At 37.1% G+C, this 144179-nt stretch overlaps 6 protein-coding genes, 1 long non-coding RNA gene, 2 other non-coding genes and 1 pseudogene across 10 annotated transcripts; 5 read left to right on the top strand and 5 right to left on the bottom strand.

Annotated features, from left to right (window-relative positions):
- Positions 1-35909: 35909 nt before the first annotated feature.
- LOC120001004 (disease resistance protein RPV1-like) lies at positions 35910-43022 on the bottom strand. Its single transcript, XM_038849217.1, has 5 exons — positions 42541-43022; positions 39764-40868; positions 38514-38924; positions 36739-38343; positions 35910-36605 (listed from the first exon to the last, which is right to left on the bottom strand). Exons 1-5 carry the CDS (start codon positions 43020-43022, stop codon positions 36081-36083), a joined length of 4128 nt encoding a protein of 1375 aa, XP_038705145.1. The 3' UTR covers positions 35910-36080.
- Positions 43023-59868: 16846 nt separating this feature from the next.
- On the top strand, positions 59869-61833 carry LOC120001064. The gene is made up of 2 exons (XM_038849300.1): positions 59869-60337; positions 61407-61833. Exons 1-2 carry the CDS (start codon positions 60033-60035, stop codon positions 61429-61431), a joined length of 330 nt encoding a protein of 109 aa, XP_038705228.1. The 5' UTR covers positions 59869-60032; the 3' UTR covers positions 61432-61833.
- A 12049-nt stretch (positions 61834-73882) lies between these two features.
- LOC120001158 lies at positions 73883-73988 on the top strand. Its single transcript, XR_005468762.1, has one exon. It is a non-coding gene; the product is annotated as a small nucleolar RNA R71 (small nucleolar RNA).
- Positions 73989-79440: 5452 nt separating this feature from the next.
- On the top strand, positions 79441-79546 carry LOC120001157. Its single transcript, XR_005468761.1, has one exon. It is a non-coding gene; the product is annotated as a small nucleolar RNA R71 (small nucleolar RNA).
- Positions 79547-97241: 17695 nt separating this feature from the next.
- Positions 97242-98728, bottom strand: LOC119999564 (transcription factor MYB1R1-like). Of its 2 annotated transcripts, XM_038847198.1 has the most exons (4): positions 98597-98728; positions 98221-98470; positions 97911-98119; positions 97242-97825 (listed from the first exon to the last, which is right to left on the bottom strand). In XM_038847198.1, exons 2-4 carry the CDS (start codon positions 98384-98386, stop codon positions 97445-97447), a joined length of 756 nt encoding a protein of 251 aa, XP_038703126.1. In that variant the 5' UTR covers positions 98387-98470; positions 98597-98728; the 3' UTR covers positions 97242-97444. The 2 variants fall into 2 exon arrangements, with proteins under 2 accessions (XP_038703126.1, XP_038703125.1); XM_038847197.1 differs by lacking the exon at positions 98597-98728 and having other exon boundaries at positions 98221-98588.
- Positions 98729-105446: 6718 nt separating this feature from the next.
- Positions 105447-108157, top strand: LOC120000475. The gene is made up of 3 exons (XR_005468627.1): positions 105447-105676; positions 106261-106608; positions 107495-108157. It is a non-coding gene; the product is annotated as an uncharacterized LOC120000475 (long non-coding RNA).
- Positions 108158-109330: 1173 nt separating this feature from the next.
- On the bottom strand, positions 109331-111602 carry LOC120000474 (glycosyltransferase family 92 protein RCOM_0530710-like). The gene has a single exon (XM_038848565.1). The coding sequence runs from the start codon at positions 111272-111274 to the stop codon at positions 109538-109540; it is 1737 nt and encodes a 578-aa protein (XP_038704493.1). The 5' UTR covers positions 111275-111602; the 3' UTR covers positions 109331-109537.
- Positions 111603-125719: 14117 nt separating this feature from the next.
- Positions 125720-132774, bottom strand: LOC120000659 (TORTIFOLIA1-like protein 4). Its single transcript, XM_038848787.1, has 6 exons — positions 132595-132774; positions 130470-130961; positions 130116-130236; positions 129194-129768; positions 126731-127218; positions 125720-126090 (listed from the first exon to the last, which is right to left on the bottom strand). The coding sequence occupies exons 1-5, from the start codon at positions 132772-132774 to the stop codon at positions 126745-126747; spliced, it is 1842 nt and encodes a 613-aa protein (XP_038704715.1). The 3' UTR covers positions 125720-126090; positions 126731-126744.
- Positions 132775-136714: 3940 nt separating this feature from the next.
- LOC120000658 lies at positions 136715-139097 on the top strand (annotated as a pseudogene).
- A 3291-nt stretch (positions 139098-142388) lies between these two features.
- LOC120000657 (glutathione S-transferase T2-like) lies at positions 142389-143079 on the bottom strand. The gene is made up of 2 exons (XM_038848786.1): positions 143020-143079; positions 142389-142928 (listed from the first exon to the last, which is right to left on the bottom strand). The coding sequence occupies exons 1-2, from the start codon at positions 143077-143079 to the stop codon at positions 142389-142391; spliced, it is 600 nt and encodes a 199-aa protein (XP_038704714.1).
- Positions 143080-144179: the final 1100 nt, after the last annotated feature.

Genomic DNA, 144179 nt, shown 5'->3' with positions numbered 1-144179 from the left:
CTCTGGATAGACTTGCAGCGCCCACAAGTCCAAATACATTAAGATATTGTCTGCTCTGGACCAAGGCTGGTACTGATTTGTTCCTCCAGACCCAACATCCTCTGCTTAGGCCCATAAAATCGATCTTAATGTGGTAGGTTATGAGTTCTTCTTATCTCTTATCGCTCCTCCCTCATTCTCCTCGATGTAAGGATCTTATCATTCCACGCCCTTTGAGGATTCTACATGTTCGCGAGCAATAGCTAGGTAGCCTTCGACCATAATCTTTCCATTCTCCAACTACTGGGCTTCTTGACTTTTTAGTTTTTTACGGCACGCATATGCCAAATAACAGCCCACAACATTTGCTGAGTTTTCTGAGTGAAAGCACCAATGATGAAACTTGTGAAATCCTTCTAGAGTTTCTTTGCCCCAACTCACATAAGAGACAAAGGAAATTTAAGATAAATATCTCTAGGTTTTTTTGATTACTTAATAGATATCCTCTTACGGACTACAAGTAGGCTTTTATATAGCCTATACTGTCAAAACAATATCTTATAATGTAGTAATGAATAGAAAGTCAAATCCTAATTGAAAGCAACCTAATACTTAGATGTTATTAAGGAACAAACAAAGAAAGTAAATATTATCATAGTAAATGATATCAAGCTTATTAATACAAGATATCAATTTTCTTAATCATCAAGGTTCTCCACATCGACATGGCTTACAGTCTACATGGCTTCTAGCCTTTTGGTTGACCGGCTCATTTTGATCTTGTGCCTAAGAGCCTAGTTATACGCATTCTTCAGTCTGCGATCCTGGTCCTTATCACTTGAGAATAACTCGTTGGACTACCTATTTTGGGGTTTGTACCCCTACTAGTAATGACAATTTAATTGTTATGGTATCATGTGATAATTGCTTATTATATCTATGTCTTGTTTGTGTTTTTCTGCTAGCTTTTGTGCAGCGATGTATCCTGAGATAGCCTATCCTACTGGACAGTTTCAAGTAACTTTATGTAGGCTATAGCAACTATGCTCTGGATCAGGGCAAACATGGTCTAAATATTCCAACTCAGCAATGACATGGATTAGAAGAATTTATAGGCTATTGTTCATTTGTAAAATACTAGAATAGAGTTGTCTTTAATTAGAAACACTCTATCTAAGTTTTAAATAGAGGAATACTTGTGTTGTAAGTTTCCTAGTTTCGGTATTAAGGAAGCTCCTTAAAATTAGGTTATGTGATTGAAGTCAACATAGAAAACTTGGATCTAAGAAGATTTGAAGTCTAAGGCAATTAGGTTTCCTGGTAGACTATATATACTTGTCGTCCAAGACTTTCAAAACTATCAAAGTCTGTGCACAAATACAAAGTAGGTTCTTTCGAGCTTTGAAGTTATTTGTTTCATATGTTTTGGCAGTTGAAGAAGAATCTTGGCATGAGACAACTCTTGGTGGAGTATTAGATAACTTCTTCTCAACATGGATGCTTTGGTTGCGGCCAGAGTTTGAATAGCTAATGTAATTGTTGTGTCTAAAGAAATATATGCTAGATAATTGATGTACAGAGGTATCTTAGGGTTAGAACATTTGTCCTCTTTATTCATATATTGGATTGTTTCCGAGGTTGGTCACTTGATAACCTTGAGGTTTTTCCCATGTGGGTTTTTCTCGTTATTCTGGTATGTCTGATTGTTATTTACTTATTCCACAAGTTTCATAATATATGACTAACAATTCTTGAACAAGAACAAACTCTCAATTGGTATCATAGCAGGTAGTCAATATGGAACAAAGAAACAATCAAGTTCCACAGTTTGATGCATTGAACTATTCATACTGGAAAGCTCATATGAGAGTATACCTGAAGTCAATAGACGAACGTGTGTGGGTATAAGTTGTACAAGGATACAAAGCTCCCATGATTGATGGCTCAGATGGTAAAAAGTTCCTAAACCTCTTGAGAGAATTGAAAAGGCACTATTGTAGGTTGGAATAGCAAAGCAATCAACTCCCTGTTTGCTGCACTATCGATTGATGAGTTTAGAAGAATATCTTACTATGAGATTGCCAAAGATGCTTGGGACTTACTGGAGATAACTCATGAATGAACTACAATAGTCAAGTTGGATAAACTACAACGCCTCACCACACAGTTTGAAACTATTAGGATGGAAGAAAGTGAAAAGTTTGATGACTTTTATGCTAAGCTAAGTGATATAGCTAGTACCTCTTTCACTCTTGGGGAACCAATTCCTCCAAACAAGATTGTAAGGAAAATATTGAGATCACTTCAAAAAATATTTATGATGAAAGTAGTTGTAATAGAAGAAAGCAAGAATATTGATAAGATGAAGGTTGAAGGGTTGGTAGATTCACTACAAACCTATGAGGTAAATTTTGCAACTCAAAAGAACAGCAAAAGTCTAACTCTTAATTCTATTGAGGATTTTAATCTTATTCTTGACGAGTTGTTGCTATTAACAAAAACATTCAAAAATTTCATGAAGAGCAGGAAGACCAAGGACTTTAAAAAGAATGGACAGTCTTCTTCAGAAGCAAAAAAGGGATGACATGAAAGGTAAGGATATATCATCAATTCAATGTTTTGAATGTAAATGTTTTGGACACTTTGCTCAGAATTGTGTAAATGAAAAGGAAGAAGTAGAAAGCCTTAAAGATAACTTAGAAAGTATACTTGACATGTGGAGAATGATCAAAGAAATCTCAGGACTTGGATATGAAGAAGGAGAAAACTCTAAACATGGACAAAGCAAGAAGACTTATTCAAAGTTGCCCTCTAAAATTTTCTACTTCATTCCATCTAGTTCCAAAACTCACGCACAAGAGGAACTATTCTTCTTAGCTCCACCAAAGGTAAGCAAAGAAGGTAAACGAGCTCATCTGAACTTTCAAGATTTATAGAAGATATCAAAGTCATAAGTTGTGCGTGGAATTCCTCAAATTGGCTCAAAACATGACATGTGTAATCCCTGTCAAATGCGAAAGCAAACTACCTCGGCTCACAAAAAGTTAAATATAGTTGGTACTATAAGGTCATTTGAACTTCTTCATATTGATCTTATGGGACCAACTAGAGTAGAAAACCTAGGAGGTAAGAAATACATTATTGTTGTTGTTGATGACTTTTCAAGATACAAATGAGTGAAGTTTTTACATGAAAAATTTGACACTTTTGATACTTTCTATGATCTGTATTTGAGATTGGAGAATGAAAAGAAAGACGATGATTTTCACTAGTGCAAAATTAGGTCTAACCATGGTACTTAATTCGAAAATGACAAGTTTGAGATTTTCTGTAGAGAACATGGAATAAAGCATCAGTACTCTGCACCTATTTAAAGAAAAAATCGTACTCTTCAAGAAATGACAAGAACTATGATGCATGCGAAGTTTATACCTCAAACCGGGTTCACATTAGATCAGGTACCACCTATACATGCTATGAACTATAGGAAAATATAAAACCTATGATTAACCTTTTAGAATGTTTGGAAGTCAATGCCATATTTGGAGCGATAGAGAAAGCCTAGGTAAGTTTGATACTTGTAGTGAGGAAGGTACTTTTCTTGGCTAATCTTTACATAGTCGTGCTTATCGCGTTTATAATCATAGGACTATGACTATAATGAAATCTGCTAATGTTGTTATGAATGATGAAATAACATAGAGCCTTGATGGACTGACAAAAGAATATCGTTATACAATAATTCTTCAAGATAAAGCTGATATGAATATGGAAGAAAATGTAGGTTCTACCAAGACTAGAGACTCTAGAGTAACCATAAAGCAGTCTATTTCAGATAATTATTCTAAGAAAGCTAAAGTAACCTTCAGTGAGCCCACTTCAGAAGAACTTATACCCTCTTAATGAGTCAAAAGGAATCATCCCAAGGACTTAGTGTTAGGAGAAATGTCCGCTCCAATGAAAACACGTAAGGAACTGAGAGAGGAGATAAGTCATATGTGTTACATGTCTCATATAGAACCCAAAAAATGTGAAAAAAAGCCTTAAATGATGATTGTTGGGTTAATGTGATGCATGATGAGCTAAATCAGTTTGTTAGAAATGATGTTTGGACACTAGTTCCTAAGTCAGATGATGTCAATATCATAGGTACCAAATGGATTTTCAAGAATAAATTTGATGAAAATGGGAATATTGTTAGAAACAAGGCTAGACTAGTAGATCAAGGGTACACTCAAGTTGAGGGAATAGAATTCGATGAAACCTTTGCCCCAGTTGCTAGACTTGAATCCATACGTATTCTACTGTCTATTACTTGTTTACTCAAGTTGAAGTGTTTCAAATGGATGTGAAGAGTGCATTTGTGAATGATTTTCTTACTAAGGAGGTGTATGTCAAACAACCTCAAGAATTTGAGGAGCCCAAGTATGAGTCCCATGTTTATAAACTAAACAAAGAATTGTATGGACTCAAACAAGCTCCTCGGGCATGGTATGAGAGACTCGTCACTTTTCTTTTGAGTGTAGGTTTTGATAGAGAAATCGTAGACAAAACACTATTTATAAAAAGAGATCATAAATATATTTTGGTAGCACATATTTATGTGGATGATATTATTTTCGGGTCTACTTCTGTTTCTCCCACTCATAACTTCGATTAACTGATGAAATTTGAATTTGAAATGAGTATGATGAGTGAACTAAAATTCTTTCTAGGTTTTCAAGTTCAATAAGACAATGATGGGATATTTATATCACAGTCAAAATATGTTCGAAACCTTGTAAAGACGCTTGATGTAGCCTCATGTAAGCCTACACCCACTCCTATGAGTCCCATCACAAAGTTAAGTAAAGACTCCACCGATAAATCTATAGATCAAACTTACTATAGGAGTATGATTAGTAGTCTTCTCTACTTAACTGCAAGTAGACCTGATATTGATTTTAGTGTTTGTGTGTGTTAGGTATTTGATGAGGATCAAGGTCGAATATTGAAGAACGCTTACAATCGGGCCCATCGCCACAAGATCAAGATGAGCCAAGTTTCTTTAGGCCCAGAAGATGCTGGCGTGAACTACTTTGGAGAGCAAGGGACGTGAATTACCTTGGAGTGCAAGAAGGAGGTAGTTGAAGGAAGCTATTATTATTAGGAAATATATTCCTACTTAGTTAATATACTTATTTACTCAGATATGAGTCTACGAATGTTTATTTACTTTCCATAATAGTAGGAGTCCTAGTTCAAGTATGTTTGGGTCTTGTGAGCTATAAAAGCTTGCAATCGTTCATGTTTTGGTATCCAGAAAATTAATAAGAAAATTCTCGAGATTCATCTCAATCTTCTCTGTCTTTTCACAAGATTAGGCAAAGAATTATTTCGGTGTTTCAAGGTTTTCATCATTATCAAACAGATCCTAAAGAATCTCACTTGAGTACAATTAAAAGAATTTTGAAATATGTTGTAGTAACCGGTTTTCGTCCGGCCAAAAAAAAATATACAAAAATAAAAAAAAATAAAAAATATATAAAATATATTAAAAAAATAACAAAAAAATAACAAAAAATAAAAAAAGAAAAAGTGGCCGAAAGTGGCCGAAAGTGGAAAAGAAAAAGGAGGAAATGGCGTGAGAAAAGGGGGAAAGGAGAGGAAAAAAAAAAGAAAAAAAGGAAGAAGAGGAAAGCAGCCGAGGGGAAAAAAAAAGAAAAAAAAGACTGGAGGGGGAAGAGGGACTCGAAGGAGAAAAAAACAGAGAGAAGGCGCTGCAAGAAGGAGAAATCCCGTTTGGGAGATGAAGACCGATGGAAGGAGCTAAGATGAAAATCGGGATTCATCTCCTGGGAGGGTAGTAATCCATCCCTCTGAATCTGATTTCATTTCTTTGTTATGTTCTGATTCTAGTTTGCACAGGCTGTCTTTCATATCTGAAATAGTAACAAAAAACTTTCCCCTATGTCCGTCCTTTCTTTACTCTATGCTTCTGGTGATGCATGTGAGTTCATTTCTGCAAATTTCTAGAAGTATATTTGCTTTGCCCGTGTATGCAGTTTTATGCCATTGTGCTTTAGTCAGGTTCATATCGTGAACATGTGTTTGTTATCTAGTGATGATGAGTGATTGAAACTTTGTTTCCTGTATGTCATATGCTGATTGGAATTTAATTTTAAATATGTCCGAGTGTGTCGAAGTCTGTAAGTTTGATTTGAATAAAATGTGTTCTTTGTTATTCTTTGATCCGAATATGCATATGCGTGTATATAGATACTGTTTAGGATTGTATATAAGTATATGATATATGTGTTTATATGTGCTATATTATGTATATATGGGTGATATACATATGGTTTGGGTTTATGTGTGCGCATATGCACGATGTGTGTGTGCAAGGTGTCTATATGTGCATATCATAGTATTGTATGTGTTTATATATATAGGGTGTATGTATGTGTATATGTTTATAATTGTGAATTCACCTTTTGACCATTCTCTTGTTTGATTTTGGACATGGACCCGGCTGGACACTATTTGAGGTGGCAAGTATACTTGAAGATTTGGATCGAAGAAGAGCAATGGGCAATATCAGAGGGTTTGTATATATTTGTATTTATATTTTTATCATGTATATATCCTTGTAAAGATGTAAACTTTGTAATAGTATAGCAAAAATAGTGAAATGTTAAATAGAAAATGCATACATGATATTGTAGGGTGTTAGAAGCATATAGAAATTAAGAAATGATCTTGTGAATGATGATTGCATTAGAATGCATGCTTAGGATTTTGATTTGTCACACTATGCCATGATGCTTGGACATATGCTAGGTCATGTTTGAGTGCAATAAAAATGAATGCAACGCGTTAGTCATTAGAATTAATCCAAGCCGTCTCACATTAATAAAACACATCAAGATTAAATTATGGAATCCTTATGTTTTGTTTAAATACCAAAGAGCCTTCAAGATATTGGGGTTTCATAGGCATTCATTGAAAACATTTGGATTTCGTGGATCCGGAAAGCAAATGTGTTTTTAGGGATTAGGAGAATTTATTTACGGACTCAACGGTGGGTTTAAAGATATTTGACCCATTCAATGAGCCATAAATGGATTCTTTCTTTTCTCATGAAGAACATAATTGTGAGTAAGGCTTGAATTGAACATTATTCCTTGATTGTGGGCCCTTTTGGTACATCAACCAAGTCCCCAAAAAAATCCTTTTTCCCCAAATATCCAAACCCACTCCAAGTGGTACCTTATCCAATCTTTGGCCAAGCCGGGAATGGCCCCAATGATCCCGTGCAACCCCTTTTTTCAAAACCCCCAAACCCACTCCAAGTGGTGTTTTCTCCAATCCTTGGCCAAGCCGGGAATGGCCCCAATAATCCCGTGCACCTTGTTCTCCAAACCACTCCAAGTGGATTTTTCATTTACATTCCAATAAGACCCATCAAAATGGGATTTTCAAAAACAAATTAGAGTCAAATAGGAAAACATTTAAAGGTAACCGTTTTCGGGAGTTGTGGGGTGCCTAACACCTTCCTCATACTCAATAGACCCCCTTGCCCATTTTTCTCGTAGACCAGAACGGATGTCCAATTGCATCCTAAAAATAATTGGTGGCGACTTCATTGTTTTTCAAGCCGGTTGCTTCAGCTGGCGACTTCACTGGGGAAATGGTTATTGTACCAAAGGGGTCGGGCCTTGTTGTCTCGGTGTTTTCCTATTTGGTTGATATGTTTATTTTGTTGTACATGTTTTTTCCAACATTTTGAGGAATCTAATGTGTTTGTTCATGATTGTAGATAAAATAACAGGTTTTTGGTTTGATAAAATTTGAGTGTTTATTGAGGATATGGTATGATTCCCTCGCACACACATCACTATTCACATGCACACAAATGGCCCATAAAAACCGGGTCCTACTAGTGATTAGTGAGGGTTGATCTTTGCTTTTGATGGATTTTGTCCTCACGTAAGCAAGGAAAGACATCCTCCTGGATTGACGTCCCTTCAAGATATTGGGGGATGGGTTCCACTTCCAGATATGGGGTGTGAACTAACCTGATCCAGTGGCCTCTCGCGTAGCCGCGTTATAGTTAGATATGCCACCCATATGCACATTACATAACCCTAGATCCGGTTCGAGACCTTCAGAAATTGGTAGGAACCTGATTTTGTTAGGAACAATGGGGGATTCTCCTATCCTTAACTCTATTTATTTCCTGTACATTTAAATACCATGTACCTTTATTCCTCATTTACATGTTTATATGTACTTGATACATACCTGTGTATATACATTCATTGAACCATACATGTACATCCTTTATACATTTGTCATATATGTTAGCCTAGGTTATGATCACGCACAAACATAATGGCCCATACATGTCCATATATACTTGAATACTCATATATGCCCATATATACTTGTACCTCTGCTAATTATCCATACTTGTCCATATGTACTTGTACATCTGTTAATCGTCCATACATGTCCATATATACTTGCATGATTGTTAATCACTCATACATGTTTATACACATCTTACACTCGTTCTTTTAATACTACCATGCATTCACTACACACATTTTTTGCATTTTGACAAACTAATAAGTTCATAGTCAAAAAAAAAAAAAAAAAAAAGAAAAAAAAAAAGAAAAAAAAAAAAAAAAAAAGAAAAAAAAAAAGAGAAACCATTTCACTCATGTCATTGCCATCCTTATTACACAAGATTACAGTTGTGCATTGCTCAAACAATGAAAAATGAACAGCAAAAAATACTGGTGCAGTTTTTGAGGAAATTGACTCTTAATTTTCTTGTTGATGGAGTTGGAATGGATCATTCTTTGTCTGATTCTGAAGAGATTCATGTTTTGGCTATCGATGACAGCCTTGTTGATAGAATAGTTTGGTCAAGATTACTTCCTGTAAAGTGACTGCGGTGGATAGTGGAATAAGAGTACTTCAGTTTCTGGGTTTAAACGAGGAGAATAATTGTTATGTTGGGTTTGATAGTTTGAAGGTGGATCTGATCATCACCAACTACTGTATGCCTGGAGTGACAAGATATGAGTTGTTGAAGAAAATCAAGGGATCGTTTGCCTTGAGAGAGATTCCGGTGTTAATCATGTCATCTGAGAGTAATCATGTCATCTGAGATCGTAGTGACTCGAATTGACAGATGCTTGGGAGGAGCAGAGGAATCTATTGTAAAGCCAGTGAAGTTGTCAGATATGAAGCGCTTGAAAGATTACATGACCAAAGACGGAAACCAAGAGGGATGCATCAACAACAAGAGAGAGCTTCCAGAGACTTGTGATCTATGTTCATCATCACCGTCATCTTCTACTCTCAGCTCTCCGCCCCCATAGCTGTCAAATTCTCCGTCACTACCATCATCACCATCAGAGCCGTGTTCTCTACCACTGTTGGAATCTCCTATCAGACGGTTTAAAAGATCCTACTTGGATTAGGTCTTGACCGTCCGTTATGTACCCTGTCTCATTGTGCAAATATTCATAATTTCTCGGGGAGTGCGAAAGAAAGAAAAAAGTTTGTGTCAGTTTTGTTTTTTATTATTATCTATTTGAAGAAAAAAAAAAAGAAAGAAAAAAGTTTGTCCTCAAGCGGGAAATAAACAGTTGAGTGTGACAGTTTTGTTTTTTATTATCTATTTGAAAAAAAAAAAGAAAGAAAGAAAAAGTTTGTCCTCAAGCGGGAAATAAACAGTTGAGTGTGACAATTTTGTTTTTTATTATCTAGTTGAAAAAAAAGAAGGAAGAAAAGAGTTGTCCTCAAGCAGGAAAATAACAGTGGATGGTAACAGTAAAGTAAGTACTGATGTGACAGGCACCGCAAATATCTTCGTATATGCAGAGCCATTTCCGTCTTCATCTCCATCTCAATTGCAAAAGTGTGTTTTCTCTCTGAGCTATCTTCATCTCCATCTTCATCTCAATCATTCCTGACAAAAGTGTGTTCTCTCACAAAGATCAAGAGCTATGCCGAGACGCTCGCGCACCATCGCCTCAAGATTACAGTCCAGGCTTGCGTTGTTCAACAAAGCTGAAATTATTCCTGAATGTAGAATCGACGAAACAGTACAGCGAGAAGCACTCAACAAATGGGCGATGCGCTACTTGAGGGAGCATTCCTTGCTGTTTCTAGTAGACCCCGATCCAGGAAATGACTTACTGGTGTATCCTCAGATCGTTCGCTCCTTCTATCACACTCTCATCGAGCTACCACGAAGTGAGCGGACTAGGAATCAACTGGTCTATCAGGTCATTCTAGATGGTATAAAAGTTCAATTCACGACAGCAGATCTGTGTTGCTGCTTGGGATATCCACCAGTAGATCATAAGCCCACTGGATCTCGACAACCGATCTGTGCGTCAAAGCAGAAAATTGTTGATGATATGTGTGGAGGAAAAAAGAATAGGCACAGCAACGCTACACGTCGTGCTTACTTGCCTTCAAAGATGTGGTTGCTGGATGATGCTGTCAGGAAAAATCTGTGCCCTATTAGCCATGAGCAAGAACGACGAGGAACATTCTTGTCAGTCTTATACTCTATGTATAAAGGGCAGTGGTTTGATATTGGGAAGATCTATCTGGCCATTATCTTCAAAGCCAAGGATTTTGTCGAGACAAAGCCAACAAAGGCGGGGAAGTTATTTTTCCCACGGCTTATCACAAGGTTGCTTTTGTTCAAAAGCATTCGGCCTCCTCGGCCTCAAGCATCTTTGGGATATCAGGTCACCATGCTAGAAAGAAGGACATGGCTTCAGAGCATCAACCATTTGAAAACAACTTCTGCTGGAAAGAAGCAGACCCAAGAAGGTCCCTCAGCATCACCACCTGGTGATTCCTCATCAGTAATTACAGCATCTCCACAATCAGATCGCATGCGTGCAGTGATAGCCCGACTAGAGATGGGGCTACAAACACTAGAAGATGGACAACACAGGCTGGAGCACATGTTGGTAGCAGTCATGGATATGATACGGAAGTGAAAACATAGCAATCCAACAGTCAGAAATTTTGGGGAGTTATGTGAGCAGTTTGAGGAATTCCATGTTGCTATTATGGGGAATGATCAAAACTTTGCTGTTAAGCCTTGCCATGTCCTTCAGGTTTTAAGCTCAACAACTGGACCAGTTTTGAATTGCCAGTCTCTATCAACAGCCTTCAAGAGTAATATCCATGTGCACTATGATCTGTGACCCAGCTCATGGCCACTGATTGGGTTTTTGTAATGAGCATGTCTTTACTTTATCTTTTGATGAATTCGCATAGTAAGGTCTTTGCATGTTCTCATGTTTCTGATGATTCTGATATGCTTATCATACACAAAAATCGTTGCTCATAATTCTCACATCTATTCATTTCATTTCACACATCACTTCTAAAAAATCCAAATCTCACACATTCCATTTTAACAGGACTGAAATTGATGATAATAAAAAAGATGAACCGAATGAACCAGATTTTGGGGCACCCATTAACAATGTTGAATCTGATTCCGACACTGAAGATGAATTTGAGATATCGCCAGAAATGTTGAGACAAGTTAATCAAGAAGAAAAGATAATTCAGCCACACCAAGAAATTACTGAGGTTGTTAACTTGGGAACTGAAGATCAGGAAAAAGAGGCTAGGATCGGTGCAGCTTTTGAAGGAGGAGATAGAGACAAATTGATAGGTTTGCTACATGAATATCAGGGTGTTTTTGCATGGTCATATCAGGATATGCCAGGACTTGATACAAACATAGTGGTCCATAAATTGCCATTAAAACCCGATTGTCTGCCAGTGAAGCAAAAGTTGAGAAGATTGAAGCCGGAAATGCTTTTGAAGATTAGAGATGAAGTAAAAAAGCAATTTGATGCAGGATTCCTTGCTGTAGCAAAATACCCTGATTGGGTTGCAAATATCGTACCAGTCCCAAAGAAAGACGGTAAGGTTCGGATGTGCGTGGATTATAGGGATCTTAATCGGGCGAGCCCGAAAGATGACTTTCCTTTACCCCAAATTGACATATTAGTAGACAATACTGCTAAACATTTCGCGTTCTCCTTCATGGATGGATTCTCAGGATATAACCAGATCAAGATGGCACCGGAAGATCAGGAGAAAACTACTTTCATCACTTTATGGGGTACCTTTTGTTACAAAGTCATGCCATTTGGTCTCAAAAATGCGGGAGCTACTTATCAGCGAGCCATGGTTACTCTGTTTCATGATATGATGCATAAAGAGATTGAGGTGTATGTGGATGACATGATTGCTAAGTCAAAGGAGGATGAAGATCACGTGACTAACCTGGAGAAGCTGTTCAAGAGGTTGAGAAGGCACCAATTGAAGTTGAACCCCTCGAAATGCACATTTGGGGCAACCTCGGGGAAGTTGTTGGGTTTTATTGTCAGTAGGAGAGGTATTGAAGTAGACCCGGATAAAGTGAAGGCGATTATAGAGATGTCGGCCCCTCGCACCGAGAAAGAAGTCAGAGGTTTCTTAGGGAAACTCAATTACATTGCAAGGTTCATTTCACAGTTGACAACTACGTGTGAGCCAATTTTTAAGTTACTTCGGAAGAATAACCCATCAGAATGGAATGATGAATGTCAAAGTGCCTTTGAGAGAATTAAACAGTATTTACAAAATCCACCGGTCTTGATGCCTCCGATTGCTAGGAGCCCGCTTATTCTCTACTTGACTGTGTCGGACAATTCGATGGGGTGTATGTTAGGGCAACATGATTCATCCGGGAGGATAGAGCATGCAATCTACTACTTGAGCAAGAAATTCACTAGTTGTGAGACAAACTACTCCATGTTGGAGAAGACTTGTTGTTCATTGGCATGGGTTGCGCATAGGCTCAGGCAATATATGTTGTATCACACTACTTGGTTGATCTCGAGGATGGACCCAATCAAGTATATTTTTGAAAAACCATCTCTTTCGGGGAGGATTGCAAAATGGCAGATGTTGTTGTCAGAATACGATATTTTGTATGTTGCTCAGAAGGCAGTGAAGGGAAGTGCAATAGCAGATTACTTAGCAGAACAGGCGATTGATGACTCTCAGCCTATGAATCCAGGGTTCCCAGATGGAGAAATCTTGTCCTTAGAAATGGAGAGCCGGAAAGATATGGACGGATGGGTTATGTTGTTTGATGGCGCTTCTAATATAGTTGGTAATGGGATTGGGGCTGTGTTTATTTCTCCAGAAGGAAAAGTTACCCCGTTTACTGCTAAGCTTTATTTCAACTGTACCAATAATGTGTCTGAGTATGAGGCCTGTGCCATGGGAATTCAAGCTGCTATTGATGTTGGGATTAAAAAGCTTCAGGTTTATGGTGACTCTCAATTGGTGATCAGGCAATTGTGTGACGAATGGGAAACCAGGGATGCCAAGTTAGTCCCGTATTATCAACACATCAAAAAGTTGATCAAATTTTTTGACTGTGTGGAATTTGATCATATTCCAAGAGAAGAAAACCAGATGGCAGATGCTTTGGCCACTTTGGCAGCCATGTTTGGTTTGGACCCTCGAGGAGAAGTGGCGGTTATCAAGATTGAGAAACGTGAAATTCAGGCGCACTGTTTGAATATAGTAGCAGAACCTGATGGCAAACCCTGGTATTATGATGTAAAACAGTATTTGGAGAAAGGAGAATACCCTCCAGAGGCCTCAGATAATGACAAACGCACCATCCGAAGACTCTCAAGCTCTTTTTTCTTGGATAAAAATGTATTGTATAAGAGAAGCTCGGGATTTGTGCTTCTTCGATGTGTGGATATTGATGAAGCCAAGCAGATTATGGAAGAGATTCATGAAGGAATATGTGGTACTCATTCGAGTGGATATTCAATGGCAAGGAAGATATTGCGAGCCGGTTACTATTGGCTTACCATGGAAAGAGATTGTATTAGATATGCAATCAGATGCCATAAGTGCCAGATTTATGCTGATAAAACTCATGTCCCAGTGAACCCTCTGCGGGTATTAGCAGCACCTTGGCCCTTTTCAATGTGGGGTATCGATGTTATTGGCCCTATCGAGCCCAAAGCTTCCAACGGACATCGTTTCATCCTGGTTGCAATTGATTATTTTACAAAGTGGGTGGAAGCAAATTCTTATGCTAAAGTGACAAGTAACGTTATCGCCCGATTCTTGAGAAAAGATATTGTATGTCGCTATGGGGTTCCCGAAAGGATCATTACTGATAATGGCACGAATTTCAACAGCAAGATGGTGAACGATTTATGTGAGCAGTTCAAGATCAAGCATCATAATTCATCTCCTTATCGTCCCAAGATGAACGGGGCTGTTGAGGCAGCAAACAAAAATATCAAGAAAATCATCCAGAAGATGACAGAGAATTACAAAGATTGGCATGAAAAGCTTCCTTTCGCTTTATATGGGTACCGAACTTCGGTGCGTACATCCACTGGTGAAAGTCCTTTTGCTTTAGTATATGGGACAGAGGCGGTCCTTCCCATTGAAGTAGAAATCCCTTCGCTAAGAGTAGCGATGGAGGCCAACTTGGAGGAGACGGAGTGGGTCTGAGCCCGTTATGAACATCTAAATTTTATTGAGGAGAGAAGATTAGGGGCACTTTGTAGAGGACAACTTTATCAAAGACGAATGATAAGAGCACATCACAAGAGGGTGCGCCCTCGTTGTTTCAGAGAAGGGGATTTAGTGCTAAAGATGATTCAGCCACCTCAAAAAAATCACCGTGGAAAATGGACTCCTACCTACGAGGGACCATATGTGGTGAAGAAAGCATTCTCTGGTGGAGCAGTAATTTTGACAAGGATGGATGGAGATGATTTGCCTCACCCAGTAAATGTTGAGGTTCTCAGGCAGTATTATGCTTAAAAAAAAAAAAAAAAAAAAAAAAAAAAAAAAAACCCGCTAGAGTGAAAACCCGAAAGGGCGCTCTAGGCAAAAATTAGGGACAAAATAAGAAAAATCCCGCTAGAGTGAAAGCCTGAAAAGGCGCTCTAGGCAAAAATTAGGGACAACAAGAACTTTTATTGGAGTGAAAACCCTCACGGGTACTCTAATTATGGCTGCAAGAAAGGAGGTCGAGACATGAGTCTGTTGGTTGTTAACTTGACTTGCATTGACATTGGTGCGGAGTACAGAATCGACCTCGTAGTTGCCAGATTGGAGGACAGTTATTTGGGCAAGCACCCAAAACTGGGGCAGTTCTCGGGATGCTCTTTAGGCTATCATTTGTTTGTTCGTTAAACAGAATGAGAAGTTTGTTGGCAAAAATGGAGGACTCAGAGACAGTCTCAGACGAGTCAGATTTGATCATTGTTAATTGGGTGCACACCAAAACTGGGGCAGTTTTGGTGGAATCTTTGAATTATTACATATTTCATCTTGGAGAAGTTGGGTTTGTCCCTTCTTCCTTTGACTTCTCTACATTCTTGTACATACCTTTGTCAATCGGCACTCGTCCTTTCAATAAAAATGGTGAAGAAATTCATTTCTGTAGTTTTGTCACTTGTGGCATCTGTTTTCCATACCCCAACTCTATTCTCAATCCATGTTCCAAAAAGTTTATCACCTGCATTCATTAATTGACATGCATGGCTATACTATTGAATTTATCACTGATAAAGTTTTGACTGGAAATGTGGAATATGCATTAGGACATTACTCTTGCTAGGAATTTGATTGGATTTTGGCATCCTAAGCTGGAAAGGATTTGAATAAAAGATTTGAAGCCGAGGTAAGCATTAGCAGGAAAGGGAAGATCATAATCATGTGACGCGCACAACGAAATGAAAATAAATCCAGATGAATTGGCAGCCTTGAGCTCAAAAGTGGGCACACATGCAGAGAAGAAAAGAGATAGTTGAAGAGTTGAGTTTGGGAATGAGCGAGAGCCTTTGCTAATCAGCATAGAGAAGATACATTGAAAATCCAGAGTCAGAAAATCAAACCCTACAAAGAAGCAGATTTGTTCTAGCAATTCGCAACTGTACGCGTGACTAAGGACGGCAAAGCCTTGAGAGAGCATGCATTCACTCATTAATGAGACATTCATATTTGAGCAAAATAGGTCATTACATGCATCATTTTTGCATATGGTTTGTCCTCTTTGTATTATGGCAGGTTTATGCAGAAGGTACAGCTTGGACGTAGTCATTCTCCTCAAATCAAAGCATATCATCTGCTCGAAACATCTTTCTGTCAAGGTGAGATTACAAAAACTCCCAAATACCTTTTCTCAAAAAAAAAAAAAAAACAAAAAAACAAAAAAAAAACAAAAATAGAAGATCCTTTTTCAGCCAAGCCGGGAATGGCTACAGTGATCCCGAGCAATTTTTCTCAAACAAAAAAGCATTGGCCAAGCCGGGGATGGCCCTATGATCCCGTGCACATTGTCTTCTTCAATTTACAACACCCACTCCAAGTGGGATTTCATTCAAGCATTGGCCAAGCCGGGGATGGCCCTATGATCCCGTGCACACCGTTTTTTGAATTTACAAAGCCCACTCCAAGTGGGATTTCATTCAAGCATTGGCCAAGCCGGGGATGGCCCTATGATCCCGTGCACACTGTTTTTTTTTCAAATTACAAAACCCACTCCAAGTGGGATTTCATTCAAGCATTGGCCAAGCCGGGGATGGCCCTATGATCCCGTGCACATTGTCTTTTTCAATTTACAAAACCCACTCCAAGTGGGATTTCATTCAAGCATTGGCCAAGCCGGGGATGGCCCTATGATCCCGTGCACATTGTCTTTTTCAATTTACAAAAACCCACTCCAAGTGGGATTTCATTCAAGCATTGGCCAAGCCGGGGATGGCCCTATGATCCCGTGCACACTGTTTTTTCAATTTACAAAACCCACTCCAAGTGGGATTTCATTCAAGCATTGGCCAAGCCGGGGATGGCCCTATGATCCCGTGCACACTGTTTTTTCAATTTACAAAACCCACTCCAAGTGGGATTTCATTCAAGCATTGGCCAAGCCGGGGATGGCCCCAATGATCCCGAGCACACTGTTTTTCAATTTACAAAACCCACTCCAAGTGGGATTTCATTCAAGCATTGGCCAAGCCGGGGATGGCCCTATGATCCCGTGCACACTGTTTTTTTTTTCAAATTACAAAACCCACTCCAAGTGGGATTTCATTCAAGCATTGGCCAAGCCGGGGATGGCCCTATGATCCCGTGCACATTGTCTTTTTCAATTTACAAAACCCACTCCAAGTGGGATTTCATTCAAGCATTGGCCAAGCCGGGGATGGCCCTATGATCCCGTGCACATTGTCTTTTTCAATTTACAAAAACCCACTCCAAGTGGGATTTCATTCAAGCATTGGCCAAGCCGGGGATGGCCCTATGATCCCGTGCACACTGTTTTTTCAATTTACAAAACCCACTCCAAGTGGGATTTCATTCAAGCATTGGCCAAGCCGGGGATGGCCCTATGATCCCGTGCACACTGTTTTTTCAATTTACAAAACCCACTCCAAGTGGGATTTCATTCAAGCATTGGCCAAGCCGGGGATGGCCCCAATTATCCCGAGCACAATGTTTTTCAATTTACAAAACCCACTCCAAGTGGGATTTCATTCAAGCATTGGCCAAGCCGGGAATGGCCCCAATGATCCCGAGCACACTGTTTTTTCAAATTACAAAACCCACTCCAAGTGGGATTTCATTCAAGCATTGGCCAAGCCGGGAATGGCCCCAATGATCCCGAGCACACTGTTTTTTTCAAATTACAAAACCCACTCCAAGTGGGATTTCATCCAAGCACTTTTTCAGTCAAGCCGGGAATGGCTACAGTGATCCCGAGCATCTTTCCTTATCCTTTCCGTACGAAATTCGGTTAACTACACCTTTGTCTGCCTTTTATTTCATAAAAGACATACAAAGGGGGCAGCTGTAGTAACCGGTTTTCGTCCGGCCAAAAAAAAATATACAAAAGTAAAAAAAAATAAAAAAAATAAAAAATATATTAAAAAAATAACAAAAAAAATAACAAAAAATAAAAAAAGAAAAAGTGGCCGAAAGTGGCCGAAAGTGGAAAAGAAAAAGGAGGAAATGGCGTGAGAAAAGGGGGAAAGGAGAGGAAAAAAAAAAGAAAAAAAGGAAGAAGAGGAAAGCAGCCGAGGGGAAAAAAAAAAAAAAAAGACTGGAGGGGGAAGAGGGACTCGAAGGAGAAAAAAACAGAGAGAAGGCGCTGCAAGAAGGAGAAATCCCGTTTGGGAGATGAAGACCGATGGAAGGAGCTAAGATGAAAATCGGGATTCATCTCCTGGGAGGGTAGTAATCCATCCCTCTGAATCTGATTTCATTTCTTTGTTATGTTCTGATTCTAGTTTGCACAGGCTGTCTTTCATATCTGAAATAGTAACAAAAAACTTTCCCCTATGTCCGTCCTTTCTTTACTCTATGCTTCTGGTGATGCATGTGAGTTCATTTCTGCAAATTTCTAGAAGTATATTTGCTTTGCCCGTGTATGCAGTTTTATGCCATTGTGCTTTAGTCAGGTTCATATCGTGAACATGTGTTTGTTATCTAGTGATGATGAGTGATTGAAACTTTGTTTCCTGTATGTCATATGCTGATTGGAATTTAATTTTAAATATGTCCGAGTGTGTCGAAGTCTGTAAGTTTGATTTGAATAAAATGTGTTCTTTGTTATTCTTTGATCCGAATATGCATATGCGTGTATATAGATACTGTTTAGGATTGTATATAAGTATATGATATATGTGTTTATATGTGCTATATTATGTATATATGGGTGATATACATATGGTTTGGGTTTATGTGTGCGCATATGCACGATGTGTGTGTGCAAGGTGTCTATATGTGCATATCATAGTATTGTATGTGTTTATATATATAGGGTGTATGTATGTGTATATGTTTATAATTGTGAATTCACCTTTTGACCATTCTCTTGTTTGATTTTGGACATGGACCCGGCTGGACACTATTTGAGGTGGCAAGTATACTTGAAGATTTGGATCGAAGAAGAGCAATGGGCAATATCAGAGGGTTTGTATATATTTGTATTTATATTTTTATCATGTATATATCCTTGTAAAGATGTAAACTTTGTAATAGTATAGCAAAAATAGTGAAATGTTAAATAGAAAATGCATACATGATATTGTAGGGTGTTAGAAGCATATAGAAATTAAGAAATGATCTTGTGAATGATGATTGCATTAGAATGCATGCTTAGGATTTTGATTTGTCACACTATGCCATGATGCTTGGACATATGCTAGGTCATGTTTGAGTGCAATAAAAATGAATGCAACGCGTTAGTCATTAGAATTAATCCAAGCCGTCTCACATTAATAAAACACATCAAGATTAAATTATGGAATCCTTATGTTTTGTTTAAATACCAAAGAGCCTTCAAGATATTGGGGTTTCATAGGCATTCATTGAAAACATTTGGATTTCGTGGATCCGGAAAGCAAATGTGTTTTTAGGGATTAGGAGAATTTATTTACGGACTCAACGGTGGGTTTAAAGATATTTGACCCATTCAATGAGCCATAAATGGATTCTTTCTTTTCTCATGAAGAACATAATTGTGAGTAAGGCTTGAATTGAACATTATTCCTTGATTGTGGGCCCTTTTGGTACATCAACCAAGTCCCCAAAAAAATCCTTTTTCCCCAAATATCCAAACCCACTCCAAGTGGTACCTTATCCAATCTTTGGCCAAGCCGGGAATGGCCCCAATGATCCCGTGCAACCCCTTTTTTCAAAACCCCCAAACCCACTCCAAGTGGTGTTTTCTCCAATCCTTGGCCAAGCCGGGAATGGCCCCAATAATCCCGTGCACCTTGTTCTCCAAACCACTCCAAGTGGATTTTTCATTTACATTCCAATAAGACCCATCAAAATGGGATTTTCAAAAACAAATTAGAGTCAAATAGGAAAACATTTAAAGGTAACCGTTTTCGGGAGTTGTGGGGTGCCTAACACCTTCCTCATACTCAATAGACCCCCTTGCCCATTTTTCTCGTAGACCAGAACGGATGTCCAATTGCATCCTAAAAATCAATTGGTGGCGACTTCATTGTTTTTCAAGCCGGTTGCTTCAGCTGGCGACTTCACTGGGGAAATGGTTATTGTACCAAAGGGGTCGGGCCTTGTTGTCTCGGTGTTTTCCTATTTGGTTGATATGTTTATTTTGTTGTACATGTTTTTTCCAACATTTTGAGGAATCTAATGTGTTTGTTCATGATTGTAGATAAAATAACAGGTTTTTGGTTTGATAAAATTTGAGTGTTTATTGAGGATATGGTATGATTCCCTCGCACACACATCACTATTCACATGCACACAAATGGCCCATAAAAACCGGGTCCTACTAGTGATTAGTGAGGGTTGATCTTTGCTTTTGATGGATTTTGTCCTCACGTAAGCAAGGAAAGACATCCTCCTGGATTGACGTCCCTTCAAGATATTGGGGGATGGGTTCCACTTCCAGATATGGGGTGTGAACTAACCTGATCCAGTGGCCTCTCGCGTAGCCGCGTTATAGTTAGATATGCCACCCATATGCACATTACATAACCCTAGATCCGGTTCGAGACCTTCAGAAATTGGTAGGAACCTGATTTTGTTAGGAACAATGGGGGATTCTCCTATCCTTAACTCTATTTATTTCCTGTACATTTAAATACCATGTACCTTTATTCCTCATTTACATGTTTATATGTACTTGATACATACCTGTGTATATACATTCATTGAACCATACATGTACATCCTTTATACATTTGTCATATATGTTAGCCTAGGTTATGATCACGCACAAACATAATGGCCCATACATGTCCATATATACTTGAATACTCATATATGCCCATATATACTTGTACCTCTGCTAATTATCCATACTTGTCCATATGTACTTGTACATCTGTTAATCGTCCATACATGTCCATATATACTTGCATGATTGTTAATCACTCATACATGTTTATACACATCTTACACTCGTTCTTTTAATACTACCATGCATTCACTACACACATTTTTTGCATTTTGACAAACTAATAAGTTCATAGTCAAAAAAAAAAAAAAAAAAAAAAAAAAAAAGAAAAAAAAAAAAAAAAAAAAAGAAAAAAAGAAAAAAAAAAAGAGAAACCATTTCACTCATGTCATTGCCATCCTTATTACACAAGATTACAGTTGTGCATTGCTCAAACAATGAAAAATGAACAGCAAAAAATACTGGTGCAGTTTTTGAGGAAATTGACTCTTAATTTTCTTGTTGATGGAGTTGGAATGGATCATTCTTTGTCTGATTCTGAAGAGATTCATGTTTTGGCTATCGATGACAGCCTTGTTGATAGAATAGTTTGGTCAAGATTACTTCCTGTAAAGTGACTGCGGTGGATAGTGGAATAAGAGTACTTCAGTTTCTGGGTTTAAACGAGGAGAATAATTGTTATGTTGGGTTTGATAGTTTGAAGGTGGATCTGATCATCACCAACTACTGTATGCCTGGAGTGACAAGATATGAGTTGTTGAAGAAAATCAAGGGATCGTTTGCCTTGAGAGAGATTCCGGTGTTAATCATGTCATCTGAGAGTAATCATGTCATCTGAGATCGTAGTGACTCGAATTGACAGATGCTTGGGAGGAGCAGAGGAATCTATTGTAAAGCCAGTGAAGTTGTCAGATATGAAGCGCTTGAAAGATTACATGACCAAAGACGGAAACCAAGAGGGATGCATCAACAACAAGAGAGAGCTTCCAGAGACTTGTGATCTATGTTCATCATCACCGTCATCTTCTACTCTCAGCTCTCCGCCCCCATAGCTGTCAAATTCTCCGTCACTACCATCATCACCATCAGAGCCGTGTTCTCTACCACTGTTGGAATCTCCTATCAGACGGTTTAAAAGATCCTACTTGGATTAGGTCTTGACCGTCCGTTATGTACCCTGTCTCATTGTGCAAATATTCATAATTTCTCGGGGAGTGCGAAAGAAAGAAAAAAGTTTGTGTCAGTTTTGTTTTTTATTATTATCTATTTGAAGAAAAAAAAAAGAAAGAAAAAAGTTTGTCCTCAAGCGGGAAATAAACAGTTGAGTGTGACAGTTTTGTTTTTTATTATCTATTTGAAAAAAAAAAAGAAAGAAAGAAAAAGTTTGTCCTCAAGCGGGAAATAAACAGTTGAGTGTGACAATTTTGTTTTTTATTATCTAGTTGAAAAAAAAGAAGGAAGAAAAGAGTTATCCTCAAGCAGGAAAATAACAGTGGATGGTAACAGTAAAGTAAGTACTGATGTGACAGGCACCGCAAATATCTTCGTATATGCAGAGCCATTTCCGTCTTCATCTCCATCTCAATTGCAAAAGTGTGTTTTCTCTCTGAGCTATCTTCATCTCCATCTTCATCTCAATCATTCCTGACAAAAGTGTGTTCTCTCACAAAGATCAAGAGCTATGCCGAGACGCTCGCGCACCATCGCCTCAAGATTACAGTCCAGGCTTGCGTTGTTCAACAAAGCTGAAATTATTCCTGAATGTAGAATCGACGAAACAGTACAGCGAGAAGCACTCAACAAATGGGCGATGCGCTACTTGAGGGAGCATTCCTTGCTGTTTCTAGTAGACCCCGATCCAGGAAATGACTTACTGGTGTATCCTCAGATCGTTCGCTCCTTCTATCACACTCTCATCGAGCTACCACGAAGTGAGCGGACTAGGAATCAACTGGTCTATCAGGTCATTCTAGATGGTATAAAAGTTCAATTCACGACAGCAGATCTGTGTTGCTGCTTGGGATATCCACCAGTAGATCATAAGCCCACTGGATCTCGACAACCGATCTGTGCGTCAAAGCAGAAAATTGTTGATGATATGTGTGGAGGAAAAAAGAATAGGCACAGCAACGCTACACGTCGTGCTTACTTGCCTTCAAAGATATGGTTGCTGGATGATGCTGTCAGGAAAAATCTGTGCCCTATTAGCCATGAGCAAGAACGACGAGGAACATTCTTGTCAGTCTTATACTCTATGTATAAAGGGCAGTGGTTTGATATTGGGAAGATCTATCTGGCCATTATCTTCAAAGCCAAGGATTTTGTCGAGACAAAGCCAACAAAGGCGGGGAAGTTATTTTTCCCACGGCTTATCACAAGGTTGCTTTTGTTCAAAAGCATTCGACCTCCTCGGCCTCAAGCATCTTTGGGATATCAGGTCACCATGCTAGAAAGAAGGACATGGCTTCAGAGCATCAACCATTTGAAAACAACTTCTGCTGGAAAGAAGCAGACCCAAGAAGGTCCCTCAGCATCACCACCTGGTGATTCCTCATCAGTAATTGCAGCATCTCCACAATCAGATCGCATGCGTGCAGTGATAGCCCGACTAGAGATGGGGCTACAAACACTAGAAGATGGACAACACAGGCTGGAGCACATGTTGGTAGCAGTCATGGATATGATACGGAAGTGAAAACATAGCAATCCAACAGTCAGAAATTTTGGGGAGTTATGTGAGCAGTTTGAGGAATTCCATGTTGCTATTATGGGGAATGATCAAAACTTTGCTGTTAAGCCTTGCCATGTCCTTCAGGTTTTAAGCTCAACAACTGGACCAGTTTTGAATTGCCAGTCTCTATCAACAGCCTTCAAGAGTAATATCCATGTGCACTATGATCTGTGACCCAGCTCATGGCCACTGATTGGGTTTTTGTAATGAGCATGTCTTTACTTTATCTTTTGATGAATTCGCATAGTAAGGTCTTTGCATGTTCTCATGTTTCTGATGATTCTGATATGCTTATCATACACAAAAATCGTTGCTCATAATTCTCACATCTATTCATTTCATTTCACACATCACTTCTAAAAAATCCAAATCTCACACATTCCATTTTAACAGGACTGAAATTGATGATAATAAAAAAGATGAACCGAATGAACCAGATTTTGGGGCACCCATTAACAATGTTGAATCTGATTCCGACACTGAAGATGAATTTGAGATATCGCCAGAAATGTTGAGACAAGTTAATCAAGAAGAAAAGATAATTCAGCCACACCAAGAAATTACTGAGGTTGTTAACTTGGGAACTGAAGATCAGGAAAAAGAGGCTAGGATCGGTGCAGCTTTTGAAGGAGGAGATAGAGACAAATTGATAGGTTTGCTACATGAATATCAGGGTGTTTTTGCATGGTCATATCAGGATATGCCAGGACTTGATACAAACATAGTGGTCCATAAATTGCCATTAAAACCCGATTGTCTGCCAGTGAAGCAAAAGTTGAGAAGATTGAAGCCGGAAATGCTTTTGAAGATTAGAGATGAAGTAAAAAAGCAATTTGATGCAGGATTCCTTGCTGTAGCAAAATACCCTGATTGGGTTGCAAATATCGTACCAGTCCCAAAGAAAGACGGTAAGGTTCGGATGTGCGTGGATTATAGGGATCTTAATCGGGCGAGCCCGAAAGATGACTTTCCTTTACCCCAAATTGACATATTAGTAGACAATACTGCTAAACATTTCGCGTTCTCCTTCATGGATGGATTCTCAGGATATAACCAGATCAAGATGGCACCGGAAGATCAGGAGAAAACTACTTTCATCACTTTATGGGGTACCTTTTGTTACAAAGTCATGCCATTTGGTCTCAAAAATGCGGGAGCTACTTATCAGCGAGCCATGGTTACTCTGTTTCATGATATGATGCATAAAGAGATTGAGGTGTATGTGGATGACATGATTGCTAAGTCAAAGGAGGATGAAGATCACGTGACTAACCTGGAGAAGCTGTTCAAGAGGTTGAGAAGGCACCAATTGAAGTTGAACCCCTCGAAATGCACATTTGGGGCAACCTCGGGGAAGTTGTTGGGTTTTATTGTCAGTAGGAGAGGTATTGAAGTAGACCCGGATAAAGTGAAGGCGATTATAGAGATGCCGGCCCCTCGCACCGAGAAAGAAGTCAGAGGTTTCTTAGGGAAACTCAATTACATTGCAAGGTTCATTTCACAGTTGACAACTACGTGTGAGCCAATTTTTAAGTTACTTCGGAAGAATAACCCATCAGAATGGAATGATGAATGTCAAAGTGCCTTTGAGAGAATTAAACAGTATTTACAAAATCCACCGGTCTTGATGCCTCCGATTGCTGGGAGCCCGCTTATTCTCTACTTGACTGTGTCGGACAATTCGATGGGGTGTATGTTAGGGCAACATGATTCATCCGGGAGGATAGAGCATGCAATCTACTACTTGAGCAAGAAATTCACTAGTTGTGAGACAAACTACTCCATGTTGGAGAAGACTTGTTGTTCATTGGCATGGGTTGCGCATAGGCTCAGGCAATATATGTTGTATCACACTACTTGGTTGATCTCGAGGATGGACCCAATCAAGTATATTTTTGAAAAACCGTCTCTTTCGGGGAGGATTGCAAAATGGCAGATGTTGTTGTCAGAATACGATATTTTGTATGTTGCTCAGAAGGCAGTGAAGGGAAGTGCAATAGCAGATTACTTAGCAGAACAGGCGATTGATGACTCTCAGCCTATGAATCCAGGGTTCCCAGATGGAGAAATCTTGTCCTTAGAAATGGAGAGCCGGAAAGATATGGACGGATGGGTTATGTTGTTTGATGGCGCTTCTAATATAGTTGGTAATGGGATTGGGGCTGTGTTTATTTCTCCAGAAGGAAAAGTTACCCCGTTTACTGCTAAGCTTTATTTCAACTGTACCAATAATGTGTCTGAGTATGAGGCCTGTGCCATGGGAATTCAAGCTGCTATTGATGTTGGGATTAAAAAGCTTCAGGTTTATGGTGACTCTCAATTGGTGATCAGGCAATTGTGTGACGAATGGGAAACCAGGGATGCCAAGTTAGTCCCGTATTATCAACACATCAAAAAGTTGATCAAATTTTTTGACTGTGTGGAATTTGATCATATTCCAAGAGAAGAAAACCAGATGGCAGATGCTTTGGCCACTTTGGCAGCCATGTTTGGTTTGGACCCTCGAGGAGAAGTGGCGGTTATCAAGATTGAGAAACGTGAAATTCAGGCGCACTGTTTGAATATAGTAGCAGAACCTGATGGCAAACCCTGGTATTATGATGTAAAACAGTATTTGGAGAAAGGAGAATACCCTCCAGAGGCCTCAGATAATGACAAACGCACCATCCGAAGACTCTCAAGCTCTTTTTTCTTGGATAAAAATGTATTGTATAAGAGAAGCTCGGGATTTGTGCTTCTTCGATGTGTGGATATTGATGAAGCCAAGCAGATTATGGAAGAGATTCATGAAGGAATATGTGGTACTCATTCGAGTGGATATTCAATGGCAAGGAAGATATTGCGAGCCGGTTACTATTGGCTTACCATGGAAAGAGATTGTATTAGATATGCAATCAGATGCCATAAGTGCCAGATTTATGCTGATAAAACTCATGTCCCAGTGAACCCTCTGCGGGTATTAGCAGCACCTTGGCCCTTTTCAATGTGGGGTATCGATGTTATTGGCCCTATCGAGCCCAAAGCTTCCAACGGACATCGTTTCATCCTGGTTGCAATTGATTATTTTACAAAGTGGGTGGAAGCAAATTCTTATGCTAAAGTGACAAGTAACGTTATCGCCCGATTCTTGAGAAAAGATATTGTATGTCGCTATGGGGTTCCCGAAAGGATCATTACTGATAATGGCACGAATTTCAACAGCAAGATGGTGAACGATTTATGTGAGCAGTTCAAGATCAAGCATCATAATTCATCTCCTTATCGTCCCAAGATGAACGGGGCTGTTGAGGCAGCAAACAAAAATATCAAGAAAATCATCCAGAAGATGACAGAGAATTACAAAGATTGGCATGAAAAGCTTCCTTTCGCTTTATATGGGTACCGAACTTCGGTGCGTACATCCACTGGTGAAAGTCCTTTTGCTTTAGTATATGGGACAGAGGCGGTCCTTCCCATTGAAGTAGAAATCCCTTCGCTAAGAGTAGCGATGGAGGCCAACTTGGAGGAGACGGAGTGGGTCTGAGCCCGTTATGAACATCTAAATTTTATTGAGGAGAGAAGATTAGGGGCACTTTGTAGAGGACAACTTTATCAAAGACGAATGATAAGAGCACATCACAAGAGGGTGCGCCCTCGTTGTTTCAGAGAAGGGGATTTAGTGCTAAAGATGATTCAGCCACCTCAAAAAAATCACCGTGGAAAATGGACTCCTACCTACGAGGGACCATATGTGGTGAAGAAAGCATTCTCTGGTGGAGCAGTAATTTTGACAAGGATGGATGGAGATGATTTGCCTCACCCAGTAAATGTTGAGGTTCTCAGGCAGTATTATGCTTAAAAAAAAAAAAAAAAAAAAAAAAAAAAAAAAAACCCGCTAGAGTGAAAACCCGAAAGGGCGCTCTAGGCAAAAATTAGGGACAAAATAAGAAAAATCCCGCTAGAGTGAAAGCCTGAAAAGGCGCTCTAGGCAAAAATTAGGGACAACAAGAACTTTTATTGGAGTGAAAACCCTCACGGGTACTCTAATTATGGCTGCAAGAAAGGAGGTCGAGACATGAGTCTGTTGGTTGTTAACTTGACTTGCATTGACATTGGTGCGGAGTACAGAATCGACCTCGTAGTTGCCAGATTGGAGGACAGTTATTTGGGCAAGCACCCAAAACTGGGGCAGTTCTCGGGATGCTCTTTAGGCTATCATTTGTTTGTTCGTTAAACAGAATGAGAAGTTTGTTGGCAAAAATGGAGGACTCAGAGACAGTCTCAGACGAGTCAGATTTGATCATTGTTAATTGGGTGCACACCAAAACTGGGGCAGTTTTGGTGGAATCTTTGAATTATTACATATTTCATCTTGGAGAAGTTGGGTTTGTCCCTTCTTCCTTTGACTTCTCTACATTCTTGTACATACCTTTGTCAATCGGCACTCGTCCTTTCAATAAAAATGGTGAAGAAATTCATTTCTGTAGTTTTGTCACTTGTGGCATCTGTTTTCCATACCCCAACTCTATTCTCAATCCATGTTCCAAAAAGTTTATCACCTGCATTCATTAATTGACATGCATGGCTATACTATTGAATTTATCACTGATAAAGTTTTGACTGGAAATGTGGAATATGCATTAGGACATTACTCTTGCTAGGAATTTGATTGGATTTTGGCATCCTAAGCTGGAAAGGATTTGAATAAAAGATTTGAAGCCGAGGTAAGCATTAGCAGGAAAGGGAAGATCATAATCATGTGACGCGCACAACGAAATGAAAATAAATCCAGATGAATTGGCAGCCTTGAGCTCAAAAGTGGGCACACATGCAGAGAAGAAAAGAGATAGCTGAAGAGTTGAGTTTGGGAATGAGCGAGAGCCTTTGCTAATCAGCATAGAGAAGATACATTGAAAATCCAGAGTCAGAAAATCAAACCCTACAAAGAAGCAGATTTGTTCTAGCAATTCGCAACTGTACGCGTGACTAAGGACGGCAAAGCCTTGAGAGAGCATGCATTCACTCATTAATGAGACATTCATATTTGAGCAAAATAGGTCATTACATGCATCATTTTTGCATATGGTTTGTCCTCTTTGTATTATGGCAGGTTTATGCAGAAGGTACAGCTTGGACGTAGTCATTCTCCTCAAATCAAAGCATATCATCTGCTCGAAACATCTTTCTGTCAAGGTGAGATTACAAAAACTCCCAAATACCTTTTCTCAAAAAAAAAAAAAAAAAAAAACAAAAAAACAAAAAAAAACAAAAATAGAAGATCCTTTTTCAGCCAAGCCGGGAATGGCTACAGTGATCCCGAGCAATTTTTCTCAAACAAAAAAGCATTGGCCAAGCCGGGGATGGCCCTATGATCCCGTGCACATTGTCTTCTTCAATTTACAACACCCACTCCAAGTGGGATTTCATTCAAGCATTGGCCAAGCCGGGGATGGCCCTATGATCCCGTGCACACCGTTTTTTGAATTTACAAAGCCCACTCCAAGTGGGATTTCATTCAAGCATTGGCCAAGCCGGGGATGGCCCTATGATCCCGTGCACACTGTTTTTTTTTCAAATTACAAAACCCACTCCAAGTGGGATTTCATTCAAGCATTGACCAAGCCGGGGATGGCCCTATGATCCCGTGCACATTGTCTTTTTCAATTTACAAAACCCACTCCAAGTGGGATTTCATTCAAGCATTGGCCAAGCCGGGGATGGCCCTATGATCCCGTGCACATTGTCTTTTTCAATTTACAAAAACCCACTCCAAGTGGGATTTCATTCAAGCATTGGCCAAGCCGGGGATGGCCCTATGATCCCGTGCACACTGTTTTTTCAATTTACAAAACCCACTCCAAGTGGGATTTCATTCAAGCATTGGCCAAGCCGGGGATGGCCCTATGATCCCGTGCACACTGTTTTTTCAATTTACAAAACCCACTCCAAGTGGGATTTCATTCAAGCATTGGCCAAGCCGGGGATGGCCCCAATGATCCCGAGCACACTGTTTTTCAATTTACAAAACCCACTCCAAGTGGGATTTCATTCAAGCATTGGCCAAGCCGGGAATGGCCCCAATGATCCCGAGCACACTGTTTTTTCAAATTACAAAACCCACTCCAAGTGGGATTTCATTCAAGCATTGGCCAAGCCGGGAATGGCCCCAATGATCCCGAGCACACTGTTTTTTTCAAATTACAAAACCCACTCCAAGTGGGATTTCATCCAAGCACTTTTTCAGTCAAGCCGGGAATGGCTACAGTGATCCCGAGCATCTTTCCTTATCCTTTCCGTACGAAATTCGGTTAACTACACCTTTGTCTGCCTTTTATTTCATAAAAGACATACAAAGGGGGCAGCTGTAGTAACCGGTTTTCGTCCGGCCAAAAAAAAATATACAAAAATAAAAAATATATAAAATATATAAAATATATTAAAAAAATAACAAAAAAATAACAAAAAATAAAAAAAGAAAAAGTGGCCGAAAGTGGCCGAAAGTGGAAAAGAAAAAGGAGGAAATGGCGTGAGAAAAGGGGGAAAGGAGAGGAAAAAAAAAAAGAAAAAAAGGAAGAAGAGGAAAGCAGCCGAGGGGAAAAAAAAAGAAAAAAAAGACTGGAGGGGGAAGAGGGACTCGAAGGAGAAAAAAACAGAGAGAAGGCGCTGCAAGAAGGAGAAATCCCGTTTGGGAGATGAAGACCGATGGAAGGAGCTAAGATGAAAATCGGGATTCATCTCCTGGGAGGGTAGTAATCCATCCCTCTGAATCTGATTTCATTTCTTTGTTATGTTCTGATTCTAGTTTGCACAGGCTGTCTTTCATATCTGAAATAGTAACAAAAAACTTTCCCCTATGTCCGTCCTTTCTTTACTCTATGCTTCTGGTGATGCATGTGAGTTCATTTCTGCAAATTTCTAGAAGTATATTTGCTTTGCCCGTGTATGCAGTTTTATGCCATTGTGCTTTAGTCAGGTTCATATCGTGAACATGTGTTTGTTATCTAGTGATGATGAGTGATTGAAACTTTGTTTCCTGTATGTCATATGCTGATTGGAATTTAATTTTAAATATGTCCGAGTGTGTCGAAGTCTGTAAGTTTGATTTGAATAAAATGTGTTCTTTGTTATTCTTTGATCCGAATATGCATATGCGTGTATATAGATACTGTTTAGGATTGTATATAAGTATATGATATATGTGTTTATATGTGCTATATTATGTATATATGGGTGATATACATATGGTTTGGGTTTATGTGTGCGCATATGCACGATGTGTGTGTGCAAGGTGTCTATATGTGCATATCATAGTATTGTATGTGTTTATATATATAGGGTGTATGTATGTGTATATGTTTATAATTGTGAATTCACCTTTTGACCATTCTCTTGTTTGATTTTGGACATGGACCCGGCTGGACACTATTTGAGGTGGCAAGTATACTTGAAGATTTGGATCGAAGAAGAGCAATGGGCAATATCAGAGGGTTTGTATATATTTGTATTTATATTTTTATCATGTATATATCCTTGTAAAGATGTAAACTTTGTAATAGTATAGCAAAAATAGTGAAATGTTAAATAGAAAATGCATACATGATATTGTAGGGTGTTAGAAGCATATAGAAATTAAGAAATGATCTTGTGAATGATGATTGCATTAGAATGCATGCTTAGGATTTTGATTTGTCACACTATGCCATGATGCTTGGACATATGCTAGGTCATGTTTGAGTGCAATAAAAATGAATGCAACGCGTTAGTCATTAGAATTAATCCAAGCCGTCTCACATTAATAAAACACATCAAGATTAAATTATGGAATCCTTATGTTTTGTTTAAATACCAAAGAGCCTTCAAGATATTGGGGTTTCATAGGCATTCATTGAAAACATTTGGATTTCGTGGATCCGGAAAGCAAATGTGTTTTTAGGGATTAGGAGAATTTATTTACGGACTCAACGGTGGGTTTAAAGATATTTGACCCATTCAATGAGCCATAAATGGATTCTTTCTTTTCTCATGAAGAACATAATTGTGAGTAAGGCTTGAATTGAACATTATTCCTTGATTGTGGGCCCTTTTGGTACATCAACCAAGTCCCCAAAAAAATCCTTTTTCCCCAAATATCCAAACCCACTCCAAGTGGTACCTTATCCAATCTTTGGCCAAGCCGGGAATGGCCCCAATGATCCCGTGCAACCCCTTTTTTCAAAACCCCCAAACCCACTCCAAGTGGTGTTTTCTCCAATCCTTGGCCAAGCCGGGAATGGCCCCAATAATCCCGTGCACCTTGTTCTCCAAACCACTCCAAGTGGATTTTTCATTTACATTCCAATAAGACCCATCAAAATGGGATTTTCAAAAACAAATTAGAGTCAAATAGGAAAACATTTAAAGGTAACCGTTTTCGGGAGTTGTGGGGTGCCTAACACCTTCCTCATACTCAATAGACCCCCTTGCCCATTTTTCTCGTAGACCAGAACGGATGTCCAATTGCATCCTAAAAATCAATTGGTGGCGACTTCATTGTTTTTCAAGCCGGTTGCTTCATATGTCAATGAAACACTTGACTTTGGAAGCTTTTACTCTAGGGATGCTAACACATCTCTTGCAGGATACTCTAATGGTGACTGGGCAGGTGGCAGTGATGACAGAAAAAGCACTTCTGGCAGATGCTTTTACATTGGGAACAATCTGGTTTCATGGCACAGTAAAAAATAGAACTCCATCTCACTTTCTCTAGTTAAGACAGAATACATAACTACTAGCAGTTGCTGTACACAACTGTTGTGGATGAAACAAATGCTTCAGGACTACGAGTTAGCACAGGAAAGTATGACTATCTTCTGTGATAATGTGAACTCGATTAACATCTCTAAAAATTCTATTGAACACTCTAGGACTAAGCATATAGATATTCGTCATCACTTTCTGTGACCTTGTTGAAAAAAATCATGTCACTTGAATACATCACTACTGAAAATCAATTGGCTGACATCTTTACAAAACCCCTTGATAGGCAAAGATTTGAGTTCTTGAGAAAAGCAAAGCACTAGGGGTAATGAACATTACTTAGATTTTAAATATTTCATCTTAAAACTTGATGTGTGTTAGTATATGTGAGAATGTATCAGTCTATTATTTACTATGATGTGTGTTATCATTCTAATGTGTGTTATCATTCTAGCTTGTGTTTAATTGCATTGAATACTCACTCTTGTCTTGGTTCATGGTATTTGAAAAATCAAGTTATCTAACGAACTGTATGGCACATATCTCTTCTTATGAATTCTGAGTTTCTTGAATGATTTAAAATCTATTTTATAGGTCTATTGAATAGTCTCTCTGAAAAGAAGTTTCAATCCAAACAAAATGAAAAGGGCTATGTCAAACAAAGGTAATCTCCTTTTGAAATAAATTAGGATATACTTTTAAAAGTGAATCTCCATTTGAAATAAAAAGGGTTTCTTTTTATAAATGAGATTGTGAAAGCCACCATTTGAAATAAAAATAAAAGGCTGCAAATCTCAAAAAATCATTCATGAAAGAGGACTATATTTGATCATCTATAAAATTGTGGTTTTGTAAGTATTGTTTTTGCTTAGTCATTAGCAAACTCTTGAGATGCAAACACTTTTATGGTTCCTATAACTTGTTTTATATTTCATGTCATGCTCCAATAAGAGTTTTATTCAATCGCTTTGAATACTTGAAATTATGATACCATTGTATCGGTGTTTAATCAGCTATGAACTGGTGCATGACAAGTAGAAAATTTCATCTCTAATAAGTTTTCTACTGACTGACGAGTAATTGAGATTTCTTCTTGAAGTGTTTCAAGTCTCTTGATTCTCTTTATTTGTTTCTATTGTGAGGGAGGAAATTTTGTGTTTGCCTTTGTGGTAACCAATAGGGAATATCTTTTAGATTATCTTCCAATTATGGGTTGAGGATCGGTTTTTGTCTTTTCTGAAAAAGGTTGACAGTTGTACGATTTTAGTATTAATTGGGCACTTCTTTTTGCACTAATTCTTTGTTTTTGGGAAATTGAAAAAGTCTTTTCAAGTATAATTTCTTCACAGTTTCCTACTCCCTAAAGATCTCTCAATTGTCTTTCCTTCTCAAAATCTCTAACTGCTACTCAAAAGTTCTTTCATCTGCCTTAGGGTTTCTTTGTTGGTTTCTTGAATCTCTCTCTTTCGTTCTCTATTTCTCTATCTATTTCAAAAAGGTTCATGCTTTCTTCAAGAATGGCCAAAACAAGAAGATCGAAGGATCCATCTTCTACATCCGATGTAACTCTTAACCCAAAGAGGCAAATGACGTCTGGAGGATAATCATCACCATCTTCAGCTCCCTCAAGATTCATCGACATTACAGGTATATCAATCTTTGAAACCTTCTTCAAAGATCGTCCCTTGAATACCGAGAGACCTTTTCTGCACAAGACTGTGGGAGATCCTAACCTTACCTACATTATTGAATCAAGAGCTTGGAAACTCATCACATGCCTTATTGGACCAGTGTGTGGTGATTTGGTTAAAGAGTTTTACTCTAATCTGGTTGAACTAGATGATGTTGTAGGAGTTTTATGTTACATCAGGGAAAAATCATTTATGTTTATTGTTGATATGTTGGCCTCTATTTTGGACATCCCCAAGGTCAGTAACTCTGAATTTGATCCATTTGTTGTACATACAAAACCTCCATTGGTTGAAATTCACTCTTATCATAGAGAAGATGGTGGTTTCTTTGAGGGTACTCTCTTGCCCCATAAATTGCTTAGGGTTTCTCACCGTTTACTTCATATTTTCATCTACTCTACCATTCTATCCACTGAACATAATGACAATTTGAATGAAAGACATTGTCGGTTTCTGCATGCAATCCTTACTGGTAAAATCATTTATCTGCCTTCTGTGTTGTTTACTCACATGGTGAGTACTAAGAAAAATCAGGCTAGACTTATAAAACTTCCTTTTGGTGCCATGCTGACCAAGGTCATTGCTCATAAGAAAATGGCTTTCACTCATGATTTTATCCCTCTTCTTCCTCCCATTACTGAACAGACTGGGCAGAGGAGTCAATAACAGGTATTTGGTACACCTGGCAAGACTTCTGGAGTGGAAACTTATCCTATTGGTACCTCTAGCATTCCTCCCTAAGTCATGGCTGACTTAACTTCCTCTGCTGCTGTTGTACCTGTTCAAATTACCATGTTGATTGATCAAGTGTCTGTGTTGACCTCCCAAGTTTCATCTTTAACTGCACAAGTCATAGACCTGTCCAATATTGTCACTACCTTTGATCATACTTTGTCCACTCTCCAGCATGTTGGACCAAGATTTGCAAAATTAGAACAGGATAGTGTGCCAAGCAATACGTGAAGTAACTCCCGATATAACAGTAACAGCAAGATGTGTAGGCGGATCGACTCACCAAGTTCCGATTGAAATAGGATCCACACAAGGAAAAACACTTGCCATTCGTTGGTTATTAGGGGCATCCCAAAAAAGTCAGGGTTGAAAAATGGGTATAATGAAAAGGTGACAAAATATGACCCACAAACACTAATTCCAGTTAATGACAATCTCAACTAACACTAATTAAATCTCCTACATTACGCCACTTATAAATTTAATTAAAATAAAATTAATTAAATCTCTCCTACATTATCCCACTCATAGCTAATTACAGATGACCTACTTCTCCCTCTTGAAGCTCCCCTCCGCTCAGGGAAAATAGCTAACTCTGTGAGAGACTTCATTCAGGCGAGACCTACTAACTTTGTGCATTTTTATAAGTCATCGTCACATGTGAACATTCATCCATCAAGAGTGAAGGTCAAAGGAATGTTTTTCTCACCTAAACAAATCTACACATCAAAGGCACGTCGGCAATTCGTGAAAGCACTCGCCAACGGCAAAGTTGGGGTTCATTTTAGAAAGAGATGAAATCGGGGTTAGGGTTCGTATTAAAGAGAGATGAAATTGTGGGTTAGGATTCATACTAGAGAGAGATGTGCAATACAATCATAATCATGTGGAATTTTACTGACCATTACTTTTCCATTTACTTATGATTCAAGTAAATGGCCCGCTCTGCTTCCATCATGTTGTCAATATGGAATTTGTCGGGACAAATGGAAGTTATTATGTTAACCTTCTTCAGCCAGAAAACTATGCACAAGGAATCCGAGTTTCCTCCTTCGCAGAAGAGAACTCCTAGCTCGAAACAATCTCACCCTCTCTGTCTCAAATCTCACAGTATCTCTTTTAAGGCGAACTGGGTTGGTCCACGACAGCGAACTACTTCAAACTTCCGAGCATTCTTCCTCCCGAGTATTCTTCTGTTATATTGCCTTGCCATGATATTATTATCTAATCATTCTTTTCTGAGAAGCTATAATTGCACGAGCGCAAAACATCCACTATGACTGATTATTTTTTATAATTTTCAAAATTTGTGTACAATAGTTCTTAGCTGAACAATACTTCTTATTTATATGTAAGATTGTTTTTATAATAATTAAAAAGACAAATCTTGTGTCTCTTGATGCAAGTATTTCCCCAGTCACTGCAGTTCCTTACTCTTTCTCTAATCACCTTGTTCATGAGTGGAGGTGAAAAAATTTGCGAGCCTCTCTGATAATGATTTTTGACTTTCATCGAGTAGTTCCTCATTCCCGTCATAGTCATCATCATTTTCAAACACCAGGTGAGCACCAGACATCTTAAGCTCAACCCCTTTAACGTAGGGAGGGTTTCTTTTCGTCACCTCTAGCTCGTACCCGTCTTTCAACTGAGAAATAAGCTGATGAAAATGTGGATATCGACACAAGTGAACCTGATCATCATGTGTTCTTGGCACTCCCATTAAATGAAGTACGGTGGTGAATATAGGCTCACCAAGTTTAAGAATCTTTGCTTGAATGTCCACTATTGCTGGGAGTTGATTTCTCAACTCATCTGTTATCTGATGGTCAAGAGAGACGACGACGCCAATTATCACACCCCTGACTTCAAGGTTTCTGTGCTTTGAAAACCTCAGACGTCCTTGAGAAAACCAATCAGGAATTTTGCTTCCCGGCATGCTTAGGTTGCGAATGTTCTTCAAACATACCTGCAGCAGAAATTGCATATGCATGACAATAACCTTTTTATTGTTGACATCGGAGGAAACTGTGCATGATTGTCTATTTGTGGGAGTGTGTGCATGAATGAAAGAACAAGAAAGAGCGAAACAGAGAGAGAACCTTGGAAAGTCTTCTTTTAACTGCCGAAGAGCATGCCTTGCAGCCACTCAAATACAATCTTTTCAAGGACTTCAGGCGCTCTAGGCCTGGAATGTCCACCACTTTCTCACAGTTGGTTAGATTCAGGTCATGCAAATTCTCCAACTTTGAAAGATCAGATATGCTCTCTAAGGCAAAACAATCAGCAAGATTCAACTCCTGTAAACTAGAGGGGAGTGGAGGCAAGGACTTGAGATTTTCGCAATAGCGCAAGTCTAGCTCTCTAAGGAGGGAGAGGCCCCTCAGGCTACAAGGAAGGCTGCAAAAATCATTGTTGCCAAGCTTCAAGATCTCTAATGATGACAACTTCTCAAACTCATCAGGAATTCTACCTGATATTCCAAAAGAACGAGCATCCAGTTTTTCCAACAAGGAGAGATTTGACAAAGAAGTTGGCAGGGGAACAAGCATAGTTCTCTCCTCCATATCACCCTCCGCTGGCTCACTGTTTTTAGGTAGTCGAAATAAAGGCCTTTTTGTCATACTCCAAACCATTAATCTAGAGAGCATACCAAAGCTTTCTGGTATTTCTATCACAGCAGTTTCGTCCATCCGAAAATGGTGCAAGGACTTCAAATTTCCCATTGAAGATGGGAGTTTATTGAGCTTTTTGCACTTGTTCAATCGCAATATGACAAGATTTTCCAGCAAACCAATGGACTCTGGCAACTCAGTAACGCTGACATTGTATATGGTCAAAGTCGTAAGAGTTAAAATGCCTCCAATCATTTCTGGTACTGATGTAAGCAATGGACAATTCCTCATTTCAAGCTTCTGAAGTGTTTTCAAGGAGCCCATGTTTTCTGGCAGAGCTGTTATCAATGGCCCACCAAGCTGAAGCTCAACAGTTGAGGCTAACCCTCCTATTGAATCAGGCAATCTGCTTAAAAAATCACATTTTCCAGCTGATAAGATCTTCAAAAACGACAGGGAACCAATCGAACTAGGAAGCTCTCTGATTGCACTGGAATCAATTAAGAATTCTGTCAATGATTTGAGATTACCAATGTTATCAGGAACTTCAGCAAGTGATTTGCACCACATCAAGTTTAGTTTCTCCAGATTCACCAAATCTCCGACAGAATGCGGTAGTTCTTCTAGTGCAGTGTTACTAAGTGTGAGTTCCTTAAGAGAAACCAGCATTCCCATACAATTAGGTACTCGTTTCAAAAATTGGCAGCGATTTAGGTTAAGCTTCTCAAGATTTGTAAGATGGGAGATAGATTCAGGTAGGGTTGCTATGGCAGTCTTGTCAAGAAGAAGTTCTTTCAAAGATCTCATATGGCCCATGCTCTCCGGTAATTCTTTCAATTGAGAGCAACCAGATAGGATAAGCGTCTCAAGATTTTTCAGCCCAGAGACATCACTTGGGAATTCAATAAGGCTTGTACAGTCTTCCAGATTCAAGAAAAGCAAGGTACTCAGGCTACCAATTGATTTGTGAAGATTAGTTATTTTACTGCATCGCTGAAGCACAAGCTTTTCCAGCTTTTGATGCCCGGATAAATCAATATAATCAAGATTGTAGCAACCTTTTAAATTCAAGACCATCAAGTTTTCAGCCACCTTGCAAAGAGAAGGAACAAATTAAAGAAAGTACATAGAAATGTCCAAGTTAGGTATAGCATATAGGTCATAGACCTTGAACAAAAGAAAAAATATTATTTTCCTGCAGTTGAAGCCAAAAAGATAATGGTGATGACTATCATCATAATGATGTTGAAATAAGCAATTACCTTCTTAGCATTCCAACCCCAAACTCGTTTGATATTGCTCTCTGATAGATCGAGGACAGCAAGTTGCCTTGGTTGAAAGCTAGAAGGAAGATTTCTCAAAGGACATCCTTTCCACTGCAGCCACCTTAGTTCTGCAGGAACATACTTAAAGTTTCCTACCAATTTCACTTGATTGATTTCCAGTAGTCGCAAACTAACCATTGGTTCGAAAGGTCTAGTGTAAAGTACCACCTGCTTTTCATTTTCTTCTCCATCTTGAAGACATTTCTTGAATAATTCCTTCAGATATGTAACTGCAGAGACAATATTGGGTCTTCTTAGAAGGTTATTCCAAGAAATTGTAATCCCACTTGGATCCTTCACAAGGTTCTTTTTGAAGTCTAAGACAATTCCTTGTATGCTTCGTGTCCCCTAGAGTCGAATTAAAAACTCGTCATAAAAGCATGGGTTGAAGAGCAAGTAAAAGGGAAACCAATATGCAGCAAGCAGCAAGCAGCAGCACCATGAAATTGGTTCATAATATGGGTAAGTAAAATGATAAGTGAATTTTCTGAGGTTCAAGTGGCTTCCACATGCAATATGCAGACAATCATGCTCAAATACAGATGTAAAGTTGAGCCTTACAATATTTACCAAAAAAGGTCATGCATCAAAAAAGTTGTTTATCCTCTTCACTTGCATATGGTAGTTGAGATAAAGCAGTTTTAAAGGCTACTATCTTCTTGATTTGCTGCAACTTTTCATTTCCCTCGATTTCTATCGATATCTCCATATCCTTCTTAAACAAATTATATGGGCTTAGAGAAATGCTCATTTATCTTCATTCACAAACCAAAATTTTATCTATCTACCTCACCTGCATATGGTAGTTGCGATAAAAGCAGTTTTAAAGGCTACTATCTTCTTGATTTGCTGCAAACCTGCAACTTTTCATTTCCCTCGATTTCTATTGATATCTCCATACACTTCTTAAACAAATTATATGGGCTTAGAGAAATGCTCATTTATCTTCATTCACTATCCAAAATTTTATCTATCTACTTCTCATTCACTTTTATTGGGACTAGTTTCTATATTGCAAACCAATTGCATGACTAGCATGTTATGTAGAAAGAGAATTTTCATGGAATCTTCCATATATAACAGTGCAGCTTAAAATACTTGTCTTCAGACCCTAGGTTAAGTCTAAATAAGATATAACATGGAAGAAAATGTGTGCTTTTTTCCATGAAAAGGACAAAAAACCATACCTTGTTGTTTTCTAACAAAGTCAAAATTTCATCACGATCCCACAATCGACTGCGCATACCAGGATCTACAAGATTTTGTTCTCGAACAATTTGTCTTCCCATGTCTCTGAGTTGATCATGCATCCAAAAAGAATCATCCTCAGTAATCTTAACGAGACATTTTGCTGCGAGTACAGAAATTGATTCCTCAGCCTCAAATCCACAGCCCTTCATTATATCCACTACATCCTCCCTGTTCATATCCATTTTGACAAACAAACATGCTATGTCAAGGAATATACACTTGACCTGTTCATCCAGCCCGTCAAAGCTAAACTTTAACACATCTTGAAGATTACCAGGTCGGATATTCCTCAACTTTTTCAGTGAATCTTCCCATTCTTTTATGGTCCTCTTATCAGATAAAACTGAACCAATCACTTCAAGTGCTAATGGTAGCCCTCCTGCAAGGGAAACAATCTGTTCTGAGAGTTTTAAGAAATTGTCTGTAGGTTTCTCCCTTCTTAACGCGTGGTAACTGAAAAGTTTTAAGGCCTGAGAGGAATTCAACTCCCTGACCTCATAAATCAAATTTACATAATTCTCACACAAAACCTGTCTATCTCTGGTAGTAATGATAATTTGACTTCCTTCATTAAACCATTCTCTCTTGCCAGCTAATGCTTCAAGTTGCGTTACATTATCAACATCATCCAAAACAATGAGAACCTGTTTGTCATAAACTATACCTTTGATTGCCCTGATGCCAGAATGAACATCAGTTATGAGAGGAAACTGACCCCGGTTAAGATTGCTGATAATTTTGTTTTGAAGTGACTCTAAACCACTAATTTGATGTTGTTCCCTCACATCCGAAATAAAACTTCGGTATTCAAATTTTCCAACAAGCTTATTATAAAGAGCCTTGGCAAGTGTAGTCTTACCAACCCCACCCATTCCATGAAGTCCTAGAATTTGAATGCCAGTGGCTTTGGCATTCAACAAATTTATCAGTTCTTCTACACGAGAATCAAGTCCAACACTACATGTAGCCACAACCATTGGATTGTTGCTCAATTCATGCAGAACCCGTTTAGCTAAAGATTCAACAAGTTCTCGAACATCACTGTCAAAAAACATGAATGCAGGTACATTAATATTAACAAGGGGCAAACGGAATTGGATATACAGCAACCAAATGCAATGTGTAGGGTTCCCTGCTATGAACATTACAATTTCTTAGATGTCTCCTTAGATTACATGTTTAAAAAAATGAGGAAAATAAAATTTAAAAAAAAAAAAAACAGTGTTGTATCTGTTTGTGTAAGAAAAAAGAACAAGGAACTAATATATAGGACCATAAAATAATTGTAAGAAGCTCGAAAAAAACTGTAAAGAAGTTCATGAGGAAAGTCAACTTCAACAAGGAAAATATAATAATAAAGAAATCAGGATAAAAATCCATATCATGTTCATATAAGCTAAGATAAAGGCAAATACTTGGTGCAGGAATCAACTTGCTTTACTGTAAGTTAGATGCCACCATTTCAAACTATAAAACCAACATCTCTGCAATTCTGCATAAGGTTCTGTACATCGCCCCATTATTATATGGGTATAGCACATTGCAATTAGCTGTGCTTGGTGTTGGACTCAAACACAGGTAAAAAAATGCATAAATTGTGAAAGAAGATTCACTATAATACGATGGTTATGAGAAATAAAATTCCTATTGGGACTGCCAATGTTGCAAAACTGATGGAATGTGGCCTTGAAAAATTTAAGGTTGCAACCATTTGTTGTAAAACAGATTTGCAAGAGTGTAATGATAGTGGGAAATAAACCTCTTTTTCTAAAAGTCTAATGACAATGGGACTTGCTGAAAACTAAAGAAATATGGCTTTGCCAAACTTTATCTTGAAATATAGTATTCTGCTGGAAAACTAGTCTCATATTGGCATTACCATCAGGCCCCATTGGCAATACACCCAAAACCCCCTCCCCCGTAAAGAAATACCCCTACCCCTCTCCCATAAGGGGTACCACCGGGCTTCCCCTCAGTCCCAAAACAACCAGTGAAGTTAAAGAAAAAAGACGTGATATAAAGCTAAAATAAATTGTAAATTTGTAAGCTATGCCGAACATACATTCTTTAGTAGAAAAGGTTGGAGAGGCAGAGAAAAGTAATATTTTAAAAGCAATGTGCATGACAAAGATAGTTGGGAGTCTTGAAAACTTGCATTCATATATAATATTTACCCATTTATGCAACTCAACGTATCCAGAATGGACAAGATATTAAAATATAGCAAGGCACAAATCAAAGTGGGTCCATTCCAACTTAATTAATTTGATCCAAAATATTCTTCCAAAGCATTTCATTTTACTTCCTTTCCCAATTCCCCAATTAAAATATTCAGCAACCAATATAATATATTAGTCAAATATGGTAAATCATAAATGTACCCCCCATTATTTCACCTATAAACCAGCACAAAGTTGACTTCCGTCAAACTACTCTTTTCTTCTGCAACTCACGATAACTCAACCTCCTACAATCCCAACTGAATCATAGTCAGCAACACAGCTATCTACAAGGTCTTTTACTCGTCCTCTCCTCTAACTAAGCAAAGGATCAGCTATCCAAGAATTCATGAGTAGTCATAAAGACTTTTGACAATTGTAAGAAGTGCCCACATCAAACTAACATAGAAATAAGACAAGTTAGGGTTTAAAATGTACTGTAGAGCACAAACGAAACAAGCAGATCAATTGTATGTAGGGTACAAGTATACAACCTCTTGTTAAAAACCCAACCAGCTATACCTCCAACTTTCTCCATCGCTTTCTTCCAGATTTCTACTTTTTCCACCCCGAACCTCAAATAATACTTCTTGAAATACTGTTCAAAAGGCCCCCTCTGTCGCCGAACATTAGAGGGGTCTACTTGGAAGAACACAGGGAGAATCAGCCTCCCCAATTCGCAGATCCTGGCCATTTCCTCAAGACACCAGTGGGACGACGCGTAGTTTGGGGAAATTATGATAATAAAGGCGGCCGAGTCGTCGATGGCCTCCAGAAGATCTGGCGCGATCTCGTCCCCCTGATTCAACCCAACGTCGTCTAGAAAGACTCGGACGCCTTTCTTGTGGAGGAAGCTGTGGAGATGAGACGTTAAGGTGTCGCTCGTGTCTTCTCCGTGGAAACTGAGGAAGACGTCCCATCGGAGCCTGAGGGCCGCTATCGGAGTCTTTGAAGCAAGGCTTCTACTGTTCGACATTTTGTTTCTGGTTCTCGCGAGAGAGGAGAAATTGAGAAGTAGAAATTGATTGTTTTATTTCCACACGTTAACTGTGCATAGTCAAGTTCTCTCTAGTCAATATTCTATGGTCTAATTTGTTAGACAATTTTCAAAATAGTTGATATGCTAGTTGAAGTAATGGTAGTAGAAATATTAAATATTAAATAATTTTAATAATAAATATATTATATGAATGTTTAATAATGTTTGGTTAAATTTTTATTAGTAATATTTATATTGTATAACATTTTAAGACAAATTATGTCTAGGGATATTACATTAAATATAATAATTAAAGAATTATTTAAAGAGTAATTGAAGAATTATTGAAGAAATAATAATTAAAGAATTATTTAAAGAGTAATTGCAGAATTATTTAAACATAATAATTAAAGAATTATTAACTAAAGAATAATTAAAGTAAATCATTATCAACAATTGGCCACCATCAAAGCCACACTCGTCCTTTGTAATATATATATATATATATATATATATATATTTTTGTTGAGAACCAGAAACTTCATTTAAGATCAGGGGAAAGAACACTGTCATGAGTGACAAAGGTCAAGATGAAATCGGGACATTCCCCTATCCACCGCATAGGGCAATCAAAGTTGATAGAATTCCTAGTGAGTTTATGTGTCACCCTAATACATAACCGACAAGTATAACGAAAGGAAACACTCCCTATACATGAAACAAGGTCTTTTATTCCTAAAGACGACGAGACCATTTCAGACACGCAGTTCATCGACGGTCGAGCTGGAGGAGATGCCAATCGGGATGAGATGGGTGAAGAGAAGAAAGGAAGAAGACGGGTAAGGAGGAAGAGAAAGGTGAAGAGAGAGAATAAGAGGAAGAAGATGGGTGAAGAGAGAGAGTGACTTTTTAAGGGTATAGGGAATAACAACTAAATAATGGGAACAAAATAAACATTATCAGTCAAATGCAACAAAAATGCTTTAACATTGTAGTATTTTGAAAATACAATAATATGCTACTAAAAACCTCTCAAATTACATGCACTATAATGCTTATTTGGTTGACTCATAGCATTTATACTAGAAAGTAATATAAATGCTTGTAAAAAACTTTTACCAAACTAGGTCATAGTAATGCATATATTGTGGGCCTGTAATGGCTTAGGACAGGCTCAATCAAATATCAGGTTAGTAGGCTTCAAAATCAAAAGTTCAGGCCAAACCTGGTAACGTCCAAAGTAGTGTATCCAATCACAAACTTGTACGGCCACAAGAGCTAAAATAACAAAAAAAATGGGAAAATTCCATGTCGGTATCACTTGAGAAACTTTTGAACACTTAAGTCCAGTCCAAAAAAATTTATCCCCTAAGAAGTACCATTAATATGTTAATTACTTTCTTACCCTTATCTTCTTCCTCCCACAATACCTACACTTCTCTTCTTTTCTCTTTCTCTCTCCTCTCTTCTCTCTTCTTACTGTTGCCGGTTGATATCCAACCCAAACTGAAGCTCACATCACAACGAACATACTCCGAGCTTCCACCACCACCACCACCAATGGCCGTCCATTTGGTCAGAAAACGACCAAAAAGCGGGGACCACAGCAAGACAAAAGCCTCAAATTCGACAAATTCCAGCGATGATTCGCTACATGACCACCACTACCGTTAGACTCTTCTCACTAAGACACACAATGTCCAACCAGATACGACCTAAAACTGCCACCGAATATGTTTGTTTAAAACAGTAACATTGGTCAGCCAATGTTACTGTTTCTAGACAGTAACATTGGTCTACTAATGTTACTATTTGGGAAAATTTTCAGATCCGATCGATTTTGGCGATGGTTCGCCATACCACTATCATTGTTGGACTCCCCTCATTGAAGCACATAATGTCCAGCCATATACGGTCCAAAACAGCCACCATATATGTCCGTTTTAAAACGATAACATTGATTGGCAAATGTTATTGTTTCAAAAAAAACTTATGATTGGGCCGATTCCAGCAACGGTTCACCGCACCACCACCACTGTTGGACTCCCCTCACAAAGACGCACATTGCCAAGCTATCTGGACCAAAACGACCTCCAAATAAAGGGATGAGATAGAGAAAGATGTAGTAATAAGAGAGAGATAGAGAGAGATGCAACAAGAGAGAGAAAGATGTAGTGATGAGAAAGATGCAGTAGAGAGAGAAGATGTAGTAAGATGAGAGAGAGATGTGGCATAGAGAGAAAGTAACAAGAGAGAGAAATCATATTAGATCTAAACATCTTTGAAAAAAGGGTAAAAAGGGAACTAGATAAAATTTAAATGATTTAAATAATTATAAAAAATAAAAATGGACTTATGAGGGATAAAGTTTATTGGAGTGGACCTAGATGTCCAATCCAACAGTTTTGAAAGTGGTATTAATATGTTATTTTCCAAAAAAAAAAAAATATATATATATATATATGTATATATATATATAAATATCATTACTTTATTCTATTCTTGAGTTTTTTGGGGCCTTCTCCCGACGAGTTCCCTTCATTTTGCATACTCTCACGTGTGTGTATGTATGTATCGTGATATAGACCGTTGGATTCCTATCAATTTGCTTTAATCCTGGCCATACACGACGATACATGCACCTTAAATCACTCTCCTTTACTGTCTTTCATCCTAGCCGTCCCACTCATTCATGCATATTCTCTCTCCTTCAGGTAGTGGCTACCAGACCCAGGTTTATCTCTGCATGCCTCTTCCTTCCCAATAACGACGAACGACCAAAAACGACGAAAACTTCAACAGCTACAGTACAAATACGGTTACGCTTCATATGTGCCAAAACAATCTCTCAATCGGTGCAAGCACCTATCATCTCACATGTTTCCTCTTACAAGTAAGTTTCTCTACATCGCACGGGTGTTTGGGGTAGATTGATGATCTCTCTTTTCCAGACCTCTGGTTATTTCATATTGTCTCTTATTTTCTCCCTAAACCCTTATCACCCCTAAATTTCATTCTATTTGACGGTTGTTTGTGTTGTTCGAGCCTGTTTTTCTCACGGGTAATTGGAGTTTCTCAGCCATTGTGTGGGTGTGTTGTTTTCGTCTCTTGGTGGATTTTGCATTGCTACTCTTTCTTGCGGTTGAATTTATGAGTTTCCAATGACTATGATTTGCTGTTGTGTGTTGCGATTGCATTTCTAGGATTGTGGTGACTGTGCTTCGCTGTTCTTCCTGTTTATTGTTTGTGTGGGTTACTTTATTGGTGTTCTTTGTGTTTCTTTTGTTTGTTTGCATGCTACATCACATCTTCGAATTAAGCTGGCCATTTTTCTTCGATATTAATTTCGTTGGGTTCCACCAACTATTTTTTACATGAGTTGGTTTCTAATGTTTATCTTCAAGTTGTTGTTCTCTATTTTTTTGGTTCCTCTTCAATGGGTGTGGATTTATCATATCGATTGTACAAAATTTTGCTTCTGTCTTTGTTCATCGTGTCTGATTCACCTTTCATGGGTTCGGGCTCCTCTTCAATCTGTGTAATTTTTGTTTTGACACATTATTTTTCACATCATGTCTTTTTTTAGATCCCAAATTTATTTTCACCGCAGCTTATTAAATCTCTTCTCTGCATATTGACTTGCTCACAATTTATATATTTCATAATTTTTGGAGTTATTCATCTTCTGTCCTCAATTATGTTTATCCATTATATAGTTTTGCTATTTTGCTCAAAGTTTAGTTGCTCTATACTTTTCGTCTACAATTTAGAGGTCACTTTAGATCCTAAACTTTTTAGGCTGCTCGGTTGTTATGGTGCAACTTTTACTTTGTGAATTGCAAGTAAATGTACCATTTTTCATACCTTTTTCTATTCAATATGCTCCACTACTTTTTGGGTTTTTACAAGGTTCCTGCTACTGTCATAATATGTGAAATATGCTTCCTGGACTCATAAGTCCTCCAACTCATAAAATTTCCATGTAGTTCCTGAGTTTACACACTATTATTCTACTATTTCTATTTCCATGTTCTCTGCATATATATATAATTGTCTCATGAAATATGTTCGTTTTATCGATTTCTTTTCTACGTAGTGAAAAAGAAGATATGTTAATTGTCAATAGATGTTGTGTTTATGCTCATTTCATTTGAGTTTTAGATGTCTTCAACCTTTTTATTGTCCCATTGTTTTTATTAATTGTTAAAATCTTTATGGTTTGCACGTTTGAACTTCCCATTTCGCCGAATAGCTCTTCTTCTTTATATCAGGTGATGTTCCTATCGCTATATTTTGGTGTGATCACATGTTGTTCCTTCTCTTTCCCATTCTCAACTCGTTCTTATATTCAAACTGGAATGTGGTCTATTATATTTGCTGCTTTCTAATAATAATAATTTGTCCAAACATCTGTGAGAATCAATGGATATGGAATACACATCTATTTCAGATTTGCAGATTGGGTTGCGCGGTCGTAAAATCACGTGTCATGTTGCAAGAATGTGGGAATCCATAAATCCTACAATGCAAGACCAGTTGATGAGCGTGGATTTTATCTTGGTGGATAGACAGGTTCGTCATCTTAGAAAGATCTTTAATGCACACAGTGATTAATATCAAATACATGTCCATATAAAAAATATTGTTCAATTCTTAATAAAATTACATTTTTAAGGGCACATTAATACAAGGTCATCTGATTTTTAAGGCATATCAATACATTTTTAGGGAGCTGCTTATGGAGAGAAATACTTATATTCTTTCAAACTTTATGGTAGTTCCACCACGAAAAACATTCCGAGCATGCCCAAACTAGTATATGTTCCAAGTTGGAACATGGACAGTGATGAAGGAGTGCTTCGACGCTGATTCAGAATTTTCAGTTAATAAATTTCATTGAAATGGAAAACATAATTCAGAATGACGTTCTACTAACAGGTAACATGTGAATTTCTTTTATGCTAATTCTTTTCCTTTTTACAACAACAGATAATAACATTATGGACAATGATGTGCAGACATTATAGGTCATATGATTTTAGTTGGGACAGTTACCAAAGTTTTCTCAAATGGTAGATACATTTCCAAAAAAAAAATATGGTCATTCAAACACTGACATAAGAATATTGCATTGTGCTTTAATTGCTTTAAAACTGCGAAGAACAAAATATGTCTTTTTATGTCCACTTAATTTTACGTAGGATGAGGCACATATCAGTTACGTTGTGGGGGACTATCACAGAAGGTTTCGATGAGTGTTCTGTGTTAAAACTTCCCAAAAGAGAGCCATTGGTTGATGTACTTACAGGAATGACAGTAAGAGCATTTAGAGGTAACGTGGATTTTACGTTTTTAGTTTATATCTTTATCTCGTAATAAAAGATGATTGGTTATAAGTCATACATTTGTTTTAAAAAATGCAGCTGAAACCACTCTGTCAAGCACATCAGCAACCAATATCTACATCAATCTTGAAATTGAAGAGGTCCACAAATTCCATGAAAGGTAATCTATGTATTGCGTATATACTATAGAATGTATGTGGTATAATATATACAAAGATTTCCTTCACAATTTATTAACCATATTTTCCATGAAGCCTTTCATATCCAAACGAGGTAACATTCTTGGAAAGCACTGTGAAGCATGGAATTGATTAAGCAGAAGATTCTATGATGGATAATAAAACTATTTCAGCACTTCTATCCCTGAATACCATATTAGATAAAGTAAGTGGAGGTACATCCAAATATGTATTTCGTTAAAAATCACATTAAGTTCTATATTAATGCATTTTTGCAGAACAAACAATTTACGTGTGAGTGCACAATAACAAAGGTGGATGCAGCTAGGGGTTGGTGGTACAATGCATATGCTAAATGCAAAATTGGGATAAGTAACTACAATGGGTTACTGTCATGCAAAAAATACGGTCCAACTGCTAATTTGCCCATTCCATGATAATATATTCATTTATAAAAGTTTGCTTCTATTGATTCACGATTATTTTTCAAAATATAAGTAAGATTGATGGCCACATATTATTTAGATATTTGTTTCTAGAGACAATAATGACCAACTACTGCCATAGTATGGTAGTGTACGTCTTCGTATTGACATTTTGCTACATTACTTTAATGAAAATAGCAACCATAGTTTCCTTTCATGTCATAATAGTTCCTATCTTCTATTGTTAATCAGTGTTGGTTTACCACACATTTTTTATTGTTATTGTTATCCTCTTTGACACTTTGAACTACCTCAATGACTTTGAATTTCAATTATAATGAAGTCCACTTCTAGAATACAATCTTATAATGTAAACGTGTATTAATAGGTACATGGTCCCTGTACATGTCAAAGACGACAATGGAGAGGCAAAGTTTATCATGCTTGGAAAACATGTTGAAAGATTACTAAAAATATCAGCCTACCAATTGTCCCAAATTCCCAACTCAAGTAGAACTACTGTTCCAGTGATAATGGAACAACTCCTGGGACAGAAATTGATGTTCACAATTTCAATTAGTGATAGGGTAGACAACCCAAAAAATTTGACTTTCAAAGTTTCAAAGGTAATTGATGAACAACCAATAGAAACAGAAGGCCTTCAAATATTCAAACAACAAGATATAGCTTACCGTCTTGGTATTTCATCAGAAAAATAATTTATTGAGGATATTTCTGAAAATTTCAATTCAACCAAGAAAAGGTACAACCATTGTTTTTATTTTATTGTATTTAAAAATCTACAGACAAGAATAAAAAAAATTAACCTTCTTAATTATTGTTGTCATCAATCTTGATTTACCTATTCTATTCAAGTATTCATACTTCTCAATTTGACAAGGGCTTGAAAGACTTAGAGAATAATGCAGCTGTTACAATCAAGCTTGGGAAAGGAGATGCTGTTGAAAAGTCAAGTGGAAAAAAATGTTCTCTTTACTTTAAAGAAAAAATTTATAACGTTATTGCTATTTTGTTATGTACATGTCTTTTTAACAACTATAAAATAGTTTGGGTTTCTGAATATGCATAAATCCAAACAGGTGAAAAGATTTAGTTAAAAATCTCTGTCATTCAAGTAGGAAAGCCCTAGAGAAATATTGAAGTACATGTTTACAACCACGTTTCGAACTATGCAAACATCTTTTTAATCGTGTTTTGGTATTTGCGAATGTATCTAAGTTTTTAACACAGATTCAAACAGTGGGTAATATCTTGTTTTTTTCCTAAAATATAAGGCATTCTAATTTTCATAGAACAAGACACAGCTTGTAGTCTTCGTGGAATATCATTTGCAAAAATTACTGACAACATTTCTGGGTTCCCCAACCTAACCAAAAAAAGATACAACACAACTTTCTTCTTAGTTATGGTGCTTCACCAATTGTTTTACTTTTCCATCAATACCTCTGAATGAACAGGGAGTTGGAAAATAAATAGGACAATGCATCTATTACAATGAAGCCTGAAAAAAGCAATTTCTGCCAAAAAAGAAAAGTCAAGGGAATGTTAAAGTAAACAGAGAGAAGTAATGACATTTTGTTGTGTGCATATGTGTTTTGAACATCTAGAACTATTTTTGGCTTCTCGGTGTACAAAAAGTTATGCAAGTGGAAAAACTTAGTTTAAAACTAGCAGGATTAGGAAATTTAAAAAAAAAATATGTGCAACTACTTAAATACAAATATGTAACTGCACATGGAACAATACAAGGCTGTCGCTGCCTTAAAATTTAAAAAGACTAGGGTTTACTGAGGAAGGAGAAAACTCCTCAACACTAATACGAAGACCTGAACCTTCATTTTATTTATAGACTGATACATTACAGCCCACCAAGAAAATGCGACAACTCTATTGCGCCATGGCTCCCATCTAGGGATTACGGTTTCGACTACGCACTTCCTAAACTAGTTATACTGTTGCATTGTGTTTCAACATATTTTTCTTTGTCATTAGCTCTGCTTTATCTTTCTTTCGAATCGACTCTGCTTCCATGTGAGTTATTTCGAGGATTTTTAAGGTACGCCTACCGCCATTTTTATTTCATTTGCGTCATTGATTTTGTTTCAATCTCTTTTTTTTTTCAATATTTCTTTCAATCTCATCTTCTTCAAATCGAACAATGTATTCTTGGAATCGATAAATATATTTGTTTTAAGATCGTACCCTCAATTAAATCAGGTGTATCATTCAACCATCGAATTCCACTCTCGCAGGTGCTCATCTTCGCACAACTGGAGTTAGTAGATTTGAGAACCACATCCTTTCTTCATATTAAGTAATGTCTACTTACCCAGATTGGGTTCTCTTCATTAAGAATAGCTTTCCCCCCATTAATCATAATCATGCTTCCTCCATCTACCTTCTCTCTTATTTTGTTTTCTAGCTCATGTGTCTAATATTCAACTTTACAGGAAATTGATATATGTGTTGCTCAATTTATAATGTTCTTTGTCGCGTAATTTGAGCGAATACACCGGACAACATATTTATGCCTAAAGACCACAACAAGGTAAAGTTCAAGCTATTTGGGTATGCTTTTATTTTTTCTTTGCGTTGGACATCGCTTATCAATTTAATACGTTATAAGTACTTAAATATATATTGCAATATTTGATACAAAATAAAAACAACTTTGTAAAGACAATAAAACCAAAACTAATACATCTATCCTATGTCCAATCCTAAGCTTACACTACAGATAACCAGGAATCGAGTACGAATAATAGGCTAAAGAGGAAGCATATCATGGTGTAAAAAAGGTGAGTTGTTAGAAGATTTATTAGTCCAAGCAAAGCCTCATCTTCCAACACATTGAATGAAAGTAATTGTCGACTTCTAGAGCCAACTCGACAATCTCCTCAAATCATACCAATTAGATATGAAGAATCTACAAAAAAAAAAACATTGATGTTCTTTTAGATTTGAGTTTCTCATAATATACTAGCAAGTTTTGTGGCGCAATCTTCTGGTTTGCAAAACGACCAAAATCGTATGGATCTCAAAACCCAATTTTTTCACAGTGTTGTAGGATGGGTCGTATTAAACTTCCTAAACCTAGAGAAATTTCATCCCCTCTAAAAGAACTAATGGATTACATAGGTACTTCATCTTCTAAGCTTTTCCATGATAATTTAAGGACATACAACTCCATCTTTGCCTGTACATCAATGGGTGTGAAAATTGATAGAGATATCAACAAGTATCTAGACCCATACATTTTCAAGATCAATGGGCAACATCATCACCTCATAGGATCTCTCCTTCCAATGGAAGGAAAAAAAAAACCAAATTTCACCCAACTATACATATATGACATAGATAATGAAGTTGCTAATAGGATGTCTACCTTTACAAACACTGGAAGCGAAAATAAAATTAATGAAGCAGTCATGTCTCAATTAATTGCAATGTTTGACAGAGTGAATGAGCTGGTGAAGGTATTTCGAATGGCAAGGGACATGTTTACAAGTGGTGAAACACATTCTCTTCTTTAACACTGTGTGGAAAACGTATTGGAGATGGATCACTGTATAACACACCTACTGCTTTTGAAATGGATGGTTTAATCGTTGGAGATTTGGGTCAGGCAGGTCAAGCACGACACATAATTGTGTAGTATCAGAGTAAAATGCTCAAACAAATATATGATTTGCACCCATCATTCATGGCAATGCAGTATCCTAATTTATTTTCCTACAGTGAAGATGGATTCAGGCTTAACATCTCTTACTAAGTACACCCCAAAATCTCGTCAAAATGAATAATCTTTAAACACCCCATTGTCCCTATCATATGAGCCCTAAATCCTTCATCCTTCTCCTTCTTTGTTCATCTTCGTGTTTCCCATGGCCGATCTTGTCAAAATTTCGAAATCTAGGGTTTAGATTCTTCTCTTGTTATGGAGATTTTACAATTATGCTTTTGATTCTTCTCTTGTTATGGTCATCCTCCACCACACCATCATATCTCTGGCAACATTGCACATGTTTGTATCTCCTCACGCAAACTCAATGATCTTTATTGCCTCTCTGTAGGTACCCATCCAAACTTTGTGATTCCAATCCCATAAATCAACAATAGCTCTACCGCCTCTCCTAATCAGAGTGTCAATTCTATACTTGTGTAGAACGACAACAGCTCAACTAGTCCTATTGCCTCCACAAAAGTTAATGTCAACGTTGTTCAAAAAATTGAAAACATTGTTGATGCTGAAGGGCATAGTGATGAGATTGTCATGGCCGATCTGCCTCCATGAGATTGTCATGGCATAGCTAAAGGACAATTCATCAAAACCTCCATAATTGATCTTGTCAAAAATTCAAAATCTAGGGTTTTGATTCCATAGGGATCAAGGGTTCTATAGGGACAAGGGCCAAATCCCCCATCAAAACCCCCATAAGAATGTCCAAATCCACCATGTCCATCATTGAAAGAACGAGACCTAGAATACCATATGCAGGTGAAGGAGATGGGTTTGATGATTTCTGTAGAGGAAGGGGGAAGTGGGGGTGCATATTGTGTTTTTTTGAAAAAACTGAAAAGGGGTGTACAATATAATGTTATGTTTTTAACCGGGGTTCATTAAGATTGTGGTGTACTTAGTAAAATTTAGAGTGTATATAATGCTCATCAATATTTTATCTAATAGAGTAATAGGTTATGGCTTTCTAATATTTTATAGTGGCAATTATCACCAAGAACTCAATTGGAAAGATATGTTCCAATAAGGAAAATTAGAAAAAATATTAATATGGACACAGCTCATTAAATTACCTATATGCTCATTTTTATTTAATAAAATTACATATTCATAATGCACACTTTTTCTGATTTCTTCTCCAACATTTCCTCCACACATCACATCATCAATTTTGAATTTTTTTTATTTTTCTTAAACGAAATTTTAAAATGATTTCTCTCTCGATATACGTGATGGATTGTGAAAAACAAATTATATATTTTTAATCTACATGGAAAATTCTTTCAAACAATATCTATTGTCAATATATTATGAGATGAAAATATCTCGCGTATAAATTTAAAATTTCAATATGTACTAACCATTAAAAAAGCATAATAAATAATATAGAAAAACTAAATTTTGTGTAAATAATTTTGTTGCAAATTGTATTTCAAAAAAGATAATTAAGAGGCATTTTATGGTTATTAAATTGGGAGTTTCAAAATAAATTTGAGATGTTATTTTCACCTTTAAATTGGGAGTTACAAAATAGATTAAAGAGAGGTTACAACCATTAAGTTGAGATTCTATGGGTAACATTCAACTTATTTCTTTATGGTCATTTAATCTCTCAATGGTTACATTTGTTTTAAAAGTAATATTGATTTTCTTATTAAATGGATTTAAAGACAAATTTGAAACTTAAAAAAAAAAACCATCTCCTTATTACAAGAATGATATATGCATATGAGACATTCGTGTATGGTAGAGAGAAAGCTTTGTAATATTCTCTTAAGCTCTCTTATTTTCTCTACATACTTTTCTCTAAAACATTCTTATTCACATCTTTCCTTAGTTTGGTCTCAAACAAAGATAATTGTTAAGCTGATTTATGTTGCCTTGCAAAAGTAAGAAGAGCTCGTTGAATCCTGGGGAATAGCAAGTTATGTCGAAATTATTCTTGAGGACAGTGTTTGCACCCCTCGAGTTAATCAACTATTGTTAATTGTTTTTCTAACAAATTTCACTATATATTAATCATAAAAAATCACAACCGATAATACAGAAAAATTTAGTACATATAAATTTAGGGTGGATAAATTTCAATAAATATACAAATCATAACAAAACCACAAACCGAGCATGCACATAAATTACTTCAGATAAATGTAGTGCAAATAATTTTCAATTTATACAATTATACTAATTATATCAAAACAAAAAAAAAAAGATGATTGAGATAAAAGATAAATTTAGTGAAGTATTTTCTTAAAGACATCGTTTCAAATAGCGTCACTAGTGTTATTTATTTTTAAAAAAGTCAACTTGTTTCAAATAGCATCATTAACTTCTATTTTCTTTTGTTTTTTTTTTGTATGGAAATAGTGTCATTAACTATTTATATATGTTAATGACATTGTTTCAAATGGATTTAGAGTCAAGGAATTCTCAAAAAAAAAATTATACTGTGAGATTTTATTCCAATGGTTGTAGTTTTGTCATGTCGCCATATAGAAAGGTTACTTTGCACATGTTTCTCTCTTCAAGATTCGAAAGGCCAATTCGATGAATGGAATGGTGATCATGAAACAGATTGGTCGACAACAAAAACTTGGCTGGCTCAAAGGGATGCGGTGGCTCCGGCGTAGGAGGGAGGAGAGTATGAGATGGAGAGTGGTGGCGAAGACGACATATTTGGCAGTATCGGATAAGAGAAGTGACCAAAATTGTGATGCTCTAAATTGTGGCGTTATTTTCTCCGTTATAAGTCAATCCCTAAAATTAAGGTATTATGAGGAAATCAAATTAAACTAATATATTATTATTAAGAAGACTGTTAAATAGATGATAAATCCATAGCCGTAAAATACACACATTTATATATCCAACATATGGTGATGATGAGAACAAAATATGATTCCTAATATCAACGAAAGGTGTCTCGGTTGGTAATCGACTAAGTTAGGTATCGGTGTGCTTAATGTTCGACTCTAATGAGAAGCATATTTTCCAACGATATTTCAATATATATATATAGAGGAATTCTCTTATAAGTACACAAAGTAATGACATAAAATAAGTACAGTTTTTTACCATTGATTTAACTGAAATGACTAGTGGGGCCCATTGTTTTGGGTCCCACATGTTTTAAATCAATGGTGAAAACATGTGTACTTATTTTATGTCCTTACTTTGTGTATTTATAGGAGAATTCATATATATATATATATATATAGATAAGTAGCCAACAAATTTTGAAAACTATTGCATATGACAAGACTAAAAAAGATGGCAAGAAAACTTGTCCCATAAAAACGTATTCAAGAGAACTTGTCCAAAGGAATTTGTCTATAGCAATAAGTGAAAGAACAATTTTTAACATCTATAATCTATTGGTTCATATATTACAGAATCATAATCTGACAAAGGCCTTTTGCCTACAATAATATATTCAAAGTTAATTTATTCCACCCTTACTAGTGGAAACCATTCACATACTTGTTGTGTACGACTCCATGAAAATAATATTTCTATATACACATGCAACGAATTATTATACTTTTTGTTGACCATCTACATACACAAGCTCATAAAGCATGCAATATATATATATATATTGTAATCTTATAATTATCCCTTTGGGGACATCCCATAAAAAATATCGGAATCTTATAGCAATATATACCATTTATTATGTGCAGTCAATTCTTTTGTTACAGAGCAAATATAGGAAGATTTCAAATCTAATTGAAAGAATATTATAAAAAGAAAAGAAGAAATCCAATCGTATATATTGACAAGACACAATCACCATCTTGTTCCAGTGTTTGAGAAATTTGTTTAAGATCCTCCTTAACAAAAATATTACACGATAATAGAGAAAATTGAAATAGAAAAGTGTAACAATCTCAACACAAGAATATACATGAAACTAGCAGTATGCCATTAGGATATCCATACCCTTTTAGAGGACATCACATGCGTCTTCTTTCCGAAAATGCACATTCGCTATTACATTTTTGACCAAACATAACCTAATTGCACTAGCCGCCTTTAAATCAAGTTCCTCCCATCAAACTTCTCGATTTCAATTTTAATGCCAGACATATCTGCTCCAAGGAACCTTGCTTTGATACCAATTGTTGAGAAATTTTTCCAAGATCCTCCTTAATAGAAATATCACACGACAATAGAGAAAATTGAAATAGAAAAGTGTCAGGTAAAAAACTTCAAAACTGGAGAAAAACCACAGGTATTGTCATAAGACAACCAAGAGAAAATTTCACTATGTAGGAAATGTGCCGACTACAAACTGACAATTTTCTCTCGCCAAGAAACCTAGGCAAACTCGAGAGATTTACCACGAAGTTATTCCCCTTTACTCTCTCTCAATACTCACCACACAGTCCTTTTGTTTCTCTATCAAAAGCACTGATGAACCATTAGTATTTATAGTAGAAGAAAAACTTATAATTTAATTCTACCTAAGAATCCCTTTCCAAGATGTTTCCGGTTACAAATACGATAACAATCATGTTCCTAACTAGAAACCAACTTGAAAAACGAGTTTGGTCAAAATAAAAAATCATCTTAGCACAAAAAAATTCATCCAGAATCGAAGTTTTCCGTCAACTGTTCGGACTGCTCGTCGATTTGTCGCAGTGTGCACCACTATTTCTATTTATGTGTATATTTTGTTCAATTTTGCATTGGCACATAGAAAGAACTATAATTATACCATACTAATGGACATATGACACGTGCACTTAGGCAGGCGATGCATCCCAAGAATATGAGAGTAGAAATTCTTGAATGGATCGGATCATCAAATCGATAACTTACCTTCAACAAGAAGCTATTACAGGGAGTACGCATCGATTCCTCCAACACTCTGCTTTTTTTTATGTTTAATATATAGTACTATGTATAATATATATATATATATATTGTGTTTTCCTTAGATTCAGAGGGCGTGGATGAGACAAAATGTGCCTTATTCTCTGTGAATTAGGTCTTGTAATCATATTCCCCCAATCAAAAGCAAGACCACCACCTTCTGTCTGATCTGTATCTAGAGCCTGCCTAATTATAGATCATGTCATCAATGTACAGCTCATACATACATACACACACACACATGATTATGCTCCTATACGTGCGTTTTTCAGCCTTTGCTGTGGGCCTAAACCATTGGGCCTCACAACAAACACAAACAGTCAGCTCTTGACTTACCATGTGTTTGGATTGAGAGATATGGGAAGGGAAGGGAAGGGAGAGAAGGAAAGAGAAAGGAAGCTAGAATATTTTATCCTCTCTCTTGTTTTTGAATAGATAAAAAAAAAAGAGTGAAAATTGGTTTAATTTACTAATTTATCTTTATTTTTTTGTTAAAGTATTATGCACAAGGGGTAAAATAAGTTTTAATTTATAAATAATTTAATTAGTCATTCATTCCCTCTAAATGACCCCATTTTGGATATAAAGTATTTTGGAAAGAATTTAATGAAACCTTCCCTCTCATAATCATTCTCTTCAAATCTCTCAACTTAATTTTTTTCTTAACTATTCAAATAAGAGAATTGGAAGAAAACTCTATTAGACAGGCATGCACGGGTGCAGAGCTGCAATTGTGAAGTAATTGTATAGGGATGTCGACACATAATGATGGAATATGGTCAATGTAAGGTCTTAAGTTTTTAATATTTTACATTTTAAATTAAGCATTGCGATTGACGTCGTATTATTAATTAGGTATAAATAACTACGTTGTTCGTGTTTTATACCTTATGTATATATAGTATAGGACAGGATTAATCGGAAAAAAAAATTAAGAATCTCTTTGTATATAGGAAAAAAAAAAGTTTTTGAAGATTTAATTTGTACATAAAGAATCAGAATAAGCTTATGCGAGAAGCAATTATAGTGGTTATGTTTTTCTTCAGAAAACAAGAAGGTGATTCTAGCATGTCTCACATGTGTGTTTTTTTTTTTTTGTCTTTAGTTTGGCAGCTCGGTGAACATGTGGCCTATGTACGAATGCAATCTACAAGTCACATGTTCAATTCCTAAAAACAATATCTCCACAAATTATGTGAGGATAAAGTTTGTGTACATTATGCATATCTCCGATCCGGCCCATTACGAGAACCTTGTACACGAGAGTTATTTATCTTATTTTGACACCTCTGATATGTAAGAAATTAAAATATGTTTTCGTTAATTTCTTTTTTTATGTGGACAATGGTTAATAATTTCATGTACAACCAGGTAAGATGACCAAATTGATTGGGATGTATTCTTTTAATTGGGGACCAAAGTTCAACTCCTCGCATTGACACTCCACAACTTGTGAATATATTTGGGGGGGGGGGGGGGGTTGATTCGAGTATTTTTGAGTTAGATCTTCGTATTGGGGAAGCTGAGTTTGAGAGTGATGCTTTATTAGTTGTTAATGTTGTCTCTAAACCTGAATTGGTTTCATTTTGGGAGATTGAGGATTTAATTGATGAGATTAGAGGCAAGCTAAATGGGGTTCGGAGATGGTCTATTTCAAAAGTTAGTAGGCGTCAGAATGTTTGGGCGGATAGTCTCGCCAAATGGGCAACGATCGGGGGTTTATCCGGTCATATCATTGTTTTGGTCTTCTTCCCTCTAGCGTTTAGCCTGTATAAAAAAAAAAGTACTTTCGAGTTGGGGTTTACATGAGGTAAAAAGCACACATAGAACTCCAATTTCTCAGTTTCTTTTTGATATAAGTCACGAGATTATAGATTTTAATCTAATTATTTTTTGAATTTATTTTAATTTAATTTTTTATAAAGGTTTCTTTTTATAGATGTTGAGGTTATGGTAATCTAATTAGTGTTTTGGATAATAATATTTTTATTTTATTTTTAAAGAAATAAAATTTTCTTGGTTAGGGTGACAGGAATGATGCCCAAGAACAACTTTTTTTTATACAAATTAAAGCCTTCTTATGAGAAGCTTTTGGGGATGGTGGTAGCGTTAAGGTATATATATGTGTGCATGAAAATACGTACACAAACCAAAGCAAAGAAAAAAAAAAACCAAAGAGAGAGAGAAGGAGTAGTAGTATTGGTATAAAGGGCAACAACAAGAATCGCTCTCCTACCTATAAAGAATAAAAAAAAAAAACGTCTCAAACTCCCTAAAACCCATCAAGTGAAAAAGGGAATACTTGCCCACTCTTCCTCCTCATCCATTCTTATCTTTCCTTCTCTATCTCTTTAGAGCTAGCACATAACATGTATCTATATATTACTAGCTAGCTAGGGATAAGGGAGAGACATAGAGACATGGGTAGTTGCAGTTCTTGGAGTTGTAATTATTGGGTTTGGAAGGTAGTATTAGTAGGAGTTTGCTGGCTTCTCTTGGTTGGGTTAATGGTGCAAAGTAGTAGTGTAAGAGGAAGCACAATTAGTACTAGTAGTAGTAGAAGAAGAGCAGTATTAATGGGTCGAACAAGTCCGAGGCATGATGAAGAGGTGGTGAGAGGGAATAAAGGGAAGCAGAAGGAGCTTGTTTTTAATCCAGAATTGGATCTCAATTACATGGTGAGGAAAAGAAGAGTTCCCAATGGACCTGATCCCATTCATAACAGGTATGTAACAAAAATATATATATATATATATATATATATATATATATATATATATATATATATATATATTATCAAACTGTAACATGCATGGAATTCATGTATAAACAACTACAAGTATGATACAAGAAGCTTAATTTGTTTGGGAGGTAAAGATTTCAATCACTAATAAAGTTTAGTTATAAATATGTTTGGATTGATTTTGCATACTTCAATCATTTTCACTTTTTTTTCTTCTTATTTTTGCACTATATCCATCTCAAAATTAAATTGAGAAACACAATAATTTTGCAAACATATCATGTTTTCTAGTTTTGTAAATTAATTTAAGGCTTCCTTCATAACTAAGGTATGTGAAATCACTCCATAACCTAAAGCATGAAAGTTTTGTTTAAAATATATTGATACACTAAATGACATATATATATATATATATATATATATATATATATATATGTATGTATGGTTCCTAGATCTTCATACTTTATATAGTAGGCAATAACAATGTATATAAAGATGCTCTCAAACTCCTAACTAATTAACCTTGCCAGGAAAAGAAACATAAAGCGATCTGTCTCTTGTAACTTTATTTGTTCTCTGCTAACCCTCATGAACTTGTTTTATTAATGATTCAAAGCTAACCCAACATTTCATTTGATATTGTTCTCCACATTTACGAGACCTTTAATTTAACCTTTTGATGCTGGGATTCTACTTTAGCTTTCTTGTCTAGCTTTATTAATTAATAATATTATATGCAATATACACACACACACACAATTTTACAGGTTAATTTACTAATAGTTTAATTATAATATTAATCCAATTAAGGAAGTTCTTTCTTTTACATGGATATGAGAGTTCCGTAATTCGCATAAAATTTTAGAGTTACAATTTAAATCTAATGGTTTTGGAGGTGTGGCACATCACATCATATCACATTTTTATTTTTCAATTTTTAAAATTTGTTTGACTTTTTTCTTCACCATTAGATGTGAATTGTACACTCTAAGAAATTGAGGAGCCCCAAATTCCTTTTTACATATATATATTTTTGTATTTTATTTTTTAGGAAACTACCACCGGGACAAGCGTAGCAATATATCGGAGAGGTTAATGAGGAAGCCAACTAGTGCAATGGAGGACACATGGTCTGGCATCTGCATGTCTAAAGCATGATTAATTAACCTCCTGATTCAATGAAAATATATATTTGAGAATCTCACGATGCAAGTCTCTTTTTACTTGCACAAATGGGGGAGAAGAAGCTTGACATGCACAAAAAAAATGGCCTTAAAAGATTCTGGAGAAAAAGGTAGCTAGCTAGACTGACTTTCCAAAAACTCAAATCTACTGTGTACTGGTGTTTCAGTGTACAAGACTACTTTTTTTTTTGTTGTACATTAATGTATTTTTATTACGTGTTCAATGTATGTTTGTGAGAGAGAGCTGCTGATTTGGATTCAATCTTTGTCTTTCAAGCATAAATTTAATTATACCTTGACAAGAAAATTAATTAAGTAGATTGAGCATGGACCAATTAATTAGTATCCAGGAAATCAACTAATTATATGTATTAGTCTGTCTTGTTCAAGATTTTCAATTGGGTTACTTGGTCAAGTTTATTTAATGTAGATAATATACTTGAATTTGGGTTGAGATAAGTTTGAAATGTATATGTGAGCCCACACAAATGCGTGCATGCATTAACGGGATTTGATTAGCACAAAAATGATAAAGATTTCAGTAGTTGATATCTCAGCTGTTGGGTTGAACGCATAAGATTCAAGTGTATTCGTGGATTCCACATGTCTCACATAATATATAATAAATTCTTGTGTGTACAACTCAACAGGCGAGATAATTGAGATACCAATTGCTGTTAGGATCCCTACCAAAACTGTGACTAAAAAGTCGATCTTTGTAGTCTTGTTCAAGCTTCTCAAAGTGTTTATAACTACTGTGTATATATGTGTGTGTGTTTTTCGAAAGGGTAGCACTATTAAAACCCCCTATTTTAAATCTCCTATCCTAGACTCTCTTTTTGTCATGTCAATGTCATATTAAAGTCATTTCATTCTAATATATATATATTACATACATATCCTGCAGCATGTGAAATGTTGACCCATTCATCATTTATATCTGCACGAGTTTGGAGCTATAGAGACACTTCACCATTTGAAGTTTTGTCCACTTGCTTCAGCAGAGTTGATGATGAATGTGAATATATTCTGTGAGAATATATTATATATCTATGTCTAGGACAGAGAATATATTCTGTGAGTATATTCTCTGTCTAGGACAGAGAGAATCTTGTAATATATTTTATGTAATATATTCTCATGAGCATGCCTATATATAATGATTTTTGTTCATGTGGTTTTTTATTGTGGGTAGTTAAAGTGTAGTCGAGATCTATTGTGGATATGGATTACTTGAGTGATATTTTCGACTACCACTTGTCAAGCTGTTCAAGTGAACAGATAAATACATATACTGATATAATATTCTAAAGTAAATATTTTTTATTTAGTGTTTTTTTGCAAATACTCAGTGTAAATTATATTGTTCGTAGGGTGATTTTATCTTAGTCGAAATAAAGCAAGAAGACGAACATGCGGACGAGATGGTAGATAATATCAAAGTTAACGATATATGTAAATTTGAAACGGATATGGTATAATGTTTTAATCAATCAAATTATGAGCTCTTTTGTTATGTTAAATGAATATTCGTAAATTTCTAATAAGAACTAACACATTATTAGGTGTTCAAATCACGGCAATCGATGATCGTGTGGGTTCAACAAACCAGACACAAATTGGGATATATCATCATCATTTATAGATCAGATATTGGTGGGTTCGGTAAAAGACACAGATTACAATTCAAATGTGATCGCAGTGGCAATTACCAGAGCAAGAAACCCTCAACGAAGCAGACTGACACCAAAAAAATAGAATGTCCGTTCAAATTGAGATGGAGGAAAATGAAGCTAGACGATGATTAGGTGTTGAAGGTGGTGTGTACGGAGCATAATCATGATCCTGCATTATATATGGAGGGACATCCATACCCCGGTCGGCTTTCTGAATCTGAAATTCAAATTATGGTTGACATGTCTGCGCAAAATGCCAAGTCACGGGACATATTGGTGGAGTTGAAAAACCGAGATCCTAACAACGTGAGCACCATCAGAACCATTTATAATGCACGCAAGAAGCACAAGACCTCGGAGAGATCGGGTCAATCACAAATGCAAGTTATGTTCTCATACCGCATGTGGACTACGGTGATCGAGTCTGAAAATGAAAGCGTGTACATGAGTAATATGGCACGCCTTCAAGTAGTCTTACAGAAGTTCCCGACAGTAATGAAATATCTGAAAGATGTATGACTGACACCATATAAAGAGATTTGTATCTGCCTAGACCTACATATATCTGCATTTCGGGAACCACACGACTAATAGGGTCGAGAGTCAGCATACTAAGCTGAAAAAATATTTGTGCTCGTCACAGTCAGACTTAGAGAGATGTAGGTCGTGGATTCATCAGGTTATCTTGTCTCAGGACACAACTATCAAAGCTAGCATTAAGAGAAGTCGAACCATCATCCAACACCGATTCAATATACTGCACCTTCGGGATTTATGTGGTTTTGTTTCAATCGAGGCGTTGAATTTGATGTTGATTGAGTTTGAGCGGTCAAAAGATGTTGGACAGATTGCTTACAAATGCGGATGTCACCTTCGTAGGAGCTATGGACTACCGTGTGCTCACGAACAAGTCATGTACTTGAGTGAAGGTCATACTGTACCGCTTGATGCCATTGATAAATTTTGGAGAAAGCTTGATCTAATGCAATGTCAGTCGCTTGAAGAAGATGACATCGACTGTAACGTTGATGTACAAATGTTCACAGAACAGTTCAAGCAGCAACCAAGACATGTAAAAGTCAGTTGGCTAAGGAAATTGAGGAAAATATTCAGACCTTCAACAACTTCTCTTCGTGAACCAGCTGTGAAGATCAACACTAGAGGGCGTCCGTCCACAAAGAAAAAGGTAGCCACCACCACCCGTAACAATCCAACTGCATATGTTGTTGATGGGAGTGATTTTGTTCAGCCTCGAGAGCCTCACAGACACAGTTCCTCATCCAGACGCCCCAAATCGAAGATTTTTTGGTACGATTTTTTCCAATCTTATGAACCAGAGAGTCACAGTTGCTCCTCAATTTACAATACTCAGTCTCTCTCTACACAAGGAAGTTCGATGCTAAGAAAGGAAAACTACTCTTTACGATCCTATATTGATCAGTTTCCAACTATACTGCATCCTTACATTAGGGATGTACAAGATGTAAAAGCTTATGGAAATTACGGCTTTTAATCGATAGTTGTGTGTCTTGGTCATGGGGAAGATGAATGGCCCAATGTCCGGTATAACCTGATGGCAGAGTTGGACGTATTTTGGGAACAATATGTTGAAATACTTGGCGGTGAAGAGAGGGCATATGGTGTTAAACACTCATTGAACTTTTTTCGAGATGATGTTGCAGCACCATTTGAGCACTAGATGACAATGCCAGACATGAGTCTATTGATTGCTTCTGCATACAATGTGATATTGCGTGTTCTTCATCATGCAAAGAGTTGGACATATCTACCACTACGTACAGCTCCTCCTCCACCCTATCAGCGCATTACCATCGCTATAGGGCACGTAAATGGTAATCACTACGTCAAAGTTGGTTTTACAAGGGATTATCCAATGCCTCCCATCACTCCTGAATGGGTTCACTGTAGGCATACTTACGCAGCTGCATGGGCTACTCCGTATGCGGAACGATTCGATGCGTACATGCACTCATATGGATTCATCAAATCTTCCGAAACTTTTATTCATGTGCTTGAATAAATTATTGTCTGTCTTGAAAAATTATCAAATTAATATCAAAAAATATAATTTATCTTTTATTTACAGAAAAATTAAAAAGGAAAATAATAAATTAATAAAAACCAAAAATATTAATCAAAATCAAAACATTTAAATTAATAAAAAAAATGGGTGAAAAAAATACAATTAAGAATGTGATCTTTTTCTTTAATATATATATATATATATATATATATACATGTTTAGTATATGTATATATATATATATGTATATATATATTTATATATATGTGAGAGGGAGACATGACATTGATATGAAATAAAATGACAGTCTAGGGTGGGGAGGAGTTCAAAATAGGAGGGTTTAAATATCCAAATCCTTTTCGAAAAAGGTCGTATGAATTAGTTCCCCTATTAATTAAAGCCGTCAAGTCGTCCTTTGCATATTGTGTTGGTCCATTCAAACTTGCTATAAACAGCATGAGATTCTTATACCAAATTAAAGTGGAAAAATAATAATAATCAAGGGTGCCAAAAAACATATGTGTGTGTTCTGTTCAAAGCGAGATTTTAAAGGCAAATGAGTCGTTGGTTGAATGACAATCACATTACATGTAAGGGATTACCCATCATTAGGTCGTGGGTTCGAATCCTACCCCATCCCCAAATTCCTGTTTTAATAAAAAGTGAAATTTTAAAGGAGTACCTACTGGAGCTTTTTAAGATTTTTTTTTTCTTTTTCTTGGTAAAAGGCAAAAAGAAAAAAAAATAAGACTATTTTTGATAGAGCTTATTTAATATTAAAATAGACTATTTTTCCTAGTGTTGCCTTTGAAGGAGACCTCTAAGCCACATCTTTGTTTGATTTTTGAGCCACATATTTGTTTGATCACGAGCATTTCTATCACTTTTGAAAGCCCACGTCGTTACTTTGATATTCCCCATTTCCTCTTAGACTCTTTGTAAAAAAGCAAACAAAAATATTCCAGGGGATGAGCCTTAATCACACAAGCACACTCTTCTCTCTCCAGAAATCTTTTTTTTTTTTTTTAGTTTTTTAGAGCTTCGCAATAAATCAGATCTTTAGAAGAAAAATAAATTTATTTATATTGAAAACTAGGTCAACCCATAATTAGAATTAGTAATTCTAATATAGTTAGAATTAGGAGGAGGGAGGGAAGAGATATATTTAGGGTTAGGGTTTAGGGAAATATTAATGTTAATTTATTTAGTATTTTAATATAATGGGATTTTATGTTATTATAGTTGCAAAATAAATTGAATTTAAGTCAATAAGAGTTACTATAGAAATGAATATTTAAATAATTTAGAGAATTTCAATAATTTAGAAGATGGTTCAAAGTATATGATGCATGCTAGTACGGTTAGGAAAATTGTCTACATCTATAAAAAAGTGAACTTTCTCTATTAAGAAAAACTGTGCAAATCTATAGAAGGCCCATATGATTTGAAGTGATAGCAACTAGCTTGGAGGATTTCCTATGAGGCTGCAAGTCAATAGTCCTTGTTTTATAATAGCGAAGTTAAGAGCAACATTCGACCACCCACATTACACTGGGAAAATGCAAGTCAATAAACCGAATGGTACAAAGGAAATTTCACCATAAGACATCAAATTTGCTTGCCCCAAATGTTTTGATTGGTCAGGCACAAGCAGTGGAAGATCAGACTCTAGGATGGCAACAACCCATGTACAATTACAAACAGATGTTTCCAATTACTACTAATCAGTGTTGAGTTCTTTTGCCATTTCTTGCCAAATAAAGAACACGTATAACCCATCATTGCAGAGAAGATGGTCAACTATTGCCCCCGCCCCCAAACTTTAAACAAATAGCTAGGTTACAAAAGCTTATCATTAAAAAAAAAAGTTTCAAACATAAGAGGTATCAAAATTCAAGGTTAAAACCTAGAGTTGCTCTGAATCCGTCCTGCTTCAACTCCTGCCATCGCATTAACCGTCTGCTTTCTTCTGATGTACACAACTGAGCCACTGATCAGCAGCAAGCAAAAAATAATCCCCTGTGCAATGAGCATCAACACTAGTAAATAATTTATCGGACTAAAGCACTAGTAATTAACTTTTGCAATCAACGTTATAAAAAATAAATTAACGATGTACTCAAATTTTCAGACTGCAAGAAATTTATAACTATTTGCAAGCAGTGACCATATAGAAGGAAAAAAATTACAGTATGTTTACAAGTGGACCAACTAATGAAATCAGGTAACATATAGGAACAATGCCTTACATATTACGCAAAAGAATCTCCTCAGTTATTTTCTTCGAGGCTTCACAGGTAGACTTCTTTCTTGTTTTAAACAACTTCAACCCCCACCCCTTCTTCCATGAAAAAAAAAGAAAAGTGTACAATGCACACTCCTGGGCTCTTTTCTCTTCAGTAATAAGTTATAAACTGTAATCACCAAAATTTGTTCTCTATACCGAAGGAAATTTAACTCCTAGGAATTCTCAGGTGCTTCTCAGCGTGTAAGTTGTAACTATAGGCATTGCTCAATTGGTCACACAAACCAGGTAGTTCACTAATCGGCAAAACATCAAATTTAACCGTAATAAGCAGGATCTCAAAGGTGGGATTGGCTATAATTTACAAGAAATCAATGTTCAAGCCCATGACTTTAAATGTATATATATTATCTGTGTGCACTGTGCAGGTATACATCACAGGTCAACTTTCTTGGGGTGGAAGATCAACCATCGGTTTGAAACCACAGGGTGGTAGAAAACCTGCCAGCTGAACTAGGGCTGTTCTACATGACAACGTATTTGGAAAGAGTCATCAGTCATGCTTTCTTTTCGAGTGATACAATGCACATCCTGCTTAAGACAAGGGAATTAATCTACAGCCAAAGATCAAGGGAAAGGAATCATATATACTAAAGTATATTGAGCCAGCAAATGATACTCCAGCTCATAGCGCCAGTTGGACAAAAAGAGCAGATATCAAAATGAAATAGGACTAGAAAAGAAAATTAGTGTACCTCAAAACCAAGAACTGACAACTTCTCTTCATTAACTGCCGGGATGCAGCTTCTGTACGTAATATATGCATGTGATCTCCCCTCTAGCACAGATGAATCATCAACTAGACTTCTATATCGTTTCACGCCGTAGTCAGAAGTTTCTAAAGCAGATCGACCATTTCGAGGTTTTTTGCCATTTGCATCCTTTGAACCATCTTCAGTTTCTACACATTTAAAGGGGATGCAATAGCCAGTCTCACTGCAACGATATATTGCATCACTCTGCAGAAAAGAGGAGAATAATATATACTAGAATTAAAAGCAAGGAAAAAGTGCGTCAATGATGACAGGAGATCACTAAATGCACAATCCTGAGAAAACATACTTAATAGCATATGAGCGGGTGGACTGGCAAGTTAAATGATATAAACATGAGCTGAAGAATTCACAAATATGCATGATTTATAAGAAGCACATCAATAAAGCAAAAAATGGTATGCCACCAACTATTAAATGTAAAGGGGACGGTAAGGTTTATCTACTGTAGAAAACTTGACTCGAATAAATAATAAACATAATAACATATGTACCTCAGCTAGCTCAGATGCCCTCAAGGGGAATACTATATTGATGGTAAGAAAGCCTAACATAGTAAATATGGTATTAACAGGAGCTACTAATTACAATTCTCCAAGATAAGAACAGGTTGTTTATCCCCTCATAACATCTCTGATTGACCATGGCTCAAATGCTCAAAATTTTCCATTTAGTATCTGACACCTTTTTTTTTAAGGCACATATAACATTTATGCAGTTAAGAGGGTCCACAGAGATTCGTTTAAGCAATCTTGATACCATTATAATACTTTTTTTTTAAAGAAAAGAGATTTATTAAGAGGGGCACTGATATGGATTTAATTGCAAGCGCACAAATCGCACAAGTAATATAAAGATGAGTAAATTATCGTTTCCATTAGGGATGTGTTGGCAAAAGAAATCAATGTCAACCTAGTTACAATTATGCAAATTGGGGAAACGGATTCGAGATTGATTTTGTTTTTAAACTAAACTAAAGCAAAAGAACAAAGACAAATGAAACACAAATATGAAATCAAGGATGGAAAGCACTAGGGTACTTAACTTCACCTCACCTATCCAATTCAATTCTCTTGATCCCTTAATCCCTAATTCATCTCTCAATAATGACAATCGATTTCCCAACCTATTCAATGTTCTATTCCTAGATACATCAAACGTATTTTCAATATAAATCCCTGTTATTCCTAACAATCGGATTAATATATCAAAAACCCATTACGAACTATGGAAATCATTTAGCGATTGCATAAGTCACAAACCTATATTCCTATGATTCATGCACCCTATGTCATCTATGGCTTGAGGCAAACCCTAGATATCTCCTTCCGGTCTCAATCTAGGCAGCAAATCAATTGAATGATGGCCAAACACTCAAAAGCATTAATCACTCCCATAGACAATCAAGAGAGAAAGAGAAATCAAGAAATAAGGAAATCAAGTTTATTGAATCTTCAAGGTTTGGTTACATTAAGACCCTAGTAGGAAATCTAGCCACTCATGGAAGCAAAACACATCATTAAACAAAGGAAATCAACCATAGAAACTAGGATAAAAAAGGAGAGAGAAAACCCACTTGTAGAATCTCTTCTTCTCCAAGCATCAATGGTGGCCTCCAAGCTCTCCAATGGAGGTAGCACGAAATCCAGCTCCCCAGCCTCCAAGCTCTCCACCAAAACCCTATCTTATGCCCTTTTATACTTCTCCAAACTCTTATGTCGTTTCCAAAACAAGTTGGAGTCGTTTTGGCTTAGAAACACGTGAATTCGGGCCTTTTCCGCGAAACTGTGCGGTGCTGTGAATAGTACTCCGATCGATCGGGAATATTCCGATCGATCGGAAATACAATATGTCTCGATGATATTTTTAGGTGTTTTGGCAGGTCCGATCGATCGGGAATATGTCCGATCGATCGGAAATCAGTCCTGGGCTCCAAATCTTCCTTTTGCACTCTTTTCCTCCCTTTCTTGCCTTGACACCTACAATATGCAAATATAGCTTTCTTAGGCAATATTAACTCTTAATCAACTCAAAATGCAATGAACTTATGTGTAAAGGATGCACAAATGTATGTATATATTTGGCACATCAAACACTCCCACACTTAACCTTTGCTCGTCCTCGAGCAAGTTGAGAATGAATAAAGGAGGGAAAGAGTATTTTCTGTTAAGCTCAAATGAAAAATAAAACAACAAAGACCTACTCCAAATAAGCAACTAATCTATGCCACTTTCGTAGGGCTCACGATGACACTTAGCATGTGCCACAAGCCTTTAAACTCCTAGGTGCCCCTAGTAGGAGGAGTTGTGTCTCCTGAGGGTTTACCAGAATGATACCCACAAACACTAAACAACTTCAATGCCAAATTTAACGCCATCAACAAGAGTATAAAATGAACTCACAATTGCAACCCTTTCCATACTAACAAACCAAACATTAGGGTATTCAAACCAATAAAAGCATTCCTTCAAGAATCTTATCTCATCCACTTTGCTTATAAATTCAAGAAATGATGCACATAATGGATTTCACTTGATATTTGGCTTCAAAGTGACATAAACAATGACCATGAAGTCTTCCAAGAACAATAAGAATCAAAAAGCAAATACAATGAGCATTTATTCAAACTTCATTCTTATTCACATTTTTTTTTTCTTTCTTTTTCTTCTCAAAGGTGACTTGTGCAATGCTCAACCTCCTTAAGCTTTCTACATGACCCATGTAACGAGCTTTCGACCAATGACTCCCAATCCAGTTGGCTTAGGGCACTAGGTGTTAAGACACCCCAACGGATCTAATTACCCGAGTCAAAAAGGCTACGAGGTTAAACTAGTCACCAAGGTACTCTAACATTCATTTCCTACCTTTTTACGCGAAACTCATTGCTTGCTAGGCAAGAGGCCCGGTTACTCAGCAGAAAACTTATGAAAGAAACCATTTATTCATAAACAAATTTTTTTTTTTTTTTCTATTTTTTTCTTTTCATTTTTCATTGCTCAAGTTGTGCTATTTAGAATCAAATTGATCTCAAACAACCACAAATGCCAAAGTCAAGTCATATTTCATACCCCACAATCAAGTGTTCCATATTCACAAAAGCACAATGGACAAAACAATTTTCAAGATAGGAAAACTCAATTGGAAAGAATGTCCATAGCAAGATCCATCAATGCTTCAAGGATCACAAAATTCATCCAAATACACTCAAGAGTGACATGACATAAGGCATTTGAAGTCAAAAATTTTATTATTTAACAAAAACTAGAAACCTAAATTCCCACCCCCACACTTAAAATATGCAATGTCCTCAATGCATGGAATAGGTGGAAATAGAAATAAAAAGATAGAGATAGAACAATAAAACCTGGGTTGCCTCCCAAAAGCGCTTGGTTTAACGTTTTCAGCCCGACTTCCCTTTGTGAATTCAACCGGGATCCTTGAAGTTTGTGGTGTAGACTCCCCTTGATGGCTTCTTAAGATTGACATTTGATTGCTTAGGTTCCATACAAGGAGAATAAGCTTTCATCACCACCATTTCTTTAGGATAGACATTTTTCTTCATTTTCTTGGTCTTCCTCTTCTTCTTTTTCTTGCTCTTCTTTTTCTTCTCCTTGGGATCTTCAATTTGAGGCTTTTGAACTTCAATTGCAGCTTGGGAGGCTGTCTTAGGAACTTCATGCTCAACTTTGGAATTTTTGCCTAAAAGAACTTCCACCGGAATATATGGAATTTCCTTCTCAAGAGTGTCGGGGATGATCATGTCAATATGCTCTACTTGGAGGCATTGTTGAGAGATCTCCTCTTGCCTCCTAGTTCCAAACACTTTAAAAGTGATTTGGTCACCTCCCGCACCTCTCAAAGTAAGCTTCCCTTTTTCAACATCTATCAAAGCTCTCCCGGTGTTCAAGAATGGCCTTCCCAAGATTATGGGAGTAGTAGGGTTGGCCTCCATATCCAAAATAAGAAAATCAACCGGGAACATGAGCTCACCCACCTTTACTAATACATCCTCCACTATGCCAAGAGGGTACTTTATAGATCTATCCGCCATTTGCAAGGACACCGTGGTTGGACTAATCTCTTTCACTCCAATTTGCTTAGCAACCGAAAATGGCATCAAATTTATGCTAGCACCAAGATCACACAAAGATCTCTCAATCAAGGTGTTACCTATAGTACACGGGATTGTGAAATTTCCCGGATCATCTTGCTTAATTGGGAGCTTCCTTTGCACAATGGCACTACACTCTTTGGTTAATTGTATCTTTTCATGCTCCTTCAATCTCCGCTTCTTGGATAAAATCTCCTTCATGAATTTGGCATAGCAAGGAATTTGCTCTAAAGCTTTGGCAAAGGGGATGTTCACTTGAAGCTTCTTGAATACCTCCAAAAATTTAGAAAATTGATCATTATTCTTCTTAGTGCACTTCAATCTTTGAGGAAATGGAATTGGAGGCACATAAGGTTTGATTGGAGGTGCAGGAAGAGAACTATCAGGCCAATCCAATTCCACAGCATACCGAGTCCGCATATCTTTCTCATTTCTGCATTTTTCATTATGTACTGCAGCTGGCCGATCGATCGGGATGGGGTCCGATCGATCGAAAATAGCCCCTGAACACTTTTCATTTTCCCTGGTTCTGCTGCACTCCCCCTTTTCCTGCAAAATTTTTGCCTTTTCGGCATCAAGATCAGCAGCATTTTGAGCTACCTTACCAGTCCGAAGAGTGATTGCCATGCATTGCTCTTTATCCTTCCCTCTTGGATTCAATTCCGGTTGGCTTGGCAAGGTACCTCTTTCTCTAGATGACAAATTGTTAGCTATTTGCCCCAATTGTACCTCAAGATTCCGGATGGAAGTTCCATAGCTTTGCATCAAAGTTGCTTGAGCTTGTAGAGTGGCATCGGTTTTACTCATGTATTGCTCCGTCCTTGTCATAAATTGGGAGGTATGCGTTGTAAGCATATCAAGACCTCCCGCAAGCTTTGAGAACATCTCATCAATATCCCTCTTCTTCTCTTGGGGCTGCACTAGATGTTGAGGATTTTGCACATTTTGAGTATTGCTCCAAGAGAAGTTGGGGTGATTCCTAAATCCCGGATAGTAGAAGTCGGAATAAGGATCATCGCGGGGTTGATTGAAATTACCTCCACCAATGGCATTCACTTGCTCACTAGGATTAGAGGAAGAAGCAATGAGACACTCCCCCATAGGATGGCGTCCACAACAATAATCACAAGAAATGTAGGAAGGTGTGTTTTGCATAGCATGTACCCCTTGAGCTTGATTTAGTGTCAATGCATCAATCTTCTTTGCCATAATAGCCAAGGTAGACATAACTTCATCATCTCTACAACTTCCTCCTTGCTTTGGATTCCCCCTCACCGAAGACCAAGAGTTAGTGGTTTTGGCCACTTTATCCAGTAATTCCCTAGCCTCCTCTTGATTCTTGGTCATGAATGAACCTCCTGCAGCCGCATTAATAGTCTCCTTAGTATGCATGCTCAACCCATTATAAAAAGCTTGGTACACTACCCATTCCGGAAGACCATGATTTGGACAACTTCGAATAATTCCTTTAAAGCGCTCCCAAGCCTCATAAAATGATTCAATATCCTTTTGGGCAAAGGACATGATATCCGTCCTAATTTGCACCGCCTTGCCCGGAGGAAAGAATTTCGTCAAGAATTGCTCCGCCATCTCATCCCAAGTGGTGATAGAATTGGGAGGCAAGGACATCAACCATCCCTTAGCCTTGTCCCTCAAAGAAAATGGGAATAACCTCAATAAGATAGCATCCTTCGAAGCTCCGTTAATCCCAAAAGTAGTGCACACATGCAAGAAAGAGCGAAGATGAACATTGGGCTCTTCATTAGGAAGACCATAGAAAACAACCGAATTGGAGATAATGTTGATGATAGCCGGCTTGATCTCAAAATTAGTAGCATTGATAGGAGGATAGCGGATGCTTGAAGGATTAGTGTCCCAAGTAGGCCTAGCACAATCCTCAAGAGAGCGAGGGTCAAATTGCCTAGGAGGGCCTTCAACTTCATCACCACCATTTCTTCGATTAGCACCTCCACCATTACCATTATTCACATTTAAAGCTCCACCAACATTCCCCCTTCCTTGATTGTCTCTCATGCCTTCCATTTGATTATTAATAAGCTCCCGTCTAAGATTGTGAAGAGTCCTTTCAATCTCCAATCAATAGCACAAATTCCGGATTAATAGAACGTCTTCCCAAGCTCATACAAGAAGAAAACAAAAATTCTGCAGAAAAATAAAAACCAATTAACACAATTGAAAACCTAATTTGACACAAAAAACAATTGCCTCAATCCCCGGCAACGGCGCCAAAAACTTGATATGGATTTAATTGCAAGCGCACAAATCGCACAAGTAATATAAAGATGAGTAAATTATCGTTTCCATTAGGGATGTGTTGGCAAAAGAAATCAATGTCAACCAAGTTACAATTATGCAAATTGGGGAAACGGATTCGAGATTGATTTTGTTTTTAAACTAAACTAAAGCAAAAGAACAAAGACAAATGAAACACAAATATGAAATCAAGGATGGAAAGCACTAGGGTACTTAACTTCACCTCACCTATCCAATTCAATTCTCTTGATCCCTTAATCCCTAATTCATCTCTCAATAATGACAATCGATTTCCCAACCTATTCAATGTTCTATTCCTAGATACATCAAACGTATTTTCAATATAAATCCCTGTTATTCCTAACAATCGGATTAATATATCAAAAACCCATTACGAACTATGGAAATCATTTAGCGATTGCATAAGTCACAAACCTATATTCCTATGATTCATGCACCCTATGTCATCTATGGCTTGAGGCAAACCCTAGATATCTCCTTCCGGTCTCAATCTAGGCAGCAAATCAATTGAATGATGGCCAAACACTCAAAAGCATTAATCACTCCCATAGACAATCAAGAGAGAAAGAGAAATCAAGAAATAAGGAAATCAAGTTTATTGAATCTTCAAGGTTTGGTTACATTAAGACCCTAGTAGGAAATCTAGCCACTCATGGAAGCAAAACACATCATTAAACAAAGGAAATCAACCATAGAAACTAGGATAAAAAAGGAGAGAGAAAACCCACTTGTAGAATCTCTTCTTCTCCAAGCATCAATGGTGGCCTCCAAGCTCTCCAATGGAGGTAGCACGAAATCCAGCTCCCCAGCCTCCAAGCTCTCCACCAAAACCCTATCTTATGCCCTTTTATACTTCTCCAAACTCTTATGTCGTTTCCAAAACAAGTTGGAGTCGTTTTGGCTTAGAAACACGTGAATTCGGGCCTTTTCCGCGAAACTGTGCGGTGCTGTGAATAGTACTCCGATCGATCGGGAATATTCCGATCGATCGGAAATACAATATGTCTCGATGATATTTTTAGGTGTTTTGGCAGGTCCGATCGATCGGGAATATGTCCGATCGATCGGAAATCAGTCCTGGGCTCCAAATCTTCCTTTTGCACTCTTTTCCTCCCTTTCTTGCCTTGACACCTACAATATGCAAATATAGCTTTCTTAGGCAATATTAACTCTTAATCAACTCAAAATGCAATGAACTTATGTGTAAAGGATGCACAAATGTATGTATATATTTGGCACATCAAACACTCCCACACTTAACCTTTGCTCGTCCTCGAGCAAGTTGAGAATGAATAAAGGAGGGAAAGAGTATTTTCTGTTAAGCTCAAATGAAAAATAAAACAACAAAGACCTACTCCAAATAAGCAACTAATCTATGCCACTTTCGTAGGGCTCACGATGACACTTAGCATGTGCCACAAGCCTTTAAACTCCTAGGTGCCCCTAGTAGGAGGAGTTGTGTCTCCTGAGGGTTTACCAGAATGATACCCACAAACACTAAACAACTTCAATGCCAAATTTAACGCCATCAACAAGAGTATAAAATGAACTCACAATTGCAACCCTTTCCATACTAACAAACCAAACATTAGGGTATTCAAACCAATAAAAGCATTCCTTCAAGAATCTTATCTCATCCACTTTGCTTATAAATTCAAGAAATGATGCACATAATGGATTTCACTTGATATTTGGCTTCAAAGTGACATAAACAATGACCATGAAGTCTTCCAAGAACAATAAGAATCAAAAAGCAAATACAATGAGCATTTATTCAAACTTCATTCTTATTCACATTTTTTTTTTCTTTCTTTTTCTTCTCAAAGGTGACTTGTGCAATGCTCAACCTCCTTAAGCTTTCTACATGACCCATGTAACGAGCTTTCGACCAATGACTCCCAATCCAGTTGGCTTAGGGCACTAGGTGTTAAGACACCCCAACGGATCTAATTACCCGAGTCAAAAAGGCTACGAGGTTAAACTAGTCACCAAGGTACTCTAACATTCATTTCCTACCTTTTTACGCGAAACTCATTGCTTGCTAGGCAAGAGGCCCGGTTACTCAGCAGAAAACTTATGAAAGAAACCATTTATTCATAAACAAATTTTTTTTTTTTTTTCTATTTTTTTCTTTTCATTTTTCATTGCTCAAGTTGTGCTATTTAGAATCAAATTGATCTCAAACAACCACAAATGCCAAAGTCAAGTCATATTTCATACCCCACAATCAAGTGTTCCATATTCACAAAAGCACAATGGACAAAACAATTTTCAAGATAGGAAAACTCAATTGGAAAGAATGTCCATAGCAAGATCCATCAATGCTTCAAGGATCACAAAATTCATCCAAATACACTCAAGAGTGACATGACATAAGGCATTTGAAGTCAAAAATTTTATTATTTAACAAAAACTAGAAACCTAAATTCCCACCCCCACACTTAAAATATGCAATGTCCTCAATGCATGGAATAGGTGGAAATAGAAATAAAAAGATAGAGATAGAACAATAAAACCTGGGTTGCCTCCCAAAAGCGCTTGGTTTAACGTTTTCAGCCCGACTTCCCTTTGTGAATTCAACCGGGATCCTTGAAGTTTGTGGTGTAGACTCCCCTTGATGGCTTCTTAAGATTGACATTTGATTGCTTAGGTTCCATACAAGGAGAATAAGCTTTCATCACCACCATTTCTTTAGGATAGACATTTTTCTTCATTTTCTTGGTCTTCCTCTTCTTCTTTTTCTTGCTCTTCTTTTTCTTCTCCTTGGGATCTTCAATTTGAGGCTTTTGAACTTCAATTGCAGCTTGGGAGGCTGTCTTAGGAACTTCATGCTCAACTTTGGAATTTTTGCCTAAAAGAACTTCCACCGGAATATATGGAATTTCCTTCTCAAGAGTGTCGGGGATGATCATGTCAATATGCTCTACTTGGAGGCATTGTTGAGAGATCTCCTCTTGCCTCCTAGTTCCAAACACTTTAAAAGTGATTTGGTCACCTCCCGCACCTCTCAAAGTAAGCTTCCCTTTTTCAACATCTATCAAAGCTCTCCCGGTGTTCAAGAATGGCCTTCCCAAGATTATGGGAGTAGTAGGGTTGGCCTCCATATCCAAAATAAGAAAATCAACCGGGAACATGAGCTCACCCACCTTTACTAATACATCCTCCACTATGCCAAGAGGGTACTTTATAGATCTATCCGCCATTTGCAAGGACACCGTGGTTGGACTAATCTCTTTCACTCCAATTTGCTTAGCAACCGAAAATGGCATCAAATTTATGCTAGCACCAAGATCACACAAAGATCTCTCAATCAAGGTGTTACCTATAGTACACGGGATTGTGAAATTTCCCGGATCATCTTGCTTAATTGGGAGCTTCCTTTGCACAATGGCACTACACTCTTTGGTTAATTGTATCTTTTCATGCTCCTTCAATCTCCGCTTCTTGGATAAAATCTCCTTCATGAATTTGGCATAGCAAGGAATTTGCTCTAAAGCTTTGGCAAAGGGGATGTTCACTTGAAGCTTCTTGAATACCTCCAAAAATTTAGAAAATTGATCATTATTCTTCTTAGTGCACTTCAATCTTTGAGGAAATGGAATTGGAGGCACATAAGGTTTGATTGGAGGTGCAGGAAGAGAACTATCAGGCCAATCCAATTCCACAGCATACCGAGTCCGCATATCTTTCTCATTTCTGCATTTTTCATTATGTACTGCAGCTGGCCGATCGATCGGGATGGGGTCCGATCGATCGAAAATAGCCCCTGAACACTTTTCATTTTCCCTGGTTCTGCTGCACTCCCCCTTTTCCTGCAAAATTTTTGCCTTTTCGGCATCAAGATCAGCAGCATTTTGAGCTACCTTACCAGTCCGAAGAGTGATTGCCATGCATTGCTCTTTATCCTTCCCTCTTGGATTCAATTCCGGTTGGCTTGGCAAGGTACCTCTTTCTCTAGATGACAAATTGTTAGCTATTTGCCCCAATTGTACCTCAAGATTCCGGATGGAAGTTCCATAGCTTTGCATCAAAGTTGCTTGAGCTTGTAGAGTGGCATCGGTTTTACTCATGTATTGCTCCGTCCTTGTCATAAATTGGGAGGTATGCGTTGTAAGCATATCAAGACCTCCCGCAAGCTTTGAGAACATCTCATCAATATCCCTCTTCTTCTCTTGGGGCTGCACTAGATGTTGAGGATTTTGCACATTTTGAGTATTGCTCCAAGAGAAGTTGGGGTGATTCCTAAATCCCGGATAGTAGAAGTTGGAATAAGGATCATCGCGGGGTTGATTGAAATTACCTCCACCAATGGCATTCACTTGCTCACTAGGATTAGAGGAAGAAGCAATGAGACACTCCCCCATAGGATGGCGTCCACAACAATAATCACAAGAAATGTAGGAAGGTGTGTTTTGCATAGCATGTACCCCTTGAGCTTGATTTAGTGTCAATGCATCAATCTTCTTTGCCATAATAGCCAAGGTAGACATAACTTCATCATCTCTACAACTTCCTCCTTGCTTTGGATTCCCCCTCACCGAAGACCAAGAGTTAGTGGTTTTGGCCACTTTATCCAGTAATTCCCTAGCCTCCTCTTGATTCTTGGTCATGAATGAACCTCCTGCAGCCGCATTAATAGTCTCCTTAGTATGCATGCTCAACCCATTATAAAAAGCTTGGTACACTACCCATTCCGGAAGACCATGATTTGGACAACTTCGAATAATTCCTTTAAAGCGCTCCCAAGCCTCATAAAATGATTCAATATCCTTTTGGGCAAAGGACATGATATCCGTCCTAATTTGCACCGCCTTGCCCGGAGGAAAGAATTTCGTCAAGAATTGCTCCGCCATCTCATCCCAAGTGGTGATAGAATTGGGAGGCAAGGACATCAACCATCCCTTAGCCTTGTCCCTCAAAGAAAATGGGAATAACCTCAATAAGATAGCATCCTTCGAAGCTCCGTTAGTCCCAAAAGTAGTGCACACATGCAAGAAAGAGCGAAGATGAACATTGGGCTCTTCATTAGGAAGACCATAGAAAACAACCGAATTGGAGATAATGTTGATGATAGCCGGCTTGATCTCAAAATTAGTAGCATTGATAGGAGGATAGCGGATGCTTGAAGGATTAGTGTCCCAAGTAGGCCTAGCACAATCCTCAAGAGAGCGAGGGTCAAATTGCCTAGGAGGGCCTTCAACTTCATCACCACCATTTCTTCGATTAGCACCTCCACCATTACCATTATTCACATTTAAAGCTCCACCAACATTCCCCCTTCCTTGATTGTCTCTCATGCCTTCCATTTGATTATTAATAAGCTCCCGTCTAAGATTGTGAAGAGTCCTTTCAATCTCCAATCAATAGCACAAATTCCGGATTAATAGAACGTCTTCCCAAGCTCATACAAGAAGAAAACAAAAATTCTGCAGAAAAATAAAAACCAATTAACACAATTGAAAACCTAATTTGACACAAAAAACAATTGCCTCAATCCCCGGCAACGGCGCCAAAAACTTGATATGGATTTAATTGCAAGCGCACAAATCGCACAAGTAATATAAAGATGAGTAAATTATCGTTTCCATTAGGGATGTGTTGGCAAAAGAAATCAATGTCAACCAAGTTACAATTATGCAAATTGGGGAAACGGATTCGAGATTGATTTTGTTTTTAAACTAAACTAAAGCAAAAGAACAAAGACAAATGAAACACAAATATGAAATCAAGGATGGAAAGCACTAGGGTACTTAACTTCACCTCACCTATCCAATTCAATTCTCTTGATCCCTTAATCCCTAATTCATCTCTCAATAATGACAATCGATTTCCCAACCTATTCAATGTTCTATTCCTAGATACATCAAACGTATTTTCAATATAAATCCCTGTTATTCCTAACAATCGGATTAATATATCAAAAACCCATTACGAACTATGGAAATCATTTAGCGATTGCATAAGTCACAAACCTATATTCCTATGATTCATGCACCCTATGTCATCTATGGCTTGAGGCAAACCCTAGATATCTCCTTCCGGTCTCAATCTAGGCAGCAAATCAATTGAATGATGGCCAAACACTCAAAAGCATTAATCACTCCCATAGACAATCAAGAGAGAAAGAGAAATCAAGAAATAAGGAAATCAAGTTTATTGAATCTTCAAGGTTTGGTTACATTAAGACCCTAGTAGGAAATCTAGCCACTCATGGAAGCAAAACACATCATTAAACAAAGGAAATCAACCATAGAAACTAGGATAAAAAAGGAGAGAGAAAACCCACTTGTAGAATCTCTTCTTCTCCAAGCATCAATGGTGGCCTCCAAGCTCTCCAATGGAGGTAGCACGAAATCCAGCTCCCCAGCCTCCAAGCTCTCCACCAAAACCCTATCTTATGCCCTTTTATACTTCTCCAAACTCTTATGTCGTTTCCAAAACAAGTTGGAGTCGTTTTGGCTTAGAAACACGTGAATTCGGGTCTTTTCCGCGAAACTGTGCGGTGCTGTGAATAGTACTCCGATCGATCGGGAATATTCAGATCGATCGGAAATACAATATGTCTCGATGATATTTTTAGGTGTTTTGGCAGGTCCGATCGATCGGGAATATGTCCGATCGATCGGAAATCAGTCCTGGGCTCCAAATCTTCCTTTTGCACTCTTTTCCTCCCTTTCTTGCCTTGACACCTACAATATGCAAATATAGCTTTCTTAGGCAATATTAACTCTTAATCAACTCAAAATGCAATGAACTTATGTGTAAAGGATGCACAAATGTATGTATATATTTGGCACATCAGGCACCAAGGAGATGCAACGAGAAAAACAAATTAGAGTGTGTTTTAAGTTAATTATCTCCAAAAGATTGTTACAAGAATCTGATAACCATACCTTTACAGTGTAAAACCATCTCTCCATAAAAAGATCAAAAGGATTTTGAGTATCATTGAAATTCCTGCCATTTCTCTCCATCCAAAAAAGGAATAGTCTTGAGTGAGGGTCTCCTTTTTAGTTATGCTATTACCTGACTCAACGCTTTAAGTTCGCAGGCTAAATACCTGCTCAGAATCCACTTGAAGCAGATGAGATTCCAAGTGATATTCTCCTTAAGCAACTCCTGGTAGTAGGATTTGAATGAATACTGTTCATTTTAGTGAGCTTTCAGCTGATCAAGTCTTCCAAATTGGTGTTTAAGCTCCGCTTATGCATAAGAAACCATCAATTCAGTTTAATAGCTTTACTACCATGCCAAGGCTCTCCTCATAGGTTTTTCATAATAATAAACCAGCAATTCTGTTCAAATTCTTCTTGATATTCTTGATTCACTTTAATAAAGTGAAGAACCATCCCACTAACAGTATCACATGGGAAAAAAAATTCATTGTGTAGAGTTTGTTATATTTGAAGTCACAGGCAAGAAGATTCTTAAAACTATATTGAAATCCCCCCCTCCACCTCCCCTCTTTCTGAACTGACGAGCACCAATATTCACATCAGAATTCAGAACTCAAAACAATAGGGCTACAAGTCACTTCCATTACTAATCCTTCGCCTATCTCGGTGTTTCTAACAAAAATATCATAATAATTAAACAACTACTGACACTCTGCATTTATATCCTAGAAAGCACAAATTTGAAGAATTGCAAGAGTTCACGCAAGACAATAATGTCATATGCTGCCGTAATTCAAATTCAAGACATTTAAGAATCACACAACAATTCCATCCATAAAGAGAGAAGAAATTGGGAGAAGAAATTAAAAACCTTCTCAGAGTAAAGACAAGGAACGCAGGGACCAGGAGGAGAGCAGTCAAAAGTAACGTTGCTTCCCGCAGAGGTTTCCTTGAAACTCAACAGAACTCTGCGACCAAAGCCTGCACTTCTCCTTTAAGAATTCGCATAGCAACTCATATAATACAAATTCATATAATATTGTCAGTTTATTAGTTGAGGTGTTTTCTTTTTCTTTTTCATTCTCTTTTCATAGTCGCCGTGGTTTTGACTTTTGAGAAATACAAAATTAATTCTCATCGTTTAAACTTTTAGAAATATTGTATTTTCATCCATAGAGGCGTCCCTGGGGCAAGAGAGAAGGACGGTTGTCCAGTGCCTCATATTTTTTAAAAAATACTTAACTATTAATACTATAGTAGTCACAATAAATGTTAAATGAGTTAATTATATTGTCCATTGAAAGTGATTTGACGAAAAAAGTTGATTACACCAACATAATAAGTGATTTTGTATTTCAAAATGTTACAAGATTCAAATTTTTAACTAATATACGACATTAGATTTTTCTCAAGAGGGTCCATTTTTAAAGTTCACCTAGGACCCTCGAAGACTCAGATACGCCACTATTCATCCATTTTGGATTAACCTCAATATGCATGTGTGACAACTTTGACTCTATGAAATTGCCATGTCATAAAATCTTGGGCTCTTAGCCTCTTATGGTAACGGTTACTGTTATCATACCAATCACTTTGGTAACTCAAATAATGCAACCATTACTGTTCCTAGTAGAGTCGGTAAACCATTGATTGGTATATTGATTGATCGGTAATGATGAACATGTAATTAATAAATTTACCAAGTCTTGTACATAGTTTGTTTTGATTCCTTTCAAGATAGATTGGATTCATGCGTCAAGGTTATTTGGTTCATTAGTTGTGTTAGGTTTGAAGAAGTTGAGAGAGTTGCAAAGGCCGAAAATTATCAAAAAAAAGAGGGTTGGTTTCGTGTCTTTTTGGAACATTGGGAACCAAAAAACACGATGCACATAAAAAGGAAGGACAAAATGTTTGTTTCTGTCCTTAAACTATCAATGGTTTATAATTTTTGTCCTTAAACTTTAAAATTTCTTGAATATGTTCTCAAACTATAACAAACTAATCAGATTCTATCTTGACCCAACTTTCTAGTGAGTCTCGTGCCTAAGTGTGCTCATGTGGCACTAATCTCCAGCACATGAGAGCCACGTATTTTCCTAGTTGGAAATTAAATTTAATTGATGAGAAACAAAATCAAATCCCTAACTCATTTGGCCCTAAATTCAACCTATCTTTGATCTATGACAAGGGCTTGCTGTTTGCCACAATCCTCCCCACAAGAGGTGTGATTTCGTTTCGATTGGAAGTTGGAAGCTTAAGTATCGTGGGTTGGTGTGTATTTGGACCACAAGTTCGTGTGCCTATGTAGTTGGTGCAGAATTGAGCTTTTCGAGACAACTATGAGTTGTTTAGGGTATGTTTGATTTCAATTTTCAAAACTGTTTTCTGTTTTCAAAAATTAAAAAGATTTAAAAATTCATTTGCCAGGTATTTTTTAGGGAATGATTTTGTAAAATTATAACTCAGGTTTTGTTTTCAAAAACAAAAAAAAAAACCAGAACTATGTAAAGTCGTTTGGGCCAGTTTCGTGCAAACACATGAAACTCTTCCCAAAATTTATGAAAAAAACGGAGATCAGTTTCATTAATCAATGGCATATCTGTAAATACGACTAACCCTATTGCCCTTCCCGATCAACGTCAAAGCCACGTCTCACTTTTTTATCTCTGTAATTTGGCATCTACGATTCTCTCCGCCTTAACAATTCTCGTCGATCTTCTTTTCAATCTTGGCTATTTGATTCGCCCTCTACTCCAACACGAATTCGAAGAGTGATCGCCCACAAAGGTAAACATCTCTCTCCTTAATCGTTGCTTCTAGGGTTCATATGCTCCTAAATTGATTTGTTTTTATACCTAGGTTTTTGATTCATATTGTCACTCAAACTAGCGAAAGTCTTGCTTTTATAAGATAATAAATATATCTTAGACGACGATATAAAATAGAATCCTGCTTATCTATACTCATAGTCGGGGAGAGACCGGCTATAGGGTGCCACATAATATGAGGCATAATTTGGTATAATGCATGGGTATCTGTGTTTCATTTGTTTTTTCTTTGGATATTTTTGTTAGGTGGTAGTTTATGATTTCTTTGGCTTGGTTGAATTTTCGAGAGTGGTTAACATGCTTGATATGGTTCCCTATTTGGTTCTATTTCTAAATTGTTTAGTGATTAATATACTACTGAGTGTACTATTATGTATGAGTATACCTAATTGAAAGTTCTGCTTTACCAAGACAAACATGGAGACAACTAATGACAATATAGAGGACACTTCATTGTGGAGTCCTACTATGGAGAAGTTGTTTGTTGATATCTTGGTTGAACAAACAAATAAGGGGAATATGATGGGTGGAGTCTTTCATAACAAGATCTAGATCTCAATTTTGGTTGAGTTGAATACCAAGTCTGGAAGATCTTACCAGATTAAACAAATCAAGGTAAAGTTTACTAATACAGTGACTGTTGAAGAAGATGTATGGACATCTTACATTCAGGTATTCTCCACCAACTTTGTGTACATTTTCATTATTATTAATAGTTTACTAGGTTTATAGGTTTATGATTTTTTTTTTGCAAGATTCAGGCTCATCCTATTGCATAACAATGCAAGAAAAAAGGTTGTGAGAATTATAGAAATCTTGGCATAGTCTTTGACACTGGGACAACCAAATGAGTGTTACATCATGCCTCAATTATGAGTCCACCAAATACTGATGAGGAGACCGATTTGGAGGCTCAATATAGGCATACAGATGTACACGTGAACTTAGAACCTGACTATGAGGATGACCCATTCGATGCTGATTTATTGGACCCCAAGACGCGTAGTGGCAAAAGACTAGCCCCGCTGCCAAATAAAGGTTTGAGGAAGGAATCAAAGATGGATCCCTGTTCAACTTCAACGAGGACAAGTTCAAGTAGCAATAATAATATGGTCAATTTAACTAATCAAGGAGTTGTTGCCATGTCTGGATATCGTGACTATATGACTAATTTGATGTGGTTGGATCATTGTAACACATCAAATGTTTAGTCTATTTAATTAGAATAAAACACCATCGATGTTAATGTTTAACTTTATGGTAATGTCGTCTTTTTTTTAACTATTAAAGGATAACTATATGATTATAATATATATTTTGTGTTTTGTTATAACAAAACATACATCCAAATGAATTTTCTATTTTTTCTTTTCCAAAAACCATCTACCAAATGAATTTTATGTTTTCTGTCTCAAGAAACAGTTTTCAAAAATCACAAGCCAAATGAATTTTTAAACATTTTTTTCTTTCTAAAATTTGTTTTCAAAAACTAAACACAAAATCGATTTTGGAAACTAAAAATCGAATCAATTTCCAAACACACCCTTAATCTTTCAAAATCAAAATATTGCTTGTTTATTTGTCGTTTGTCGTGGACTTTCAATATATAATATGATAATATCAATATATGTATATTAATTATCACTTATCAAAATAAATCAATATAATCAATATGTCAATATAATATATTATTATTACATTGTTAAATGTCAATATTGCATACTTATTTTTTTGGATGATCATATTTCATTATTTTTATTTTTATTTTTTTAGCATTAAGTTTAATTATAATATATTTTTTATTTATTAATTGAACCAGCGGTTAAACCGTTGACCCACTAGTTGAACTAGTGACTTGATCCCTTGCCCGGGTCGATGTCCAGGTCAGTTTTAATAACATTGCTAGGTAGTTTGTTTTAGTATGAATTTGTAGCCATGTGCGTGTTGGGATTTAATGAAACAAAATCGAATATAGAAAACTTGTAGAAAGAAAGTAGAGAAAGAAGACATTAGATTTAACGAGGTTCGGCACAACTTGCATACATCCCCGGACAAAGAACAACGAAGAATTCAACTAATATGATGTAGATTACAAAGAGAGATGAGTTCTTAAACTCAAGAATTAACCCAAATCCCTCTCTCTCTCACTCTAAAGGACATTCTCCCAGTGTTTACAACTCAAAACAACTCACAAAAGTCGGTCACACTAAAAGCCCTACAAATAAAATATATTTATAAGGTTTTTCCAGTGCAGATCTGCAACATCTGTTCGGGCGGCTTTTGTGATGGGATCCGATGTATTAGTGCTGGTATGATTACACCCGAAATTGTTTCTCAACGTTGATGTATATAAATTCTTCCTTCAGCACAAGGTTGCACGCGCACTGCGTTCCTTTCTGCTATCCTTTTTTTCTCAAGAAAATATTTGTCTCGCGTGTCCTTTCGAGAATTATGCGCTTGCAAACTACACGATGTCCACACATACAAAAAATACTTAAGTTACAGGAGGAAAAGAATATGAGATAACGAAGTGACGAACGAGAAAAAAAAAGGTAGGAGGAGTGCAACACAAGGACTTCCTAGGATGTCACCCATCCATCGCACCCGAAATTGTTTCTCAATGTTGATGTATATAAATTTTTCCTTCAGCACAAGCTTACACGCATGTTGTGTTCCTTTTCGCTATCCTTTTTCTCTCGAGAAAGTTTTTATTTCACGTGTCCTTTCGAGAACTATGTGCTTGCAAACTACACGATGTCCACACACAAAAAAATACGCAAGTTGTAGAAGGAGAAGAATATGAGAGAACGAAGTGACGAATGAGGAAAAAAATGTGGGAGGGGTGCAATACAAGGACTTCCCAGGAGGTCACCCATCCTAGTACTACTCTCGCCTAATTTGGAAAAGTTTCCTTCCACATTTTGTTGGTGCAAAATCCCAATTGAAATGTTTTTTCAGTTGAGAAATTGTCCACGGATAATTAAACCCTTTTTTTTATAAGTCCAAGTGAGATTAATGTTAACTCAACCTCTTTTATTTTTGGATGATTGTGACTGAAAATCAAACAATAATGGTATTCATATACAAGGTTTTGAAAATCAGACCGAACTGACCGATCGGACTGGTCCAACCATTGATCGGCCACTTGTCCGGTCCGGTTGAGGTGCCAGAATCGATAATTTACAAACTGGGATATTTTCGGTTGAATCGACTGGTTCTTCGATTGAACCGGTTTGAACCGGTCCGGTTCATTTATTAAAGTTAATAAAATATTTTTGAATTTTGTTATTTGTATGGTTTGAACTCATGACCTTTTGTTCATTAAAAAAAGCTTTAACCACTAGGTTATGAGATTTTCTTTGTTTAAAATGATACTTTATTTGAATTTTTTATTGTATTTTTATGAAGTTTTCTTATATATTATATGCATATAATATAGATATATATAAATAATTCATTACGTTAAAACCGGTTTGAACCTCGATTGAACCTTTAACCGTAAACCGAAGACTTTTCCGGTTTGATGACCGGTCCGGTTTTAAAAACCTTGTTCATATATGGTAAGAGCCAAAGACTCAATGACAAGTATTGAAGTATGTACAATATTATTATTGTCCCAAAGTTGATACAAGTATATATGCACAATATTGTTGACTATGAAAAAAATATGTCCTTGTCAAAGACAATCTACAGAATCCAAGTAGATGGCATGAGGGTGAAGAAATATTCGAGGTCATTGACTAATGATGGCTTTAGCTCTAGATTCCATTATGCTGCTTGGTTGCCATTTTGCAACACATGGTGTGTTGAAAATCCACAACCAATATTGTTCGCTTTAGGTTGTCCGGTTCCCGATCATATATGGGGGTCGCACAACTTTGTTCCTCCTTAACCCAACTATTAAGAGTCAAAACCCATGGGTCAAAACCCAACTCATTTGGATTAGGAAAAGACTTTGTTTGTATAATGAGGGAGGAGATCTTATAAAATATAAGAATCCAACATCTTTTTCCGATGTAATACTTAACATGGTGGCCGAAATTTGCAAAACAACACCCAACAGCTTCAATTCAAATCTATTATACAAAAATTGCAAAATTTAGTTGAGCTTAAATGATGAATTCCTAACCAAGTTGATTTAAGATTTAGTTATGCTCATAGAGGAAACCAATTACTTAATTTATTGAGGTACATTTTTCTTATCATTACCAGTATTTTTGTATTTTTAAATTTTTGTATGTGGTATGTATTCTAACCATATATATGTGCATATATATGTGATTATAAGTTCATTTATACTTATGGTTAATTAATAACATGGAGAGAGTACTTGATGCTCCATCAATCTAGAAAACGACATCACATCTTCCCGTTTTAGTATCTCTCTAACATTTTTTTAAATACCGCTAAGTTTTAAAATTTTCATTGGAATTGAACTTTGAACACATAGATACCTAATCAAGTCAAATTGCCAACCGAGCTACTTCTTGTTGATACTCTATACAAACAAGGAATCACCTAATACTTACTAAATCTCACATTCTTTTCTACTTAATCAGAAATTCTTGATATATTATCTAAATATCAATCCCACATATTTTCAATCTACATCACGTAATTAATTAATTATCATTTTCACGCCACACTGATGATGCTATCTCCACTTGACATGGCGTCAAACGTCGATAAAGAGTGCGGTGACTGCTCCCAAATAAATTTACCGATGAAGAGTGATTGATATGGTAACGGTTACCATTATCATATCAATCACTTTGGTAACTCAAATAATGAAACCTTTACTATTACCAGTAGAGTCGGTAAACCATTGATTGGTATACTGATTGATGGATAACAATAAACAGGTATTAATAAATTTACCAAGTCTTGTACATAGTTTGTTTTGATTCCTTTCAAGACAATGGATTCATGGGTCAAGGTTATTTGGTTCATTAGTTGTGTTAGATTTGAAGAAGTTGAGAGAGTCATAAAGGTGGAAAATATCAAAAAAAAGGATTGGTTTCGTGTCCTTTTGGAACATTGGGAACCATAAACACGATGCACATAAAAAGGAAGGAGATAATGTTTGTTTCTATCCTTAAAACTATCAATGACTTCTCATTTCTATCCTTAAACTTTAAAATTTCTTGAATATGTCCTCAAACTATAACAAACTAATCAGATTCTATCCCGATCCAACTTTTTGGTGAGTCTCATCCCTAAGTGTGCTCATGTGGCATTGATCTCCTATGCATGATAGCCACTTATTTTCCTAGTTGGCAATTAAAGTTAATTGATGAGAAACAAAATCAAATTCCTAACTCATTTGGCCTCAAATTCAACCTATCTTTGATCTATGACAAGGGCTTGTTGTTTGCCACAATCCTCCCGTAAGACACGTGATTTCATTTCGATCAGAAGTTGGAAGCTTAAAAATCATTGGTTGGTGTGTATTTGGAGTAGAAGTTCGTGTGCGTGCGTAGTTGATGCAGAATCAAGCTTTCAGGACAAATATGAGTTGTTTAATCTTTCAAAATTAGAATATTGCAATTTATTTGTCGTTTGTCATGGAATTTCAATGTATTTAAAGATTTTCTTTTTTTTTTGTCGACATTTACGTAAGGGAAGATTTTTTTTATAATGGCTGAAGTGAGTGATTATGGTGATACTCATTTGGGCAGTGCTAGTTCTGATAACGGTGGTCTATATGACAATGATGATGGGTCATTTGGTAACGAAGAAGATGAGCTTGCAAACGAAAACTATATTGATAGTGGAATTGAGTCACACGCTTTGTTGATTAACTATAACAGTAAGGATGAAGAAACTGTGTTTGAAAATAGTATTTGAGAGATTTTCATGAATGTTAGGGATCTTAGTGATGATGGGAATGATGATGAAGAGTTGGATAGTGTTCCTAGTGAAAATAATATATCTGAGGAATGGGAGGCAATGGTTCTACATAATTATTCAAATTTTATTCATAGGAAAGAGATGTTTGAATACACTTGGGAGATTGACACAACATTTGCTACTAAAGAATAGTTCAAAGATGCAATGGCTTCATATGCGGTCTACTTTGAAAAGAAAATGAAATGGGATAAGTTAGACTTAATCAGGACAATGGTAGTATGATTTAGATGGACTTTCATGAGTGGCCAACAAAAGGGGCTAGAATTGATACTAGATGAAGACCTCCATGGTGTGGATCATGGGTTTTGTGTGATGCATCTATTCATCAATTTTAAAAGTGTTTTTTAGCAGACAACTAAAGGAATTTTACTTCACTAATAAGCTTGATATCAAAACTCAAACACCCAATCTTTTTTCCTCTCATCAGGCATGTCTAAAAATATAACCCTATATAAAGCAAAGTATATAAGGTCTTCCAACTTCATGAGTATTGGGTGAAGTTGGTACAACTCCAGTCTTCCATATTGATGTTGATCCCGCCAATTTCTGTTCAAGTAAATAATTCTTCCTCTTATATTGCTCTTCGATGTTTGTTAAAACATTTTTTGACATGCTTGAGTATGTGCACCAAAGGCTGTCGTATCTCCAAACATGATGAATAACTCAAGATATTCCTTACAACCTATTTTTCTTCCACAATAAAAGCTAGAGTAAAAGAGATGATACGCATAAACAATATCTCAAATTGCAAGAACCTTCGACATTCGACAGAATACTCTTATTGTATGATGCCATTTTTGGGGAGAAAGAAGAGAGAGAGTTAGAAAGAGAGAGAGAAAAACTTGACAAAGTAAAGTTTAAGCTTGAGTGAATGAATGAACGTATGTTTGGGTGAAGACATTAAACGGTTTATATAAAAATTTGAACATCTTAACTCATATCATTATAAAATTAACTCCCAAGAGTGATAAAAAGATAATAATCAAAGCAAGATCAACCGCAAAAAAACAAAGAACCGCAAAGAAAAACAACATTCTTAGGAGTAATAATCCCACTCCATATGACTTACTCTCTTCCATAGTAATCTTGTTCCATAAATATAATTAATGTAGTCTGTCTAAAATATAATTTAAAAAATTCTTACAGTCTTACTCATACCGTTTAGAAGGCTAGAACTTTATGCCTGAACATAAGTGGGTGTCCTCTATTTGATGAGTATTTTTGTAGCAGCTACAAATCCAACTTGGACTTGTAGAGGTTTGCAAGCATATGGATACTTAAATCGTGTCTCATGATGAATAGTTTTTTCATGTGTCTGATTTTAGGTCGCAAATGCACAAATTGCAAAAACTAATGATTTTTTGTCATTTACGGGAAAAAAATATAAAATGAGAGAGAGTTGTAGAGAGATGAGAGAGAAACTTAACGGAGTGATAATGAATGCATGAATGAATGAAGTGACATGTTTGAGTGATTATGGCGTGTGAGCATAACTTTTCTTGATCAAAACAGTAACTTTAATAATATAACAATAATTATACTAGTAATAAATTTGTATATATAGGTACTATTCAATTTAAAATGGCAAACTCCAATCGGTAGTTTGTATGATGAGTCTGGTGGTAAAGACTCCCTTTAATTCATCAAAAGCATTTTGACATTGGGTTCTACTAAGAGTTTCAAGCAAAGAAATATCAATCAACGAAATAATCAAAGCAAGAAAAAAAACAAAGAAGTAAGGACATAGATAGAATAACAATAGTTTCCAAAGAGAATACCACACCAAGTCAGTCATGCAAGTAGTAGGAAAGTCAAATTGAGTTCCTATATTTCACGATGAATAAATAGCATATAACGTACCAACTTTTATGAATTAATATTCCCAATTGGGGACTAACCTAGTCGTCGAACCCGATTCACACTCTGAATCAAGAAAACACAATAAAAATATTTCCATTCATATGCACCCAATACATAACCATCACAAAATTGAAAGAGAGAAACCGAAGCTACGAACACATCTTGAGCAATCGAAAATCACATCTACCCTTCGACAGTATAAACTAGAAAAATGAACTAGTCACTCATGATTTTGGTGATAAGCAACAAATTTATTATCATCTAAATCAGAGTTTAAACCAAAATCAAGAGATACACAAAGAAATTTAAAGAGAGGTTGAGAGAAAACCTAAACTAGAGAGAGGCTATAAGGGAAGATGAGAAAAAGATGGGAGACAAACCCTTGGAGTAGGGTTTTAGTCTCATTGAGAATGTGTAAATTTCAAAAGGAAGTTTGAATATTTGAGCACCTCGTTTTTACAAATTATCAAGGGTTATGTTGTACAAGTCAAGTGTGGACTTGAACTCAGAATGGTCTGCCAGCTTGTTGTAGTGTGGATTTGTAGCCATGTGCGTGTTGGGATTTAACAAAACAAAATCGAATATAGAAAATTTGTGGAAACAAAGGAGAAAAAGAAGACACAAGATTTAACGAGATTCGGCACAACTTACCTACATCCCCAAGCGAAGAACAACGAAGAATTCCACTAATATGATGAAGATTACAAAAAAAGATGAGTTCTTGTACTCAACAACTAGCCCAAATCCCTCTCTCTCGCTCTAGACGGCATTCTCCCAGTGTTTACAACTCAAAACAACTCACAAAAGTCTGCCACACTAAAAAACCCTACAAATAAAATCTATTTATAAGGTCTGTATAGTGTAGATCTGCGACAACTATCTGGACGGTTATTGAACTAACTCCAAAAAATTGCACTGTTGTCCAGATGACTTGAGAAGTTGTCCGGACGACTCAACCAAAATAGCTCTTTTTGAGCCAAACAATCATAGTGCGGCTATAGCCTTGGGCCAAAATGGACACATTCCAACATTTAGAGGAACAAAAGTTGCTCACGCCCAATTTTGCCAGTGTGTAGACTCTTTTTTTGTAAAACGCTAATATAATATCTGGTTTAACTGTATAACCTTTTATTGGATTTTTTGGTTATTTCAAAATAGTCAAAGTTTCCCCTTAAAGATAATTTGCAAAAGTTTCCTTTCACATTTTGTTGGTGCAAAATCCCACATTGAAAAAAATTTTCGGTTGAGAAATTGTTCACGGATAATTAAACCCTTTTTTATAAGTCCAAGTGAGATTGATGTTGCAAATGAGCCATTGGTTGAGTGGCAATGACTTTGCATGTCCCTGACTGAGGTCATGGGTTCTAGTCTCACCTCCTCCGAATATTTATAAGGAGGTGTGTGGGCTTAGTCTGCCCCTGCGTGGGCTTGATTTGTGCCTCCTGCGTGGGGCCTGTTGACACCTGTACTTTCATAGGCTTGATCTGGTGGTGTGTCGTATATTGTATTTGTACTTGTATTCAAAAAAAAAAAAGTGAGATTGATGTTAACTCAACCTCTTTTATTTTGGATGATTGTGACTGAAAATCAAACAATAATAGTATTCATATCTGGTAAGAGCCAAAGACTCAAAGACGAATATTAAAGTATGTACAATATTATTATTATCCCAAAGTTGATATAAGTATGTACAATATTATTGGTTATGAAAAAAAATGTCCTTGTCAAAGACAGATCCATCTCCGAAATCCAAGTAGATGGCAGTAGGGTGAAGAAAGATTCGAGGTCATTGACTAATGATGGGTTTGGTGCCAGATTTCGACTTACTACTTGGTCGCTATTTCGCAACACATGGTGTGTTGAAAATCCACAAATAATATTGTCCGCTTTACACTACTAGAATAAATATTTTTTGCCTCCATTGAATATCGAGACAAAATACGAATTTTCCGTGGCTAATACTTTTTGCTTCGGCACTGCCACGGCAATGAAGGAGTGGATTTTGGCTATGTAGCAAATAGTTTTCGCCACGGCAAGAATGTCGTGGTAGAGATTTTTGCGACGGAAAGAGGTGAGGCAAAAAGGATCGTGGCTCAAATTTATACATTTTGCTTCACTAATTTTCTCGAAGCAAATAGAATTCAAAAAAATAACAAGCTGCGTTTGCTTCACCCTATTACCATGGCAAACAAATTCACATTTTTGGACATTAATATTTGCTTCAACTATTATGCCAAACCAAAAGGCTAAAAAAATTCCAATAAATTAAATATAATTAATCAATGTCACCTGTATTTATTTTTCAACAAAATTTTCAATCACAAAAGTCTCAATGACGAAACAACCATCTACACTCAAAAAGAATGAAACTAACAATTTCCTTTAAGTAACATCTATCCAGAAAATGTTTAAACAACAAAATATATAATCCTCAATCAAGATATAACTAGTGCTGCAAGTTTACTCTCACGATCTTGGAGTACTATCATCTCCTACAGACTCTCTTAATATGTCTTGTACACTAGCTACATCCTGAACTTGCAATATATGACATATAACCCATTAGGGAGATCAAGTGCCATCCTTTCATGAGGTTTCAGTAAAGCAGTTTAGACATGGATGGAAATTAGTCGACGATCAAGATAGAGGTTGCACATTCACTGTAGTATAAAAAGTGGACAATGTCATTACCCAACCTGGACAAAAGATCCAACATTTGAAAAGTCATTCTTGTTCGTCCCCAATCCCAGACATAAACTCATCAAGAACATTCTGGGACTCAAAGAAAGTACTTGTATTGAACAAATATATAGAAGGGCATGCTGATTAGAATATAAACATGATAATGTTTGATGAGATAAATCATTGAACCAAATAAAACTTCATTACAAAAACATCCTGCATTAGAAAACTCACGGGGCAATTGAAAAAATAAATTGGAACACCTCTTGCAAAGAAAAAAACCTCAAAAGGATGAATAAATCCAACACACGAGTCGCATAAAAATAATTTAGAGATGTCCAAGCAAGAGTTATATCACAGTTGAATTTATTTATTACCTGGCAGCAGACAGGAACACAGAGGAACAACAGGCTGAGATGTCAAAGCTGATTTTAAAATATTGCCTAGCAACACATGTGAACACGAAAATACAATAGGCGGTTCAGCTAAATCCATAAGTTAGAGCAGATTTTATGGACATGGCATAACCAAATCGAAATAAAATACAATAATAACCGTTGTAAATAAAATACAGCAATACCATGGAGTTTCTACAAGGTTTTTCGGTTGTAGCAATGTCCAACTGTATGGTCAGAATCAAAATGACACAAATCCGTGATACAGAGAAAAATCAGAATTAAAATTACTTATAGCCTGGTCTGCTGATAATCTCCTAGAAACATCCCTACAAACCATCTTCCTCATCTGATATAGTTGATAAGTAGTTTTTTAATGTTTATATATAACAATGGTAAGTGATTCTGCAAACAAGGGGCAGATCAGTCCATTGAAGCTTCTTCTCCTTCACTGAACATCCATGGATGTCCTTTATATACAAATACAATAAAACTTAATACGCTTTTGATTTTGAAGGGACCCAAAATAACACAAATCAGTAAAAACAAAGAAAATTAAAATTAAAACTTACTGAGAGCCTAGTCTGCTGATAATCTCTTAGAAACATCCCTACTAATCAGAGAAAATTAAAAATTAAAACTTACTGTGATCCTAGTCTGCTGATAATCTCTTAGAAACATCCTTACTAATTATCGTCCTCATTAGATCCTTTGCAGGCACGGGCTGGGAAACCCGTGGAGGAAATCATAGGTTTTCCCTTCACCGTCCTCTACTCCCCCAACGAACCCGCAGTTCCGAAGCCGTTATGGCTTTAATGGACCTCGCGAATCAAAGATGGGTAAAAAAAGAAAACTAAATCGTTCCGTCTTTTGCCAGAGCTCAATAAATAGGTTTTTAACCTAATCGCGGTCATGATGGGACGAAAGGATGAAGGAGAAGATAAACTTGTATTGAATTCATCCGTAGATGCATGCACTGAAACGAAGAGCTGTTTCAGTGATGGAGAAAAAGATTTTCGATTTAGGGTCTGTGTGTAGAGAGAGAAGCGATTAGGGTGAGAGTGAAATTAGAAATATGGAGCCAAAATTTCACTTAGCAGGATATTGTTGCCGCAAAAAAAAAAAAAACTTTTTTGCCACGGGGGAGTTATTTGCCGTGGCAAAATTAGATGTATTAGCTTCAGCTTTTAGTTCAGTGGCAAATATAGTGAAGCAATTAATAACTAATGTCACGGGATCAATTACTGAAGCAAATGAATGATTATTTGTTTCGGAATCTGATTCAGTGGCAAAGATGATGAAGCAACTAGCCATTATTCTTGTAGTGTTAGGTTGTTCAATTCTCAAGGATACATCGGGTCCGCACGACTTTATTCCTACTTAGCCCAGCTACTAAGGATCGAAACCCATGAGTCAAAACCCAATTTACTTTGATTAGGAAAAATACTTTGTTTGTATAATGAGGGAGGGTTTGATCTTATAAAGTGTAAGAATCCTACATCTTTTTCCGACGTAGTACTCGACATGGTGGCCGGAATTTGCAAAACAACACCCAATGACTTCAATTTAAATCTATTATACAAAAATTGTAAGATTTAGTTGAGCTTAAATGATTATTTCCTAACCAAGTTGATTTAAGATTTGGTTATGCTCATAGAGGAAACCAATTACTTAATTTATTGAGGTACATTTTTCTTATCATTACTATTATTTTTCTATTTTTAAATTTTTAGATGTGGCATATATTCTAACCATATATATGTGATTATTAGTTCAATTATATTTACAGTTAATTTATAACATAGACAGAGTACTCGTTGCTCCATCAATCTAAAAAACGACACCCCATCTTTCCGTTTTAACATCTCTCTAACCTTTTTTTAAATATCGTTGAGTTGTAAGTTTTCCATTGAAATCGAACTTCCGACAGATAGTTACTTAATCAAGTCAATTATCAACCGAACTACCTTTCGTTGGTACCATATACAAACAAGGAATCACCTAATACCTACTAAATTTCCCATTCTTTTCCACTTAATCAGAAATTCTTGATTTGTTATCTAAACATCAATCCCACATACTTCCAATTTACAACATCACATAATTAATTAATTAATATATATTATCATCTTCATGCAACACTGATAATGCTATCTCCACTTGACATGGCCTCAAACGTCGATGAAGAGTGCGGTGACTGCTCCTCCGAGGACGGCGTTGAAAGCTTCAGGGATAAGGACGTCTTGTGGTTCAAAGATAGATCGGCCATTTTGGATGACGGAGGAACCGGAAGTATCGGTACGGGACGGATTGGTTTAGTGGATGATTTCCGTTGATTGATTGGTCCTAACCTGAGATGCTCCATTGACTGCTCCCCGGTGACCGGTAACACGACAGGACTAAGCGAGACTGCAAAACTTGAAACCGGATATCCTCCCAGATTGCAACTTAAATGCGTCTGTGGCGGTGGTTGCCCCGTCGTGTCATGGTGGATTCGATCTTCTTCTATGAACTGAAAATTGAAATTCAGGCGAGATAGCTGAGGACTAAACAGTCATCGAAATTTTTTGGTGATGATGAATAAGTAAGTAGTTTACCGAATCGGTGGTGATGTCAAAGAGACTAGATCTGCGACGCCTCCGATTTTGGTTGTTCCGGCGGAGAAAGTACTTTTGTGCGTGACTCGCCACCTGAGTCGGCGTACGCGTCTTCACAAAATTCCTTGAAATTCCTCTCCAATCTCCTTTCCCTACTTTCTGCAATCCCAACAGAAATAGCTTGTGTTCCTCCTCCGTCCACGGCACACCTAAAATCAAATCCAACGCAAACAATTCAAAATTGAGGGAAAAGAAGTCAATCAGAAAAGTCATTTTCGCCGGCCGGTACTTGAATTCTGAAATTGCATACCTCTCTTGCGCTCGCGACTTCTGCCGGATGCATGAACGACGTCGTCCGATGCGTAGCCGGAATCGGGGTTGGGATCCTGAGGCTGATCAAATTGGGAGAGATTGTTCATGCTCACACTTTTTCTGAAAGAGCTGCTGCTCTCACCGAGTCGCACACCAAAAAGCATGATTCCATTGTCGCCGGAGGAGGGACCACCACTTGCGCCACCAGCCTCCGCGCAGGTGCGGGAGTTGTGGCCGTTGTTTCCACACTGTGAGCAAGTTCGAGACATCATCATCTTCAATACAGTACTGTTAATTAATCCATGAAAAGCGAAACAGCAAGGAAGAGAGAGAGAGAGAGAGAGAGAGAGAGAGAGAGAGAGAGGAGAGTATACAGAGGAGAGGAGAGAGAGAGTCTCTGCTTTGGTTGATATAAGTAAAGATTAGGGAAATGTATGTTGTAATGCTTCCCTCACTAATGAACAATGACTACATAATATGCTATATTCATCTGGGTAGCCAATTGACTCAGGACCGTTCAATTTCTCTTACCTGGCAAAACTATATAAAAACAAGGGGTTTCCAATTTTAGCAATATTCCATATCTTCTGTCTTAAGCTTAAGCCTAAGGCCAATTATAGAATACCCCTCCGCCAATGGTTGGAAGAGATTATTGGTAGCTTAGTTTATTATATGTTGACTAAACTTTCAACCACGTATGTAAAATAAGTTAATCTGTGAACTCCATCAAAACTGGACATTACAGGTTCGAAACTCCACTCACACGCTAACTTTCGTAAGGTCGCCTTCACAATGTATCCACCTAGTAATTAGGGGTGACAAAACTCTATATGATATGGATTAAATCAAATTTGAATATAAGTTATATGTCTGAAATCCGAGTCCAACACGAAATTTTTGTCCAGTTTAAAACCGAATCCGGATTCAAACATAGAAATCTTGTCCGGACCCTAACCCGGATTAGATTATTGTCCAACTTACTTTGTCAGGATTTATAATGATTCGGTTTTGGTTAACTAATTACGTCCGAAATCCCAATGCAGATTAGGGTCTGAACATATAAATATTTCATAAAAACATAATGTTGTCAAACCCAGAACCGATTCGTAACTGATTTTTTGCCACCCCTACTAGTAATTACCCAATAGATACTAAACTCGCATAAGGATTCTACGTGACCAAAAATAAGGTAAAGTCTTAGACATCCTTGTCTTGAAAAAAGAAAAAAGTTTGTGCACAAATTACTAAAAATTAAACACCTCATAGGAGTTTATTATAACTTATAAGCTAACTTATTCAATTGATATTGAATTTCGCCCTCTAATATTGGATGTTGATTTCCGCCCCTCACGAGAAACTATGAACTTTTGACTCTGTGATTTATTGATTTTCAAGTATTTCATTCCCATTCTCCCTATAATCTTAGTAAGTCGCAAGGTATTAATATAAGGAGTTGAACTATAATCTTTCATTTGAAAGAATTTATTCGCACCCACCTCGATCAATTCTGAGTGGCTATATATATATATATATAAGATTTTTTTATTATTTATTTCATCTTATAAAGTGCTTAACACAAAAGATTCACCAAATGGAGCCTAATATCATATTTTACGCAATTATATACTTTTAAGTATATTCTAGGAATATTCAATTATGATATTATTATCTATTATTGGTTTGTGGTTGACGTTAAAAGTTATATATAATTGGTAGGGAATTAAAATGTTTGAATATAAATAAAAAGAATGGTGGTAGAGATGTTGAAACAATAACATTAAACATTAAAAAAAGAAAAAGAAAAGAGGCAGATGGTGGGGAGGGACAGAGTGTGTCTCCACCGTCAACTTGGCATATTCTTGTGCCTCATTGACAAGGATTTGGTTAATTGTTGTTAAAATATCAGTCCCACATCGATTGACAACCATGCGTGATTTATAAATCCAAGCCATCCTTTAACAAGCATTTAGGTTTTTTCCTAGGTTTAAATGAGTTAAATTTGGTTCACTTGTTAGGTATAGGAGGAACAAATCCGTGCAGGTTCGATGTATCTTTAGATTTAGAATCGATAAACCAAAAAGTAATAATACATTTGATTTGATTGTATAAGAGATATAGATTTACAACAATTGTCTAATAATACTTGGTGTCTACTCTTGTTATTTAATCGACAATGGTGAATGGTGGTGGGTACTGTCCAGGATAAGATATCAAGGACCCCACTAATCACCCAACACTAACACAAAATTCATCCCCCTTCAACCTTTGGTTTGTGGTTGTGGTGGTGGTGGATTCTTTTTTGCTTTTTCAAGTTTTCTTGATCGTTTTCATGGGGACTCCATACTTTTCCTTTTTCTCTGACCTTTTAGCAAGAGCTGATAACGTTACACGCTGTCAGTTGACAGTCGAATGTTCATGGACTACTTTTGGGGATGAGAGATTTAAGGTATTGGGCTGTGACGTTAACTGCTAGCTCGGTTTAGATTTACCTTTCAGAGCACGTGTTAGTCGCTAGTGTCTTCTTTTTTACATTGATTTTATTTTTGTTTTTTTGGGTGGCGTTGTCTGAATGTCTTTGTCACATGCAAATTTAACCTCGACACAACTCGACGACTTTAATGGCGGCTGTTATTCTTTTTTATTTTTTTGATATTAATACTTTTTTAAAAAATTTTAAAAATATAAATTACAAGTATTAATAATTTCAAATCTATTGCGTTATTTTATGTTGTATAAATAAATCGCATTTACTAAAGAAAATGCATAAAGGCTTTAGTGGCTTCAAATCGTTGGATGCGAAGTTTATAACATGTTTTTTTAAGATTCAATAGTTGAATAATAAATCAAGAGAAAAATACATTTTTAATACCTCAAAAATGACGACAATTTGTATCATAAATCAAACAAATGGTTTAAAGATAAACAAAATTTGTATCATATGTGAATACAAATATTTGAGTTTCTCTTATTTTTCTTGAATGAAGTGAATATTTTTTTTCAATAGTTAATTTTTTATTATTGATTTATTTTTTCATGTGCCATATGGAGCTAAAGAAAAAGAAAGGAGAAGAAATAGTGTCAGATGGTGAAAGACATTTTAATTTTTGTGTCTATTTTTAATTATGTAATAATTGAAAAACAAAATAAATGTCAAAAATAGTTTTACTTGACTGTCCTTTTCCATCTCTTTTGTTATTTCTGTGTCTTTCATTTTCTTCGCCGATAGGCCTCCATCTGTGTCTAGCCACATGCACCCATATACTACTAATCTACGCAAATCAAAATATGCAAAAGCTAGAAAAAATTTCACTCCGTTGTTCGCGTAAGCTCTTGCTTATTTTTGGTAATTTAGAACTATATCGTATAAATTTATTACTGATCGAGAAGATAAAGTCTACCAGTTCAACAAAGCCCTATATGGTATGAAATAGGCTCCAAGAACCTGGTACAACAAAATTGACTCTTTTCTTGTACAACAAGACTTCAGATGGAGTGACCATTAGCTTAATTACATTGTATATGAAGTTTGATGACGATCATTTAATTGTTTCTTTCTATGTGGACGACTTCTTGGTGACTAACAACAACTCTACCTTAATTTATAATTTCAAATCTCAAATGATGTAGCAGTTCGAAATGTTTGATTTTGGAGAAATGAAGTATTTCCTTTGTATGGAGATTCACCAAGATGGTTATGGCATCTTCTTCTCCTAGAGGAAGTATGCCCTAAACTTGTTTAAAAAGTTCAAGATGGAGATGTGTAAGTCAGTTACTTCACCCCTGGTGGTGAATGAAACATTGTCAGTAGATGATGGTGATGCTAAGGCTGATGCTTCTATGTATAGAAGATTGGTTGGTAGGTTATGGTACCTGACAACAACTAGGCTTGATCTCATGTATGTTGCTACTAGGTTGTTGTCTAGGTTCATGAGCTCACCAACTCAAGTGCATTTTGGAGTTGCAAAGGGTGTTGAGATACATCAAAGGCACAACTGACTATGGAATCTGGTATTTGAAGGATAAGGGAGGTGCCCTTTAAGGCCGAGTATGTTTATATTGATTGGGCTGGTAGTACCACTTATTTCAATAGTACTAGTAGATTTGCATTCTCTCTTGATTCAAGTGCATTATCCTGGAGCTCAAAGAAGCAGGAAATGGTGACACAATCCACTGTAGAAGCTGAATACATCGCAACTGCTGCAGCTTCCAATTATGCAGTGTGGCTAAGGAAGCTTCTTATTGATTTGGGTCATGGACAAAATGAAACCATGATGTGTTATAACAAGTCTGCCATTGCAGACTTTGCATGTTTGTTTTTTCTCTCCATTTCTATGGTTTAAAATACAGCTTCTATATTCTTCATTCTGTTGATAATTTACATGAAAATAGTCAAACATTTCAAAGACTTGTGTTTAACTAATCTTGACTTTCAACCTATCTAATGTTCGATACTTGTTGAAATTCATTCACTTGAAGTGTTTTTTCATTTTGTGTGTCTTTTTTTGATCGGTAGCACTTATCATACATAAGTCTATCATCCATAAACATACATATATAGGTGGCATGCCACATAGGAAAGCTGAGTAGGAAAATTCAAAAAAATTAAATGAAAAGGTGGGATTGTGTAAACTACTCTCTGACACACATCACACAAACCGAGACTTAAAACCCCATAGCTGTTTTCATTTACTCTCACACACATACACACAAACCGATTTTCAAGTAGAGAAGATGAGAGGGAAACACGATTCTCTATAGGGAAGTCGTCGCCGTCTCCGTTGCCGAGAGTTCCATTGCGAAATCGATATGAGGTTTACACAGATCTTCGAAGGAAGAAGGACGAGGAAAGGTATGAACCCACTGCAGTATAAATCAAACTGATTTTTGTCTCAATAAACATCATGGATATGAAAAAAAAAAGCACTGGATAGCTGATTTTTTAACGATATTCTTAATATTACGTTTGTTTGACGTCGTTGGAACTATTAATTTCATTGTTGGGTTGAATTTTTACAATTATTTTGATATTTTTTGAGTTAATGGCATGTAATTAATTGTTGTTTTGAGATTTCTGAGCTGAATGCCATGTAGTTACCTGTTTGTTAGAGAGATTTATAGTTTGTGAGCTCAATGATGCGCATTTAGTTGGAAAATTTCTAAGCTCAATGCCATGTAATTACCTGTTTATTTGAGAGATTTACATTTTATGAGCTCAAGGATATGGATTTAGTTGGGAATTTTCTCAGCTCAATACCATGTAATTACCTGTTTCTTTGAGAGATTTACAGTTTATGAGCTCAAGGATATGGATTTAATTGGAAATTTCCTGAACATTGCTGTGCAATTAGTACTTATAAAAACACTGTGTTTAATTCATGGTGCAGAATGACAAAAATTAGGGCACATCAGGTCAAGAAGCCACCCATTTATGCGACTGAAAAAGACCCTGCAACAACAAAAGAAAGAAAGCGGAATTCTAACCCACTCCATTATAGAGCTCGTCTGATTCACCAATTACCTAATGACAATGATTACTCATGGGATGCAAATCTTTGCAAAGCTGTGCAGATGATTAACAAGTAGTAGAGTAGTTGGTTTGTCTTGTATGGGTGGCTTTTGTGATTATTAACTGTAGTTTTTGGCAATTACACTGCTATCAACTATAATTACAATGACGTTGATGTTAATTACTTTGTCTACCACTTCAACTACATTTCTAGTTTTTATTAATTTATTTCTCCATTTTCAAATACCTTGATGTTCAGTTATTTACATTAAACAACTATCAAATTAACCCCTTGTTTGAAAGGTAATTATATACTAATCCAGTGTAACAAATAAATGATCCAATGTAGTAAGGGTCTGCATCATTAACTTCATTTATAGATGACATATAAACATATGCAATAGCGTAATAAGTCACTAGGACGTATGTGGCCGTGTAATCGGTCATTTTATCCATTTTCTACAATGTAATAAGCTTATTTAACAGTGCAATTAGGCACAGTTACAGCGTAATATGGTACATTGACAATGTGATTATCCACTGGTACATATGTGACATCATAATAAGTCACTAGGACGTATGTGGCAATGTAATCAGTCATTTTATCCATTTTCGACAATGCAATAAGCTTATTTGACAATGCAATTAGGCACTGTTATAGCATAATAAGATACATTGACAGCGTAATTATCCACATGTGTAAAGTCAAAAAGCTGGCTTTACAAAATACAAACTGAACACAAACAAAACAGAGCACACATGAAACATAACAAAATCTCCATATTTCCCTCTTGATTCAACTTCAGTCAACCTCCTCAATCTTTGGGCCTTGGACACCATCACTGCCAGTAGAACTACCACCATAGTCACCATCCATAAGCATATCACCTCTAGAACCTCCTCCACCACCCTAATACATCTTAGCAAAATGAATGAACGGATCCAAGTCGTAGCACTCTACCTGCATCCTTAATCGACCGATCTCAAAGATGAAAAAATGATGATAAAGTCTGAAGCACAAAAGATGTAGCCCAACACCTAAACATGAGATCCCTGACATAAGATTGATGAAATAGATGTTCAATTTGCGCCATAGGATGTGAGGATGAAGAAACGCTAGCTACCTTGTAACAATGGTGTAACCCAAGAGGAAAGCATATGAGAGAGAAGAATAAGATCGACTTAAATGAGAGAGAAAATAAAGATAGGAGAGAGAAGCGTGATAGTATTGAAAGACAATGGCTTCACCCAGGTACAATAGATGAGAGAGAAATAATTTGAAAGATAATGGAAAATAGGCGGGTTAACCCCCTAATACACAAGCGGGAACAAGTTTTCAGCTTTTTTTAATCTCTAAATTTTTTTGGCTTTTTATCTATGTGGCATGATGATGTGGAATGCCACATCATTATGTATGTTTATGTATAAAAACTTTATGGAAGTTAACCATTTTTCGTTTTTTGACTCATCATCCCCATCAATAACCACGTTTAAGAATGGTATCAATTAATACCGATTCTTAGTACAAAATGTATCAAAACACAACTGTGGCTGAGATTGAGATTTGGGGGAGATATTTATTTGAGGACCCAGTTTGCATTTTACAAAAAGGCCCATCTTTATAAGCCTAGTAAGATTTATTGGACCACAATTTACCCAGAAACGAGAAAATGAGAGAACAAACTCAACCCAACCCAGAGCGAGAAAAAGTAGAAAACCCAAAAGATGGAGAGGATTGAACTCCCAGCCTTTATTTCACTTCAATGGAAGCGGGAACTATCATATCGTCAACAGTTCCATTCAGTGGAGCTATATACGCCCTATCAGCAAAGCCGAGGAGAGATTGGGTATCGAACAATGAAGATTTCGTTCGGAGCTTGCCAATATGCGTCGGAGGGGTCATCATGCTCCCTGTGCTCTTTAATCGCACGGTTTTGCCGGCTAGTAGGTAAAGATTCTCGTAAATTGCTTGATCGTATTATTCAAATGATTGAATGAAGTTAATGGTCATGTTTGATTGAGATCTTATGTGGAACAACGACCAAGTAAAAAAAATTGTTATAAATTCTTCATTAATATAGCTTACAAATGCTGTTAAATGGAGAATTTTGGTTTACGTTCAGAGGAAAATTTTCATCAGCATGTCTTGTGGATCATGATTTTTTTTTTTGGGATAGATTATGGATCATGAATTTGAATAGGATAAATCACTTGTACTGGAGACTTTTTCCTACATGCATTGCCTTTTTTAAAAAAAATATAATCTGACCAGCTTATGGCCTGCTATGTTTATGACATATGGCTGTGAAAGCTAAAATCAGTTGGTTTATCATGCGAGGATAAATTAATGTTGAACAAGTGCATGCCTATTTTAGTGTTCATATTATGTAGGCCGTGTTGGTTCTCTCTTTTTGCAACTATGTTCGTAAGTATTGATTTATTTTGCTGTGAGTGAATATCCATTTGAGGCAGTTAGAGAGTTCCATTAATGGTTTAAGATGCTTAAGGGCCTCGCTCTATCTTTTTATGCAGTTCACAATGTAGGGCTGATCTATTGACACTTGGATTGGCTGTGACAAACAAATTAACTGGTCTGGCTGTCAATCCCGCCAAAATCTATCGCTGTGGTGAGGTCTCTCTCCCTCTCTCTCTGGTGTGGCCATTGGTTTCGTTGCATGTGTCTGTCCGCATGTACAAATACACAAACAGAAATTTGCACAAGACTTGAAATCCAAAAAAGTATAATTCTCTGGACTGCCTATTCATTTTGTAGATTGAAAATTTTCATTTATGAGCTTGATTTCAGGTAAATCCTCAAGATGTCGAGTGTCAGATCATATCTTCTCAACTCACCAACACTGTAATTTCTGAGTTATTATGGTAATACTCATTATTTCTCACTTTTATTTTTCTACTTTTTGATGAATTGAAATAGTTTCATGGTCTTTAAACTGAAGAATTTTTTGTGAGAACAATCATCAAATTTGACCCAAAATTGTGTGCTAAAGCTATATGATCTTTCTCATGTACACACAAGAGGGAAAAGGAAGAACTAAAAAAGAGCTAGCATAATAACTTGGACTAGGGTTCTCTAATGTCAATGGTCTACTGGTCTTTGTCTCAAAATCATTAAATTTGATTGAATGTGACCATGGTTTGTATAAAGCAATCAACTCTTTGAATATGATTTCTATAAAGCTACAACAAATTAGTTGAGCTTGCTACATTCCCCTTCAGTAGTTTTCTTTCCAAGGATCCTTCATTGCAACGTAGTAACCTATCTGATATCCATATCAAGATCTAAGTCTAATTAATAGTTTTACATGATAATGTTAATTCTTATTTCTGCATGTCCGTATAGTTTAAACTCTTTTAGACGCTGAAGTCCTTTTGAAGATTTTAGAAAGATTTTCCGCTCTGAATACCTAAACTGACCAGCAGAGTTTCTTAACTGATGTCTTAAGTGGAAGATGCTAATGGTATCTTTTCGAATACTTTCACCCTTTTCGCTGCAAGTAATATTTTCCCATTAGTTATGAAAGTACAGTTTTGATAGCTAGTTTCACCTAAAACTTGTCAGTTTCAAAAATATTCAATTTTCTCTTTTGAAGTCTGGCTTCAAATAATATAGATGTGTAATTAATTGAAAGGGAAAATGGGTGATGGATAATTACGATGCATCTTTTAATTTTCAGATAAGTATGCTTATGTAATTTGGAATCAGAGGTCCTGGTGACTATTGATATGTTGCTTTATTTATATGTAGGATGCTAAGAGGTAGAATGGAGCAAAATTATGCTGGTGGAAACACAGTTAACTACTTACTTTTTATGCCCTTCCTTAGGGTATGGGGTTCCTTTTCGACTGTCACATGCTGCAGATCTCTTTTTGTTGTTTAGGATTGCACCTGTATCCTAGAAATTAGAGTGGCAGCTGAATCATCCAATGACTGCGAACCTCTAGCAGTAGATGCTATTCAATTGATTCACGGATCACTCTATCAAAGTGTCATGAAATATTGAGCACGTAAGTAATTTGCCAGAAATTGCATTATTTATCAATATGGTAATCTCCTTCTTGCAATCTTGTGAAGTTTTCTGTGAAGAAGTAATTTTAACTAGATCACCAATTTTTAGTACCATTGTTTGCTGAGAGCTACTTGGCTAACATATCTCTTTATCCCGGGAAATCTGAGCTGCCCTTTTTGCCTTCAAACACACAGGTAAACTACAATGCATTAGTTGGCCTTGTTCAAGTTCCATTCAGATTATTGTAAAGCACTTGTTGTCGCTTCTCTTTTGGGCTTATGAAGATCATATACTTTCTTATTTGGGTTTATTAACCAGTGCCCTTGTCCTTTTGCTCTGTTTATTAACAAATCCCACGGTGTGTATTTCAATTTATATATAATTTCTGGCTTTGAAAGAAAGGTACACTGGCCATGTGTTAAAAAGGTGTCGCCCCTTAACCAATGCTCTTATGGCACCGGTTAGAGGGAGTGAGGGACCCTTTTTTATTTTACAGTATTTGGTGATATGAAAGTTAGGTGTAGTTTGAAGTACGATGCAATATTTTGTATTGTAGACACTAGACAACATTATCTCAAGACGTTCTCCTTTGGAATTATTCCTAATAACTAATTAACGCTTATTTTTATTGAATAACGGCCTCTTCACATATTATGTGGAATTAAGATCTGCGTACATCTTGCATGTTCCTAACCCCGCCCAGTAGGAGAGAGTTTTGTGCGCTGGTGTAGTTTACCTTTTTTAACTTGGTGAACTTAAATGTGATTTTTTTTTTTGATTGCATATTTGCATGCCCTTGCTCTATGTTGTGTAGTTAGTTTTTCCTTCTTGATTGAGGTGAAATTTTTTTTGTTCTTTCGTAAATTTGAAAACTAAATCTTCTTTGTGGCAGAAAGGAAATCAATGTTTTTCCCTTCTCCCACTTATCAAACAGTAATATAAATAAAGTCCGAATAAGGATTGAAGAAGCATTTTGTTTGTAGCCGACATAGAGTTACATCTAAGTGGAAAATCAATTGACCTTTTGTTCCCTGTTCCATCTTATTTGAAGCCTACGAACTCAGAGTAAGTTCTGTATGTTGTTGAATGAGCTGAATGATACATGATAGTTTCAGTTTTCAGGCTCTATTTCTTCTTTAAAGATAGTGCTTTGGCTGCATAGATCTATCTTTCTTTTGGTGATGTTTAATGTTCCCATGACATAAATGGAGCATACCGAGCTTAACCTGACATGCCTTTTGTCTCCTGTGCATTTCCTAAATTATCTCCCGGTAGATTTCATGCAACATTTTTTCATGTAACATTTATCTGCTGATCAGGCATGGATGGCATTTATTAGAGAGAAGCTGGATGCTACTCTAGGAAAATATCTTATCAACATTACACTGGCTGCCCAAAAAAGGAATTGAAACCGGAGACAGGAGGCATTGGGGCTTGCATTCATGATATTTATTGTATTCTTTATTTGTGTTACATCATATGTGCAATTTGTGTCAAGTGTACATCATCTTCACATTACAGGAATTATTAGTTACAGTTGTATATTATTTTCAGAGAACAGGAAACATACTCGATTTTTACGTAATATAAGCAGCAATGAATCAATATTTTTTGTTCACTAGAGCAGCAAGGGATTTAAAATTTACCGTAAATATCTCTCATTTCTGGTCACCAATTTACAGCCGTGTAAGAAACTTGTAAAGAAAAGAAATTTTTTTCGAAAAGAATGAATGTCACAAGTGTTGTCATTCTTTTTACATTGGGTACCAATTAAGGACTTGTTACGTTAAAGACCTCTCCCAGGGCAGGAACCCAGATGCCGTATCAGCAAAGTTGGCCAGAACAAAGTCTCGAAGGCCAGTGTCCCACACTTCACAGAACCTTCTGCGCCAATCTGGAGGTTCAACAGCCTCAGTTCCCAACCCAGGTGCTCTATCTTTTGACCCTTTATTTTGATCTTCTTGCCAGTCAACAACATAACTAGAAACCCTTCTGTAAAACTTAGCTTTAAAGGTCTCCCATGCCTGGTATTTGTAGTGGTTTATGACGGCAGTGGTTTCAGGTACATTTAAGTACCTGAAACCCTCCCTAAGCTTAAAGTGGTGAACTTTGTTAAGAAGGGTAAGATCAAGTGCTTCTGGACGAACAATAGATTTGTGTCGCTCCGAGCTTTGTAGCCGGCAAGTGTACCCTATAGTGACGCCTTGCAATGGGTGTGAGCTCAACCCAGATGGTCCAAAGCTATGGCAATCTGTTCTTATCTCAGCAATTCTCTTTGACGATGAAGAGAAATTCGCAATCAATGATCTTAAACCATTTTGACCCGAAACCACTTGCCGCCCACCTCGTGGAGGGAAGAAGAAAAACTCATCAACATCAAAGAATCCAACCCACTTGCATTCACTTCTTGCTCTCAAAGCACAGTGCGAAAAACCTGCTTCTTGGGATTTAATCCATGGCCATACATGCCTACTAACGTTATAATTCTTCAATGCAAGCTCGTCCATCACCTCTTCAATCCCATCATCGCTATTGTTATCGTAGATAAACCATCTGTCAACCCCAAGCCAGGCATGGTACATGATCCATTCCCTCAGCGTAAAGGCTTGGTTCCAAAGCATGGTACACGCACACAGCTCATACTTTTTCCTCTGAATTCTCTTTGCGGGCTTCAAATCATGAATTCTGGCTACGGAAGGCACAGGAACAACAGCGTTGGCGTGAATTACTGTGACCCGAACTTCCTGAGCTTTATCTGGATTGTTGCGGAGACTGCGAGGCAACAAACACCGCACCACCTCCTGGGCAGCCTTAATCGCCTTGGTAGTTGAAACAAGTCCTTGGTTTTTCTCCCAACTCTGAAAACCAAATTTGCAGCGAAGCTGCGATGGATCAGATTCTCTGTGCGGTCGAAGGTTTAATCCTTTGACAAAGACGAGTACTGAATTTCCATCCAAAGCCGCCTCATACGCCAATTCATCCCAATAAAGAACCGCCGGGTTCATCATCTGCCTTGACCAATCACCATCAGCAACGTCACCAGTCCTACTCAAAGTCACCGTAGCCGAGTAATTCGCCGGTGTCAGAGGACACCTCACGATTGACTTATGCTCCTGATATTCATTGAAAGAGAAGGCGCGTTGCGCTATAACCTGTTGATTTACCGAATCGTTGGAGTAGTACACACACTCCAGAACCAATCTCCGATCGAAGATTTTTTCAGAAACTATTAACAACAAATGGTCCGGGAACACGACCCGGTCCGCCACTCTGAGAGGCAGCTGTCTATTAGTAGAAGAATCTAGAACTAGGCGGCTCGACAAGCGCGACAGGGTGGACGACGCTTGGAGCACAGGATGAAACGACGTCGTACGAATTGTAAACCGATCGGAAGATATGAAGAGTAGAAACACAAAGAAGAAAGAAGAGATTAGCAGAGACCTCTGAGACAATAACTTGGTGTAAGCATAGGACCTGTAGAAGCGCTTTCGCTTGCGCCGTTGCTGCTCGGACTCCATGGAAAGAGAGGATTTAGAGATTAATTGTAGGATCAGATCTGAGGGATTCACGCAGATCTGGAAGGGACACAGGACACTTGTTTGAATTGTACAAAGGAAGGAAGCGAGAGTGTTGGGAATATTATTCTGTTATTGGTGTCGGAGAAAGAGAGAGGGGGTGTCGAAAGCGGTGCCGTCAAAGGTCTACGGCGTCGTGTGGTCTGAAATGACAATGAATTCAGTCAAATTTGTCTTGTAAGAGTTGGCTGATTTTTCTCGAATTGAGACGTGGATGACATCGCGTGAGGGGGACGTCTTCTCTCATTACTTACCGTTAATTAGGCTTCGTGAATTATACGCATCCCCTGCTTTCGCTTTCACAGAATGTGTGTTGTACTAAAATATTAAAATATTTATTTGAGAGCCACCATCAAAGGTTGTCAAAATTGGACCCCTTATCAAAGCCAAACAATTTTGCGTGATGCTATTTGGACCCCTATTTTTGCTATTTACACCCCCATTGATTAGATAATTTTTGGGATTGAAGCGGGTTGTCTCATCTCATATCATATTTGTCTATGCGTATAACAATAAGGCTAATGCTTAGGACCTCCAAAAAGTGACCCTCAAAATATCCTTATTTAATGTGGAGTGTTGGATGTGAAGTGGATCCTACATGTGTGTTTTTAATCAATGGTTATTTTAATGCCACATTGATTTGAGGGATTTTTGGAGGTCAAATTTTGAGGGTCTCTAACATTGTCCTAACAAAATAGAAAGAAAATAACGACGTTCATGCTTTTAAGACCCTTATTTTTACTTTTTATACCCCTTATTGAAAAGATACACTAAGAGGAATAGTTTTTATTTTTTTATTCTTTGTTAACCGTGGGTCCCACATGCTTTAGTCAACTTTTTTGTTAATTTTTAAAATCGTAAGACCCACCAACTTTACATTTAAATGAAATATTTATATGAAATAAATTAAATTATTAATAAACTACAAAACATACCATTAATTTATGGACAATGTTAGAGATTCCCAAAATTTGACCCCCAAAAATCGGATTAATACAATTTTTGACCACTGAAAGATGATCCATGTTCCAAATTGGTCCCTGACTCTCAAATTGTATCAATTTAACCATCAAAAATTCAATTTGTGCCAATTAAGCCACTTGGGCAGAGTGGAGCAATTTCGGTCAGTCAACCTACTGAGGTGACAGCTTGATTGTTAACTCATTTTATCCACGTGGATAATAATATCCAAGGTGGATATAATTAAATTATTTTGAAAATAAAATTACACATGCACAAATCACTGCCATACATGTTGACAAATCAGCAATTTTGTACCATATTTTCTATTGATAAGTCTGAATTATTATTTTTTTGCATATTTTCTATTGATAAGTCTGAATTATTATTAATTCGACTATATCAATGGCGATTAGGAAATAGGAACTTGCATCGAAAAATTGGAGTTCCGTTGACGTGGACGAGCGAAATCCTAACCAGTAAATGCCAATCAACGTTTGTGGCTTCTAAAAGCGGCGATTCAACGTCAGAGTGGCCGGAGAGGACCATTATACTTACACTCTTCTCCACCAGGTAACATTTCCCCTCTACAGTAACACTCTTCTCCACCAGGTAACAATCGGCATCCAGATGTGAAAGCTTCTTCTTGCCAGAAGGGGATACCAGATCTTCATCCCTCTGATCTATCTTGATCTACAATTACTTGTGGTTTTAATTTATCTTTCTAGATTGTTGAATTTTTTTAGTGGATTAGGGCTTAGGGTTTTACTAAGAAAGAGAAGCGATGAAGAGAGAGGAGAGGAGATAGGGAGCGGAAGCTTTCTGTAGACAGAGTGATGAATTAGGCGAATTCGATTTCTCCTTCGCTGCTACAGACGGAATTGAGAGTTGCAACCAATTTGTTGGATTGGAGAATTTTGAATAAAATTTGGGCAAAAATTAGGGTTTGAGTAGAGATTTGCTATATATCAACAGTTCCGTTTGTCACATAATCGAGTATGGACGGTCATTTAACAATCAACCTGCCATGCAGGCAGGTTGATGGACCGAAATTGGACAATTTCTGTCCCAATGATTTAATGGGAACAAATTGAATTTTTGATGGTCAAATTGACATAATTTGAGAGTCAGAGACCAATTTGAAACATGGGTCATCTTTCAGTGGCAAAAAATGGTATTAACCCCCCAAAAATCCCTCAAATCTATGTGGCATTAAAATAACAATTGATTAAAAACACATATGTGGGGTCCACTTTACATCTAACACTTTACATTAAATAGTGATAATAACATGTTCATGCGGCGGTGGAAGCATTTATCTTAGTGGCAAAAATGTCAAGCACTGTTTAGAACTAAGAAGATGTAATATGACATTGTACCTTGAAGCAATCAAGTGACCCATGTCTGGCATTGTCATCTAGTTCTGAAGTGGTGATGGTCTATCTGATTCTTAAAAGTTTAGTGAGTTATAAATGGAACATGCCCGATCATAATCATCAAATAGTTCACATGACCAGTTGAAGGCGAAGCAAAGTGTGAAGCGGTGATCCCTCTATGCATAATACATGCTTTGACACACATGAGGTCCTTTTTTTTTTTTTTTTTAAATTTGTGTTACTGTAACTTAACTTGTAGGTTCAAAAGCAACATAATAAGAGAGACATAAATATGTGTTTTTGGATAAAGTATAGTGACAATGTGGTACAAAACATATCATTAATTTATTACCACTAATAACTAGTTATTACCAATAATAACTAGTTATTAGATGTATAGCTAGTTATTACCACTAATACCTAGTTATCATCACTAATAGCTAGTTATTACCACTAATAACTAGTATTAGTTATTACAACTAAAAGTAGGTATAACAACTTACTAGTTATTACCATTAATTACTAGTTATCATCACTAATAACATGTTATTACAACTAATAACTAGTTATTAGATGTATAGTTAGTTATCACCACTAATAACTAGTTATCATCACTAATGACTAGTATTAGTGATGATAACTGGCGATACATCTAATAACTAGTTATTAGTCGTAATAACTAGTTATTAGTCGTAATAACTTGTTATTAGTGATAATAACTAGTAATTAGTGGTAATAACTAGTAAGTGGTAATACATAGTTTTAGTTGTAATAACTAATACTAGTTGTTAGTGGTAATAACTAGTTATTAGTGATAATAATTGGCTATACATCTAATAACTAGTTATTAGTTGTAATAACTAGTTATTAGTTGTAATAACTAGTTATTAGTGACGATAACTTGTAATTAGTGGTAATAACTAGTAATTGGTAATACCTAGTTTTAGTTGTAATAACTAATATTAGTTATTAGTGGTAATAGCTAGTTATTAGTGGTAATAACTAGGTATTAGTGGTAATAACTAGCTATACATCTCATAACTAGTTATTAGTGGTAATAAATTAATGATATGTTTTGTAGTTTATTAAAAATTTAATTTATTTCATATAAATATTTCATTTAAATATAAAGTTGGTGGGTCCCATGATTTTAAAATAAATGAACAAAAAAGTTGACTAAACCATGTGAGAGACCCACGGTTAACAAAGAATAAAAAATAAAAAAATATCTCTCCTATTGTGTCTTTTAAATAGGGGTTGTAAAAAGTAAAAGTGGGGGGTCTCAAAAGCATGACCCGTGATTACATCAACAATTCCAACATCTTTTCTGACAGAAAGGAAAAAAGAATTGTTAGCTAGTACTAGATGGGGGTGTAAGAAGTAATATGGTGGGGTTTAAATAGCAACGCCGAACAACTTTTATTGATTCATGGTTTAACGGTTGAATCAGGATTGGATCAAGTATGAATCGGTTAAGTATAATAATTTATTACATATAAATAAGAATTAGAAAATTGTGATATTTCATAATACTCATAATAATACAAAAATGTTTGAGCATATGTATTAATATAATTTTGGTTATTGATCGTTGGAGGAAAGCTTATATGGAAACACCTGAGTGATAGTTTATTTAGTGAATATCTCTGAAGTCAAACTGTATGGGCTTGGGAGATTTTGAGTTTGATTTTCATTGGAAGCAATTCCTTTATGGCCATGTGCTAGGTTTTGAACCTAATTTACCCTGTCATTTGTGGGAAACTTCTGTGCACATGGATTTGACTGCATGAACTTGGGTTTATATCTGATGTCCAAAAGGCAAACTTGTTTTGTATAGACGTGAAGTTCTCGATTACGAAAAAAATGGAAGCATGCATGGTATAAAGTATAGTTATAATTCACTGCCCACAAAGCGTTCAAGAAAATGTCATTACAACTAATTTAATAAATTCAAAATCTGTTGCTTTCAGAGTTCTTAGGTCATAATAGGGTCTTTGAAAATTTTGATTACAAGTGAATGTGCATTTGAAAATGTGTTGCTTTCAGAGTTCCAAGTGAATTGTGCACGAAAAATTTTTGAATGCATTTTGCTATTGAGTATGTTTGAGTCCATTATATGTTATTGCTTTCAAGTGATAATTTTTTTTGTCTATTGATATTATATGTTTTGTCTTAGAAAATGGATATCAATTCATCTTCTCGCAATCATTTCAGTTATAATCCTCAAGTAAGTTTTGAAAAATTTTCAAAAAATTAGGCATGAATTTGAATTATTGGAGAAAACTCATAGTTGTTACAATGAATATGCTAGGAACACTGAATTTAGTATTCGATTATGGACTTCTAAAAGAAATGAAAGTAATGAGATTATTAGAAGAGAATTCGTATGCCATAAGGAAGGTACTCGAGAAGCGGGTGAATTAAATTCTGAGCGTAGTAGAAAACATCAGATAACTAGGGAAGGATGTAGGGCTAAGATGGTTGTTATAAAGTCTTCCTCTAGAGGGAGTTTCATTGTTTTAACATTTTATGAGACCCATAATCATGTGCTTACAACACCAAGAGAGGCACATTTGCTAAGGTCTCACCGTTCCATATTCAAAGGGACTCTAAGGGTTCACAATATGAACTCTATGGAAAACAAAATCATTAAAATTAAAAAGCATCCAGTAAAAATATATCGTCGAAAATCCTAGATCGTCTAAATCACTGACTCTAAGGAGATCCACAATTTAAACCCTAGATCGTCCCAATATCTCATTGGTTCGTTTCAATCAATTTGTAGGGCAATGTAGATTTGGGGCTTGGGTTTGGTCGATTTGGGGGTTAGGTCGAGTTGGGTAGAAGGAATGTAGGAGAAACGAATGATTGAAGGAATGATGCTTGGTCAATTTGGAAGAGAGCCCTCTCCGTGTCTTAATAATACGAAGGAAGTGTTGTCCGTGTATGAAGAAGGAGCCCAATATTGACCCGTTTGCTTCTTTTGGATCTAAAATAAGACTTCATCTCAGTCGTTTGTCCAACGACTGGGGGTGAAGTTCGTAAATTTGGTACGTATAGGAGAAGTGGTGTATGTGTGTATATATATATATATATATATATATATATATATATATATATATATATATATATATATATATATATATATATATATATCAACATATTGATCATATATGTTTGAAAAAGATTGATGGTGGTAGAAAATTGTGAGCAAGTGGTGAAGTGGATGCATACTAAATAGCGCGACTTAATAATGATATATGACACAAAAGGATCCAAAACATATATAACAATTTGGAAGACATTTTTTTTAAAGATAATCTTATTTGTAGAAGAGTGTATATATAATTATATATCACATTAATTATTAAAGCATACACAATAAAATACGTGGATAGTTACTAAAAGAAAAGAGAGAGGGTGTCTTTTTGTACTTTTGTGTTGTCACAGTTTAGGTGATGAAACGAATCTCCAATCGTTCAACGTTGTCTAATATTCTTTCTTTCTTTCTTCCTTAATATTATATTTTATGATATATATTAATATTTAGAAGAGGTGGTATCATTTCATTGGTTAATGATTGGGTGTCATGAGCCAAACCATATGGACTTGCATGGTCTTGAGTTTGATTCTCACTAGAGACAATATCTTTGTGACCACATATTGAGTTTTGACCTAATTTATAATGTCTTCATGTGGGAAACTTCTGTACTTAGAATCCTGATGGCCTGAGTTTAAGACCATATCAAATATTCAAATGGTAAATTTATATGATATAGTTCTTGGTTATAAAAAAATTTATTTCATTTGTTTATTATTATTTTTCTGCATACTCGTCACTTTGTGCCTTAGAAGCAAACTTAAAGCAACACCAAAACAGTTCAAATCCAACTGTATTCTCAGACTAATTAAAGCTTCCAAACCTTTAATGGGCTGTATTATTGTTTAAAAAAACTATTAAAAAATTATTATATAATTAAGATGAATCTTTTTTATTTTTTCAATAATATAAGATGTAGTAATAGCCATCATTGCAAGCATATCCATAATTTACAAGCACTGATCAAAACCTCAATTTTAAAATCAAATTTCATTATCTGAGATTGATATAAAAGCTAGGTGTTTTTTTATATCAACATATAAATTAATGCATGGTATGAACTGTCTAATTTATGAGCATTGCTTGCACCATGTGCTCTCTCCACTACAGTTTGTTGAGGCCTTTATCGTTTACATTCAATACGCTTTTTAAAATAAACAAAGGGAAGCATCATGTTAAGCCTAAGAGAGAAATTCCATTGTGAAAGGCTCTTATACAACAAGCAATAACAATCATCAAAACATTATAACATGTGCAAGTACAACAATATGTTTTTAACACAAATGGAGCAATGCAATCAACATTATGAAAAAAATCAAAGCCAAGAGAAGTCGGAGTCTCCTAATAGCACTGATTTACTTCAAGAGGATAGATACTCCAACAATTTTTTCTCAACTATTTCTTTTTTATTGGTGATACTAATTAAGATATTTTGAAAAAGGGGAGAAATTTAAATAAACCCAAAAACATTGGCGTCGTCATACCCAAGGGCAGATGGAAGGGACTATACTAGGTTGTAGTCCCCCAAAATTTTTGATAAAAAATTGTATTTGCTTATACATTTATATATAAATAAATTAAAAATACACTTATATACAGTTTTATACATGCATATACCTAAATATACACTAAACCACCTAAATAAAAAAACACACTTTATATACAGGCATATACGTAAATATCCAAGACCCTAATTGTCTAAGGCCCTAAGCGATTAAGGACTCAATGTACCGCCTAAGGCCCTACTTGGTTAGGTCGTAGTATAAGTCTTCATTGTCCTCTTGTGTGAGCGCAACCTCTGTTTGGTTGATTGACGAACTACTTTGTCTCCTACTCTCCTTTGATGATACAATTGTGCAAGCGTGTAATCGTGTCCGTATTGCTTCGTAAGTTCGTCTCAAAAACTCTCAATTCTCGGTAAGCCTAAATGTCTAATCAACTAATCTCAGTAGTAATGTTGTAAATAGTCCTAAAAAAATTTATGTAGGCGTTGCCTTCGGAACCCTGTCTACTTTTGATAGTTCCGCCTAACATCAAATCCTATCTCCCCCCTTGGTCATACCCTATCGACGGACATGTAAGCCTGCTCAAGGCAGCCTTGATTCATTTGATAATTCTTTTTAGGAATAATATCACAGCTTTATAGAGTATCGTTATTCCACTTTTTACTTAATTTATGTTAGGTATCCATTCAGTGCACTATTTTACACCGCCACCATAAATAATGGTGGTGGTGCACCAAACAGCCATTTTGGAACTCAAAAACTGATGCAATTTTTGAACCATTATGGGACAATTCTTAAATTGTTCAAAAGTGGACAATTCTCGGACCATTCTGAAACAATTACACAGTTCTTTCTCAATTTATCCTCACTTGATTATTGAACCAACCATATTAACCTTGTTACTTGTTACACAACCAGTGTAATGGGGACTAACACACAGAGCAATAATATGGATAAGCACAGCTGATCACCAGAATATCAATTGGAGATCTATTAATGAAGTTCTTCAATATTACAGGAGTTCAAAACAACATTAAAGGAAGATAACAAGAACACAATATACGCCAGTTCGAGAGAGCGGCTCTCCAAGATAAATAGGCTAACAACAGATTGAATCATCCAACAACAAACCCTAAAACACAACTCCAATTATAAAGGCTTGCAAGAACTTATCTCAGCCCTTAGATCTGAACGGCCAAGATTCAAGAGAACTTAATAAGAAATGACGTCGTAAAGAGCAGGATTGTGACAATCCTTCCCCCATCAAAAGACCTTGCCCACAAGGTCAGGGAACTGTTCTGCCAAACGATCATAGGGAATCCAGGCAGCCTCAGAAGCATCTTGTCTCTGCCATTTGACCAATAGCTCAGCCGCAGGGAAGTTCCCTTTCTTAACCAGGCGCCTATCCAGAACCACTTCAGGCATGGGTAATGGGAGGCCTTCTGCATTTGTTGGTGGTAGAGTTGAAGAGACTACAGGATTGCTGCCCAGGTGTTGTTTCAATTGGGAGACGTGGAACACGGGATGGATGAGTGACAAAGGCGGCAACTCCAATCGGTAAGCCACGGTACCAACCTTCTGGACTATAGGAAAAGGGCCATAATACCTGGGCGCCAATTTGAGGCTGCGCCTTTGAACTACTGATACTTGCCTATAGGGCTGGAGTTTCAAATAGACCAGGTCTCCAATCTCGAAGGAAATAGGAGTTCTTTTCTTGTCCGCGAACCTCTTCATGGTATTCTGACTTTTGGTGAGGTTGTGTTGTAGGGTGCGCATGATCTCTTCCCTTGACTGGAGATATGAATCCACGGAGGCAATGGCCACTGTCCCTGGAATATAATCACACAAGCGCGGCGGTGGCCGACCATAAACTACCTCAAATGGGGACAATTTAGAGCTGGAGTGTATAGTAGTATTATAGCAGTATTCAGCCAATGGTAGCCACTTCAACCAGGTTTTAGGTTGACTGCCAGCAAAGCACCTCAGATATTGCTCCAGACCTTTGTTCACGGCTTCGGTTTGGCCGTCACTCTGCGGATGATAACTTGTTGTAAAATTCAATTTAGTACCCTGTAGATCAAAGAAGTTAGTCCAAAATGCACTAGTAAAGACCGTATCTCTGTCCGTGACCATGGATTCATGAATACCATGTAAACGAAAAACATTATCCAAGAAAACTTGGGCGATTGAGGCAGCAGTGTAGGGGTGAGATAAAGCCAGAAAATGGGCATATTTGGAGAGTCTATCCACCACCACAAAAAGGACCGATTTCCCCAAAGATACAGGAAGACCTTCTACAAAGTCTAGACTTATGTCAGCCCAGATTTTCGAGGGTATAGGCAGAGGTTGTAGGAGCCCATAAGGTTGCACATTTAGGTACTTAGTCGTTTGGCAACAATTACACCGTTGGACAAAAGATTTGATGGATGATTTCATACCTGGCCAATAAAAATCCCTTTGGGCCCGCTGTAAGGTTTTGTCGTACCCCGGGTGACCAGCTAAAGGAGAACTGTGAACCAGCTCCAAGATTTTATCTTGAATACCAGTGTCATTACCCACCACCAAACGGTTCTTATAAACTAGCACCTCATCACGCAAACTGAAATTATGGCAAGAGATTGGATCTTTGTGTAACTGAGTTATTAATTGTGCTGCCCAAGGGTCCCCTGTGTATGACTGTTTGATATCTGCCAATAATTCAAGAGTAGGAATGGTGATGGCACAAAGGATGGGGAAAGATGAAGTGACCTCCTCTTGTTGCCGAGACAAAGCATCTGCAACCTGGTTATCTTTACCTGGCTTGTACTCGATTAAAAATTCATAACCGAAGAGCTTGCTGAGCCATTTCTGTTGGGATGGAGTCCCTATCTATTGTTCCAAAAGGAACTTCAGACTATAGTGATCCGTGCGAATTGTGAAAGTATGCCCCAGAAGGTAGGCACGCCACCTTTTAACAGCCGACACTAATGCAAATAATTCTTTCTCGTAAGTTGATAAACTCAAGGCTCGCCCTTTCAAAACTGCACTGAAAAAAGATATTGGTCTCCCATTCTGCATGAGAACTGCCCCAATCCCGCTGCCTGAAGCATCACATTCAATCACGAAGGGTTGTGTGAAATCTGGCAATGCCAACACTGGTGGTGTAGCTACCGCAACTCGAAGTGCTTTAAAAGCGCTCTCCGCAGCTGCATTCCATTCAAAATTATTCTTCGTCAGTAGCTTGTACAAGGGTGCTGCAATCGCCCCATACCCCTTTATGAACTTCCGATAATACCCCGTCAAGCCTAAGAACCCCCGAAGACCCTTCACTGACTTAGGAGTTGGCCATTCGCACATTGCACGGGTTTTGGCCGGGTCAGTTTGAACTCCCTGCTGACTAATAATGTGGCCAAGGTAGCCCACGCTGCTAACACCAAAGCTACACTTGGAAGATTTAGCAATAGTTGGTGTCTTTGGAGAACTTCCAGAACTGTGGCCAGGTGGCGCAAATGCTCTTCCCGTGACTTGCTGTACACTAATATGTCGTCAAAAAAAACTAACACAAATCTCCGTAGATAGGGTCTGAACACTGTATTCAATAGACTTTGAAATGTTGAGGGCGCATTAGTTAGCCCGAAGGGCATCACAAGAAATTCATAGTGACCCTCGTGAGTCCGAAAGGCCGTCTTCTGTATGTCCTCCTTTGCCACTCGAATTTGGTGATACCCCGAGCGTAAATCTAATTTAGAGAAAATGCTGGCTCCGTGCAATTCATCCAGGAGTTCATCTATGAGAGGCATAGGAAAATGATCTTTAATGGTCTCCTTATTCAAAGCCCGATAATCAATGCACATCCGCCATGTACCATCGGCCTTGCGCACTAACAGGACGGGAGAGGAGAATGGGCTAACACTGGGCCGAATCACTCCAGATTGCAATAACTCCTTGATAATCTTCTTAATCTCCGCCTTTCGGTAGTGGGGATAACGGTAGGGTCGAACATTGATAGGTGAGGTACCTTCCTTAAGAAGGATCTTGTGGTCATGGGCACGACTCGGAGGCAACCCAGTAGGCTCAGAAAAAACATGATTATAGGTCAACCATAACCGCTGTATATCATCCTGCACCTCTTCACCTGATGAATCAGAAGTAATAGCAAGTAACTGCAATAACACTCCCTATCGTTCCCACTCTTGGAACTGACCAGACCCCGCAGAGACCATGGTGCTTGAAGAAGGCTGTAATCCCACCAATTTACACTGCTAATTTTGATAGAGAAATTCCATAGTTAAGGTCTGGAAGTTCCATTGAACCACCTCCAACATTCGAAGCCATTGGATGCCAAGAACCATATCGCAGCTCCCTAACGGTATGACTAAGAAATCGGCACAGAAAGGACGTTTTTGCAAGCTGAAAGTCACAGCACAGTGTTTGCCTTGACTATGCAGTACATCACCTTTTGCAATTGTGCGGCTGCACTACCAACTGGGCCTTCTGTGAGAGAGTGGGGTCAATAAAATTAAGAGTTGATCCTGTGTCGATCAGGACAACAAATTGATGTTTCCCTATCCGACCTATCAATCTCATCGTACGTGGTGACAAAGCACCAGACAGGGCATGAAGTGAAATCTCTGGCTGTGAAAGGGAAGGGTCATTGCTGGCTGCGGTAGGGGCGGTCTGTCCAATGACCTCAACAGGTGATGTTTCAACAGAAGGAGCAGTATCATCTGTAGACCCAAATTCATCTTGAATTTCAATTAGAAAAAGTTTCGGATTGGGACACTTATGCCCCGGCGACCACTTAGCATCGCAACTGTAACACATCCCTTTCAATCTCTTGTCCCGCATTTGTTGATCTGTAATACGCTGCGCCGCTACCCCTTTGGAAGGAGAGGCATTTGAGTGGCCCTCGGAAGATGAGGGATAGGTGATTGCCGCTGTAGGAGTAAATGCTCCTTTACTGGAGGTCATGCCATAGCCTGGGTATGGTAAGGAGAGAACAGTTGGAGGTGCCGGCAAAGATGGTTGCGGAGATGGGGGAAGGACACTGGCAGTAGACTCCAAATGGTGTGGAAAAGTACCCACATGGGGGTTTCGTGGCTGTTGACGAGTGGCCAAAAGAGTGGCTTCCTGCATTCTAGCAAAGGCATGTGCTGTCGTAAGGGTCTGCGGCATCAACATTTTAACTGGCAGACGAATTTCCTCCTTGAGCCCCCCCAAGAAGAAACTCAATTTATGAGCTTCAGTTAACTCCGGCACCCGTGCAACCAGATCTTCAAATCGAATTAGATAATCTTCCACGGTTCCAGTTTGCTTAAGACGAATTAGATTTTCCAATGGATCTTCAAATAAATCCGACCCAAAACTCCTCTGAAGCGCGGCGACAAAGTCAATCCAAGAGGGAAGCTGACCCGAAGTTTGGAGTTCACGAGACCACACGGCCGCCTGACCATCCATGTGATAAGACGCAATCATAACTCGTTGGTCCACTGGGGTCTGATAGTATGAGAAATAGAGGTTCGTTTTTTGGAGCCAAATGACTGGGTCATCACCAGAATATCGGGGAAAATCCAGCCGAGGATTTCGATTTTGGCGGGGCTTGTTCTCTGCATTGTTATTCCTGCCACTGTCAAGAGGAGGAGCCACGGGAGGCGGTGCCGGTGGAGGAGCCGGATGATCCAGACGGTCCAGGCGTTCTGCCATTGCCTGAAGAGTGAGTTGTTGAGCATCAAAACGGTTCGTGAGAGTTGCGAGTGCATCCAAGAGTTGAGAGTGGGAATCATCGTCAGTCATTGCGCGCGTCTTCACCATGAGAACCGGATGAGCCTCTCTGATACGAATTTGTTACACAACCAGTGTAACGGGGACTAACACACAAAGCAATAATATGGACAAGCACAGCTGATCACCAGAATATTAATTGGAGATCTATTAATGAAGTTCTTCAATATTATAGGGGTTCAAAACAACATTAAAGGAAGATAACAAGAACACAATATACGCCAGTTCGAGAGGGCGGCTCTCCAAGATAAATAGGCTAACAACAGATTGAATCATCCAACAACAAACCCTAAAACACAACTCCAATTATAAAGGCTTGCAAGAACTGATCTCAGCCCTTAGATCTGAACGGCCAATATTCAAGAGAACTTAATAAGAAACGACGTCGTAAAGAGCAGGATTGTGACATTACTTTTAGGGCTCCACTACTGCACCAAATTCTTCACCATCGCGAAACCTCTACTTCTCCTTCATCCAATGCATCTTCAAGCACAGCTTTCTTCCTGGTTATCGTCTAGCAATGCCTCGCGAATCCGATGCTGGTAAGGTCTTCTTATTCTTGGTCGTGTAGTCTTAATTCTTGGTCATGTGTTCTTATTCTCTCTGATTTCCATCTTTATCTTCCATCGCAATTTCCACCATGGTTATCGTTCAGCTCCAGCGACGTTGGTAACAATTTGCTTGATGGTTGAAAATCTCTTATTGATCAAATTCTTGTCGTTTGGTGAAAATCACAAACAATTAAAGACATGTTTATTCGTATCAAACAATGCCACATCATCATTTTTTTTAAAGTTTAATCTTTATTATGGTTAACAAAGATATTGAGATGCAAAGATAAAATCAAGATTTGTATTAAAAGTTCTTAAATAATATATTATAAAATTGTTAGCCCAAAATTTAATTATTTAAGAATAATTAAATATTTTTTAGTTATCCTTTAAATAAAAATTCTTTAATTATTTTGCTTAAAGTGATACCTTATACGTAATTTGTCACAATATTTAAAGCAGTATATATGCTACCAGCAAAAGTATAATCAAACATTACTGACATTTCAGATACTATATATGTTATCATTTTTTACGAGCATATAAACTAGCACCATATATGCTACTTTCAAAATTGTTTACCAAACAAACCCTAGATATGCCACAACAACAATTTAAGAAGCCATAGGTTTTGAATGCCAGCATTGTCATACCAGATTCTGATCAAAGCCATGATTCTAAAACTCAAACTTTGTTAATATATAGCCTAATTACCCAGAGTCCCCTCCCTCATGAATCACTACATTTGATTTGGATTGTTGTACTCCAACCATAACTTGTGTTTTATTCCTTAGATGATCGAGTGATTACGAGTTCTCAAAGCCCTCGATCAATCCACCCCCTTTTAGCCCGGCAAAAGTCATGCATAGGCCATTTTTGTGCCGAGGTCAATTGCAGAAGGACAATGCTAGAGACCCCCAAAATTTAATCCCCAAAAGTCACCCAAATCTATGTGGCATTAAAATAACCATTGATTAAAAACACACATGTAGGACCCACTTCACATCCAACACTTCACAATAAATGGGGGACTTTTGGGGATCACTTTTTGGGGGTCTCAAGCATTATCCGTCGCAGAATTACTAGGAAATCAAGTATCCTGGGATGCTTTCTCAATGTTAGGTTGACATGGGGGATCAATCACAAATTGCTTGTCATAATTATGCCAATGACATGGGATAATAGGATGCTAAATAAGGACAAGACAAACTTTCTATCGTCAAGCAAGTGTTGAAGAAAAAGAATTACATTTATGCAAAAGCTTTCATCACAGCAGACGGGCAGTCCTGCCCCTAATCCAAGGTTCTTGGATGGTCTAACCTTGAAATCAATCAAATCGATGCGGTAAAAATCAGAAATTTCATATGCAAGCACCTCCACTTCGGTCTCGGCTAGTAAGCAGTTTTCAAAAAGCCTATGGTTTGATGACAGACAAATGGTGCTCGTCTCTCGGACATGTTCTGCAGAAAAAAATTACTTCCATTCTGATGGAGCAGGCAATCTGATTCTGATAACGAGAAAAATGGAAACAATCAAGAAATTTTCTAGGAGACTATTATATTTCCAGGAAATAAAATAAGGAACCAGCAGTCCATCCCGCAACTTCAACAACTGTGATAAGGACTTCTATGAGGATTTCAATTATTTTCTCTACTTTTGTGACCTTGAGATAGATTTAACGATGTCTAAACATGGGCATGATGTGGGAATATCTCGTAGTCTTCCTCAATAGACTATTTACATAGTAAAAACTTAGAACGTATTAAACTGATAAATTAATAACTGAAGCAATGCACACTACTCCAATGAGATCCCACGAAATGTACTAGAATTCTAATTTCTAATTGACAATTCAAAAGGAGTTCCTTACCGATTTCAAGGATGCGGTTTCAGTGAGAATAAGACATGTAAAATGGTAGTATATCTTTCTATTTGGACACTGCTCTTGTATCATACACCAGGATTTGAGATATTCAAGAGGTATGGGAAAAGTTTAGTGTAAATTGTTAATGGAAACCTTGATGTCTCAAAACGAAAACACTGAGAGAGTGTCATCAATCAGTTGTCATGCATTTTGAAAGATGATATAATAAACAGATTGCACTAAAGTACAATACAATGCAATTGTAGATAAGATATGTAATTACCTTCTGCTTGGGTACTATGGTGCTGTACAAGTAAGTGATGATGGTCCATCAAGCCGATGGATACCAAGGACTTGTGGTGTCACAACATCAGTGATTTTTCTTTTCGACATAAAATTTGTGAGGGTAGCTGAATTTCCACTGGAGTTTCTGCGAACATCTGCCAATGGGTTCATGATTAATCCACCCCTACTTCTGCGCTGAAAACTTTGGTCATGAAGCTTGTATATTTCAGCCCTGGCTTCTTTAATCATGCTGCCAGAAGACAAGTATCTAGAAGTAGAGTATCGACTTTCCGTCCTCCTCCAGAACTTTGGACTCAAGAATTCTGCACCGGGAAGCTTGCAACAGGCATTGTCTGAAGAATCAGGGTTCATAATTCTTCCATGTGATACTGTCAAGTCATACGATATTTCATCCAATGCCTTCTCCAGGCCATGAACACGCATCTCAAGATAATTTATCCCACTCTTAGAACTCCCAATGAATGCCTAGATTCAAATATCACCAGGAAGACAGGAGTCAGCGCATACTTTTTTACTTATGTATCGGTCCTAACAGTCATAACAATGTGTGATATAAAGCAAAATATGCAAGAAGGAATGCAAATATTGGAGGTTTTCAAGGCAAGATCAAATGAAAAATGTAGCTACACCTAGCAATCAATTGCTAGGGAATAACCAGCCTTAGTGCTCCAATGGGTCAGCAGAAACAAAAAGCGCATGGCAGCAAAAAGGTTCTAGAGAACTTGGTACACGATTTAGTTTCACTTGCTTATCAATAAATATTTTAACAGAAGTATAAACTTTTTATAGATAATATCCTCATGTCTGCACCATAGATAAGTCAACACAAAATTGACAAAAAAAAAACCCTTCAGTATAGATAAAAGATAAAAGAATAGGAACTCTTGTCTATTGCTTCCACTACAATTCTTACTTAAAACTGATACGCCAATTTTTCTTATGTGTCGTACACAATCTAAAACAGACAAAGCTCAAACAACATGATCAGCGTCAATGTTGATTGTTGATTATGAAGAAAATGGTCCCAACCATGTATCCCAAAGAATATGTGATCTCGCAGGAATTCCAACAATCATGAGATATCGCACGTATGGTGGGGAGTTCATTGGAATCCTAATGCCCATTCCTCAGCCATTATAAAGTGAATGCTCCAACTCATCCCAGGTACATACTCTGAACTAAGAGATCACACTTACTCTTGAGAAAGTTACGGACTTGAGTGTTAGAGTGTCAACGGACAGCCAAGGGATGCCCTCTTTTGCTTCTGCAGGATCTGAGGTTCGACATCACAGCCTGGACCTCAACGTGTAGGCCACGCAGAATTTTGCATTGACATTACCGTATGGTCATCATTTCCTTAACAGAAAATCATTCAAGCTCATTGATCCAGAAAATATAAAGCTGGAATGGGAATGGCAAGTTGGATAGTTGGATATAAGTTTGAACTTACAAGTCACAAATTGATCTCCTTAGACCAACCATAGCAGGTCTTGAAGGTACTCAGTTTTGTCATGGCTTATACTTCTTTGACATGTATATTCCTCACAACTATCCATTTTTTCCTCCCCAGACTTTTATAGTGGAATTTTCGGTTTCGACACTGATGGGAATCTCTCTTTGAGATCATGGATTCCAGGAAAATTTGGGCTTCTACAGGTACTAGTTTCAGTTAAAGATAGGATTTGGATGATAGATCTTGTCATCTTCTAAGTGATTCTAAGAGCAAGAATGAGGTTTTCGTATTATCGTGCGAGACCACGATTTGGACGTTTAGGCGTCCATTGAAGGATTTTAAAGATTTTGTTTCAGGGTAATTTTGAAAACGTGCACATACTATTCTTTTGATATATAAGACCCAGATTGGAAAGATAAGCTGTTCTTTAACCTTGTGAGCCGTTGAAGCTAATGATGCTTATTGTCAACATCATTATTGATTATACCAAGGAAGAATTCAAAGACAAAGAAAAAGAGGTGGTGGAGGAAAAAGATCAGAATACGTTGAAGATTATAAAGTTATCAAGAACATGGCATTCATATTACATTAGTTAAAAATTTTGGGTTCAATAATCTTCTACACACATGTTTGTTATTTACCAAAGTTAGTAAAGATTTCATTGTTAAGTTTATTGTTAATCTTGCCAGTTAATTTAGTTGATTAGTTGAATTGTTGTCTTTATCTAAAAGGACTGAATTAAATGTTGTGTTTTATCTTCTTCTTTACACTAGAAGAAAGTGGATTCCCCATAAATGATAAATAGAGCTCATTCTTCAGAAGCACAATTAAAGATAATTTCCTACAGAACTGAAATGCCGTATTCAGATTGGGAAGAGAAGCTTTAATTGATTAACAATACAAAGAAAGTAGAACCTTATGGTGCAACAATTAGGCCATATCATTTATTAACAGAGAAAAGGACAATATCAAGCTTCTGTAGCATACCTGAAGAAGATCCAATAGACTGGATTGCTGGTTTTCAATCTGAACAAGCTGTTCCCGGATCAAAGAAAGATCCTCAGCATCTTTTTTGTTCGAGTAAATTTCTTCCATATCATTGCTGACTACAACATCTGAACAATGGTTATAATTAAAGGGAACCACCCGAGACACAGATCTCAAACCACCAAATTTATGCATTTTGTCATCATGGATCTTGCTAAAGAGAATTTGTTTTGTTTGTGTGGTAGAACTTTCATTGTTCGCATTGTCTACAGGCTCCAGAATTCTGTCTTCATGCCTTTTGAAATTCTCTTCACAAACTGCTGTTAAAGATAGTGAGTGGAGTCCAGTAATTTCAATTTTCCTTTCAGAGGATTTCTTATGATTCAACTCACGGATTGCGGTTGCGTTTGAACTTCTGCTAGTACTAAATGGAGGACTACTTTTCTTAGCAGTGGTCACAAACGAGTCAGACGGAGGGGACCTATTTGTGGGGATAGTTTTCTTTTGCAGGGGTGTTTTGAGACCACCATCATCAGAATGTTTGGAGATGGAGAAAGTAAGCATACTTTTGCATTATCTGGATTCTGGACCACAAAAGAAACAAGAAAAGAAAAAACAGATGTCATCCATTGACTCCCAACATTATATTAGCTACTTATCTTCAAAGTTGAACTAGGAGGAAGATATCAAAGACTACATCCATAAAAATGGAACACTCAAAATGAACCAAAAAATGTAATACCCATCAAACCCCACAACAAGTGCATTTCCTTAAACAAGCTCCCCTATCATTGTTTTAGAACTTTGTTATGCATTATCAATATATTATTATGTTAAACTTTGGAAGGTTCCAAGTGCCAGCTAATAATTTTTACCATTTCTTAAGAAAAAGAAAAGCCCAAAGGAAAAAGGAGATTCTTACCTACTGAAGAAGAAGAAGATATAAATTTAGATGGAAGCACACCGTTCTGCTGCTCCTCAATACCAGGAATCTCCTTCCACAATTCCAAAGTGCGATTCATGGTCTGCCGTACAACCTTTACCTGGTAAACCAGATCCAGTCAGATCAAGCTTCCCAAGATCCTTCTAAGGGGAAAACCAGGGGAAACAAATTAAACCCAAAAGTCACAAACGCTGCATTTTCTTCAGGACAAAACAGTAGCAAACAATCTCGAAGACTAGAACTTTATTTTGCAATCCCTAAAGTATTCGTGTGTAGTCGACTTTCAAATACATCAAATTTCGAAATTCTAAAGTTCAAATTGAGAAATCATACCTTATCAAATCTTCTACTCTCCAGAGCATTCATACAGTCCGCCTTATACTGCTTTGCTAATCCCCTTTCTTCCACCGCCAGTTTCTCCAACGCCTCCGCAGCTGCCTTCCTCGCGGCCCAATCCTCGCTGCTCAAAAACTCCACCACACACGGCACCAACGCATCCAATGTAGCCCTACTCTTCGTTCCCCCAACCCCAATAACACTCCTTATTACCCCCAGCACCGCCGCCTTGGCCTTAAACCCCTGACTCCTCTTCAGCTTCCGTAACCTCGGCGACAGCTTCCTCAGCTGCTCCGTATCCAGCTCCGGCGCTGCCTCAATCACCGTGGCCAAGCACATTGCCGCACCGAGCTGCAAGTTCACGTCCTGTTCGACCACGAGAGACTCTATCAACGGCTTCGAAATGATCGAGAACGTAGGCGAAGTAATCTGAACCGACATTGCGGTGCAGGCATCGACGCAAGCGGATCGTACCGCGAAATTGGAGTCCTTTCGGGTTTGCCCGTTGGGAGGGTTGAAGGTGTCGAGTTGGGAGGTGATCAGTTTTTTATATATAATTTATAGAGAGGTTTGTCTCAATAGTTCTGAACGTTTGAAATGTTCAACGCTTATACTTTCCAACCTAACATCCCCGAACATCTTAAATGGATAAGCCCTTCATGTCACATGCTCGGTCCTATTTTTGTTCATGTCTTATAGCAGTCATTAGATGACTTTGTAGATGGAACGTCAATATGACTTGCTGAGTTGTTATATATATATAGGGCCTGTTTGGAAGAGGTTTTTTATTAGCATTTATGCTACTTGCTAAGATAAATGCTATTTGCCATCCAAACATCATTTTTTGTGCACATATGTCGAGACATTTTCATCAACATTTTATACTACTTTTACAATACTATTTATATGAAGCATTTCCGAAGCATTTGCGTGAGAATTGTCTATTTTGTTCCCACTAAATCTACTTATTCCTAATATACCCCTGCGATTGTCAATTATTAATTAATTAATTAATTGTATTCATTGAAATTATTATTTAATTATGTTAGATAAATTAATTATCTTTATTTTATAAATTAATTTTTATTTTTAAGTACATTTATATGTCTATATTACAACTAAAATGCATAATTCATTTCATTGAAATTATTATTTAATTAGGGTTAGGGGATTTTGGATGTCCCAAGCATTCTGAGTCCTGGAGAGCCGTCTGTCTCGAACAAGGCCTGGTTACTACAGATTTGTCTCCTTATTGTTTTGTTTACAGTTGTTGTCTTCATCAGACATATATATATCTATCATCACTTCAGGTTGTTATATATATTCAATTATGTCCAGTGATTAGTTGTAATATTCTGGTTGCATAACACTTAATATGTGCTGGATGGTTGTGGAAGATGACTCAAAGTTAAATTCGTAATTAAAATACAAAACCAATTACGACTCTTATTGGGCTTTGAGAGGGAAGTCCAAATACGTTTAGTTTAGTATTAGAGTTTTTTTTCTTTCTTTGGCATTGTTCAATGTTCACGTAACTTTTAGGGAGGTCATAGTTGGAGGTTTTTTTTTGTGAGGATTATTTGCACCCATTACTTAACTAACTAAACCTCATTCTAAATAAATCATCGTAAAAAAAATAACATTTATGAATATACCCCAATTTCAATTTTTTTAAAAAATTTTCAGTCTACACCATATGCACAACAGTAAAACCAGAAGTGACAATCTCAAAAAACAAAGCATACATGTATCATATATGCAAACACCAAAACATGAAACTTCAAGCTGAAACCCCAATACTAGCATAAGCTAAAAGCACAACACTTGTTAATAATTGGCTGATGATTCTACAACTTCAACTTTCATTCGTTTAAAAAGTTCAAAACTCGAGACCCAGTACATTACATGGGAATGACAAGCTGATAACTCTCAAAAAGTTTGTTCAATTCATGCAATTCACTACATCTCAACATGAAGGAATATGAACATCTTTTGCCTTGCACTATTGCTAATACCACAAAGGAAAGATAATCTGACAACCATTAAAAAGAAGATGTCCATAACGTTCATAAGTACATATCAGCCAAGTAATTGAACGCTTGCTACGGGTATAACCACTTACCATTGCATTCAAAGTAATTGAATTCCTCTGCGGCATTCCATCAAACACAAGATGAGCGGACTCTAAATCATTGCACAAAATAAACCCATTAAGCAAACTGTTCCTCGAAGCAACATCTTTGTTCTCCATATGCCTAAACACCAATTCAACCATCCCAACTTCTCCATTCCTGCTATACATATCAATTTAACCATGCATGACAAGCCAAGTAAACCTCTTCCATGCCCACAAGCCAACAGAGCAGCAAGTGCTGAATGGCCATCAGGTGAAGGCTTCGTCTGACATCTGCATTACTCCGGTGAAGGCTCCGTCGTCTTGGGGAGTGATGGGTATGGAGAGTGAAGGGAAGATGGAGAGTGAAGGGAAGAAGGGAAATGAGAAGTGGTAGGGCCAGCTGGGGTGTAACGCCCTGACCCGGAATACGTTACTTTTGGTACCATCTAAATCAAACCATAATAAATTCAATCATCACACCATAGGAAATTTCGACAGCACCTCCCCATAATACGGAGGATGCCAACCTGGAGTAAACACGCAGCAAAATCATTAATATAATCACAACCTAGGCAGGGCCTCCGACCATCTAACAATTCATATCACAGTTTAATTCTCAATTCTAAGCAGGGTCTCAGGCCACCTAACAAATCATACAATCAACCAAATTCTCACATCTAAGCAGGGCCTCAGGCCACCTAACAGTCACACATAATTTCTCCACACAACAACATATATAATCAGCATCCAACGCAAATAGCAATCCAGCAAACAAATAAATCGTCAGGACACAAAGTCCACAAACCCGGTTCGGGAGTCCCGATCACACGGAGTACCCTCCCTACCGTCCATCCCCCAGTCAAGAATAGGGATATCACACAACGTCTCAACTAAGAAATATAGATACGACCAAAATAGTAATAACATAAATCAAGTTTAGAACTATCTAGTCCTATCACTCTCCAGGGGTCCATCCATGTCACGCTCCCTCCTCCTGATCCGCGACCCTGGTACCGGAACTAGACTCACCTGCGAGGAGGGAATAGGAGAAAGAAAAGGGTGAGCGAAAGGCCCAGTAAGGAATAATAAAGAGTAAGTGAATAACATAAGGCTGAAATATTAAAGAAAGACACAAATGCAACAATATGATAGCTAACATCATGTACACCAAACACAAGTAGATAACCACACCATACGAGATCCTAACTTGGCCCACCGGTATCCCTACACATATCGGGACCCTGAACAGCCCAACGACATCATCGCATGGTGTTTCGAGCACATATGGAATCCTGATCCGGCCCACCGGCATTCCTGTAGTCATGGGAATCCTGAACGGCCCAACGGCATTCCACATTTCACATCAATCACAACTAGGAGATATACGGGTCCATACCCGACATCTTCCATGCAATTACAATGCATGTCCAACATGGTTATGCAATAGGGTATACATACAACCTAAATATATATATATATATATATATATATATATATATATATATATATATATATATACACTACTACTACATGATGCATGCTCAAAAGTAAATCATGCTCAATGGAAGATTGAACAAGTAGGGTATGCAATATAATTCAAATCATACAATAAGGATATCACAAAGTGGGGTTGTTCTCCCTTAGGTGCAATTAAGGCGAGAACCAATTTTAATGAACATTGGGAAAGAGAAACATTCGTAATAGGATAACATATTCAAGAGAATAACAAAGGTGGAATTTCCCTACCTCGCACTCCAAAAATTAGCTATGTAAATCAATACTCAACCTTGACTTTTCCCGGCCTCAACCAACCTATTATTCGGTAAACCCATCCTCCAATCAATATACAAACAACTTCAATTTCACATATCTAACACAAATTAATCCAATAAGTCAAGAACCCATTACCTTCTCTTGCCCAAAACTTTCCAAGCTCTTGAACTTCTCCTACTCAAGCTTGTTACTCCAATCAACAATAGAATCTAGCAATACAACCATAAACAAGTCTAAATCAACCTATTAAATCACTAATTTCATCTAATTTAAATATTTTCTCCCAAATCTACAAAACCCATAAAACCCTAGAATCCCAAATCACCCAATCTCTAAATACTAGCTTTTAGGTTTAAGAAACTTACCAAGATTGTAGAAACAAGTAGAAGGAAGGGATTCAAGCTTCCTTTATGCCTCAAATGATGTAAGAACTCATGAGTTGGGGTTTGGGTTCAAACCTTGAAAGATTATAACAAAGAGAGGAATTTAAGAATATGTAAGCTAGAGAGAGAAGTCATGAATCCAACTTGAAAGAGGACAATCTTACCTTGATTGATGATCTTAGGTTAATGGGAGGAAGGAAATTTGAGAGAAAATGGGGTTTAGGGCTTGTTTAGATAGGGTATTTTGAAAGAAATTGTGAAATGGGTGTTTTAAAACAATTCTCGGGGTGCAGATTTAGGGAGGTGTCCGGACACCTATGCCTAAAAATCACTCTGTTTCAGTTTCTTCTATAACTGTCCGAACGGCTTTTAAAAACAGTCCGGACGGTTACCTCTGTAGTCAAAAATTTCAGTTTTAAAATCACTCGTACACCCCCCAAATCACTCGGTATTAATTTCTAATGATTTTATATATATATATACATACTCAACACATGTTGGTCCTACCTAATTTCTAAAACAAAGGAAGTTCGGGGTATTACATGGGGTGTTATTAGATTGAGGTTTTTTTTGGGTTTTTGGGGTGTCCTTAGCTAACTCTAGGGTGCAAATAGCCCTCATCTTTTTTTTTGTTTGTGAGAGTTAGAGTTGTCCCTAGAGATTTGGTTAGTTCTTGAGTTCAAGAGCTCATAGCTTTTTTTTATAATATTCATCATATTACTGAAATTATTCGTTGTTTTTCGCCCGAGGAGTAGGCAAGTTATGCCAAACCTCGTTAAACCTTGTGCCTTCTTTCTCTCTTTTGTTTTCGCAAGTTTTCTATATTCGATTTTGTTTCATTAAATCCCAACAATTGGTATCAGAGCTTTGGTTCAATGGCTCTTACAAAATTCGAGATAGAAAAGTTTGATAGAGAGACCAGTTTTAGTTTGTGGCATGTCAAGATATGCGCACTCTTGCGACAACATGGTTTGATGAAGATTTTGGATGCAGAAAAGGCAGCCAAGCTACCCAAAGAAAAGGCAGTAGAGATGGAGGAGAAGACGCATAGTACGATTCAGTTATCTCTTACGGATACAGTTCTTAGAGCATCTGTAGCAGTTTCTCTTAACAGATTCTCTAAAATACAGATAAAAAGCACTTGTTCCCTAGTTTACAGATTCCCTATCCAACCAACCCTGCATCAGATTACCTATCATATTCTCTATTACATTATAATAACATTTTTTCTCTTTCCTTTATTTATTCCATTAACTTTTATAAATAAGACACCAAGTAATTGTTATTATTAATAATTAAGCATATATTGATGTCTCGATAATAAAAAAAAATTGAAATAATTTATTGAAAAATTAAAAATAAAAAAAAATTTCTCCACAATATGCACATTGCTATAGTCTTCACCTACCAATCCCCACAATAATCACATTGCTATACTATTCACCTACCGATACCCACAATATCCACATTGCAATAGTCTTCACCTACCAATTCTCGCAATATTCACATGTCTCCGCCCACCACGTATATTTGTCCTCTTTATAACCTATGACGATACATACAATCACAGACGGGATAAACATCTACCCATTTAACATTATACTTTTTTTGGTCATTAGGTGGATGCATCATGTACAAACAGGCCAATCTCGATAATCTAATGGTTCATATTAACACCAGTACATTGACACACGCAAGTGCACTTGTACTGCAGCTTCTAGTCTTGTACTAACATTGCTCTAGGAAGGGTAGGGACAAAAGAAGCCCAATAACTCTCGTTTTTTGTGAGGTCATCAGGTCATGGCTTATAAAACTACAACAATTGCGAGAGTACAGATAAAAAAGGGGACTCGCCTGAACAGGGCCCCAAAAAACTCTAGAATAGAATAAAGTAATGATAATATTTATCTTGTCAAGACCAAACACTTCTCTCATTTATTTGTGGTTTTTTACCATCTTCGTTTCCATCAATGAGACCTTTTATCAAGAAAGTCGTTTTTGCATCATCTTCGAGCTCTTCGCCTAATGATGATGTTGAAGATATACTCCTCTTTGAAGCTGAGAGATTGAGCTTGGAAATGAATAGGGGATCAACATCACGTGATCGGTGTTTGTACATCGACCGAGGATCCATGCAAGGCTGATATGGATTTAATTACAAGCGCACAAATCGCACAAGTAGTAAAGAGATGAGTAAATTATTGTTTCCACTAGGGATGTGTTGGCAATAGAAATCAATGTCTAACAAGCAACAATTATGCAAATTGAGAAAAAGGGATTCGAGATTGGTTTTTATTTTTAACTAAACTAATTAAAAAGAACAAAGACAAATCAAACACAAGTATATAATCAAAGATGGAAAGCACTAGGGTACTTAACGTCACCTCACCTATCCAATTCAATTCCCTTGGTCCCTTGATCCCTAATTCATCTCTCACTAATGACAATCGATTTCCCAACCTATTCAATGTTCTATTCCTAGATACATCAAACGTGTTTTCAATATAAATCCCTGTTATTCCTAACAATCGGATTAATATATCAAAAACCCATTAAGAACTATGGAAATCATTTAGCGATTGCATAAGTCACAAACCTATATTCCTATGGTTCATGCACCTTATGTCATCTATTGCTTGAGGCAAACCCTAGATATCTCCTTCCGGTCTCAATCTAGGCAACAAATCAATTTAATGATGGCCAAACATTCAAAAGCATTAATCACACCCATAGACAATCAATCAAGAGAGAGAAATCAAGAAATAAGGAAACCAAGTTTATTGAATCTTCAAGGTTTGGTTACATCAAGACCATAGTAAGAAATCTAGCCACTCATGGAAGCAAAATACATCATTAAACAAAGGAAATCAACCATAGAAACTAGGATAGAAAAGCTGAGAGAAAATCCCCTTATAGACCCTCTTCTTCTCCAAGCTCCAATGGTGGCTCCAAGCTCTCCAATGGTGGTAGAATGAAACCCCCTCCAAGAACTCCTCCAAAACCCTATTTTATGCCCTTTTATACTTTCCCAAACTCTTATGTCGTTTCCAAAACAAGTTGGGGTCGTTTTGGCTTAAAAACACGTGAATTCGGAACTTTTTTCACGAAACTGGGCGTGCTGTGAATAGTACCTCCTATCGATCGGGAATATTTCCCATCGATCGAAAATACAATCTGCCTCCATGAGTTTTTGGGTATTTTGGTAGGTCCGATCGATCGGGAATGGCTCCGATCGATCGAAAATCAGTTCTGGACTCCAAATCTTCATTTTGCACTCTTTTCCTCCCTTTCTTGTCTTGACACCTACAATATGCAAATATAGTTTTCTTAGGCAATATCATTGTTAATCTACTCAAAATGGGATGAACTCATGTGTAAAGGATGCACAAATGTATGTATATATTTGGCACATCAAAGGCCATGATAGACTTTTTAATGATTAGTTTGCTGAAAATCCAGTTTATCCTCATGATCGATTTCGAAGAAAATTTCGTACGAGCCGAGATCTATTTTTGCGTATCTAGGCAGCAGTGGAAGCTCACGACCCTTATTTCCAACAAAAAAGAAACGTTGTTGGAAAGCTAGGTTTATCTCCACTACAGAAGATAACGACATCGTTAAGGATGCTTGCTTATGGTGTAACCACAGATTTTATGGACGAGTATGTTAGGATTGGAGAATCCACAGCTATAGCGAGCTTGAAGAAATTTACTAGAGCAATAATCAATATTTTTGGTTCCGAATATGTGAGGTCCCCAAATAGCAATGATATTGCTAGATTATTGGCACTCGGGGAAAATCGAGGTTTTCTTGGAATGTTGGAGGGTATTGACTGTATGCATTGGAAATGGAATAATTGTCCAAGTGCATGGAAAGGTATGTATACCGACCATATCCACAAACCTACACTCATCTTGGAAGCTGTAGCTTCCTACGACCTTTGGATATGGCATGCTTCTTTGGTATGCCAGGTGCTCTCAACGACATCAATGTGTTAGATTGATCCAACATTTTCTCATAACTTACAGAAGCTCGTGCACCCACAGTCCAATTTTATGTTAATGGCAATCAATACTCAATGGGGTATTATTTAGCTGATGGAATTTATCCTTCTTGGGCAACTTTTGTGAACACGATACCAACACCATAAAATAACAAGACAAAACATTTTGTGAGGTGCCAAGAGTCGGCTAGGAAGGATGTGGAGCATGCATTTGGTGTACTTCAGGCACGTTTTGCAATTGTGCGTGGACCTGCACGTTATCTCGAACCTGATACACTCATGATATCATGATAGCATGTGTAGTATTACATAACATGATTGTTGAAGATGAGCGACATTTGCACCCTTAACTAGATAATAACACTTATGAAGAAATTGAGGAAGCCCCCCTCCACCGACAGTGACACATGATCGTACTCCAGAATTTCAAGACTTTATCCATCGTCATATTGACGTAAGAGATAGGGACGTGCACTCGCAACTCCAGTCAGACCTTTTTGAGCATTTATGGAATATTCATAGTTTTACTTAATATTTTAAGTCTGTTAACTAGGAACCTATTGACTAGTTATTGTGTTGTGTCATTGTGTGTCACGCCCCGACCCACGGAGCATGAAGAAAATGACAAATACACAAGAACCAACACACCAAACACAACCACGTGCATCTCACGTGTTACATCCCAAATCAACATAAACTTTTCCCAAAAATTTCGACAGCATCTTCCCATAAATTGGGGAAACCAGCCTATAAACAGATCACATATAAGAAAAACACTTATAATATCATCAAAATCAACCAACCCGTAGGTCCACCATCAAACACATACCCCATCATCATCATCCAACACACAGTAGTCACGACCACCACTCCCGGCCAACAAAAACAACACCATACATCAATCCAGCCATAACCATAGTACTTCAATGTATTTAAACAACTAAAACATACCAACATCACACCATACATATATATAAATCCACACATATGTATCAAATAAACACAAAAGTCCAGGCCACCTCCGTCACACGTCCTCCTGCTGATCCGCGACCTGTGCAGTAGATCCTGTCTCACCTGTGGGGAGGGAAAGTAGATAGGGTGAGCAGAAGGCTCAGTAGGGATAAATACTAGAAGACAAGTAAAGAATAATAAGGTTGGAGAAGAAACAACATTTAATCAATGCAACAAAATGTAATGCAAACTAATGCACCCGATCAACCCAACCGAACCTCCATATCCACCTCCAATGACACCCAAGCCGGCGGATCAGATTCCCGCCCTGTGGCGATAAGCCGACGAGAATCCACCCGCACTACCTCTCTCTCTAGCATCCAACCAAAACCAGTCATCCAACATCGTAAATCACAAACCACTAAAGAGAAAGTTCGCACACATGTGGTCGCAACCACTCACTGCTGGCCCCATAGTGATATCTCAGCCTGCCATGCCTAGCCTAGCGTCAAATAACTAGCCAGCGTGCAGTAAATAATACCGCTACGGGAATCCTATGGGCTAGGACCATCACAAGGCTCCTATCCATCATCCACGCACGTGCCCAAATAATATCCAACACCTAACATGAGCCCGGGACCACCCTCGGAACTCACCATGCATCTAATGTAAATTCTTATAATTCATGTCATTCGTGCAACACATATATATAAAAATATTCATTCGTCGTGATGCATGAAGATTTACATAATGCTCGATTTATGACCAAGCATTCCAAGGTTGTATATTCATCAAACTAAATCACATATAATATGCTATTGACAAGTAGGTAAAGAAACAATGGTAAGCCCTCAAGGCTTGTTTCCTCTCGAAAAAGATTGAGACGAAACCAAAACTTACCATTTAAGCAATTCGGTGGCTTGAAAATATTTCGAAATAAAAGGGTAAGAAATGCCTACCTCGAAGTAAACACGCAATCCTCACCAAGGAAGCAAAGTACACGTCACGCCAATTCACTAACCTATTCATTAAAATAATCTTCATTAAGTTTCCATATTTACTAATCCATTCAAGTCTTACATTCCATACTACACAATATCCCCATTTTCACTAAATTCATTCTCTACCTTAATTCTCGAAGGTTAAACAATTAGAATCATACCACAATATTATTTTTCATCCTAACCTAACTTTAATTAAAACAATTTAAGCCAAGAACCCTTACCTTGAAGCTTGGTAATTCCACCAAATCAAGTTAACAAAGGCTTCTCTTGAATTTGTTCAAAAACCTCACTTGGACCTAGAATTATAAGAAGATTAGAACCAAATTTGAAGTTATTGAACAAGGAAACTCTCATTGAGCCAAAAAACCCCAAAACCCATTTAACTCTCAAACCTTAAAACCAAAATTTTACCTCAATCCTTCTCTTTGCTTTAACTAAATGAAGTGTGGGTGTGGGTTTCAAGGTTGGAGCACCTTTGTTGGCCGGAAAAGTCACCGGAATGCCGTCGAAAGTGGCTGACCGGAGGTGGTGGAGTGAAAAAGGGTGGCTTCCCTTTTCCCTTTTTGGTTTTAACACACATAGACCTTCACCCACTTTAATCTCTCTCTTTTTTTTTCATTGTTTATTCTTTTTAATTCATTACTTTTAATTCTTTTACTTTTAAACCCTCCCAATAATTCTTTTTACCCTCAATTTATTCTTTTTATAACTAAATCCAATTTATTCATTTTATTTTTATTATTCTATATTTTATCTATTTTTATTTTGGGACAGGGTATTACATTGTGTTTGATTCCTTATCTTGTATTGTAATAGTTATTGTGTTGTGCTTGTATTTTGATATTGCCGTGGCACACATCCAAGTTATTGGAACTCATGACTCTTTCATATTGGTATTGCCATGGCAAACATCCAAGTTAATAGAAACAAATCAAAAATCCAAAGTTAATGTATATATATACAACAAAGTTTACCAAAATATATACCAAAATATTGTCACAGTTTGACAATATCCACAATGGACAAAAGTAGTCAATATACATATGTTCCAACAAAAACTTTCAATACTTCCCAAGACTTTTGATACTCTACACCAAGCTACAGAGTTTTCTTTTTACTGAGTATTTCAGCCTTTAATATTTTGATGTACTAAACTTGATCTTCACTCAAGTTACTGATAGGGCACAGCTACGTCACTCACCAACCAAGGCCCAACCGACACCCCAATGGGCCGGCTGTAACCAAGGCCCAGTCAGGCCCTGGCCCGTGGCCCTACCTTACTAAAAACCTTGGCTAATAAGGAGAGGCACTGCCACCCTTATCTACTGCACTTCACAAGCACATCTAACCGATGTGGGATAGTCGTAACATTCCCCCGCTCTTACAAGGCCAACGTCCACGTTGGCCCACTCTGTGGCACCAGGCCGTGCCCGGATCACAGGTCGCCCCTTCCATAGACGCAGGCCCACCCAGGCCCTCCTGGGACGAAAGGGCTACAGACAGGCCCACAAACGCCCAGACGGGAGGCTTCGATACCATTGATAGGGCATAGCTACGTCACTCACCAACCAAGGCCCAACCGACACCACAATGGGCCGGCTGTAACCAAGGCCCAGTCAGGCCCGGGCCCGTGGCCCTACCTTACTGAAAACCTTGGCTGATAAGGAGAGGCACTGCCACCATTATCTACTGCACTTCACAACCACATCTAACCGATGTGGGATAGTCGTAACAGTTACTCACATCCATCATCATTATGTTAAGCTCTTCTTGCCTTTCTTGGATCTTCATCCTCTTGTGCTCCCTTTCTTCCTTAATCTCTTTTAGCTTAATCCTTTTGTTCTCAATTTCATCTTGCTTCTCTATCTCAATCTTAGCCATACTCATTTTCTCTTCATGCATCTTCAACTTCCCAGACTTCAATTCAGAAATTATGGTGAAAGCCACCATCTTTGTCCTTGTTTTTGCTTTTCGCATTCTCTCTTCCTCGGCCATCTTACCAATAGGTCGCTCCAAATCAAAGGTGGGACTATAGGGCGACGTTTCATCACCTAAGTTAATTGACTCTGGTATAGATGGAGAACATGACACATTAGAACGTCGCTTAGTGTTTCCCCCCTCAATGTGTGAAAGCCATTTAGGTTGGTGTCGTAGTATGTTCCAGCAATGCTCGAAATGAAAAGTTGTCTTTTGAATGTCACGATACATGACTTTCACCCTCTCAATCTGAGTGAGAACATTAAAAGTTTTTTTTATCACATATCGCATGACATATAATGAATCAAAATAATACTGAATTATAACATTAAAACTTAACCTTATCTTGTTCATTGAGACCAGAAGGAAGAGAGTCCTCAATCTGAGCTAGGAATCCCATTAACTTATTCACACTACTTTGAATACTTGACCATCGATTGATTATGGACTGATCACTATAATCTGAAAAGCTTTGTTTATGGCATTGTGATTGTTGATGAAACCCTTCTCTAGAATGTCGCTCCTTTTTTATCGATCGAGTGAATTGCATCCAATGATGTGTTTAGCCATGCTGAGACTAAAGCAACATCTTTCTGCGTGGAAAAGTTCCCAAGACGTGGAGTTTTTTTTTTTGCTTCCCATTTAACTTCTCGACCTGGATAGGTATTTGTTCTTCAATGGTGCCTTCAATTTGTGAATCTCCCAACGACATCTCATCAAGAATTGTATCAAAAAAACAATTATCACTAGAGTATGAATTCATTCCTGAAAAACAAGTTCAAACCATTTCACTTCCGACATTAACATGTAGACCAAAGTATGAGTTATCCTTTCAACATGTTTCATTGACCAAGACTGCACGCCAAATTCCAAAACATGGTTATAGACTTTTATTTGTCAAGATAAAGTGGCAAAGATTAATATACTTTACAGCAAACTCGAACTCTTACAGTAAAGTATTTCTTTATACAAATAAATAAATATAAGAGCACAAACTATCATATGAGAATGCCTTGAGAGATACATAAAAGTAAAAAAGAGAAAAGAGACGGGCCTGAAAGATCACTACAAAGAAATACTCTATAGCATTATTTTTAACAGCAATTATCCAACCAAAAAGGGTTGTGTCCTTTGCTGAAAGCAAAACCACACACCCTTTCAAATCCAACAATTCAATTATTCAAAGAGGATGTTGTTTTTGTGAAAACAGAAAGCAACCAGAAAACAAGTAAAACAAAGAAGAATAGAAGAAAATCATCAGTATGATGACCACCCATCACCAAATCATATGAATCCATTTAATTCACATAACAGAAACAAATATGAACCCGTTTCATTCACCTAATATACCAATCTGATAATCAATAGAATGAAATTAAACTAACTAACCATTACCTAAAACCTAACAAAATTGGGTAATTAATCAATGATAGAACTAAGCAAAATCTTGCAATTTATAAGAAGAATCGAGCCAAGGAGAAATCGAACCAGATAACAAAT

The sequence above is a fragment of the Tripterygium wilfordii genome, chromosome 6 (genome assembly GCF_013401445.1).
Source record: "Tripterygium wilfordii isolate XIE 37 chromosome 6, ASM1340144v1, whole genome shotgun sequence".
Taxonomy (NCBI): Eukaryota; Viridiplantae; Streptophyta; class Magnoliopsida; order Celastrales; family Celastraceae; genus Tripterygium; species Tripterygium wilfordii.
Note: the sequence above shows the minus strand (reverse complement) of the source record. Positions and strands in the feature narration are given on the sequence as shown.

Excerpts from the sequence above, each read along its gene's own strand:
- LOC120000659 (XM_038848787.1), bottom strand. The coding sequence starts at position 132,774 with ATGTATAGCAGGAATGGAGAAGTTGGGATGGTTGAATTGGTGTTTAGG. Across the intron at positions 130,962-132,594 it reads CAATTACTTTGAATGCAATG|GACTCCAATTTCGCGGTACG; the intron begins GTAAGTGGTTAT and ends CAAACCCGAAAG. Across the intron at positions 127,219-129,193 it reads GTCTATTGGATCTTCTTCAG|GCATTCATTGGGAGTTCTAA; the intron begins GTATGCTACAGA and ends ATTTGAATCTAG.
- LOC120000474 (XM_038848565.1), bottom strand. The coding sequence starts at position 111,274 with ATGGAGTCCGAGCAGCAACGGCGCAAGCGAAAGCGCTTCTACAGGTCC.
- LOC120001004 (XM_038849217.1), bottom strand. The coding sequence starts at position 43,022 with ATGTCGAACAGTAGAAGCCTTGCTTCAAAGACTCCGATAGCGGCCCTC. Across the intron at positions 40,869-42,540 it reads GGTTGGGTTTTTAACAAGAG|TGATGTTCGAGAACTTGTTG; the intron begins GTTGTATACTTG and ends GTTTTTTGACAG. Across the intron at positions 38,925-39,763 it reads CTTTGTTAGAAAACAACAAG|GGGACACGAAGCATACAAGG; the intron begins GTATGGTTTTTT and ends ATTCGACTCTAG.
- LOC120000657 (XM_038848786.1), bottom strand. The coding sequence starts at position 143,079 with ATGGGATTCCTAGCTCAGATTGAGGACTCTCTTCCTTCTGGTCTCAAT. Across the intron at positions 142,929-143,019 it reads GTCTCAATGAACAAGATAAG|ATTGAGAGGGTGAAAGTCAT; the intron begins GTTAAGTTTTAA and ends GTTCTCACTCAG.
- LOC120001064 (XM_038849300.1), top strand. The coding sequence starts at position 60,033 with ATGGGTAGTTGCAGTTCTTGGAGTTGTAATTATTGGGTTTGGAAGGTA. Across the intron at positions 60,338-61,406 it reads CCTGATCCCATTCATAACAG|GAAACTACCACCGGGACAAG; the intron begins GTATGTAACAAA and ends TTTATTTTTTAG.
- LOC119999564 (XM_038847197.1), bottom strand. The coding sequence starts at position 98,497 with ATGATGATGTCTCGAACTTGCTCACAGTGTGGAAACAACGGCCACAAC. Across the intron at positions 98,120-98,220 it reads AAGTCGCGAGCGCAAGAGAG|GTGTGCCGTGGACGGAGGAG; the intron begins GTATGCAATTTC and ends ATTTGATTTTAG. Across the intron at positions 97,826-97,910 it reads TTGACATCACCACCGATTCG|TTCATAGAAGAAGATCGAAT; the intron begins GTAAACTACTTA and ends TTCAATTTTCAG.